At 43.5% G+C, this 123,479-nt stretch overlaps 3 protein-coding genes across 6 annotated transcripts; 2 read left to right on the top strand and 1 right to left on the bottom strand.

The window, feature by feature from the left end:
- Window positions 1-21,932: 21,932 nt before the first annotated feature.
- Window positions 21,933-22,316, bottom strand: LOC114607840 (microtubule nucleation factor SSNA1). Its single transcript, XM_077916300.1, has one exon. The coding sequence runs from the start codon at window positions 22,314-22,316 to the stop codon at window positions 21,933-21,935; it is 384 nt and encodes a 127-aa protein (XP_077772426.1).
- Window positions 22,317-25,708: 3,392 nt separating this feature from the next.
- Window positions 25,709-70,283, top strand: WAC (WW domain containing adaptor with coiled-coil). 3 transcript variants are annotated; one of them, XM_028751401.2, is made up of 14 exons: window positions 25,709-26,150; window positions 26,300-26,336; window positions 27,993-28,188; window positions 51,625-51,731; window positions 52,402-52,517; window positions 52,594-52,706; window positions 54,401-54,718; window positions 55,992-56,237; window positions 57,489-57,611; window positions 59,431-59,579; window positions 62,315-62,433; window positions 65,100-65,283; window positions 68,637-68,764; window positions 69,259-70,283. In XM_028751401.2, exons 1-14 carry the CDS (start codon window positions 26,110-26,112, stop codon window positions 69,326-69,328), a joined length of 1,947 nt encoding a protein of 648 aa, XP_028607234.2. In that variant the 5' UTR covers window positions 25,709-26,109; the 3' UTR covers window positions 69,329-70,283. The 3 variants fall into 3 exon arrangements, with proteins under 3 accessions (XP_028607234.2, XP_028607235.2, XP_028607236.2); XM_028751402.2 differs by lacking the exon at window positions 25,709-26,150 and having other exon boundaries at window positions 65,103-65,283; XM_028751403.2 differs by lacking the exons at window positions 25,709-26,150; window positions 69,259-70,283 and adding an exon at window positions 68,953-69,199.
- Window positions 70,284-91,073: 20,790 nt separating this feature from the next.
- Window positions 91,074-101,275, top strand: BAMBI (BMP and activin membrane bound inhibitor). 2 transcript variants are annotated; one of them, XM_028750523.2, is made up of 3 exons: window positions 91,074-91,456; window positions 97,824-98,111; window positions 100,431-101,275. In XM_028750523.2, the coding sequence occupies exons 1-3, from the start codon at window positions 91,381-91,383 to the stop codon at window positions 100,847-100,849; spliced, it is 783 nt and encodes a 260-aa protein (XP_028606356.1). In that variant the 5' UTR covers window positions 91,074-91,380; the 3' UTR covers window positions 100,850-101,275. The 2 variants fall into 2 exon arrangements, with proteins under 2 accessions (XP_028606356.1, XP_028606357.1); XM_028750524.2 differs by lacking the exon at window positions 91,074-91,456 and adding an exon at window positions 92,440-93,563.
- Window positions 101,276-123,479: the final 22,204 nt, after the last annotated feature.

The raw sequence follows: 123,479 nt of genomic DNA, 5'->3' as shown, positions 1-123,479 counted from the left end.
TAAGAACTTAATTCGTTCTGGAGGTCCGTTCTTAACCTGAAACTGTTCTTAACCTGAGGTACTTTAGCTAATGGGGCCTCCTGCTGCTGCCACACCGCCGGAGCACGATTTCTGTTCTCATCCTGAAGCAAAGTTCTACTTCCAGGTTAGCGGAGTCTGTAACCTGAAGCGTCTGTAACCCGAGGTACCACTGAACAATGCAAAGGCATTGGATACACCCACTTTTTTATTCATGCATTTATAAAATAATGCTTATTCCACCTTTCAGTACTACATGGGGGTTGCATCCCAGCTCATGGTCCCACATTATATTGTTGTTGTTGTTGTTGAAAATAAAACAGGCTGCTAAAACACATAGCAGCACGGGAATAAAGTTAAATAGACTTATGTGGAAGATAGGTGATTGTATCTCACATCTATTAAAAAGCTGTCATGAAGAAAGGAACCCAATTGAATCAGGACTGTGGTTTGTTTTCTCCTAAGAACAGAATAAGAGCTTGCTGGATCAGGCCAGTTGCCCATGTAGTCCAGCATCCGGTTCTCACATGGCTAACAAGATACTTCTGGGAAACCTATCAAGAAGGACCTGAATGCAACAGGTCTCACTCCTGTAATTCCCAGGAACTCCTATTCAGCCAGGGAGCCAGAGCGTAGCCACCCTTGCTAGCAGTCACTGGTGGCCTTCTCCTTCATGAATTTGTCCAGTCCTCTTTTAAAACCATTCAAGTTGGTTGTTGCCACAACTGCATCCTTTGGGAGTAAATTCTGTAGTTGAACTATGAGTTGTGTGTAGAAGTACTTTGTGTGCGTTTTTCTCTGGAATCCTCCCAAGTTTTAGGATTATGAGAGAAAAAGTGTGTTTGCAAAACGCCTCAAATGTTGCAACCTGGAGCAAATCGCAGCAGGGAACAGCAATTGACATCAGGAAAATGATGTGAGAGGGGAAAGGTTAAACCGCTCCTATTCCATCACTGCAGTCCTGATTCCAATCTCTATCTCTCCCTGCCCCCCGCCCCCCGAACTGTTCAGTGCCAGATCTCCAGATCTTGCTATTGGGGACAAAAATCTACACTTCTACTCAATTCTCCCAGACTTCCAGACTTCCATGTTCTGGAGAGGGTCTCTCATGTTCAAGGGCCACCCCAGACCAGGAAGCGACAAATTGCAAATGAGGCTTCTGGTCTCAAACAATTCTAGGGGCTGTCCTTTGTTAAGGGAGTTGTTAGGAGACCCCTCAGAGGGCCAGAATTCCAGCACTGTGAACAAACTACTTTTCCCAGGGTCCTTGGTGGGATACTGCTTTAAATGTATAGTGTGAATGAGACCTAGATGTTGCCACAGAATTCTGACTGTTGGGATAAATGCAGAAGACCATCTGGGAGGGAGGATGGAATGGAGTTTCCTGAACAGGAGCAAGCCCGTCCAACTCGTGAAACCTGTTTTCGTATTTAAGCATGACGTGGCTCCTCTTGAATTGCCAGGAAAAAAAGGAGGAAACCCACCCATCCTTTTCTCTGTGGATTTATTTACTTTCCATGAGGTTAATGAGCTTCCTGACAGCAGGCCAGATCCTCTTGTATGTTATTCCGATAAGCTAATATTTATTTCCCATTTTTCAGCGGAGCAAATATCATTCTGGCCTTGTTTATGCAGAGCATTCCAAATGGGAGGATTTTCACTCCTGTACGGTCTTGTGCCATTACTGAACAAGCTACTTGAATGAAGGCTGGTGGGATTTATTTATTTATTCCCATAAAATGCTTTTACTATATTGTAAATTTCTTTGGGATTGCCTCATGGGAAGCGATTCATAAATGAGTATCATCATCATCATCATTATGCCTTTTGCGGTCATGTATGAAAATGTACTGAGCTCCGATTCTGTCCCCATTGTCTGCTACTGTGGTAAAGTAAAATAAAACAAAGCCTAGATGCAACTCAAGTTCAAAGAGAGGATTGTGAAGTCTTTCAGTGCTGCGCAGAAATGTCCCAGAGGGGCAGGAGCTTTAAATAATGACTCAAAAGAGCTGGCAGCTTTATGAAGTTATAGTGAGCAAAGGGATGAAAAAGTCCTTTGTATGCTCCCTTCCACAATAGCACGTACCGCAGAGAGCACAAAGCTCAAAGCTTACAAAGCTGGCTGAATTCCACGTATGACCATGCAACTGAATACCATTGACCTTCATTGGGAGTGATCCCCCATCTTCTAGAGCAGGTGTGGGGAACCTTTTGCTGGAAACTACAGGAGGAAATTGTGCTCTTCTGTTCCCTGGCTTCTCACAGGCATCTGGCTGGCCCTTGTGAGAACAGGATGCTGGCCAATGTCCTGACAAAGCAAGCAATTCTCCCACCAGCCCCATCAACCATGACCAATGGACATCCAGAAGGCCAAAGATCTCCCACACATGTTCAAAGGGGTTTTGCTTAGGTGCTCCCCCAACTCAAAGCTCAGAGGTATGTCAGTGTGACGACCAGGTGTCTTTCTTTACAGAGGGCAGCCTGCTGGAGTCTCATGGGCACCTTCCTTCCCCTGACAAAACAGATGCCTCCAACACCCATCTGGCAGTGCGGGAAGCGCACCTCGAAGGGAGCCTGTGGAATGAAGGAGGACTGCCAGAGGGTTGGCCCATTAAGGCTCTGAAGGGAATGGAGGAGAGGGTATAAAGCAGCCTTTCTCAACCTGTGGGTCCCCAGATATTGTTGAACTACAACTCCCATAACCCCTAGCTAGCAAGACCAGAGCTCAGGGATGATGGGAGCATCGCTGTCAATTTTTCCCTTTTCTTGTGAGGAATCCTCTTTGGAATAAGGGAATTTCCCTTTAAAAAAGGGAAAAGTTGACAGCTATGGATGGGAGTTGTAGTTCAACAACATCTGGGGACCCACAGGTTGAGAACCGCTGGTATAAAGGCATAACATGGCTCGGCCTGCTCCCAACCTTGGTTGAAGCAAGTTGTTCACTTGGAGCTGTTTGCAGTCCTTACTGTTTTCCCTTTGGGCTCTGGTATCAGAACATGACACTGCCGGTGAGGGATTGTTGCCCTCAGGTTGAAATGGGCTCCCAACCTCTGGTATACAGGGTAGTAGTAGTAGTAGTAGTAGAAGAAGAGTTTGGATTTGATATCCGGCTTTATCACTACCCTAAGGAGTCTCAAAGCAGCTAACATTCTCCTTTCCCTTCCTCCCCCACACTCTGTGAGGTGAGTGAGGCTGAGAGACTTCAAAGAAGTGTGACTGGCCCAAGGTCACCCAGCAGCTGCATGTGGAGGAGCGGGGAAGCGAACCCAGTTCACCAGATTACGAGTCCACCGCTCTTAACCACTACACCATGCTGGCAGAAGCTCTGCAGGTGCAATTCGTCACACAGAAGTCTGAAAAGCTGCCTCCACAAAGTTCCGTTGCATTTAGGTTCTGCGACTACATTGTGCAATGTCCCAGCCTTCGGGTTCCTTCTGTTCCTTGGCCTAAAACAGTGTCTTCCAAGCTCCCCATTCCACCCCAGACCAGTTGTAACACACTGTGCCGCAAGCTGTATATGAAATTCAAAGTTTAATGCATTGAACTTTCATGAGAAATAAAAATGCAATTAAAAGTCAATATGAATATAGATATGAAAAATACAATAAAAATCCATGAGGGTATTTAATGTGATGGATGTTATTCACACACATGCTACAGGCCATCTGAATGAAGCTCACAGACCATTGGTTATCCGCGAACCATAGTTTGGGAACCCTTGGTCTAGGGAGAAGTCTGCTGCAAGTCTCACATGCAGCCAGGAAACACTTTGATAAGCTACTGGCCCTTGTGTGGAGCCTGAATCCCACCATCAAGGTCCAGAAGACAACACAACTGTTAAAAGATTCAGATGCTCTAGACTCATTTGCATCCGGTCACCCTGACTTGATACAAATCACCCTGATAAAGGCATAGGCAAACTCGGCCCTCCAGATATTTTGAGACTACAGTTCCCATCATCCCTGACCACTGGTTCTGTTAGCTAGGGATGATGGGAGTTGTAGTCCCAAAACATCTGGAGGGCCGAGTTTGCCTATACCTGCCATGATATGATACAAATCGGCTTACTTAGGACACTCTTAGCCTAAGCAAGTTGTAAGCTTATTTGTCAGGTTTCACAAATAAATTCCTGGCAGGTATGTACAACTTTTAACATGCAGAGAATAATATGTGCAAACAAATCAGAGAGGGGAGCTGAGGGAAGTCTTTAGTGGGGGGGGGAGGGGGGGATAAAAGGGGGGAAATAATGTAATTGATTATTTGGATTGATAATTTGTTTTGTTGACATTGTCTAATAAAAATATCTTTAAAAGCAAACAAACAAATAAATTCCTGGCAATTTTAAGAATTTGCTGCAGGGACATATCACAACATTAAGGATGGTAATTTTGCAGTCGCTTATTCATGCTACACAAATTGCTCTTTCCAGCGCACAATATGCCATTTCCCATTTGCAATTCATTATTCCCAAACTTATGTAACTACTTTTTCCAACACATGAGAATCTGCTGCTCAGTGGGAAATTAGTCTTCATTTCAATTGCCTCTCTGTGCGTGCTAGACTGTAGCTAACACAGAGTTCATTGAAGTCAACTGGACCTTAGCTCTGATTTCATTTTCCTTAGCTGTGTACAGCTTTTAATAAATTCCACAGCTGTCTTCAAAGGCAATATTATTTAGTGGGGAGGGAATCGAAGCAGCCTCTGGAACAGGGACAAGGAACTGCTGGTCTCCAGCACGGCCAATGATCAGGGGTGGTGGACGTTGTAGTCAAACAACATATGGAGCACCAGTAGTTGCTCTTGAGAAAGGGACAGGGAGCCAATCACCTCCTGTCAACCATCTTGGAGCCTACAATCAGCCGGTGAGGCCTTGCTGCTGGTGCTACTACTGGGGGCTACCTGACCCATGAAAGGGCCTTTTCAGTGGTGGCTCCACATTTGTGGAATGCTGTCCCTGGTGATGTGCATCTGTGTCTGTCGTTACCGACAGAAGGCCCATAGCGCTGGATTTCAGTGACCAGGCTGAACGATGGGGGTGGAGACGCTCCTTCAGGTATGCTGTGCCGAGGCCGTTTTAGTGTGGTACCACCTACATTTTGGAACTCCCTGCCCACTGACACCAGGAAGGTATCTTCACTGCACTATTTGTTTAGGCAAGTCTATCTAGACATAGAATCATAGAATTGTAGAGTTGGAAGGAACCACAAGGGTCATCTAGTCTAAGCCTCTGCAATGCAGGAATCTCAGCTAAAGCATTCATGACAGATGGCCACCCAACCTCTGCTTAAAAACCTCCAAGGAAGGAGAGTCCAGAACCTGCCAAGGGAGACCATTCCACTGTTGAACAATGTTTTAATCTGGTTATTGATTTCATTCTTTCAATGTTTTAAATCATCGCTTTTAACTGATAATTTGTTTTTGGGTTTTTTTCTACACCACTTGAAGTTTTGATCAATATCGAATGGAATATAAATTTCCATATGGGTATCTCCAAAACAGATAATATAAGGTAAAGGGTCAAGGGACCCCTGACCATTAGCTCTAGTCACAGACAACTATGGGGTTGAACGCTCATCTCGCTTTACTGGCTGAGGGAGCTGGCGTTTGTCCACAGACAGCTTCCAGGTCATGTGGCCAGCATGACTAAGCCGCTTCTGGCGAACCAGAGCAGCGCGCGGAAACGCCGTTTACCTTCCCGCCAGAGCAGTACCTATTTATCTACTTGCACTTTGTGCTTTCAAGCTGCTAGGTTGGCAGGAGCAGGGACCAAGCAACGGGAGCTCACCCCGTTGTGGGGATTCGAACCACCGACCTTCTGATCAGCAAGCCCAAGAGGCTCAGTGATTTAACCCACAGCACCACCTGCGTCCCAAGATAATATAAATGAACTAGTAATTCTATTAGCTTCCAAAAACCTGTTAAAGGCTTATATAGAACAATGACAGGATTGTGTTTAATTATGGGGATTTGCACAGAGATGATGCTTAATTACTGTGGTTAATGTTGTTATATTATTAAGAATCCAGTACTAGGCTGATACTGTTATATGACACACCGATATAAGGCAATGGGAAGCACCAGATACATCTTCACTGGTTTTCAGAGAGTGGGGTGCTACCAGGAGACATCAAACATGCATGGTATAGGCATGTTTCCTGCTTTTAAAATACATTTTCTTTAACAGTAAAATAGTATCTACTCCCATCCCAGGAGGGATACAAGGCGACTAGTTGGGTTATTATGTGAGCACAGGGGGAACCAGCCTGCTGTCCTCCTGATGTTGAACTTCAACTCCCACAAGGTCCTGCTAGCATGGCCAATGGTCAGGGGGGATGGGAGTTGAACTCCAAAAACATTGGGAGATGTTCATGGCACATTTGATACAGGCTGAAGCCTGCGCTGATCCTCCACTTTCCCCCAAACTGACTCTGGTGAGAACCCTCTAGGCCTCATTGCCTTCCCAATGCCAACCCAGAAAACCCCCTCAAGCAGCGGCTCTTACTTGTAAGTAAGAATGAGGTATTCATTAGGGCAAATAACACTCCAAGCTTTGCGGCAGGCACAAGGTTCATGGTTCAGGAATTCAAGAGCAGGGCAAGAAGCTGAGAACTGGATGAAAGCAACAAAATTGTCCCAACGAGTTTCCACGCCTCCACCGCCAAGCTTTTAAAGGCAAGGTTTGACATACTCACTTGCAAGGCTTGCTCACTTTACAAGAATGCAGATGTGCACTCCTGCAGGGTAGGTGGGCCTGCTCCCACCTGCAGAGGCGGGGCCTGGTTCTAAGTGACAAGACTGCTCCATCCTCTTCAAGTTCCTGCTCAGCTGTTGCTGCCTCTGGTTCAGCTGTCCTCGTGGCTTCTCCAAGCCCTTCTGAGTCTCTGCTGAGCCTCTCCACTCCGAAGGAAAGTCAGGGGGGAGAACTGACATCTCTGTTCCTTCTTCCCAGCTGACAGAAGGTAGGGTGGAAAGGGGAGATCCCCACCTCCTCCAACTCAAGTTCCCGCCTTTCAGGTCCCGCCTTTGTTTCTTCCTCTTCCTCCTCCTGCACCAGAGCCTGACTGATTCTGACAGCAGTGTGGGGCTCAGGACACTCTCTATCCAGCCCTTGGGACTCTCCCTTTCACTGGTCCTTCATCACGATCATGTCATCCTCATATGCCCTGAACTATGACAAGGCCACTTGCTTGCTTACCTGCCTGCATCATTCTCTGACTTCTGTACAAAGGGAAGAGTCACATCCATTATCCCACCCACCTTTTGCCTCTGGCCTTGTCCACCACAGGCACACAGTGTGCTGGTCCCATGGGTTACACGAGAGGTGAGGTCCAAGTCTGGTCCATGGTCAAAGGTGCAACGAGGAGGCAGTCCGTAGTAGTTGAAGCTGGGGGCAGGGCAGGGAGCCGGGTGAAGTCAGGAACAGGCTTGCAAGCAGGGAGCCAGGGTGGGTCAGGAGCTCAGGCAGGAACTAGCAACCAACAATGTTGCTCCCACAACTTGGGACTGGGGCTGGCCGGCTTTTATCTCCCCCGAGGCATAGGGTGGCCCCGATCCTCTGGTGACTCGTCTCTTCTGGCCTGGAGGCGAGCACTCCTCCTGCGGGAACTTAGTTCCCTCCACCTCTCTGCCCTGAGCCTCTGCAGCTCAGGAGAGGCTGGAGGGTTACCGGACCCAGAAGCAACCTCAACTTCTTCTGACGGGGCTGAGAGTGGAGCACCTGCAGGCAATGGGTCCTCCCTCACCTCGAGCCAGAGCAGACTCAGCTGGTGCCTGCACCTGAGGATCCAGCACAGGTGAGGACCCTTCAGGCTCATGCCCCACACTGGAGGCGGGGAATCCTGTGCAGGCTGGGATCCCTCAGGTTCAGCATCTGAGTCCGAATCCCAGGCCATCACACCCAGTCCTCTAAAAAGGTTACCCAATGCAGCTCTCGGGCTGCAAAATGTTCCCCACCTTTGTTCTCTGAGGGCCTTCTGGCAGTTCCCTTACTGCAAGAAGTGAAGTTGCAGGGAACCAGGCAGAGGGCCTTCTTGGTAGTGGCACCTGCCCTGTGGAATGCCCTCCCACCAGATGTCAAGGAAATAAACAATTATCTGACTTTTAGAAGACATCTGAAGGCAACCCTCTTTAGGGAAGTTTTTAATGTTTGTCATGTTTTTAATATCCCGTTGGTATATTATTATTATTATTATTATTATTATTATTATTATTATTATTATTTTGTTCACGTATATGGGACCATGTAAATTTCTTTATGCCAGGATTGGCCATTGAGCTGCCCTCCAGATGCAGTTGGACTCCAAGTCCCATCATCCCCAGGCATCATAGCCAATAGTCAGGGGTAATGATAGGTGTAGTTCAACAGCATCTGGAGGGCGTCACGTTGACTATCATTGCATGGTGTTCATGCTGGTGTTGGGTACATGTTCCCAAGCCAGGGCAGGCGGAGGATTAGCTTGGTGGTTAAACATTTGAAAGAGGCCTACATCCTTAGGTTACAAAAATATTTTAGCATTTTAGAACTTTGCCTGCTGACATTCAGGAAGCGTAACTGTTTCCAAGGATATACTAAGAAAGAGTTCCTATGCAGACTATTATGGGCTGTTTTCAAATAATAAGCTGCATAAGTCAAAGGCAGAAAGTGGCAATAGGTTCCTTCAAAGCAGGCAAACAGAAAAAGTGTCCTGCAACCTATTTGTCTTTAGTTGTTGACTCAAGCACATATTAGATATTACAGTGCCACCTGCTGTTTTACTGCACAATATTGCTGCAAATTAAAAGCAGTCCTTGACTTTTTTACTGCTCAGGTGGGGAATATCCCTTCTCTGGATTCATTGCTAGCAGAGCAAAATGCAGCCCCTGGTGCTACTGAATTTGTGCTTTCTGAACACAGAACTTGCAGTGTTCATAGGCGATGAACAATGCTGTCTTGAGCGCTGCATAAGCTGGAGCTTAAGCTCAGAAGAACAGCTTTTCAGGATCAGACTAAGGGTCCATTATTTTTCGAGGTTGTATCCAGCTAGGTTCTACTCAGGGTAGACCCACTGCAATTAATGGACATGGCTAACTTGGGTTGATTAATTTCAATGGGTCTATTCTGAGTAGAATTTAGTTGGCTATAGCCCTCTAACTGTGGCCAACAGAAGGCCTTCAGAAGCTCCCAAGAAGGCAGTGGTGCAGCTGGTAATCTGAGACTGTGCACTTGTAGGGTTAACCTGTGTCCTCTTTTTCCAGGACACGTCCTCTTTTTTGGGGTAAAATCTCCGTACGGGTAGATTTTTTTAATTTTCGAAAATGTCTCTGGCTCTACTTTCTGGATGAGACATAGCCATAACTAGTGGCTGTAGTTTTGCTTTCCTCTTCTCTTCTCCTGCCCTCCTCAACAATATATCACAGCTTCTATTGCCTACATATATTAGGGGTATTTAAAACGAGTCTCATCATAACGTCCTTTTTTTGCTCTTCAAAATATGGTGACCCTAAAAGGGTCTTATGGGGCGGAAAGGGGCTGGCTTCTTTAGATTGTCTTGTGTATTGCTTCAGTTGCTCAGACATCTGCCCTAAATTCCTGCTTGATGGCACCTTTATGCAAGCAAGGCATCAAGGTGATGGACTGCTTTTGCTGCTGTTGCCCTGAGCCTGTAGAACTCTGAAGTATACTCTCTCTGAACATGACTGTACCATTTAAAATAAACAAAGTGCCACACACCACCACACAGGCTTGGGACAGCATGACAGACTCTTTGTAACAAAGATAGCTGGATAAAAGGGATTTTTTACACTTCAGAAAAGAAGAGTATTAGTGCTCCTCTTCTCTTCTCTTCTTCTTCTTCTTCTTCTTCTTCTTCTTCTTCTTCTTCTTCTTCCTCTTCCTCTTCCTCTTCCTCTTCTTCTTCTTCCACCACATTTTCTACAGATTCAATCGCAAATTCCAAAATTGTAAAATTAAATGCAGGAGACTGTCAAAACATATTGCTAAATGAAGTGCTTACTCTCCTGGCTTGATTGCAAATGAACTACTGTAAAAACCAATCACTTCTTTTCTTCAAATTAGCAATAGTGGGTGATGAATGAATTTCTCAAAATAAAACCCAGCAGTTAAAAGTCTCTGCTTTCCCTACGGAAAACCCAGTCCTTTTAGGAAAGGGAAACACAAACAATTCCATCTGTCCTTCCAATTGCACGACCTAATTTACTGCAGACATTCTTCTGTTTACTGTAAATGAGCATATTTCACTACAGAAAACAACATGTTGCAGTGAACAAGAAATTATCTGCATAGTCTAATCAGATTTAACTCAGAGGCTTGCTGCCCCCCAAATGTCCTGATTAAAAAGATAAAACTTTCTCCTGCTGGGTCTGTCAATTAAGATGCAAAAGAGCAGAGCTGGTAAGGGGAAGCTTCCTCAGATATAAGTTGGAAGAGGAAAGTAACAAGGTCACTTTAAGAAAGCCTAGAAGCAGCACATCAATCATGTCTTGCAGATGATTAGAACACAAAGGACAGATCTGACAAGCAGATCTGAGCAGGGGGAAAGACCTCACCATTTAGGATGATATGCCCAAAACATCACTATGTTCATAATTGCGGGTTATAAAAACCTGAAAGAGGTTTTCAGTTAGGAAGGCACCACAGACTGTTCCCATGTTGGTCCAGCAATTTGGCTCTCATGACATCATGGCAGAACTGCTTTTGCTATTTAACAGGTTTTCACTGATTTTGTAGGCTGCCTCGAGGGCTTTTATACTGGAAAGGTGGGTTGAAAAGAGGGTTGCCATATTTCGAAAAATAAAAACCAGGAGACATGCTCCCCAAGTTGTTAAGCTTTCTATTTTTATTTTTACAAAAACGCCCCAAAAACGTCATCTTTCAGAAATCCCCCCCCCCAACGTCAATTCCTCCTTTGATATCTCAGTAATGTCCGGGAGAATCAAGATGTATGGCAGCCCTACTGAAAATATATCTTTTAAAGAACAAAATGAGTCCCACAAGCTTGAAACTCTGTGTATAAAAAGAGAGAGAAAAGGGAAGGAGCAACTGTGTATCTTACATGACACTGTTTTAAGGGTACCCTTGAAATTAAAGTGTGAATGCAACAGATAATGTGTTTGCAAACATACGTATCAGGGCCAGCCCAAGCTCTGAAAAGACACCCAGGAAAATGACACTCCCTTATGTCAATGGGCCCTGCTAGGCACCCTGAGCAGCAGAACTCTGATCAACACCAGGTGGCTTGGGGAGAGCTGCCATTTGAATTCCCTACAATTACATGGAATTGTGCTCAGATGGGAGGCATTCTGGGAAATTTAAATGGTGGCTCCAAGCTGCTGAGAAAGTGGGAAGGGGAAGGCAGGTGCTAGCATTATAATCAGGAAAAGCAATGCAATATTCCCCACCTCTGAATGTACCTCGGAAGGGCAGGCAGGTAGGGGCTGGTTGAGGGCAGATTGAGATTGGTGGGGCAGCGCCCCATTCATTCTAATGGACCATCTTCCATCGTCAGGCCCTTCTGCATGTAAGACATGTGTTCTATGCCTGAGGTACAGCTTCTCCCCATATGGTTCTAGAATACCATTTTGTCTTTAACTACCTATTCCTCATCTCCAGCTTTTGTTTAAACCAGTGTTTCTCAACATTCTGTAGCAGGGAAAACATGTTATGTGTAGGCAACAGATGATACCAACAGAGAGCGGGGGGAAGAGAAGCAAATCTGGCTTTGATTTGTGGAATGCAGAAGGAAAGATGGAGCGCGGCTCCATCCCTGAGCAAAGAGGTCAGGTCTCCAGAATGTTTTGGGAATGCAATTGCGATTAATCATTTGGCAGCCATTGTTCAGAATCGGAGGTCAACGAGGCCATGGCCAACTGAAACAAAAGCCAGCATGTGTCCGCACCCAAGTGCTGGAATTCAAGCGGGTCTGTCTCTTCGGGCAAAGGAGTAGGCCAGTCATAAATTTGACGTGCGCCTCCTGTTTTCACTCTGCCAGGTTAGGGAAACGGGGTGCTTTGATATTTGATCCTGTAACCTTTCACCCAACATCTGGCCCTAATCAACATCTCTCTGGGAGAGGAAAAGCATTGGCCTTGACAGTAAAGAGAGGGAAAGTGAGCTCTGGAATAGAGGTTGCAATCCACAGCAGGTTCTTCAATTATAGGCGGGGCCCAACGTGGCAGCTTAAGAACATAAGGAGAGCACTGCTGGATCTAGTCCAACATCCTGTTCTCACAGTGGTCCACCAGATGCCCAGGTATACTAGTGTTATAGATGTGCATTCCACCAAGGGGGATGCTGGAACAGCTATTACTTTTGCTGTTCCCCTTGTGAATTTACCAGGGGAAGGGGAAAATGCTCACAATTGTTGTTTGAAGTGGCATGTGAATATTTGTGTCCATCCTTTACTTTGCACCCTTCCCATCAAAGGCATCAAAAACAAACAAACAAAAAAGCTGCAAAACCAGCCTGGGGACTACAAATTGCGGAGGGAGGAGGGAGTGAAGTACTTACCTAAGAATACTTGCCAGGAAAACCCCTTGAGCTCTGTGGGAGTTTCTTGCAAGTAAAGGTGATTAAGACCTATCCCATCTTTTAAATGATTATTAGGAGAAGCTGCCCATTTCAGGTTCTCTCTGTTTCTTATTTTTCCCATCTAAAGTTCAGTTCCCCACATATCCACACCAGTTTGATTTTCTTTCTTTCTTTTTTTTTTAAAAAGTCTTCATGAAACTTCTTAAGCATTCCAGTGCACAGTTTATCCTAATACATGTCAGGATGCAATTTTGCCAAAAGGCACATTATTGCAAAGCCACATACCCTAATGAAATGCAGTTTTGTATGTTATTTTCACAAATATACACATTTTTACCCAGACTTCCCCTCGCTATTGGCATTTTTGTACACATTACCTGCCTGGAGAGCTGCATATATTGCTCTAATCAGAGAAGTGCAAATTTCAAAGGACGTCTGCATTCCGATTCTTACATCGTATCGGAAAATGCAATTGGGTAGGCTTGCCTTTAAATGCAAACTGGATGAAATCTCTTCCCTACCCTAGTGTACACCCAGCAACTCACACTCCCTTTTTCAAACCACTTTTGGCTGTTTACACCAAATGGAGCACGTCCTCCCACACGCCCTCTCTAGCTGTTAAGCAGTTGCTTCACTCCCCCCCCCCCCCGCCCAAGCCACAGCCTAACTCAGGCATAGGCAAACTCAGCCCTCCAGATATTTTGAGACTACAGCTCCCATCATCCCTAGCTAACAGGACCAGTGGTCAGGGATGATGGGAATTGTAGTCTCAAAACATCTGGAGGGCCGAGTTTGCCTATGCCTGGCCCTAACCCCAATACCAGAAGAGGAGAAAAGTGCCTAAATCTACAGAGTACAATGGGATAAGGCGAGGGAGAGGCTGGATTTACTCCATTTCAGGTAAAAATACACTCCACTGCCTCATGTGAATGGCGCACACGCATGTTTAGCATGCGCACATTTCCCATCCAGCCTAGTTTGGCCCTAAGTTGCTGCAAATATAAGCAATTACTGCTGAGAGACGGGTAAATGCAGGCAACTTTTGCTAGGAGGCTTTGCTGCCGCGTGCCAGTAGGAAATGAAGATGATTGTGTGTTAATTGAAGAGAGAAACCTCATTAGCTCATGTGCAGCTTATTAGCTCTTTTAAAGGGAGCAGCCCACAGAGGGTGACCCAAAGCCACATGCAGCGCAAGCGCAAATAATGGAGCCACAGCATGCGCAGCAGCCCATGGTAAGCCACAAGTCTGGTTTCTGTCAGCAGAGACAAGAGTCTCGTTGTCCCCTTGCAAATCCCTCCAGCTCTGCTGAGCATTAAAACTTCTGCCTCATGCCAGATATTATTTGACTCCCATTTTACAACAATGTTAATTGCAGGCATAGGCAAACTTGGCCCTCCAGATGTTTTGGGACTGCAACTCCCATCATCCCTAGCTATCAGGACCAGTGGTGGGATGATAGAAGTTGTAGTCCCAAAACATCTGGAGGGCCAAGTTTGCCTATGCCTGGTTAATTGCCTCTCCTCCTTCCAGCTCTACTTTTCTGACTCTTTTAGGACACCGTAGTCCCCCAAAGCCTGACCTTTTCAAAGAATGCTACATGAAAGCTATTTTTCAAGTTAGAGTCTCAGGATTGCCATATCTTTATACTGAATGTGCAGATGAAGAATCTCAGGGTGTCAGCTATGCCCAGTTCTCCTTGAATAGCTTGCATGATGGTTTTTTCAGGTGATGAGTTTATTTTTCCAATACAATACCATTTTGGTCTGGGTGAAGCATGGAGGGGTGGAATCCTCAGCTGTATATATCACATGCTGGTTTGCCCCACCTCACAAGGATCTTCCAGGATGAAGTGAGGTGTACAACTTCACCGGGTTAGAAAATATCATGAAAATTGGTCTAGAATAAAGACAATAAAAATGGGACTTCTCATAAGTCAGCATTACCCACAATACATGCTGTGAGCGCAGCTCAACTTGGCCTATTCACTCTCTGTGGCACTATTTACACAAGCCAATGTCGTGCCTCCAGACTTGGACTACTATGGTCCAACAAAACTCCTCTGAATACTTCTTCTTCTTTGGTGATCACTTGTAGCCAAGTAAGATTTGGCTACAAGTATTCGGCTACAAATATTACTACTACTACTACTATTATTATTGCCTTCCATTAAACACATTTTAACAGTGAGTCCCTAAGCGACTGTGGAGGCCAATTCTGGATCCACACGTCCTTCCACAGTGGGGACATAGGGAGGGAGTTGATCACGGTGAGGGTTTGCCAAGCGTGCCTTCCTCTTAGCGTGTTTCTCCCTTTCGTCCTGAGTTTGAGCGTCTTCAAAGCCCACGACACCACTACTACTACAGCTCAGAACTTGCTGGATAAACGCAGGACGAATTTCTCCCACAAGAGACAAAGGAGCAAAATCCCAGTGCTGTGGCAATCTTTAAATCCAGAATAATCCCACAGATTAAATTTTATGCATTTAGTGTACCCTCATCAGTGGCGCTACCTAGTGATTCAGGAGTAAATTTAGAATAAATGGAAGTTAAACACGAGGGGCAAAAATATCCCGGACAGGTTTCCTCCCTACTATTTCAGCTCAGGATATTAACTTGACTGAGCGAACTGGGTAGACAATGTGGTGCCCTTTGGATGTTGCTGGACTACAGCTCCCATCGTCCTGCCTGAAACTGATGCGCCATAGCTAGGCGCTATACCTAGACCGTGTCCTCCCTTTGAAATCCAAGCATCGGTGACTTCCTGAATGATTGACATTTTCAGCGTGGAATGCAAGACGGGATGGAATGCAGCCTAGGATGCTCTTCGGCATGGAACAGCCCTGTGTTTCAGGGAACGTGTGTGAATGACATGCCGTCAGTAGTGGGTGTGTTTCTCACATTAATCTGCCTCTGGTTGATGATTCCACGGGAAAGAGCCATGGGAGGCGGGGGGAACTTTGGGCCTCCTGCTGTTGCTGAACTACAATTCCCATCAGCCCTTGCAAGCCTGGCCAATGACCAGGGATGAGTAACGTCCAATATGGTGTGGCTGCTTTGTTCAGCTGCCTATCCTTGAGTGCGCCTGCGAACAGGCCTAGGCAGCCATTTCTGTTCTCTTGCTGCAAGCCACAAGCCTTGATTGGTTAATTATTGCCCATTAACCAGCACTCGGTGCAGCAGCCAAGCCATTAAGCAGGGCAGCATATGGTTCCAAACAGCGCTATTAACATACCTTTAGGGAGCATTTCCTGAAGCAGCAGGGCATTTCAAGGGGAAGAGAGTGGCTTTGCTTCTTTTTGAAACGAGCTCACTGGTTCAATGCCTGGGCCCAGGTGACAAAAACCCACATCGTGCCTGCAAACAATAGAATCATAGAATCATAGAATTTTGGGATTGGAAGGGACCCTGAGGATCATCTAGCCCAACCCCTTGTAATGCAGGAATATGCAACTGTCCCATATGGGGATTGAACCTGCAACCTTGGCATTATCAAATAGCAGGTGCCCTTGGCTGAAACAAGCATGTGAACATGCAGCAGAAGAGCTACATTGGGAGATAATGCCTTGATCTCTCCTGCAATAAATGAGTGGCGAGCAATTCTGGACTCAGCTAGATTGGTAAAGAAAAACCGATTTATATGCGTTTTATATGTGATATAACATTTTCCCACCAGATGGCGCTGTGGAGCCCGTGTTTTTCTCTACTTGTTTTCCCTGTTTAAATTTACGACATGTTTAACTGAAGCGCTTCTTTGAAGTGTCTTCGATCCAGCCTATGTATTTACTGCATGGGGGGAAGGTGTGAAAAAAGTCCAAAGACTGAAAGTTCAAAATTAAATGAAAGCACATTTGCCAGGTCTCTCTCTGCAGATCTTTGGGAAAGAGCAGTTCAGGATGCTTCCCTTTCCCGCCCGCCCCGTTCAGCTTTTGACATGATCGGATTCTGCTGCCGCTCTGCATTTTGATTGATTGATTGATTGATTGATTCTTTCTTTGCTGAGGTGTTTTGGTTTCATATACTGACATTCTGCAGTACCCTTGGGAATCTGCATGGTTAAGAGGTGGGACATAAATATATTTAATAATAATAATAATAATAATAATAATAATAATAATAATAATAACAACTCCTTCATATCTGAATTGTGTCATACTTGTTGAAATAAAAAGGACAGCAAACAAAACACATAAATAAGAAAATATTCCATTGCATTTTCTCTTCTCTTTGTGAACTGATTATCTTCAGGATCAGATCTGAGCCTTTAACCATCAGTGCTCCCATTTTTGCGTTTAACCATCAGTGCTCCCATTTTTAAAGCAGCAATGCTTGCACCCCATAATTACAGAATACACTGTTTGCAGAACATATCTTATAGTTTATGCTCTATTTTACTGACACAGTTTTCTGTTTTGTGATATATGCAAAACACTTAACCAATGCAAAAAAAGAGAGAGCTCTCTCTTCTGGAATTCTTCAGTCGCAAAAATTCTTAAACCTCTCTGGGTTTTCTCTTCTGATTATCGTCTCCTTTTCCAACATCTATCTTATTCCTAATCTTTCCATCATGTCAGGCAGATCGTTAATCATGCTGCACATCTGCTTTGGGTTTCAGGATGATTCTAGTTCAATAAAATATAGTTTCTTAACCCATGTTTTTCTGCTTTGTACTCTGGATTTGTGATCATTTCTTTTGGCATCTCAGATTCTATGGAGCCCAGAGTGTATAAAACGTATGTTATCTACACATACTGGTTTCATAAACTGGAATTGTTTCCATATCTGTTTATACAGATTGCACAGATCCATTATAAATAAGAATGCCATTTGTCACCTTGCAAGCCTTTCTTCTAAGGATGGAATACATATATCTGTTCCTTACTGCTCCACAGCACTGACATCTTAGCTCAGCTTAGCTGGGCAATGGCAGCTGGTAATATTTTGATTTCATAGGGTTGCAGTTTTCATCTCAACAGAAATTGCACAGCACTTATTTAGTCATTGCGCATGTGCAGAGTGCCATTGTCTCCTCCTCTCTAAACCCCACTCCCCAAATGTTCTCTCCACGTCTATTGACAAAGAAACAGCTCCAATGTAAGAGGACCAAGTATGATTTCCAGACAAGATTGACTCCATACCTCTTACTTAGAAATTAAGCCAAGACACACAGCATAAGTTTTCAAAATTTACATCTATGCATCCATTGCCCTCAAAAAACCTAAACATAAAAAACTTTTAAAGGTAAAGGTAAAGGTACCCCTGCCCGTACGGGCCAGTCTTGCCAGACTCTAGGGTTGTGCGTTCATCTCACTCTATAGGCCGGGAGCCAGCACTGTCCGCAGACACTTCCGGGTCACGTGGCCAGTGTGACAAGCTGCATCTGGCGAGCCAGTGCAGCACATGGAATGCCGTTTACCTTCCCGCTGGTAAGCGGTCCCTATTTATCTACTTGCACCCGGAGGTGCTTTCGAACTGCTAGGTTGGCAGGCGCTGGGACTGAACGACGGGAGCGCACCCCGCCACGGGGATTCGAACTGCCGACCATACGATCGGCAAGTCCTAGGCGCTGAGGTTTTACCCACAGCGCCACCCGCGTCCTTAAAAAACTTTTAAAACGCAACAAAGGCTTTCTTTCAGTTGCATGTAGTTTTCCTTCCCCCAAAAATCTAAGTATTCATTATCCAAAACATTGTTTTCCTCTAAATTAAAAGAACAGACTCTTCCAACCAGTAGGGGAAAACATGATTGTTTCATTTGAGTCAGGATACAACAGCACACACCAGAAAATATTTGCCATGCATGACTCGGTCCTGAAAATGTGAAGCAACGATCTCTGTTCATGTGCAGAGTTCATCGTACCACAGTGATTGTAGTCAACTCTATAATGTCTGAGTTTGGGGGGAATGTTTCCAGGTTTGGGGATGGATATGAAATCGTATCCAGAAAGGCAAAGACCCCAAACTATTCACTTCAGAAATTCACTAACAAACCCACAAAGAATAAGGGAGAAATAATAGGGACCAGGGAAGTGGCTTACTGGTAAAACGGATCCACATACCTTTTCTGAAAACGAGTCTGGAAAATACTCTGGAATTGCAAATGGCCCAGTATCTACCTTACCTACCCTACTCCACCCTGCAGCTGCAGTAGTTTTTAATGAGTGAATATAGGAAAATGGTTGATACAGAGCTTATTGCAACACACAAGGCACCCTCTCAATGCCCCAAACTTCTTTTAAAAGGAAAATTAAAAAAAAATATAGCTATTTATTGTAGAAAGAGACTCACTGTAGTTCACAGTGGTCTTTGAGATGCTCCCATAATCCCTGACCATTGCCCTTGCTGGCTGGGTCTGGTGGGAATTGTAATTCAACAGCATCTGGAAGCCCCCATGTTCCCCAACCTTGCTCTAATGGAAGTGACTGAACTGGACTGCAATTTTTTGCACGCTTAACTGGGGGCAAGCTACCATGGGACTAACTTCCGAGGAAGCAAGTCTAGGCTTACGCTGTTAAGCTTAGCAATGAAGAGGGCTTTGATGGGAGAGCAGCATGCAGAGCCCTCTCTCAAGTGTCTTCTTAGGGGTGAGAAAACAACAGTTGGCCAGAGGCTTCCCTCTCCATTCAGCGAGGGATACTCAGCAGCTGCCGTAATCATGTGCCGCAACTCTTAACATGACCTCATTTAGCTTGATAAATTAACTGAGTCTTGCAAGGCTTTCTTAAGAGAGCAGCAGGATGCTTATGAGTGATGTAAGTACACTTTATTCCACAGACTTATTTATGTAGGCAGCGGATTCCGAGAGCGTATTTATGGTGCAGACAAATTTGGCTTAGGCAGCTGGAACTCCGTACTTTTTTCGCAAATAATCACTGGAATTATCACATTAGTTTTGGAAGATGATATGAGTGAAACTGACAGATAGAAGACCTAAGGGCTTAGGAGGCTTAATTTTATCCTAAAACCCATCCCCACCAAATGTTTTCAAATTGACATCACAGGCTTCGGGATTATGCACTATTGGCACTTCCTTGTGAGCAGAGTTGGAAGTGGAAAATAAAACCAACAGTTACCTAACTGCTTGATTTGATGGGTGCAATCAATCAAAAAGTTTTGAAGTGACTGGTTAAATGTGCCTTATTAAATCAAAATATACCTTGAGTTAATCAAGTGGCTGCATACTTAAGTCACCATCCTTCAAGGGACGCTTCTCTGCAAAAAGTGCCGGACCAATATATTTTGCTGCCTGAGGCGAAGGACAAGGTGGCGCTCTCCCTTTTCCAGACGTTGAGAGAAGAGAGTTGACTCTTATGTCAACATTGCCAACAGGACTTCATGCTCCACAGCAGGCTAGCAGAGCACATATTATTTATTGTTATTATTTTAAACTTATTTCTTTCATTTGTTTCTCATAAGGCATCCCAAAGTGATTCACAATATAACAACCTATATAACATCTTTTTTTTTAAAGCACTTATAAGCACTTACAGTGCCTGAAACTATAGACACAGATATGGGAGACACATGCTTTATTGTCGGTGGGGCAGGTGAAGGTGTCTGGTTTTGCTGCTGCAGATGAACCATGGCATTTATTTTCTCTGCGCTCCTCCCAGCGGTCATTCCTCCACTGGTCACTGCTCTGGGTGCACAACCTGACTGCCTGTCGTCAGGCACATCAATAATTACAAGCACAATTTTACTAGAATTAGATATCACCCTCAAAGGCAGAAAATGAAGGTTCAATTAATAGGGCAAATGGAAATTTAGACAGCAGTTCTTTATACAGCTGCTGCCCACAACTACCAATATTTTGGAGGCATAACAGGCAGCAGCAATTTGGCATGCTGGAATGCTATGTATATATTTATATAGAGAGAGCTAGATAGGGAGGGAGAGCAGCTTTTCCTGCAGTTGTTGGGACCTCGAGAATGATTTGAGAAAGGATGCTGTCAGCGGGTTCCATTTTTTCAGAGCCGTCAGCCAGAAGTCCCTTACTCTGTCATATGCTGATCTGAGGACATTTCAGTCTCCTTACCTTCATCACTCCTGCCCAAGTCAAATAAAAATGTGTCTGGCATCTATGCATAATCAGTTGTGTTTTTTTGGCAAGGAACTTTTTCATTGGTTGGTTTAAGTATTTTTCTTAAAACACTTTGTGGAATTGAAGGCTTCAAAAACATGATCAACAGGTATTCAGTTTTGAGATTTCAAATGCACATCCTGGAAAACAAATCATGTGCAAAGCAGCCTCCATGCGCATTTTCCCATGTATTGATTTATATACAGCATTCCTTTTCTCTATACAAGCAAGAACGTCAACTCTGTCCTCCTGCATCAGTAACATCCTCTTCACATTTGTTAAGCAAGATTTCACTGTGGGGCTATTCCATGACTGCCACCACAATTGCTCGGACAATCCTATTCACTGTTGCACACACTTTTCCTGGGGTGGACAATTTTCGATCTCCAAGGACAATTCAAGATAAAGGGCCAATTCAGAATCACAACAATAAGACAATTGCCATGGGCAGTGTATTTCTCCTGAAAAGCATATTTAACATTTTGCATTGTATAATGTGAATTGTATTGTACACAAACAATATACACCTTTGTTAAGAGGACAACTGCTGCCTCTAGAATAGTCAACTTTTTTTTTGCAGTGTTTCCCCCCCCCCCCCCAAGGAGGGGCATTGTTGTCTTCTGAGCTGCTGATGTAACGCCTTGCCATCGGCTTATACCTTAACGCTGGTGAGGGCTGGGTACTTTGCACAGATCACAGGTGAGTTTGGTCACTCAGGGATAATGTAATCCAACAGCTTGAAATGACTTGAGACTGGGACCCCAGAACCCACTGGCTGAGAGAGGCATGTCCCTGTCTTCCAAGGAGCTCCTTTGGAAGGAGTTGTTGCTGGTGTACTACAGTTATGAAGGGACACAGTAAAAGCTTGCAACAAAAAAGTGGAAAAGCCCTGCAGGATTTACCCAAGTGTTATGTCCTAAATCCTGCCCACATGGCCCTCAGACGTATTACTGGAACCACAAACATTTTACAAACCAATTCTTTCCTTACTGTTCCAAAAATAGTAGATGCTGCACTGTTGCTTTAAACACAGCCCGTGGTATGCTGAATCCCAAGTACTCTGTTCACTGATCCAGCAGCTGCTAGGCTCCTTGGATCATGTGTCAGTTGGCTCCAACATGTAGTCCTTGCAGCATCTAAAACAATCTTAGGATAAGCAGTTAAGTTTTAAAGAACTTTATTTTCAACTTGTTTATTGCTTCCATGATATCCTCTATAAAAAGTAACAATTGATACATAATAAAAACATTAATAAACCCACCAATACAAGATCAAAGTGTGACATTTCTTGTATATAACTTTTCACAAAGCCTAGTGCTGCGTTTGTTGGAGCCCAAGTGTTTGAATATCCCCAGTCACATTTCTATTTAGCATTATCGTTTTGTCTAAATTCCCTGTTTCGGCTTTCAAAACGTTCAGCAGCATCCTAGAGCTTTCCAAGATCTTCTCGTAAGTCAACGCTGCTTCGGCAAGAACTTCGTCAAGTTTCTTCTGTGCAGCATTTTTCTGTGCTAAGTTTTCACACACGCAATCCAGTTGTTTTGTCAGTGTCTCGATTTTATCCTGGATCCTACTCTTTTCCTCTTCCGCTTCCCTGATCTGCTTGCTCACTTCTTCTCTTTGCATGTACAAGTCTTCTATATGTTTCACAAGTTCGTTATTATAGCCTTGCAGAACAGCCCCCTGGTGAGTCATCCTGCTGGCTCCACCCTTCAGAGGAGAAGGAAATGATTCCTGCTTCCACCAGCTGATCTCACCACCGTCTGCCTGTATTTTGTAATTTAAATGGAGGAAAGAAAGAAAAATTGCTAAGTGCTTTTGAGCAACACTGTAAAACCAGCACATACATAATGGAAATGTCAATAGCAATTGTAGAAAATGTGAATAAGGAAACCATTTGAGTAAGTTTCCAAGGATCCTATTTTGCCATTACTTTTAACTTCTTCCACTCTGACATGCAAGTGGCCACGGGTATTTTCCAAGACGTTATGAAGCTGCTGATATTTTGAGACGGCTCTAAAATGTGTGCACTTAAGTGCTGTGTGCAAGAGAATGTGTAGATGCACAACTCCATGTATGAATGATGCAGGAGTGAAATTATATGAATGCATGTGCCTTGATAGGCATTGGAGAGGAGCACTGAGGAAGAACAGAATAGGGGAAAGAATTGAAGGATTAATCTCCCCTTGCCCTACCTGCTTCTCTCACAAGGTTCTCATGCTAATAATAATAAGTCTCCGCCTCCCTTCAATTCAAAGTGTTGGTGCTGACCTTTAAAGCCCTAAACAGCCTCGGTCCTGTATACCTGAAGGAGTGTCTCCATCCCCATCGTTCAGCCCGGACACTGAGATCCAGCGCCGAGAACCTTCTGGCGGTTCCCTCATTGCAAGAAGTGAGGCTACGGGGAACCAGACAGAGGGTTTTCTCGGTAGTGGCGCCCACCCTGTGGAACACCCTCCCATCAGATGTCAAGGAAATAAGCAGCTATCCTATCTTTAAAAGACATCTTAAGGCAGCCCTGTTTAGGGAAGTTTTTAATATTTAATGCTGTGTTGTTTTTAACACTCAATTGGGAGCTGCCCAGAGTGGCTGGGGAAACTCAGCCAGATGGGTGGGGTATAAATAATAAATTATTATTATTATTTGTCCTAGGATAGGGCCATTCAGGTGCTCTCTAGCTATAGGATGGCTTAGAACAGTAAATACACTGGCAACATGTGCACCAGACTATTCAGGATTGATTTACTGCAGTTTAAGTAAGGTTTCTGGGGAGATTTGCAGGGTTTGAGGGTGCTGAGAAGAATCCAAGCCTGCCTAAGCATTTGCTTCCTTACCTCTATAGCGCCTGCTTAACTTGTACATTTGCTGGTAATAGAAGGTAATGCACCATTAAGGCTACCTGTACTAGTAGAAGCTCAGCTGTGCTTAACTCCTAAATAAATACACTTAGGGTAATACAGCAAGTCTCCAGGGCACTTTTCTCCCACAATTTCCGGAACGGCTGCCTTAGGATTCTGACCCTGGGGTTGAAAGGAGGGGAGTGAGAAATAGGCCAGCTACTAGAACTTTTCTGTCTGGAGGGCTCAGGCGTCTCACCTTCGAGGGAGAGCCCCCTTCCTGTGCAACCCACAAGAGAGTAGTCCCCAAACTCATCCAATCTCAGCCTGCAAACAGGGACTCTACTACTTTTGATTTTGTTGCTAGACTATCCTCCAGTACAGGCGCCTGCGCAGGAGTAAGTTTGGCTTTTGAAAGCGCAGCTTTTCAAGTGCCCTTGAGGGAGAAGATCCCTACTCTTTCCTGCACACCCATAAAGGGGAAAGGGAGCTTCGCGCTGGCTGCACAGTGGTACCTCGGGTTACATACGCTTCAGGTTACAGACTCCGCTAACCCAGAAATTGTGCTTCAGGTTAAGAACATTGCTTCAGGATGAGAACAGAAATCGTGCTCTCGCAGCGCGGCTGCAGCGGGAGGCCCTATTAGCTAAAGTGGTGCTTCAGGTTAAGTACAGTTTCAGGTTAAGTACAGACCTCCGGAACGAATTAAGTACTTAACCCGAGGTACCACTGTATTCTCTCTCCCCTCAAAACCTTCCGCTAAAGCTGCAAAAGAAAAGCAAGCAGCTGCGGCGCCCAGCCACCAGTTGGCGGAGATGCCTCCCCGGCAACCCGCCCTCCTTGCTTCGCCTCCGCGCTGCGGGCAGCTGTTTTCCCCCGGACCCAGAATAGACCAGCGGCCGCCCACGTGCCTCCCAGAATAGCTCGGTTGTCACCCTCCTTCCTCGCTGGGAATGAGGCGCCGAGAGGGGGCGGGGCCCGCAGCAGCCACTGGGCACCTCGGCGCGGACACAGGGAAGCGAACACCTCCGCGGCTGCGCACTGCGAGCGTTGAGGCCGCGGCGGCCCTTACTTCTTCCCCTCCCGCAAGCAAACGCCCCGGCGGGTTGATGCGGCGTCAGCCCCGCCCAAGTCAAGCGTTAGTTGTTTGGAAGCAAAGGCGCCTCTTGCTCAATAAGCCCGCCCGGGACTGTAGCTTCTGCAAAGGCTCGCTCGGAAATCTGTGCCCCGCTTCAGCTCGGTGGAGCTTGGAGTAAATCCCATTTAGGTCCATAGGCGCTCACTCTCGGGCAAGCGGGATGGGATCGCGCCTTAAGTGCCCACAGAGGGCTCTGGGCGAAGCGTGTCTACCTAGTTACCTGGGAACACGCATACCTGAACACGTTTTACTCCTGGATAGGCATGCAAATAGGACGTTTTCGTGTCCCCACCCCAGAAGGCTTTCCTTGGAGATTCAAACTGTTGTACAAACTACACACAGTGCAGAAATGGTTCTGGTGACGTTTTGTTTTAAATTACAGGGGCTTGGACTAGATGACCCCCGGGCTTCTTCCAACTCTATAATTCTACGAAAGTCCCATTCATAGCTACATTTTTCTAGTTCTCCATCCTCACCTCCGGTAACGCCCACTAAATAACTCCGGTAACTTCGGCTTCGTCGGGGATGGAACAAAACGCGTTTCTGTTATCCCAGCAGAGAACGTCGTTCAGCCGAAACAGGAACCAAAGAAAAACTCCAAGCCACCTAGCTTGAATTTATCCACCACTTTCCGAGCGTATTTCCGGAGCTCATTCTCGGAGGATTAAGATGGGGGGGAGCTACGGGAATAACCGATTGTGGCGGCGTTTCTCCTTCCCCTTGCGGAAATAGTCGAAGTGGAGATAGCAATCCGTGACGGAGACAGCCGGTGCCGCCCGAATGCGAGGGCTGCAGGCTGCACAGAGACTACCGATGTTTTCCGAAACTGCAGCGACCGAACAGAGAGCGAAGGGAGGCTAAAAAAAACCAAACGACCCAAGGGGGGGCTTGTGGGAGCCTGACGGAAATGACCGATGTTTCCCGAAGGAACTCGCCTTAGCATCCGGAAGGGAGGAGGCGGGGCATAGTCTTAAGAAAGAGGGTGGGTTCAAAAAAGAAAAAAAGGACTGGATGGAATGGGAGGAGCTTTGGCGGAAAGAGCCGATATCAGCCGACGTTAAGCGAAGGCGGCGGCGTCCGAGTTTCCCGGATGTAGTCGGACGGCGGTAGTGTTGGGAGCTGGAGCTGTAGCTGAAGGGAGGGGGGAGGAGGTGTTGGCGGCGGCGGCGGCGGAGGGCGAGCGAGCGAGCGAGCGAAGGCGGCCAGTGGCAGCAGCGGAGGGGACGCGGCCGCCTTGTGCCTCCCGCGCCCGGCTGTGCGCGTGTGTCCGTCCTGTGGGGGCGCCTCTCCTTCTCGCTGGTGCGGAGAGGAGGAGATGGGCCCGTGAGCGCTGCTTCCCCTCACAGCCGAGCTGCCTGAGCCGCCCCTCCTCCGCCTCCTCCTCCCTCCCTCCCCCTCCTCCTCTTCCCTGTCCCCGGTCGGAGCGCTGCCTCCCCCTCCCCCCTCGGCGGCGCCCGTGGCCCGGCCGCGCCCTCCTGGTCCCCTCAGTCTCTCACACACAGGCCGGGCATTGATGGTAATGTATGCGAGGAATAAGCAAAGACTCAATGATGGGTAAATAACCCCCTTTCTCGTTCCGCCCTCCTCCCGTCTTACTCTCTCTCTTCTCTCTCTCTTTTTCCTACCCCCCCCCCCCACCCTCAATACCAACGGCCAGTAACGGTCGCTCGCTAACGTAACGTCTTTTTCTCCTCTCTTTCCAGCTGTCACGACCGCAAGGGGGACTCGCAGCCCTACCAGGTACCGACTTCTTCGCCCGCCGCAGCCCCACACACCGATAGGCCCCTGCGGCGGCGGCGGCAGTAACTGGAGTGTGGGAGGGCGAGCGAAACTACTCGAGCGCAGGCCTCGGCCGCCGCTGCAGGCCGCGGGGGAGGGGAGCCAACCGCTTCCCTTCGCTCTGCTCCGCGCGCGGCGGGCCGGGAAGGGGCAAGGGGGCGGCGGCGACTCTGGCTCTTGCTTGCTCTCTTACCCCCGCGACCGCGAGGGCTTGAGCGCGAGCTGAGGCGGCGAGAGGCGCTTGGCGGCGGGGCAAGGAAGCGAGAGGCCTAGGCCCGATGCGGGCCGCAGGAGGCGGAGGGCGGCATTGTTTTTTCTTTTTTCCCTCCCCCCCCCCCGAGCGAAACCCATGGGATGGCGGTAAGCGGCCGGAACCCGAGTCCGAAAAGGCTTCCCGAGTGCCGCTGACCGTCTTCCCTTGCCGTAGGAGACGAGATAGGAGCCGGGATAGGTTCTAGGCCTTGGGCTTGTAGTAAAGCCCGAAGGGAATTCTAGTTCCTCAAACCCTTTCTGTCAACTGAGAAAACTTTAAATTGGGACCATGTTGAAGGTACCCCTGAAGAAATTTGGGAAATGGCCGGAGTGAAGTTGGGGGGGACGGGACATTTGAGGCTTTCCCTTTGTCATCTCCCCAGTGTTAAAAGGATAGGGAGGGCTGGAGGTGTAAATACGGTCATTTACAGGGGATTATTTGACCACTACACTTACATACCTGAGTGATCAGATGAAAGAGGCAGCTTTGACAACTGGAGGCTGCAGTCAGTGACAGCACATCTAATGTAAACATTCATCACACAGCCTTGTGAAAAGGGGCAGATGGAGAGAGGTTCTGGACAAGGCCCTGTTGTGCTTAGTATAATACAAGGTGGTGTGGATGCTACAAAGCTGCACATTCCACTCGTACTACTACAAAATCTATCAAGCCCTTTGATTCTTTTGCCAGAAATCTCCCCGTAACAATTAATCTCAGTTCATAGATGAGTGGTACCACTGGTTAACATTGACTATTTGGTTAGATTGTGTGGGATATATTTTTAAGGGGGGAAATGGAGAGGATGTGTTATTGAAACTGGTATCAAATGCCTTAAATATTTTTCAGTGTCACCTGTATATGGTAAAAGGTATTCTCCATTTAGTAAATATATAAAAACATCCTGCATCCTGCAGATGAAATAATTCTGTTGGACTGTGTGCATAGTCCAAGGTGTTTCAGCCAAGGTGGTACTTAAGACTTATTTGAGAATAGTCTCCCATTAAACACAATGAAATATACATAGTTATGATGTAGCACATCAAAAAGAAGCTTGACTTGGTTGAACATAGGCATCGTGTTAATTGTACTACTCTGAATAAATCCCAATACTGTATTGGAAATAGAATGTTTGTAATAAATTGGAATTAGGGTTGAAAAACCCAGAATTACTTGATATTAAGTTTGTAAAATGACATAGCACTAGTTAGGATCTAGACAATTGTGAAACTAGTTCCATGACTTAAGAGGATTTCTAGGCTTGATTTATTTTGGACAGCAGCTTCTCCATGCTGCATGGCAAACTGTTTTTAAAAAAGATATTTCAAAACACAGCTTGAGAAATCTGTACTTGTTATTTCTTTCAGGCTCTTAAATACTCATCAAAGAGTCACCCCAGTGGTGGTGATCACCGGCATGACAAGATGCGAGACACCACAGACCCTTCACCACCAAATAAAATGTTGCGGCGATCTGATAGCCCTGAAAACAAGTATGGTGACAACACTGGACACAGTAAAGCTAAAAGCATGCATACTCACAGAGTTAGAGAAAGGGATGGTGGTGAGTTAAACTTTAACTGATTTGTATTCAAAATACTGCTAGTAATTGAAATAAATCTTGCACCAAAACAAAGCACATTCATTGAGGTGAAGAATTTACCTCACCATTGTTTCAGTTCATTCACAACACTGCCACAGGTTCCTTATCCCTGTGTTAGGGGGCTTTAGACCTGGCTGCTTTTGTTGTCTAGTCAGGACGGCTTCATAAACCTGGGCTTTTTGTAGAAACTGCCCTCCAGTGCAATCTAGCATGGTGGCGTTTGAAGGAAATGATACTGTGTCTTTTGGTAGGCAGGCCTTCATGTGCCTGATATAAAATTTGTTCTTCCCGTTAAGTACAGTTTACAAGAGAGACAGTGTAGTGTAATGTCCCTGTACTGGAGGTATCTGGCTTCAGATACCCTTACTCAAGCTTAAAGCTTGCTGGATGATCTTGGGAAGCTACACATCTCACTCAGCCAAACCTTGCATTCAGGGAAATTATGAAGATAATGGGGTTTACCATAAATACTCTGAAAAGAGCTATATGTTGAAAGATAGGGATACAAATGTTATGAATAAAATAAAGTGAACAATTAGTGAAGTAAATATATAAAACAAATTCTTAATGCAGTGAGTTAACACAGTTCTTGTGTCTTGGTTTTATTAAACAAAATTTATATACCATGTTATTGTAATAAAACCTATTACATGGTTATTTGAGATTTGTAAGAATAGAAATAACAGTAATTCCATGAAGCATTTTCTTTAATGCTAAGGCTATTACAAATCAGCATTTAAGTTTCTTGGGACAGTGAGGAGGTTTTTGTTTTTGACAAATTATCATGTTCGCCACTGCACTTTGAAGGTTGTAATTGACAGCCCAAATCCTGTTCTTATCTATAGCTGTTGTGATGAAGGGACAACTACAGTGCCATCTTGCATGAAGGGTAACTACATCTCAAGAAGTCTGATTCTAAAAAGAGAAAGTCTTATTCCAGTACTCCACTGGAGATTCTCACTAATGCTGGATGAATGGGGCTGCTTCTGAAACTGTATGGGATTGTGTATGTCCCATGTCCCCACCTTCTCCTTGCCCCTTGCTCCCTGTTCCCGAGGTTTTCATGTGATGTTCATGGGTAGTGTTAGGACTTTCCTCCAGTACTGGAATAGCATTGATGAAGCTGCTGATCTGGTAAAGGCAGCATCTGCCTACAGGCCTGTGATGCTTTTCTGCCACACTATAGTAGAGTAATGGGCCTTTAGTAGTTTTTACTACAGGTGTGCAACTGCCACAAAATTCAACTTGTATCTGTAGCTTTGAGAAGTCGCCAATTCTGTTACTCAGAACTAAATTGGATATGATAAAAAATCAAGCTCTCTTTTCTTTCTGTTAACTATTATGGGGAATCAAAAAATGTCCATAACCACCTCCCCCTTCACAGAAGTGGATGGGGTTTTCAGGCACAGCAGCCCCTCCAGAGTGGATTTTTTGTATTTTTTAATGCATTTTTACAACTTATAAATACATCATACAATATTCATCATTCTCTTGTCCTTGGACTTCCCAGTCCATCTCTCCATGGCATTCTAGGTAGTCTTTTGTCGGCTGCATAATCTATTATTCCACCCAATTTCGTCTCAAATCTTCCTTTATTTAATGTTATCTGCTGCTCATATGTTCATTCCTACTTGTAGGCTGAATTGACTATTATACCCTCTAAGATACTCTCTAAAACACTTTGAAGAGTGGATTAAGCCTTCCAATTTAGAGGCAGATGCATCCGGGAATTTTAAAAGTTTGTTAAAAGAAAAAAATCCTGTTATTTTCTGCCAGGTGTGGTTGCAATTTGCAGGCATGCTCCCCACTTTGGTGGGGGTGAAATTGCCAAATTTCAGCTGCAGTAATTCCCCTTCAAAGCCATGATTTTTACTATTTTGGGGTGGTTGTGGTAGGAATCATAACATGGTAGCTGTGGAGGAGAAACACCCCCAGGAAAGACTGGAGTGGGTAAAATATCACCCTGAAAGGATTTTATTACACCTAGGGTCATTGGTAGATTTGGGGTGGGCTTCTGCCCCCATCAATGATTTTTTGGGATATAGCCTTTTCTTTTTGTGACATATCACCATTGACTTGCATAGAGAAGGGGTGTTGGCATTGGGGGGGAAATAGCATAGGTTAAAATAAACAGCATAGATTGAAATGAGCAGCAATTTTTAATGTTTTCTTGAACATTTCCCCCCCAAATTGATGTGCTCTGGAAAATAATTAATTGTGATTAAAATCTAGACCTCTTCATCAAATTGAAAGATTCTCCTTGCCCTCCTGCTCCCTCCCCATCTGAGCTTAGTGTTTCTCTAGTCAGCTTGGCTTTACAGTGGTACCTCTAGTTATGAACTTAATTCGTTCCAGAGGTCCATTCTTAACCTGAAACTGTTCTTAACTAGAGGCATGCTTTTGCTAATGGGGCCTCTTGCTGCTGCTGCTGCGCCACTGGCACACGAGTTCCATTCTCATCCTAGGGCAAAGTTCTCAACTCGAGGTAACTTCCAGGTTAGCGGAGTTTGTAACCTGAAGCGTTTGTAACTCGAGGTACCGCTGCACTTAAAATAATAATAATAATAACAACAACATGCACTTTAAAAATGCAGTGCTTTAAGGGCAACTGAGTCCACAAAGTGAGTTGAGACTTTAGGGAGTCCGTCATCTGACTCAAAGTGCCTTAACAGTGCAATTTGACTTGGGACTATGAAAAGCTCACACAAATCACCCCTTTTTGACTCATAATTTTGGAGGTACACAGAGATGATGCACATCTCCAGTATTTACCTTTTAAATGCACCTGTGTCACGGATCCATGCTTCAAGGTATTAGATGTTTAGACTTGCATGGATTCTTCATTCACAATATCAGTGACTTGTTCATCTTTGGTTAGAAAATAGGGGTATCAGTATTAAAATATAAGGTAATGTGTTATATTTGCCAATATCTTAGTACCGTACGTCAAGAATGTTTTTGTGGGGTGCTTCATTTTTAAAGGATGGTATGTAATTGTGACCTTACTAGCATCAGTAGAATGGGGAGGGAGACAATTTTTAGGGAGTTGAGTAACTCTCTGGAGCAAATTTAGGAGGATCACCAAAAATTACTTCCCTCCCTGTTCTGCCGATGGATCCCTTCAATCAGTGGGCAGTCACCATTGTATATAGTACCACCGTGGGAATCATCTTGCTCCCATAGTCCATGTAGAAATTAATACAGATCATCTTGACCAATTTGCTTGGAAGTAAACTCAAAGGTAGTAAATGTGTGCTTGTCATTTTAAAATAGTAGAATAAATTTAATCTTGGGGGTATTCAGCCTTTCCAGAAAATATTGTGAGGCCTAAACTTCAGTTGCTTACAATTCAAAGGGCTTGCTCTTAATGTTGAACCCCATTTTGAAACGAGATACTGGTATGATCACTTTGTACCTGGAGCAGGGGCATGTCTTTCTTTTAAATGCCTTTCCTTGGCTAGAACTTGGAAGGAACGTACTGTACTGGGTAGGTGGGTATAAACTTGAAAATATGAAAATTGGGGGAAGGTAGCAGAAGCTGTTAGGTTGAACAGCCACTCCAGAAGTATATCGATCCATTTGGTTGTGCAGTAGTACCCAAGTGGGCTCTTGCATGTTTCTTCGTTGACAGGAATGAGTGTGAAGCTTTGTATGTGACCATGTTGGGTGTAAAAAAGCAGGACTTTGATGTTACTGCCTCTTGGAGACCTTTGTGGGGTCCCTGAAAGTTCTGTGTGATATAAAAACCACAAGAGACACTAATTGAATGCCTGATCATGGGGCGGTTTCCTAGTGGATTAGCTTTCTGATGATGATGATGATAATAATTATTTAATTTGTTTGTCTGTCTGCTTGCTTACCACCCACCTGACCGGGTTACCCCAGCCACTCTGCAGCTTCCAACAAATTACAACACACTTAGACATTAAACATTAAAAACTTCCCTATACATGTACAGTGCTACCTTCAGATGTCTTCTAAAAGTAAGATAGTTGTTTATTTCCTTGGCATCTTATGGGAGGGTGTTCCCCAGGGCTGGTGCGACTATTGAGAAGGCCCTCTTCCTGGTTCCCTGTTAACTCATTTTTTGTAGTGAGGGAACTGCCAGAAGGCCCTCGGAGCTGAATCTCAGTGTCCAGGCTGAATGCTAGATTTAATTTTCATAATTCCTAACACAATTTATTTAGAACAGAATGGTAGGTATAATAGTAGGCAGGAAAGTTTGATAAATCTGGAGGTCATCCTTTGAAATGTTAAGTTGTTTAACATGGCTGTTCTGATCTTCATTTGCACTTTAATGAATTAAGTCTAATTTTATATCCATTGAACTTGTTAGAACTTATTTGTAAGAGTAGACATGTTTAGGATTTAGCTGTCAGACATTTTTCGATTTTGGCTTTAGTTGAATTAATTTTTAAAATGGATTATATAAACATATAAAGAAAAATATATTGTCTTCAGTTAACTCCATCCTTTAAAAATTATTGAAAACTAAATATCAAGTATTAATAAAATTATAAAACAGAGACAAATGTAATCTTCATAAAGTCATATTGACATAATTGCCAATAAGCACAGACCAAACAAAATAGACAAAATTAACACTTGTTGGGCTATTTGTATTTTTATTATTCTGCCAGGAAAATAGATGTAGCATTTGCTTTCTGTAAATCAGGTAAGTTAATTCTGCTGGGCAAATTTAGTTTTGTAGCTATTGTCACTTAGTGACTAAAAAGTTTGAATCATAGAGATTGCCCTTCTGTAAGCTAAACTTTTAGAATTAGAGAGTTCTCAAACTCAAGATTCAGTTTATGACACAGCTAATATTCTCAGCCTAGCTTCCCTCCCCCTCTTACTGCACAAATTATTAATGTGGAAATATTAAGCCTCAGTGCCTTTTTGTGCCATTAAACTTAACATTTTTGCTTAATCTTGGAAAATGATGTAGACCTCTTGAAAATCTTTATAATTTGTACCAAGGCAAGATTCCAGGTTCAAGTTATCTGTACAGTGGTATCTCAGGTTACAGGCGCTTCAGGTTACAGACTCCGCTAACCCAGAAATAGTACCTCGGGTTAAGAACTTTGCTTCAGGATGAGAACAGAAATCGTGCTCCCTCGGCGCGGCGGCAGCGGGAGGCCCCATTAGCTAAAGTGGTGCTTCAGGTTAAGAACAGATTCAGGTTAAGAACGGACCTCCGGAATGAATTAAATTCTTAACCTGAGGTACCACTGTATATGCATGGGAAATTTAGGACTCCTTTCAAGCAGCAGCCATCCATACACATAAAAAGCCTCTAACAAAGTTCAGAGGCCCATCCTAGAGCCACAGCCCAAAATGTATGGAGGGCTGTTATTTGAATGTGGTTTTGACCCTCACCCCAATGCAAGAGCAGAAGCAGTTTATGCTCATGCCATGTTTGGTTTTTAATCTTATGTTTTAAAACTCTTATCATTTATATTAAAATGATGCGTAGCTGTTGAATATCGTAAAGGGGTGTGTGTGTGTGTATTGATCCATGAGTAAAAACAAGCTTCTATGTGCAAACCTTGTATCTGGCAGGCACATGTGTTGGATACAGTGCTGTTGCACTAACTAATAATTGTTACTGGTCCATCAAATATGATGGTGACTGATCACTTGTTTAGAGAGAAAAGCAGTGAAAGAGCACTTGTTTAGAGAGAAGCATTCTGGTGATGAGTACTTTTAGAGTGGCTGCTGCTAATCACATTTTAGGTCATATAGGCAAGTACAGCAGTGGATATAGCTGCACATTCTTCAAGGTTTTTGGATCAGCAGCAATATTTTCTTCTCCAGTGCAAAAAGAGTATGAGTATTAAATATACTTAAGGACAATTTCAAATAATATCCCTTACAAAGCATTCCCTAAAAGAAGAGCTGCCAATTTGTTGCTTTGGCAAAACATTGATCTGTGCCATTTTTTCCCCAACTCCAGAAGGTTATACAAGATAGAAGTAGGGATGTATTGCTTTTCTATAAAATTAAAATAGACAGCTTCCAGAGATTAAACATGTAATATAGTAAAAACTATTATAATGTCCAAACCATCATTAAACCTACCAGTTATTAAACACACAGAGAGATCAATATGTATAAAATAGGAATCTAGTGAGGATGTTTACAGGCTTGATCCCGAAGAAGTCACATATTATAAAAGGTGTTCCCTAAGCTTTCCTGGACCATCTCGTGTGGATTTTAAGGCTCAAAACCAAATTGAAATTCAACTAATTGGCTTCCAGGACTGTCTCCATATGTTTAAAGTAATAGGATCATAGTAGACTGTAACTGTATAAAAACTGTGTGTTTATTTTGCTTAGTCTTGGTAGTAAAAAGTTCGTAGACAAAGTTGGTTTGTCTGACGTTTCTGAAAATGAAGATGGTTGGTTTGATTTTAATTAAGTTTGCCATCTCATAGTTCTTTAATTACTCGTAGTAAAATCACTTCTATATATGTTGGAAATGGTTCAATGAAATCTCATCTGTATCTGGTAAAAAATGGCCTCAATTTCCAAAACTTCTTTCACTTATTATTCAACTAATCCAGTGTATTACTATGCCTAGCAGATTTGCAGAGTGGTTCCATTGCAGTTCTGTTTTTTTCTCAGTATTTCATATAGCATATAGCTGCCATTTTGCAATGATCTATAATGTGCATCTCAATATAATGGAGAACATATTTGACTTACAATAAAAAGGACATAATATTCTTTGTCCTGCAAGTGGACATCTAGACCCTTTCCAAAAACTTTGACCCATCCCAGTGCAAGAGCAGAAGCATTTTGTGCTCTACTACAGAAGTGGTCTTGAAATTATCCTTTTCTGAAATGTTTTTCCCCCCAAAATTTTTATTGATTTTCACTAACTCTTTCTGAATTGTTATATTGAAGAATAACTTAAAAACAGACAAGGCTTGCCTGTGCAATCAAAACTTCTGCTTATAAAAATACTTGTGTCTAGCACTTGAGTTGCTGAACAGCTGTAGAGTAGAGTGTGTATTATTTTAATTAAACACAGGGAAGACAGGATGCTGGTGATCATGGGTTCCTGCAGTGTCAGAATATGCAGCTTGTTCTGAGCAGAGTTGTGGTCCCTCTGAAGCAGCTCATGTACAAATTTGGGAAACTGCAGCTAATCCAGAATGCGGCAGCAATACTGATAACTGGGAGTGGCCACCAAGACCGTATCACACTGCTCCTGAAAGACCTAGATTGGCTCCCAGTACGTTTCTGAGAACAATTTAAAGTGTTGGTGGTTGTTGTTGTTTACTCGTTTAGTCGTGTCCGACTCTTCGTGACCCCGTGGACCAGAGCACGCCAGGCACTTCTGTCTTCCACTACCTCCCGCAGTTTGGTCAAACTCATGCTGGTAGCTTCGAGAACACTATCCAACCATCTCGTCCTCTGCCGTCCCCTTCTCCTTGTGCCCTCCATCTTTCCCAACATCAGGGTTTTTTTTCCAGGGAATCTTCTCTTCTCATGAGGTGGCCAAAGTATTGGAGCCTCAGCTTCACGATCTGTCCTTCCAGTGAGCACTCAGGGCTGATTTCCTTAAGAATGGATAGGTTTGATCTTCTTGCAGTCCATGGGACTCTCAAGAGTCTCCTCCAGCACCATAATTCAAAAGCATCAATTCTTCGGCGATCAGCCTTCTTTATGGTCCAGAGTGTTGGTACTGACCTTTAAAGCCCTAAACGGCCTCAGCCTACTATACGTGAAGGAGCATCTCCATCCCCACCCTTCAGCCCGGACACTGAAGTCCAGCTCTGAGGGCCTTCTGGCGGTTCCCTCCCTGCGAGGTTGCAGGGAACCAGGCAGAGGGCCTTCTTGGTAGTGGCGCCCGTCCTGTGGAATGCCCTTCCATCAGATGTCAAGGAAATAAACAACTGTCTGACTTTTAGAAGACATCTGAAGGCAGCCCTGTTTAGGGAGGTTTTTAATGTTTGATATTTTATTATGCTTTTAATTGTGTTGGGAACCGCGGTTTTAGGTGCACCTAATCTGCATAGGATTGGATTGCTAGCACTGCCAGGTGATGGAGGCTGTTAGCAATGTGTGCATTTGTGTTGGGTCAGGAGGGAGCTGTACGCTGCTCTTAGTAGACAGAAGCAGTTAGTAGCCCATACATTGAATCTAGGGTGAAGGAGGGGATACCAGACATTTTAACTGGACAGCAAGAGACAGGCCCTCAAAACAGTTGTTTTGCACATAATGTAAAGTGCTACATAAACTAGCAGAAGCAAAATGCAAGCTCACAAATTCACCCCTCTTCCAGCATTGCTATGAGAAGGAGATTGGAAGCATCTGTTTCCTGTTTTAAGCTAACTGCACTACATCATGTCTGAACTGGGGAAACACTGATTAAACATGGTTTTGTTACAAATCATAAACCACAGTTTGATTCTGATTTGTTTCAACAAGCCATCATTTAATGTTGTGTCCAAAACATATCATTCATTGTCAACAGCATATTTGGAGGTTGTGCCATTTAGCTGAGCCCTAGCAGTGGCAAAAGAAAGAACCTAAAAACAGACATCTTTCTGTGTTTGGGAGGGAGCTTGTGCAAGAGAAAGGGAATGGCAGTACAGAGGTAGGTATTAAAGAGGACCTGAAACATAGGGGTGTGGTGCAACATTCACCAGCCTAACAGGAGGCATGCCTAAAAACTATACTGTTGGCACCTGTGGCCATCTTCCCATCATTCCATTCAGAAGCATGGGTGTTTGGCCATGGATTGGGGGAATAAAATTAACAAAATATTGGCAGAACATGTTGCTTGCTGTGCCTGTACTAATTTTGCTTAGTTTTGCATTTAAACAAATTAAGTTGTGATTAAAATCCAGATATTGAATAAAGACATTTTAATTGGCTTGGGTTCTATCTCTCCTTTGTGTTGGTTTTCATAAAAATAATACCTGCTGAGTTAGGAGTATACATTAATGTAAATGTGCATAGACATGCAGATTCAACAGTACAATCCTATGCATGTTTACCTTAAAGTAAGTCACACCACGTTGAATGTACTAATTCAAGGTTAATTTGCATGAGAGTGAGCCTTTAATAGTAGAATAGTTGGACATAAACAATAAAGAAATATACAGCTAGACAGATCTACAATTTTTGCTGTCTAAACTGGAATAATTTTTAAAGCAAGGGCCTTGCCTGTTTTAGAAGCTAGAACACAGATGAGCAAAATCTGGAGCTGCAGTTCCTTCCTTTCTTGTGAACTTGATTTAAGTTTAAGCCCCTACCTTCTGCTGATGGCGGTGGGGGCTATTAAGATGGCCTTCCCCATGAGTTTTACGGATCTGGTTGCTTTCTGACATATTTTGGGATTTTCCTAATGTTCTTGGTGCTCTTGGTTAGACCATAGGAAATCATGGTTTGTAGATGCCCTTTTTTGTATTATAAACCCTATTCATCTCGGTATTCTGAGGATTTGAAAGTGAAGAAATAAGCACGTTGTTGGCTAGAGAGCAATTATGGAGAACAGATTAAATCTGTAAGAAACTGATGGCAAATAACATGCTATATCTCTGACACTATTGTGTCTGCTTTATGTTGTCCAGAGGAGTTGTCCTGTGTGGCAAAAGGTCTGTTGCAATCTTGCCAGCAGGGCGAAGAAGTCTGGCTGTGCCAAGTTTGCAATAAACAGTACAAATAATCACACTTTGATTCAGTGGCTTTTTCAGGAGTGGTGGTCCCAAAAGGTTTCTCTGGTTGGTCTTGTTGGGTACTTTTCAGCTTGTGCAACCTGAGTTATTTGGAAAGATGAGAGCTACCACATGCACTCTTGATCCTTAACCTTCCTGGCTTATTAAATCTGTCAGGCAGTTGGTTCAGATAAGATAGTAAATCCTTTATTGTGGGAGGGAGAAGTTCTAATGACCCTGAAGGAGGCTGCAGTGAAAAACCATCTAACACATAATTTACTCCCCTCCACATGCTTTTTCTTCATGTTATCAGAATAATTGTGGTGTGTGTGTCATTTTGTTGCCATTGCTTAGCAGTGATTTGACTCCTAATTGTCTACTTAAGATTGCCAGAAATCTACCAGTAAATTCCTATCTACCTTTGGTCCATCGTGTATTGAATTTTTCTTACCTGGTTAAGGTGATGAACATGTGATGACAATATTGCGCTAGGTTTTCTTGGATGAAACTGATAATTGGGATCCTTTCCAATCTGGTTTCCAGGCTTTGTTTTGGAACTGAAACTGCTTGGTTGCCTTGGTAGTGGTTGTTTACTGGGTGATAAAATGGGGGGGCGGGGAGTTGGCATTCGTCTGTCTGGAGACAATGGAGTGTACCTCCAGGGTTGATGTCAAACCACACAGAAGTGACCTAGGGGCACAAGCCTGGGCAGTGTGTATGGAGGAGGTCCTGGGCTATCCAGAAGACAGAACCCCAGATGTGGTCTAAAGGAATTAAAGCAATAAGCTTGGCACCAGCTTGGCTACAGGGGTTGCTAGGAGGTGGTGTACAAGGTGCAATCCAGCTGTTTTAGGGACTTCACTCCAGATTTGTGTATGATTTATTCCATAGCCTTTTCTTCCAAAGATATCTCACAAAGCAGTAGAGGTTTAGGATCAGAGTTTTCCTTCTCTTGGGTGGACTACCTTCCCAGGTTGACAAGTCCCATCTGCCCCTCACTTCCCTCTGCAGCACTTGCAGAAACCTCCTTCTTGACTGTAGGACCCACTATTGGTCTCATCCGCTCAATCCACTGGAGCCTATCTTTGCATGCAGGGGAAATCCCTAGTTCACCTGGTTTAGCCGGCCTGTTGAAGCAGTTTCCTGGGGTGTGGCCGCTGCCACATGCTGACAGCTTCTAGGAGCCAGAGGTGAGAGTAGAGTGCCAGGTGGGAACCAAAGGTAGACACCCCAGAAGGATGACCTGTTCCCTACAATAGGTATTATCTCTCACTTAATGCCCCATATACCCTTTCCCCAAACCTCTGGGAAGTGTATCCCTGTTAATTCCCTTAGTCCTCTTGGTAGCTTTTGATGCCATCAGCCATTGTATCCTTCTGGGTTATTTCTCCAGGTTAGGAGTGGGGAGCCCTGTTCTGAAGTGTGTGCTCCAGAACATCATGCTGGGAGACTGCTAACATGACCATTGGCCTGTGGGGTGGTATTTCAGCCTGTCTTCCATGTTTTAACATCTACATGAAACAGATGGAAGATGCTTTCTAATCTCAGGGCAGCAGTGGAAATACTGAATTGTAGACAGGCAGCTGTTTTGGCCTAGATGACGGTAAACAAACTGACAATCTGGAGAAGATGAAATAATCATGGATTAGGTATTCTGTCTGTTCTGGAGGTGCTTGCAGTCCCACTGAAGCATCACGTTTGAAGTTTAGGCGTTCTCTTAGGCTCAGATATGTGCTGGATGCTAAGGAGCAGGCAATGACCACGAGTGATCTTTACTGATTCTGTCTTGAATGCAGACTGTGTCATTTCCAGTTGAAATTAGACCTAGTGTCAATCATTCATGCTCTTGTCAGCACCCTGTTGAATTATTATTACAATGCACTCTACATGGAGCTGCCATTGAGTACAGTCTGAAAGCTACTGTTGGTTCACAATGTGGCTGCCCAGATCCTGACAGAGTGCTTGTTTATATTCCTTTCAGGTTCAATTTAAGGTGCTGACTTTGATCTTTTAAAAATCCCTAAATAATGTGGGACCAACTATATTGGGAATCACATTCCTCCATATGAACCTGCTTGGGACTTTAACACCACTTCATAGATTTCCTTTGGTTCTGCTGCTGTCTGAAATAGGTTACATGAGGACCCAGGAAAATGTGGTGTTGGCAAAAAGCCTCACCGCACCCCTTTCAGTGGGCAGTGAAGATTATTTTAAGCAAGTTTTTGTAAGATTCTGACTTTATCAAGTGTTTTGCTGCTATTTTTAAATGCTCTACTGTGGTTTTGCTATAATTTATTGTGGCTGCCAGTGATTATTTTATCTCTGTGTTATGTTTAAGCAGCCTTGTGTGCATGGTTCAGTAATATAAATAATAAGCATTCTGAGAATGTTTTCCTGCCTTGTACATTTATCAGTGAGCCATGGGACCAGTGTTAAGAAGTTGGTGAAATCATCCCATTCATGAATTGGAAGTTATGTTACTGGGTTCTGGTAAGGTGAAATGCTTCAGCAGATGCATGTGAGGCAGAACTTGGTACAGAGTAAGATGGTTGAAAGTAGGAAGTGGTAGCATAATACTAAAATGTCACTTATTTTTCTACTTGACTAGGTGTAGTACTGCTTGGGAAAGAAACTGGGCCACTTGCATTCTTCCATTCTTGTATTTCTTACCTTTATCTAGAAGATGCTTGGCAAAAATATGTAGCCTTTGCTTTACCAAGGGTACCTGTACCAAGCATAACTCTTATATATAATTCAGGGGAATCTTTTTGTTTCCTTGCCTGTTCTCTGTTGAAGTTCCTCCCAACCTTAATCTTTACCCTGCACTTCTTATAAGCATGTATGTACACAGCCAGAGAGAACAAGCCCATGCTGCTGTGAGAAATATACTGTGTTTTCTAAACAACTGTTTACGTGGAGTCTCTCCATCCTGAAGAGAAGCATTACAATTATTTAATTATGCATACATGTATGCATACATACATACATGCATATATACCCCGCCCATCTGGCTGGGTTGTCCCAGCCACTGTAGGCAGCTTCCAACACACATAAAAATAATAATAAAACATCAAACATGAATAGTAACAATCTAATCCAATATAAAAAGTCACAGTAACTTTAAAAAAATCAGTTTATATCAAATAAAGCAATATTCAGTAATCCAATAGAATCCAATAGTAAACAGTAAAATTAAACATCAGCACATAATAATTAAACAGTTTACACCTACCGATTACAATAAAGAATTACTAATCTATAATCATTAAAAAATAACAGCGAATCACAATGCATAAAATACAACAAAACATACAAAACGGTGTAAAATGATCTAATTGAGAAACAAGGACACACAACTTACAAAATTATATTTTAAAAATATCCCTGAACTCCTCTTTTCCCAGCTGCTTCTTCTGCTCTCAAAAGTCATGGTCTGATAGACTTCCAGGGCTGGAGGGTCGGGCAAGGCAGATGGAAAATCCATTGCCTGCAGAAAGTCTCTCTCCTCTCACTCCTATGGTAGTGTAGGAGCTATATTCTCCCTCCCCACCCCCTCAGTATAGAATAGTGTTAAGAGCTCTTGCTGTGCCCTCTTTCCATGTTGGTGTCAACTCTTGGGAAACTGGGTTAGCATTCACGGGGTGAGGTGACATTTATGGTTCATGCAGTTTTGTAAAACTCAGCAGTACAGGAAAACATAGTGCTACTATGGCTCCCACATTTCCAGAGCAATGCAGATTTTGAGCCCTGTAAATGGTGTCTTTACGGCCACTGATAAAACATAGTGGTATCCCTTCACTATTTTTCTACCAAGAGAAAGTTTACTTGTGCAACAGTGACAGAACTGCTGTGATCATCTGTAGGGGATGCTTATTAAGCTAAGTATTAAAATAAGTGCTTTGTTTTAGGTTTGGATTACTAATATACAGTTGACTCGCAACTTCTGTGGGAGTTACTGTCTGTGTATGGCATGTAAAGCTGAAATAACCCTGAATCTGCCCCCACCCAAGCATCCCTACCTTTCTGAAGCTGGCGGTCTGAACAGGCCTTTGCTCTCCATGCAAGGTGGAGAGCTTTTAAACTGTCCGCACATTTGTGCATTTAATATGTGCAATATTAACTGGCCAGCCACCAAGTGTGTAAAGCTGTGATTGTGGAAGTTAAATGCCATGCAGGGTGAAAGTTGGCTATTACATTTGAAGGCTATATTTGGTGAGGTCCAAAACTTTTGGAGAGGATGCTTTTGTTCTTTCTCCTAGTTCTTGGCATTGGCTTACTTTGAGAGAACTCAAGATGCTGCTCTCATTCTTTCAATAGACAGCATTTGTTTTACAGTCATACCTCGGGTTAAATATGCTTCAGGTTGAGCGTTTTCAGGTTCTGCTCCACAACGACCCGGAAGTAACTGAATGCGTTACTTCCGGGTTTCGCCGCTCGCACATACGCAGAAGCTCAAAATAATGTCATGCGCAGAAGTGGCGAATTGCGACACGCACAGATGCGGGGTGCATTCGCTTCAGGATGCAAACAGGGCTCCGGAATGGATCCCGTTCGCATCCAGAGGTACCACTGTATTTATAGCATAAAAGCATTTCTGGATACTACATAAGGTGGTAAAAAATGAAATTAGAAGTTTGGATACCTTAATGCAGGGGTAGGGAACCTCTGGCCTATGGGCCTCATTAGGCCTACCAGGTTTTTCTGTTTCACCTGCAAGGTCATTTTGGCCAAGCCATGCCTGTTTGCCCTGTACCTGATGTCACATTTTAGGAAATGTATGCTTACAATACAAACACTATTTACTGAAATAATGAAAAATTGTAGTGTACATGTGATAGGCATTCAAAATTAGAAAACATAAGCTATATGAGGTATGTTCATTCGCTTTTTTTTTCAGTTTTGTTAATGTTTCATCAATTATAAATGTCTTACTGATTTGTTAAACATATAATATGACTTATGCTGTAATTGTGATGTTTTGCTTATTTTTTTGGTTGCTGGTTTGTTAAATAGTATAATACAAATTGCAATTGTTTTACTGATAATTTGTTAATTATATGATTTATGCTGTAATTGTGATGTTCTAGGAAGTTACTGTTACTTACTTTTTCTAAGCCGCTTTGGGATTCATTTGAATGGAAAGTGGCATAGAAATACAATGAATCAGCAATCAAATCAGGTGTGCAGCAAGTAACAGTCTGGCTCAGCCAAAATGAGATTTGAAGACACTGCTGATCAGAGGTGCTTGCTGATTGTCTGGTCTTGAGGAGAGCTTTGCAAGACTTGATAGTCTGCTGATCGTTGGGTCTTGTGAAGCCCTTTGCACTACACTGAGATTGAATTGATTATTTGGTAGGCCTGTCATATAACTGGGTTCTTTATATTGGTGATTACAAGACTAATTAAGTTATTTGATTAAAAAATACCGCTATAAGTATGTGATGAAAGTTGTGTAGGAACACAGAAAATAAGATGCAAGCAAATATGGTTGACTTGTATTCAGTTAATGCAGCAGAGTTGAGAAATGATAGTGCTTCTGTAGTGTTTTTGTTTTGATGACTCAGCACTTGCTTCAGTAACAGTGTGTTGCAATGTTGTTTAGCAATTAGCAGGTTTAATATTCAGCATTTCCAGTAATTATTGGAGAAGAACTATAAAAGCTACCTACCTGAAATTCATTTTTATAACTTCTGTTTTTGAACATGATACCTTCACATTTTAAAAATACTAGTCTGTTTAGACATGCTTACAAATAATAAAGAAAAACTGGTAGTCTTGAAAATGTGGCTTGAACAGATCACCTGACTTGGCTCTGACCTAGAAGCCTCACCAAAAGCTTCTACTAACTCTTGTGTCTTTTTCTTGGCATCAGTGGGAACAACGCTAGTTAATACAACGTTGTGCTCTCTGGACTTTTATCTAGTGGTTGCTATGTTTCATAAAACTCTTTATATACCTTCTGTACAAAAGCAGGCACATTTACCTTTTTACTTCTGTACTATTTTTAATGATTTTCCAGGTTTTATCATTTACGTGTTCTGCTCTGATATTTTATGGGATTGCAATACTAAACCTATAGAAGTGTTTATAGAAATCAGCTTAAAGTAATTTAAGACTGAAATCATTTGCACACTTACAAGTTAGCTTGTGCAACACAGTTGGGTTTACTTATGCACGGTGTTCTGCTGTGCATCATGTCTTCATATGAAGATGCTTCAGAACACATTTAACCATTTGAAGAAGCCTTTATTCAGATCTTTACTGTTGAAAGAAAAAGAAATATTGCACTTAAAATGACTGACATTTTATTACAGTGGAACCTCGGGTTACCTACCATCCTCCTTATGAATGCTTCGGGTAACGAGCTCCGCTAACCTGGAAGTAGATGCTCCTGGTTGCGAACTTTGCCCCAGGATGCGAGCAGAAGTCGTGCGGCGGCAGCGGCAGGCCCCATTAGTGAAAGTGTGCATCATGTTAAGAACAGTTTCAGGTTAAGAACAGACCTCTGGAACGAATTAAATTCGTAACCGGGGGTACCGCTGTATAGCATCTGTGTTGAAAGTTTAAATTAAGCAAAACATTTTCAACATTAGTTATTTGAGTTGTTAGTGATGAAGTTTGATACTATTTGGGAAGGCTAAACTCTAAAAGATCTAGTTGCTCTTTACACCAGGGGTGGCTAATCTGTAGCCCTCCAAATGTTGGACTCCAACCCCCATCTGCCACAACAAGCATGTTCAGGGGTTGGGGCTGATGGGAATTGTAGTTCCACAACATCTTAAGGGTCAAAGGTTCTCCACGTCTGCTTTACATAGTTTAAGATGTGATAGTATTGGAAAACATCACTTCCTCCCTCATCCAACCATTCACATTGGTTAGAATTAATACTGTTGTACCTTTTAAGGCCACAGAAACATAATACAGACATTGAGCTTAATTATTATATATGATAGTAGTCCTTACCTATTTTATTGGCACCAATAAATCTCTTGCAGCTAAGGCTGTGATAGGGGAGTGATACTGGATTTATTTTCTAACAAGAATTTGAATACTGTACATGCAGATTAAAGATAATACAGAACCAGAAAGAGGTTTGCTTGAAATATATTTCAGTGTACGAAGAGGAACAATTTCCTTTTCCTATTTGAACATGCTGCTTTGTAGCTAATAAAAATAATCACAGTTTATGTATGTGGTATTAAAGCATAGCTTGGGCTGGCTTGCTCTTCTCGTCCTTTCATATGGCTGGAAGGTAGGTCTTCTGTTAAGTTTTGATTCACTTGCAAAGAATTTTGGTTTTGTGTTACATATGAATTGAGGATTGTGGTTTTCAGCTAACAGTGATTACCAGTGTTCTGGCAATTAGCTACAAAACCATAAATGACTTGGGGCCTTTATACCTGAAGAAGCACCCTGGAAGCATTGATGGAGAGCTTCTGACCCTTGTTAGCATCCCATCTTTGTGTGTTGCACATAGTGTGATGTGGGAGAGAGGTGCTCTTGTGGCACCCTGCTTGTAGAACGTCTGTTTCACTTATATTTGACTGGCATTAGTCTTGTTTTCATTTCGGCACCAGGTTAAACTTGGTTATTTGCTTAAGCTTTAGTAATTGTTAATCTCACTGATTAATTTGCATTGACTGTTACTTGTATGTTAAAATTATTTATTTTATCAACTCCCGGTTCATTGTTGGCTTTATTACAAGATTGGTTTATCCTGCCCTGAAATTGTCGGATAGAGGACATATTATTTGATGTAAACTGTGGTGCTTAGCTCATACTTGATCTAAAGCCAAGATTATTTGAAAGTGAAACTAAGCTCTGCAGAAGACTTCCTGACCCTGCAGAAGGAGCAGAGAAGTCCATGGACCTGATCGTTTCCCCTTGGTTGGTGGAGGTTCATGCATATAATGCTGAACCATGGTTTAGCATTTTATGCAAACCGGGCTTATATTTTGAGTAGCAGTAGAGCTTCTACTTCATAATGGATCTTAATCTATGGTTTGCTGCTTTAAAATGCTTTTCCTGGAATTCTATTGCTTCTTAGGCATTGCTATTTTGTCCTAGTCTTGCAAATGCATAATTTTTCCAGTATGTCCGATACTGGACAGTTTGCCGCTAGACAATCAGGGCTTTGCAGCTCAGTACAACATTAGAAATGCTAGAAGTTGATGGTTTCGAATAAAGAAAGAAATAGGCAGTTTTCAGGTAAAATATTGCATACTCTCATTTTGTAAGGCTATGGCACTCCTGGTTCTCAGTCTTAGGTGTGAAGCCTGCTGCATCTACATCATGGAGGTGTTTGGCTTCCTAAAATAAAGCTTAAAAGAGGAGTTATTTCTTTTCCAGAAACTAGTTATGTCTGCACCTTTACAGAAGGTGTGTCCAGTGGTATGTGCAAATGAGATTTCTGTTCTAGACCAGCCATTGTTCCTGCCTTGATGGCTGTTGTTAATTGTTTTACCCAGAATCCAATAGCTGGATGAAATGGGTGTTAATCAGGGTTTGGGTGACATTGCATCAATCAATCTGGTGTGATGCATAAGACCCCGACCTTTTTCACTTTGCAAACCTAAAATTTCAGGGGTCTTGATCAGGGGTCAGCAACCTTTTTCAGCAGGGGGTCAGTCCACTGCCCCTCAGACCTTGTGGGGGGCCGGACTATATTTTGAAGGGAAAAAAAGCATGAACAAATTCCTATGCCCCACAAATAACCCAGAGATGCATTTTAAATAAAAGGACACATTCTACTCATGTAAAAACACCAGGCAGGCCCCACAAATAACCCAGAGATGCATTTTAAATAAAAGGACACATTCTACTCATGTAAAAACACCAGGCAGGCCCCACAAATAACCCAGAGATGCATTTTAAATAAAAGGACACATTCTACTCATGTAAAAACACCAGGCAGGCCCCACAAATAACCCAGAGATGCATTTTAAATGAAAGGAGTTCTGTAGCATAGACACTGTGAGATTGGTGCTATCTAGTGTGTTCCTGCTGTCTTGAGAGATTATAACGGGTTCCCTCAAACTTTGTCACACTAGAGCAGTGGTTTTCAACCAGTGTGCCATGGCACCCTGGGGTGCCTTGAATGATGGTCAGGGGTGCCACGGCCAACACTAGCCTGTCCCTCCCCCCCCCATGCGCTCTCGCGTCTCTGCCTTCCAAAGGCTTGCACAGCTGTTTGTTGCAGCAGCCCTGGCTACAAGCTCCCCAGGCAAATAGTGCCTCGGGGGCTGGCCAGGGGTGCTGGTTGTCAGGAGTAAGCAAGCAAGCGGACAGATAAGTCCCAGGCCCCTGTGGGGCAATGTGAGGAGACGTCTGTCTCTGGGGCAGGGGCGCAGCGGCTCAGAGACCAGGGACGGTAGCAGCAGCTTCCTGGAGGACTCCCAAGGAGAGGGAAGAGGCGCAGAGGCTGAGGGAATACTTCACAAGGGAGGGTCTTCTAAAAAGGATGAGAGGCTGCTAGCTCTGCAGGCAAGGGGTGACATAACTGGACACCTGAGCCCCATAGGGGTGCCGCCGAAAGAATATAGTTGGTCAAAGGAGCTGTGGACTCAAAAAGGTTGAAAACCTCTGCACTAGAGGTTAACTGTGCCAGCTCGCTCCCCTTCAGTTGCTATGGAGAGTGTTAGATGCTTTCCCTATCAGAACAGACAGGGTTAAGAGCACTTTGGGCAGAAAGATTGTATAGTCTTCTAGATGAGGAGTTTCTTGCTTTTTTTTTTATGAAGGCACTAGAGTTTTAGGATCTGTATTAGAGCAATTACTGTCTATCCTCCAGGACCTCAAAAGCCAGTGGGATGTTTCCAAATGCAACAGCAAAAGAACCCGTTGGTTCCTCTAGAGAGTGCCAGTCAAATTTGAATTGCCTCATGAGTTTTCATGAGGATGTAAGGTTTCTTTTAATGCCTCTGTGATATTTATATTTGGAAGCATTTTTTAAGTGTAGCAAGACAGAGTCCCAGTTTGCTCTTCTGAATAGCTGCAGTCCATAATAGGTGAATGAATAAATTTACATTGTGAATTATTGAGGAGTTTGAAGGGTTTCCCTAAAGGGTGGCCTTGCAGTTACCTTGCTAAGTAAAAATTAAAGATGCGCTTGTTTTTATCCCAGCTTTCATGAGGCTTCTGTCTTATCCATTTCAGTGGCATAATCACCTCTCTTTTTACCAGAGTTTCAGTTCCCTGGCTAAAGGAACTCCTGGAATAATAATAACAATAATAATTCAATTTATTTCCTGCCCTTCATCATCAGGTTCCAGGGTGAGTTCGAACAATTTTAAATTCAATTTTAAAACAGTATATTTTGGTATATACTGTATATACTTGGCATAGGGCTTAATTCTCTATATTGTATGTGTAATACACCTTTTAATTATATATTATGCTGAAATCCTAAGAAGGAATGAGAAAACTCACTCCCGTTAGTGAATGGGCTTGACTGTATCAGGTGTGTACACCAAGGGGGGAGGGGATTATGTTTGTTGCTTGCAGAGAGCACAGAGTGTTTTCTGTTGTACCTTATCAGATAGCGACTTGGTATTCTCTTAATATTTTCCTCAATATTAAGGAATGTGCTTGGTAAATGAAATCTGGAATTCACAGTGTCCAGCTTGTTTTCTGGGTCTTCATGCCTTGATTACTTCATCTTAGTATTGTGAGCTTCTTAAATCCATATGTTGTATTTTAGCAAAAGTAGAGACTGGTGGCATGAACCTGTTAATAGGCAAGCTTCCTGTAGAAAGGCTTTCCTGTTGAAGAGCTTCTGGACTGTTGCCTCTTTTTCTCCTGTTTTGTCTAGTGGAGCCTTTCTTACATTGATTTAAATCAGGGTTTCTGAACTTCTGAGTTCATTGTCTCCTTGTTGATCAACCCACACTTCAATTGTTAGGAATGTAAAGGAAATAAAGTAAAGGAATAACAGTATATATTCAACTTTTATTAGTTACCCATCACTATTACTAGGAATATCAAATGTAAGAAAATGAAATAGAACAAGTGAAAAGAACTATGAAACCATGCCATTCTGTACATGCCCTTTATTTCTGAGCTTAATAGTTTCTCTTTTTTTTTTTTGCTCTGTACCATGTAAACTTACGTTACACCCCTGAGAGTGCTGTTAGACTCAGGTCCTGCTTGCATGCTTCCCACAAGCATCTGCTTGGCCACTGTGAGAACAGGATGCTGGACTACATGGATCATTTCCCTGATCCAGCAGGTTGTTATGTTCTTATTGCCCTTTACGACCCCATGGTCTTTATTCACACCCTGCATCGTCCCATTTACCCCAGGAGGTCAATATAAACTGCTTTGAGAAACCCAGAATTAAATTACAGGGTGGAATTGCCCTGTTTTTCCTCTTCCCCACCCCTAGAGTTTCACATTCCTATTACATATTTATTTATAAATTTATTCATAAAATGTTTGTTAAAAGTATGTATCAAACTTGAACTTTTCACGTCAAGAGCAAATTTGATATCCTTTTGATTCAGTGAGTGCGCAACACATTATCATCTTTATATGCTAGCAAATGAAACTTGCATTTTGCTAATATGAGCAGAGGTTTCCCAAATCCAAGTCTGATTCAAATCTATAGATAAGTGCTTGAATTCTACCAGGGTGAATTGATGTAAAATAAATAATGATTTAAATCAGCAAGAGAAAAAGTTGGAGTTCCCACAGATATGGCATATATTTCTTAAAACGTAATGGTGTTTTATTTTACAACTAACAATAGTTACTGTATTTATCTGTGTATAAGACCGTCAATCTCCCCAAAAAAGCTCAACAAGATTGGGTGCAGTAAATATATTGGTGCTTTGAATATTTAATAAAAAAAGCGAAGTTGCTCTGTTTGAAGTTAAAATATTGATTTCTTAATTTTGGGTTCAAAAAAATAGGGGTTGTCTTATACATGGGGGCATCTTATACATGAGAAGATATGGTATTTTCTTACAACCAGGCCTTTCATCTATTTATTTCATGTTATACATCTTACAGACTTTTTTTAAAAAAAACAACAACAACCCCTATATAGTTCAAAATATTGCTGTACAAGTCTCTCCTATGACTGGCAGCCATGACAATTGATTAAGTACATCAGATTATTTTTATTTTCTTTCTAGTTATGCTCCGTTATATTTCACTTTGCCTTGGCTTTGCAACCCTTTGGTTGCAAAGTAGCAACCAAAAATGAAATACCAGTGACTGATAATTACTGGCAGACTAGAGCAGTTTATATTCACAAGGTGATGGTGGTTATATTGAGCTGGTACAGTGTAAGGGCAGTATTCTACCAACTTCTCCATCAGCATAAGATTTGCCACTAGCACAATGAGACTTCGCCCATCCCCCTCTATGCACACCCCACCACCCCACCATTTCCCTGAATCTGCTCTGGGGGGTTGGGGAAAATCTAGAACAGATTTAAAGGGGTGTATGAGAAGGGGGAGAGTTCTTCTGTGCAAGCAGACAGCTTTGTGCTGATGAAACTACTTAGCACTAAATTGAATACAATCCTAAGTATTCATATGTGAGAAATGATCAAATTGGTTCTTTTACATAAAAGTCCTTTGGCTCAAATGTATCTCATAGAGGGTCTTGGTTTGGCTTAGAGATTAACTGTAGTGCTTATATCTAGATATTTAATATTAACTTATTTAAAAGAAACATTGGCTGAACTCCAACACCATGTGAGTTGGCATCTGCAATCTGACTACCCCTTCCTCTACTGTCTGCCTGCACTGTCTGCCTGCAGTGCCCCACCCACCTGCTCTAGAGGTTTGAACAAGGCATAGTGTCAGGGGTTAGCTGCAGAGGGAAGAGAGAAAAGGAAAATTGTGTTGTGCAAGCAGAAGTCTGTAACGTTGGCAGATACACAACTGAATATCACCCTTAGTGTATATATACTTAAAAAGCAACACACACCATTTTTATACACCCTAATTCTCACAGCCCAGCATCTGTGAGTCTGTCTTTGAACTTATATTGCAGCGGTGGTCTTTAAGGCATACTTAATATTCTACATTTGACTCCCAGATTTTATAATGCTCCGATTTTAGATTGTTCTAGTGGTGAATGTGTTGACCTACATTTATGCTAACTTTTAGCTTTCAGAATAGCAATGGCCTGGTCATTTTGAAGTACACATAGTATTTTCTCATTTGGAGGGATTTTTGTACAAATAAGTTGTCTAGCAGTATTTCATGGATTGTTGTAATTTAGCTGTCATTGTGGTGATAGGATTACTTTTGAATTAGGTGCTCACATTTTGAGTGAGAAAAATGCAATTTCCTACCTTTATAGTAATTGCGGTTTTTTGGATAATGATGTATACTTCAGCACTCTGGATCATGTGAAAATGCCCTACTTTGAAATCTCTGTAAATAGGTAGTCTCAGATATTATTATGTATGAAAAACTGACTTAAATGGATTTTAAATGCCTTAATATAGATATAGGTTGAACAGTAAGTTGCTCTTTGTGTCTTGTAGAAGTTTGAGTCATATTTAGGTAAAATCGTTTCTTTTCATTGGTTATATAGCAACTTTACAGGCTAATCCTATTTAGCTGAGCTAACAGAGCCATGTATAATTTTTAAGGGAACAGGAAGCACTTGTACAAATCAATACATATCAGGATTATAATCTGCTACATGATATAGTAAGCATTTTTACTTGTATCTGAAAATTAATATAAACTTTTAATTTTATTTTTTAGGGACCAGTTATTCTCCACAAGAAAATTCTCATAACCATAGTGCTCTTCATAGCTCAAATTCACACTCTTCTAATCCTAGCAATAATCCAAGTAAAACATCAGATGCAGTAAGTATCTATGGTGAATTATGCAACTTTGTTTTACTTTATTTAACCCACAGTGCATTCTCTGGCTAATTTTCAATTAATGCAAATTATTAGAGCAAGACTGGTCAGACTGTGTTCCACATTCAGTATTTGAGTTCATAGCACGTAATATGAGTGATAAATACACATTTCAGAAAGCTATTCTCTTGCATATTGCTTTGAACCCATTGTTTCTTCAAGTCTGTTATGGCAGTAGGTTTAAAAACTCTGGCAAATAGAACATCCATGAAGGAAGATGTAGGTGTACTGTTGGAAATATTTTTACCCATTGCAGATGTAACATTGGTGTGTGTTTAGGGAGTAGACTATGGGATTGTGCATTCTGTCCCTTGGTTTGTCTGATTGAATGTTCAATTCCAATTTAAAGAAATTTGGACAATCCCAGATTCCTTTCCACAACAAACCAAGGTAGGTGGGAAGGCATGCACAAAAACATGATTCAGTGCTGGAAGCCTAGTTGGCATTGTCTGCACTGACCTTAAATCTCTATGAACACAAGGGTTCCTCTTACTAAATTAAAGTATATGTTAAAGGACAAACTGGAAAGAGGGGCGGTGGTTTTTTTGGGTTTTTTTTTTTTGAGTATAATATATTAAGCTGATTCCATCACTTTTGCCCTCCCTCCCCTAAGTCCTATGATTCTGCAGATGACTGGTCTGAGCACATTAGTTCTTCTGGCAAAAAGTACTACTATAACTGCCGAACAGAAGTTTCCCAGTGGGAAAAACCAAAAGAATGGCTTGAAAGGTAAGCACTAATATAATAGGTGAAATGCAGTGTTGTACACTTGATATGATTTAACTGTTTGCTTTTTCCTCTCCAGAGAGCAGAGACAAAAAGAAGCAAGCAAAATATCTGTCAACAGTTTCCCAAAAGACAGAGATTACAGGAGAGAGGTGATGCAGGCAACTGCTGCTAGTGGGTTTGCTAGTGGAAGTATGTATGTTTTAATACAATAAAAAAAATCTGCCTATCCATTTTCTATGCTTTGTCAGTAATTGCACATCAAAACAAATTTTACAGATATGCCAAACTTTATATGTGTTTTCTTGATGTACTTGTGCCCGCTTCTTGGATATACACTGAAATGGTTCCTGTGATTTATTTTATGAGCATGAATTGTACTCACAGCCCTTGCACAAAGCACCATAAATTGGTGCTTTTCCCCTTTCCCTTAATGACAAGTTCACCAGCATGTCTAAAGTTCTCTGTTTGGGTTGAGAATCAAAGTTGCTTTGTGTATTTATTAATTTCAAAAACGGGTCAGTTTAGGAATTGTTCTAAATATTGCACATTCAACCTTTCTCATGAATTTCAAGCACAATTGTAATATCAGTATTAAAGCATACTGAAGATGAAGCCTTTCGTTTTTATATTAAAAATATTCTCCTATGTCCCTTTACAACTTCAATGTTGTATACTGTAGGTTTGAATACAAATGCTTCTGAGTTTTCAAACTTGGAGTAATTAATTTAGAGATGTGTCATTAGTTTTTATTATTTCATGTTGGAATACTAGATGCAAGTGTGTTTAGCTTCCTATAACCCTTGAAGGCAGTAATGTCATTGCTTCTCAAGAATATTTTAGCAGCTTGTCCCCAGAAATGGTAGTTCCACCTCCCTCAGAAGGTGAGGGGGGCCTGGGAGAGGGCAATCTTTGTGGCAGCCCCTCTTTCCTCCCCACAGTTGCATTTGGTTTCTTCACTATGTCGCTTTTTGCAAATGTTGAAGATACATCTCATTACCCTAGCCTTTTAACACCTGAGATGTGCGTTTCCTGTAATTGGAATCTGTTTTAACTTTTCAAATTTATTAAGAAGTGTTCAGATTGGGCTGTTCCTCTTGCAAAAGTCTCAGGCAGGAGCACATAATTGTGTGAGGTAGACTGCTTCTCAGTTTTTTCCTCCTGCCTAGGACAGAGCTCTCACTATTTTGTTGGCTGTTAGTCAGCAGAGTACTCTTTAACTCCTTTCTTTGTTATTCTTTGTTACTTAGTAATCTTCCTCTTCTTTAGTTGTAGGATACTTTTTCCTGTCTTTGTTACTGTTTGGTGTCTGTCCATTTTTTTTTTACTGTTTGGTTTCTGTCCTTTTATTTGTCCTCCACTGAGGTAAAAACAACAACCTTTGTCTCCTTGCTAAATATCTTTTGCTATTCTATGCTCAGTGTTTTACTTCTGTTTAATTCTTTACTTCTGGTCTTTGTTTCTTGTTGCTGGCCATTGCCGTTTTGGCGTTGCCTTTGACACCTAAGAACTGTGTTTTTGACCCACTCAATTCCTGTGATTGGAATCTGTTTTAACTGTTTTTAATTTTATATTGTTGTAACCCCCCCCCCCGACCTATTGGTAATAAATTTAACAACAACAACAAATAATAATAATAATAATAGAATTTGGTACTGAAGCATTCAAACCTTTGTAGTGTGGCATTTGTAGATATAATATGAATATTAGAAAAGTTAAGTACATCACAGCATTGAGTATTTTATGAAATAATGTTCATTCTTCACAATTGGAGCTAGAATAGGATTAAAGTTCAGTAAATGCAGATATATTTACTTGGTCAGTATTGGAGCTCTAATTTGGTCTTTTCCGTTTCTCATTGCAACATTGTGAATGATAAACAAAAGTGGAAGAGAAGCATTCCAGTGATGCCGCTAATATGCTCCCACAGAATATTTTGTCTCAGACAAGCAGACACAACGACAGAGACTACAGACTGCCAAGAACAGAGACTCACAGTAGTTCGACCCCAGTACAGCATCCCATCAAAACAGTGGTTCACCCATCTACTACCCCAAGTTCTGTTCCACCTAGTCCATTTTCTCTACAGTCTGACCACCAGCCAAAGAAATCGTTTGATGCAAATGGAGCATCTTCCTTATCAAAACTGCCTACACCCACCTCTTCCATCCCTTCACAGAAAACAGAGAGAAAAAGTTTGTCAGGTAAAAACGTTTTTGGCTTCTCCATGTTGTTACGTCAGATGACTATAGAATACACAACCTTTAGAGCTGTAGCCTGCTTGCTCTATGCAGATGAGTTGAGGTTTACATTAACCATGAATTTTAAACCTACAGCTCCAGCTCATATATTTGGTTGTCACCTAATGACATGTGTTGCTATTTTTATTTTCTTTGACATGACATTTTCAGTGATTTACTCATTTTTTTATATCTGAAAAGTATGCTTAAACATCAAATTGCTTCAAGCCTTTTCAGGAAAGCATAAGTGGTATAACTGGCTTGTTTGACATATTTGTGTGATTAGTATTCCTACACAGCCTCTCTGAAGCCACTGTGTTAAGTTCTTGACACCTGGCATTGAAACTTTAGAATACTGTGGGATGTATATGATTGGTGCTCTTGTGTAAGCACAAGGTGTGATCCAGCAGCAGGTGTTCATTAAGAGGGGAGAACGAGATTTTTTTGTCCAGACCCTCCCCTCCACCTGTACATACATAATTTCATTTGTGTATTCTGAAGTCTCTGATATTCTCCAACATCAGGATACCTGACCAAATAAACTCTAATTTTGAACCTGTTTGAAAACTGTGTGTCCTGTTCCTTGCTGATACCATCCAAATTATGTATGCTTACAATACTGTACAAACCCATACATTAAGGTTTGCAGGTGCCACCAAATCCAGTAAGTTTCACTTCTACAGGTAACATTGGTGGTGCTTTGCCCTTTCAGGAGTGATATAAAGACATTAGAAACAGGCTTTGGGTCTAAATTCAGGAACTGTATCAGTTACACTGTCTACATTCATTATTAGATTTTTATGTTAAATATTAATAGTTTGAGATCTAACATTAGCACAGGATGTTTGAGAGTTTGATAGATATTTTTTTCTGACAGTGCACAGAGTTTAGCAGATGCCCTAGGGGGTGCACAACATATTTCACAAGCACAACACACCCATTGAATTTGCTATGTTCTGAGAAGTAGAATGGCTGTTGCATGAGTGGGCTGCCACAAATATCACCCTTTGCTTTTACTTTGTAGCATTGTTTTTATCTCATTAACCACTTTGGAAATTCAAGTGTTCTATAATGCAGTTTTTTAAATAAAAAAACCCTTCATAATGGGAGAAATTTAAAACCAGCCACAAAATTTTGTATAATTTTGGCAAGTTTGATTTATTACTGGATTTAGAGTATGTGAAAGAATATGAGTGGGTTATGATGGAAAGAAACATAAATATCTCTGTTTCTTCAGAATCTGTGTCAATGGACAAGTCTCTATCCCACTCGTGCACAACTCCTTCCACATCATCTGCTTCTGGGCTGAATCCAGCTTCTGCACCAACTTCATCGGCTTCAACAGTTCCTGTTTCACCTGTCTCACAATCCCCAATTCCTCCATTACTTCAGGACCCAAATCTCCTTCGACAGTTACTACCTGCTCTTCAAGCCACATTGCAGCTTAACAATTCAAGTGTAGATATATCCAAAATAAATGAAGGTAAGGCAGATTGTTAATAGTTTATCCTAATACTGTATCGAACAAAGTGACTACTTATGTAGAAGTTACACTTCTACATAAGGTAGATTTAAAGTGTTAGTTTAATGCAATGACTGTATTGTGCACTTGCTTACAGAACAAATGTTACCTTTGCAAATATGTGTCCAAGCGAACATTTACTAAGGTGATGGGCAGGAAGGAAAGATTTACAGGGATGAATTAGAGACATAGAGACTGACTTGGCAAAATATGAGGGAGTGGCATTTGTAGGGGAGAATCCAGCTGGTGATTCCCTGCTATAAATGCCTGCCACTGTATTCGTGTAACATGACAAATGGGGTTGGGAACCTCCATGTTTTTCTGCCTTTTATCTTGCATGAAGCCAAGACTGGCTGTATTAATGAATTGGAAATTATTTTCAATGTACTCTTTGCATTGAGCTTAGGGGAAAGTGGGGGCAACAAATGGAACTACTTGCATTTCAGCCAGTGAAAGTTGATTAACATCTTAAATTTGATTTTAGTACAGTGCATTTTAAACTGCAGTGCTGAACTTAACCATTGAACCCAGTGTGGCATACATCTTAGTAGAACACACACAGGATTGCACTACTGCAGATCCCTGCAGATTCCTACAATTGCTGCTGCACTTACAGGAATAATGTGTACAATTCTGGTCACTGCAGCTCAAAAGATAGATCTGGAAAACGGGATATTCAGGACTTTTTAGTTATGGGGAAATGGAAAGTAGAGGAAGTCATGATAGAGAAGAATAAAAATGTGTAGACTGGAGAAAGTGGATAGAGAGAAGTTTTTCTCCCTTAACATTCAATGAAACAGAATGTTGCAAGATTCAGGACCAAAAAAACAACAGTGCCACTTCACATAATACGTAGTCTTATCCTCCATTACTTTGTCATTTAACTATCAATGGCTATTAGTCACGATGTCCATGTTCTGCCTCTACTGTTTGTGGCAGTGTACATCTGATAGAGAACAGAAACGGGGAGAGTACTGCTGCTCTCATGTGCTGCTTTTGGGCTTTCCTTAAACATCTTGTTGGACACAGAGAGAACAGGATTTTTACTAGAGGGACCTTTGGTCTGCTGCAGCAGGGGTGCTCTTAGGTTCTTATGAGAAGCTGAATCAGGAACTTATTTTTGAAAGAAAATACTATTCCCTAAAACTAAGTATTGTAGATACACTGTTGCTTTTCAGGGAATGAAACTGGTAATCTTAATTTGTGTGTTAGTTCTTACAGCTGCTGTGACACAAGCTTCTCTACAATCTATACTTCATAAAATTCTCACTGCTGGACCATCTGCTTTTAATATAACTTCCCTGATTTCTCAAGCAGCACAGCTTTCCACACAAGGTATTTTGGAAGCTTCTTTTTGTCTCCGTGTAAAATTGCCTTGTACGCTATGAGACTTCGGTTCATTTTACTGTAGAGGGATTCAGTTAGGGAAAATGTATCAAGTGTTAGTCCTAGTCAGAGTAGACCTATTAAAATAATGGACATAACTAACTTATATAGATATAACCTTTAAAGTCAGATTCCTAAAGGGTGTTCAGAAAAGCTGGTAGCTTCCACTGCAGCAACAATTTGTTGTTCTGTTATTCTGAACATATTTATGGAGGATGAGATTCAATTGTTTGGTGAATTCAGTCCAAATGTTTCTGGACCAGTCAAGCATAATAACATTATAAATAGTCAGCATTTACTAAAGCCAACAAAATTGACACTGCATACATTCTGTTGGACTGAGCTGCATGTGTGAAGATGCTGTTATTTCTCTTAACAAGTTTTACTGCTTATTCAGATTCCGGAAGGGGAGACCAAATCTATTCCAACTATAAAAAAGCTAATACTGTAGTGATCTACTTCAAGTTCTTACTATGCGGTACTTACTATGAATACCTAAAATAGGTTATCTAGAAAACTCCTGCTATGCGCTATATTACTTTGAACTTAGTGGAAGCATTGGGAGTTCGATTAGTTCTATTAAAAGCTAATAATCATAAGCAGAAAATGATCCTGACTAAAATTAACTTTCTTTAGTTTTTGTTGTTTGGTCTTCTGGGTCTATCTAGGGACAAAATGCCCTCATTGAAAAAAATTGAGAGCTGAAATTAGAACTTCTTAAAGAGAGCTCTGGTCAGTGGTAGATGTCAAAAATTAAGTAGTGCATGGCCTAGAGGCTGCAACTAACAAATTGAATAATTAATAATATATATTGGAAAATACACTTTGCATTTGCAGGTATATAAATATTTTGTTTGCCATTTAAAAGATCCCTTCGCCCCCCCAGTCTAAAACTGGCTCAGTGTGTGAAGTGGGAATTCTTATGCCCATCAATTATTATTCATATGCAACTTGACTGCCTGCTACTTTAAAGTAAGCTTTTTTGTGTACTTCCACATGATATACAGTATATTTTCAGACTCTTCATGGGCAAATATATTTGACTATGCATGCCATGTGATAAGCCAGACTATGGCTCACTGGGACCACATGAATATGTGGTCTCCTAAAGAGGAGTTCAGTTGTTTTGCTCCTCCCCAACCCTTTTTATTCCCATGCTAAGCTAAGTCAAGATTTGGCTTAGCGTGGCATCCAAACCAGTGCTTGTGGTCAAGTGCTCTCCTTGCTAACCACAAACTATAGCTAAGGTTTGTTACATGACTCAGCTTAGTGTGGCACAGGAGTGAAAAAGAACAAGGACAGTATGTACTTAAATTGCTTATTTAATAGTTTGGTCAGTCTGAGGCTGAAGCATCTGTGTATGTCAGTACAGGATTTACACTTGATTATATAAATTGGTGTGTGAGGCTTTAAATAGTTAACTTTAAGTAAAACCATTTCAGCAGTGAAAATTCCATACAGATTTAGGTGCTGAAGTAGCAAAAGATAGTCCAAAGCTTTTAAACCCTTCAGCACCTAGTTTCAGCAAACAATAGAACAGCATCATCTGGATATGACTCCTGTTACAGCATAAAAAGTTGCTGAGTTTGTAATTTTCAGTCTTTCATGGAGCAACTGTTTTATGTCTCTTGGCTTTCTCGTTTGGTCACAGCTCCTCTTCCCCCTTCCATTGCTTAAGTCTTCCAAGCTTTATTTCCTAAGAATACTTAAAAATAATAATATTTAGATTGAGTAAGATTTTTAAAAATTGTCATGGTCTTATTTACAGCTCAGCCATCTAATCAATCCCCAATGTCTTTAACATCGGATGCCTCATCACCAAGGTCATACGTATCTCCAAGGATAAGCACGCCTCAGACTAACACAGTTCCTCTGAAACCTTTGATAAATACACCCCCTGTATCCTCACAGCCAAAGGTAAGATTTTAATGAGTTACAGTAGGAGCAAAACTCTGCTTCTGTTGTTAAAGCAGACACAAGACTCCAACATTGTAATGCTTTAAATATTTTTAAAAAAATATTTTTGGCTGTTTCTTGTATTAAACAAGAAACCCAAAGGATAAGAATCTCAATGTTTAGTACTTCAACAGTTTTCATTAGATGATCTTAAATGGATGCTCTAGTTTCTGGTGGAATAAACCAGTTGCTTTAATTATTATTATTTTAGTCTATAACTGTCACTGGTTGGACTTTGTAACAAAGTGGCCAAGAGTGAGCCAGGAATTCCCAGTACAGATCTTGCCTTCGTTATATTGGTAGGCAGCCTCAAGCAAACCACTCTCATTTTCTTCTACCTTCAACATGGGCATAATAACAGTGGCCTACTTTAAATGTTGTTAGCAGGATTTCTTTTCCAAAAAAATATTAGTCACTATTCTGTGCTTAGCACAGTCCTTATTGGGCTTTGTGGGAGGAGGTTTAGACAAACTGGTGTCCATCTATTACAGTGTTTCCCAACCTTTTTTGGGCAAAGGCACACTTGTTTCATGAAAAAAATCTCGAGGCACACCACCATTAGAAAATGTTTTAAAAAATTAACTCTGTGCCTATATTGACTATATATAAAGTAACTCTCTTTAATAGGAATCAAATAAACACAAAGATAGTATTTTATAATTACTTTATTATGAAATAGTAAGTAAACAGAAATATGAAAAATTATAAAATACTTTATTCAGTGCGCAACCTGGGCCTGTTTACCATGCGCACAACATCATCCAACACATGAACTAGGTCTGCTGGTAAAGTCTTGGCTACGAGGGCCTCACGGTGCAAAAAACAATGCGTAACAATCACATCTGGATTTCTTTCCTTCACTCTGCTTACAAAGCCTTTGAAACCTCCCTAGATATCATCGTCATTTGCATGCTGTTTCCATAGTTAAAAACCATGCTCGAGGCGGCTTACGACATGGCAATATTTACATAATTACCCAAATGCACTCATAAGAAACCGTATCAAAGCGCCCACAACGAAATTAAGCAATCCCCACACAAGTTATAACGAGATCTATAAAGAGTAGTTTAGTATCACGAACAGCAAGATGGACATAAACAAAATAAAATCTTGACTCTAACAACCCCACCCGGCCTAAATCTCCTGTGCGCACCGATGCCCACGCAGGCATTTCCAGCAGCTCTTCCTCCTCCGCCTCTTTTTGCGTTGCCAGCAAAGAAGGAATGAGGAAGAAAAGGCGCAGCGGCGAAGAAGCGCGCCTTCTCAGAATGCCGCTGCTGCCCGAGGACTACATTTCCCAGAATGCCGCGGCCGCCCAGCCGAGATGTGCCCTGATTGGACGGCGTTGCTAAGCCGCTCGCGCCGGGGCTGAGCGTTCGGCAGAGGTGCGCGCCATAAGACGGGCGTCGCGCGCGGAGCCTGGCTCGGGTCGCCAATGCTGCGGGCGGACATGGCGAGCTGGGCGGGACTCAGGCGCGCGCTGGGCGCCTGCTGCCTCCTGGGCCTCTTCTGCGGCGCTGCGCTGCCCTTCTCGCTGCAGGGCGCGAACGAGAAAGCGCCCGCCTCCCTCCCACGGCACACCAGGCAACGTCTCGCGGCACACTAGTGTGCCGCGGAACACCGGTTGGGAAACACTGATCTATTACATTCTTAGTTCTCTACAGCTTTCACTTCTGTCCTTTCCATACCACCCACAGTTCTCTGAGCAGTTTGACAAAGTACTAGCATAAATTTTATCATATCGTCCAGTCCCAGTTAATCTAGCTGTCCTTGTTGGCATCCAGCTATCTTGGGAAACAATGGAGGAGTGTACCTTTGGGGGTAAAGTCAACAGCATCTGCTGTTACTGTAGAGACCAATAAAGAAGAGACATGTTTTGTTGCAGCTAGGGCAGATGTGTGGTTTTGGTGCTTCAGATGCACCATGGTCTGACTGTCTCCAGGCATTGAAGTAGTCTGCAAGGGATTCCCACATGGCAGGATTGATGTTGCCAGCCTTGTTCGCAGGATAATTGAAGATCATGGGCTGTTTTGAAAGTTGGAGTCTTGTATAATGCACTAACGTGGTGCCTGTAGGGCTCCCTCCTCCTGCTGAAATTAGACTTAAAAGAAGCATTCTGCTGTAGCCAATAGACTAGGTTGAGGTGTGTGCTCAGTTGTGGTGTGTGTGGTGCCCACAACAGTTTCTGGGATTTGCAAAGATGTCTATTGGCGGTCCCTGCCAGGAAGTTACCAGTAACAATAGCAAAATACTTGCTGTCATTTTATTTATCTGTCTCTTCCTCTGTCCTCCTTTTAAAGCAGCTCTATTCCATTCCAGTTTTCAAATTTATCCTCCCAACGGTCGGTCAGCATTCCGTCAACACTGAACATGCTAAGTTTGTACTGAACTGTCTCTTGGTCCCTTATATATTGTAATAAAGTTTTTATTTTTGTAGGGGTGCTTCTGCAAACCGTAGGATTAGCCTCAGTCTTCTGATACCTTCTTTGTATGGGGGTTGTGTGTGGACAGTTTTGAGTATCTTTGTTCATGCAATTTGAGTTAAATCAAATTAGAAGACACCCTTCCTTCCATTTCTGTGTACTATGCCTGAAATAAGTTGCAGGAGGTAACCCACTTCTAATCCTGATTGATAGCTCTTCAGTTTAAAGTTATTTGAAGTAATACTGAAATGTGGTCAAATTTTGAACTTTCAGGTTACTACTTCAGGTGTTAAGCAAGGACCAGTTTCACAGTCAGCATCTCAGCAGCAAGTGATTGCTGACAAACAACAAGGTCATGAACCTGCTTCTCCTCGAAGTCTTCAGCGTTCAAGGTATATATTACATTGGTATTGGCTTTTGACTTCACCATATCCTATTCTACCAAGTGTTGCTTTTTGGAGCTGCATGCTCTCATCTGCAAATACTGCCTGTACAGTGGTACCTCGGGTTACATACGCTTCAGGTTACAGACTCCGCTAACCCAGAAATAGTACCTCGGGTTAAGAACTTTGCTTCAGGATGAGAACAGAAATTGTATTCCGGCGGCGCAGCAGCAGCAGCGGGAGGCCCCATTAGCTAAAGTGGTGCTTCAGGTTAAGAACAGTTTCAGGTTAAGAACGTACCTCCGGAATGAATTAAGTACTTAACCCGAGGTACCACTGTACAGTATTCTTGCATTCAAAGTTGGGGAGAACATTACAGCCTCAGAGCAATTGCAGGATAGATTATTTACACATGGCCAGTTATTGGAGTTAGTGGCCTATTAACTGTAGTGTCTAGATTTCAGTTTTATATTTGTTTTTAGTGAGCTAACACCTGTACATCCTGGAATTCTGTTGCCTTAAGTTATGCAGGAAAAACAGGAAGGACTTCACAAGCTGCTTCTTCATCGCAAGTTTTGAGACATGAATGGAAATCTTGGGGGCTTTTTGTGTATTGTCTTTGTAGCCAGCATAAGCTATTCATCTTAACAGATAGAAATGTGGCAGTGTTTAAACACATCTCTGTTGTTCGTGAATGTAAAGATAAATTCTTAGTCCCATTATTAGAAGGTGGTACGGGGACAGAATTTCCATATTAAATTCCTAGTATTGTTTTGAAACCTGTATGTTACCATTTGAAGTAAACAATTTGAATACAGTTGCATTTCAGAAATTTGCTTGGTGCTGTTTAAACAGTTGTGGCTCTCTTGGTTGTGTGATAGTAGCAGATAAGCTTATGAAGGCACACTAAAATTTTGAATTAAAGGAAATCTGTCATTGTTGAGCCCTCCTTTTAAGTGTATGATTTCATTGACATGGATCAGCTCAGATTTTTAATAATGGTAGTTCTGAATTGTTCTTGACGTAGCTTTGTTCTTCAGGTTTGAGCTACATTCTGTCCAGTAGAATGCATCACATCTTAAAAAAAGATGCTTTTAAAAAAAATTAGAGCTTGGACACTCAAAGTAAATGTTTACATGACATAAAGATCATGTTTAAAAAATAAAAATAGGGATAAAATTATTATTGGCTTTGTTGGTTAAGATTAAAGCAGTCAAATTCTGGAAGTGCTTTTCTTCAAAGTTGTTTGGTTTCTAGGCAGTGTTTTTCCCCAGCCCCTGGGATAGGGTTGCCAAAGAAATACTAGGAGCAAAACAGTTTTTATGTGTGCAGGGCAAGGTTTCAACAGCCATCATAGGGTCAGGAAGTGCTTAATGCGAACAAAAGTACACTCGTGCACAAATACACTGACTGCAGCTGACAGAAATAGCTGACAGAATATGCTATTCATTAAATTGTCCTAGTATACCCAATATTGTGCTTTGGTTTGAATTAAGGCTCACTATTGATTCATAACATCAACTCCTAATCTTATGCAAGTGGCTTCTCAGGATTATTTTCTGCTCTGTGCCTACTGTTGGATTGGCTTCTGGTTGGTGTAGAATACATGTGTGTGCTAAGCCATAATTGACTTAGTGTGACATGTGATCCCAGGCCACTGGCCACATGTTCAGCTCTGTTCTGAATCAGAGCATAACCCAGTTGCCTGGAGTAATTGTTACTTGCAGAGGTGACTAGTCAAGTGTCTTCAGTACAAAAATGTTCAACCACTGAGCACTGGAGAAGCATAGATACTAGGCATGGTGTCCTTTCATTTCACTTCAGGCATTTCCCAATTTGGGGGCGAGTGGGAATTTGGGCAAATCCCTGAAACAAGAGTCTGGTAGACTAGTGGAAGAGAACAATTCTGTTAAAAGAATTGTTGCTTAATATAACGTTCCATGTTTGCTGTTCCTATTTGCCACTCTAGCCAATATGAAGAAAATTCCTGTGTTTATGATGGTGTGGGTTCTGCAATCAGAACTAATGCAGGTGGTGCCACTATCAGTATATTAGTATAATATCCTGGTTAACAGAACTGTTAGGATGCCTTTTGTGGAATTGACAGGCAGTGTGATGTGGGATTGTGAAACTGGTTGTAAAAGATGAAAGGTGCTAGGCTTAATATGTGGGCCTGTGGAAGTGATTTATAAAACCTGTGGCACTTGCTTTTCGTAGGAAGAAAGTTACTGGTGTGTTCTTGGAAAAGAATGGGTTTACCTGCTGTTGGGACTAATGACATCAGGGAGGCACATAGAAGACATTAAATAAACTTCCTTTTAAACTAAACTTCATGAGAGTTTGGTTTCTCCCCCCCCCCCATACCCATGTGAATTGAGACAGAATTAGTTTGAAATCAATTGAAGCCATGAAGAAAACACTCCTCACTAATGAGTTAGTTATTGTCTTGTCACAGACAATTTGCAAAATGATAATCTCACGATTCCTGGCTATGCAACTTTCAGATGGGCATTTTCCCATGGAAGAGATTGGAACTATTCTATATAGTCTTCGTAGAGTTGGAAGGGACCTTGGACATAACAATCCAATCTATGCCGAATCTACTGTGCAGGGTGCAGATTAAGCATCCCTGACAAGCTAACTCAACAAACATTCATTCATTCTTTTTCTTTTAGTAGTCAGAGAAGTCCATCTCCTGGTCCAAATCATACCTCCAATACAAGTGCTTCTAATACGACAGCACCACAGAATGCATCCGCACGACCTACGTGTTCATTAACACCCACGTTAGCAGCCCATTTCAATGAAAACCTTATAAAGCATGTCCAAGGGTGGCCTGCAGATCATGCAGAAAAGCAGGTGAGTGTACATTTTGTAGTGTTGGGCAGAATCCAGTGTTGTTTGAGTAGACATCCGATTGCACAATAGGATTTCACTTTCCTCTCCTATCCCCTGCACACCTCCAAAATCTGCCTTAGACTTTTGGAAGCAGATTTTGACAGTACATAAGGGGGCTGCAGTAAGGAGGAGGTGGAGATGAAATACTTTTTTGCTTGCAACCCTTTGGATTACAACTTTAGCTTCCTTTTGAATGTGTTTTAAATTTTCTCTGTTCAAATTCTTGTGAACACCAATGACCTTTAAAGCAAATAATTTACGGTAATGCTAGTGAATATTTCACAGCTTGCATTTCCATTTCCACAGAGGTTGGAAGCACTGGAATTGTTCTTATGCATGGGTGTAATACTGCTGTAGGTAGTTTGTGTTGGGATATCCCAAAAGTTTGGTGGGGAAAACAGGTTGTAGAATAGGTATAGTGATTTTTTATATACTGGAAGATTGAAGTACCTTAAAACTGTTAGCCAATAAACATGTTGTTTTATTTAGATTTTCCTCATTTTAATCCAGTGATTTAGGGCAGTGTTACATTAGATAAGCTTTTATAATTTGTCATTTACCTGGTTCATGGTTGTCTGCAACAATTGACCTTGGTGACCGGGGACTGTCTGACCTGGAAATTCAGTGACACTTTCACTCCTGCTTTAAAAGATTTCTTGCCCTTTAAGGCAAAAATATGGGAGGGGAGAGTTCTGTGTACCAGGCTACATAGTGCTGCACTGTTATTTCCAGGTTTATGGTTCTATTCTCCCTTTTTGGGAGGGTAGATGGAGAGAAGAGAATAGGACTAGTTACTGTTTTTGTCGTTTGAAGCAAGGAGCCTTCCTATTCATAGCAAGTAGAGCAGAGGATGAGTGAGTGTATTTGCAGGTTTAAAATATATTCCTCTATTATCCAGCAACCTTGTGAAGGAAGTTTAAGTTGAGAGTTATATAGACATGGCCCCCTTTGTTTCATGGCTTAATAAGATTTGAGGCTGCCTTAGCTATTCAGATTCAGTCATTTGTTTTCAGGCAAACTTCCATGCCTGTTGAAGCAGAAAAGAAGCTGAGAAGATTACACTGGTGTTAGAAATCATTGTTGAAGTTTAGAAAGGCTTACAGAAAAATGTTTACTTCTCAATCCAATGCTGTACAGATTAAAAGTTAAAGGTTGTTTTCCGTAATTCTCAAAACCAATAACCTTTTTCTCCATGTCAGTTTTATAAAGTTGAATGAAAAAATAACCAGTTAACTGTAGAGTATATAAGAATAAAATTTCTTTTTAGTTGTGGTTTTTAAATTTTAGCTAACTGGGCCTTTCTGTTTTGACCTTTCAGACTTCATAGTAATTCTTGATAATGTTGTACGATAAGGCATTGCAGCACAGATGCAGTGTTTTAAATATTACAGTTTTAACATGAACTCTAGTCAGTGTAACAGAAACATCCTGTAGCAGAGATGACTGAAACTTCATTACAGTGTATATATAATGTAGTACTGTTAGTTTATAATTTGTTTTGGTCAGACAACAGATTTTACCAGAGCACGTGAACTTCACAAAAAGCCATACAACATGAATCTCTTACCTAGATAAGGGATAGGGAACCCCAGATGCTGTTTGGACTCCAACTCCCATCAGCATCAGATAACATGGCCAATAGTCAGGGATAATGAGGTTAATAATCCAACAACAACTGGAAGGGCCACAGGTTTGACATCTCTGATCTAGATGCTTTGTGCAAAAGGTAGCATGAAAACACCATGAAAGGGGATAGGGAAGCATTCTAAAAACAATCCAGTGAGGACTGAATATGCTCAGGGGGGTAAGAATACTAATGAGTGTTTTTTGTCGGTGTGGTGGAATATGGAATGGCGTATGCTGAAAGAGAGCATTGTTGGTATCAGTCTGTCTTGAGAGACAATGGAATGCGCTTCTAGGAGTGAAGTCAAACCATTGGAGAATCACAGTGCCTGCTGTGGCTGCAAAGACTGGTAACTCATAACTGCTGCCTCCCAAGCCTGGGCAGTTTGTTTGGAGGTCCTGGGCTGCCCAGACAACGACACCCACTCTCTTCTCAGCCTCTCTGATGTGGTCCAAAGGAAAGCAGAGCAATACGTATGGCCCCAGCTTGGCTGCAGGAGTTGACAGAAGGAGACGTCCAATACACCATACAACCATCTTAGGGACTGCACTCCAGATTTGTGTAGGATTTGATCCGTAGCCTTTTCTTCTCCTGAAGATGTTCCACAAGGCACTGGGTTTTCCTCAGGTTTATTGCCGAAGCCTTTCTCACTGATGAGTATAGCCACAAGGTAGTGGAGGTTTAGAAGAGACCATCTCTGGCTGGGATCTTGATCACAGGAGTACTCCATGCTGTAGTGTTTTGTGGCAGCTCCCACTTCATTCTTCTAGTTTCCATATTCGGGAAAATGTTTGCCCAGATCCTTGACTTTTCAGTCAATCTGTTTCCAATCCCAGAATCAATTTCAGTCAGTGTACTCCGTTAAATCTTAGTAGGATAGCAGTTCTTCATGTTGCCTAATCCACATTTGATGGCTCTACTTTTAGGGTACCGATTCTCGCCCATCTTTTGCAGTTGTAACCAGTACAGGAGAAGTGCTTTATGCACTCTGATGGAAGGAAACCCAACTTCCACATACATGCAACATTGCAGCCAGTGTACCATTTGGTAGGCACAGATGGACTTTTAAGAATTGGTTTTGGATTACCTCCAAGGCATTTTAACTCCAAATTTCTACCTCGCACTGTATTTGGGCAAAGATCTGATAAATAAAAATTACAATGGTTGAGGCCAGTAAATTTTTACCCATTCCCTGTGAAAAGTCAGTTTTAGACACAACATTTCGTATAGCTACTCTGCCTAGACAGACAAATTCATTAAATACCTAGGTATTTAAAAAAGATGTCTTAAATGTCTTAAGTGCAGGTGGGGAGCATGCTGTTGAACTTGGGTTCTGCCATGGGCTTCCCATGTGTATATGGTTGGCCACTTTGAGAACAGTGTTGGACAAACAGACTGTTTGGCCTGATCTGTTGGGCTCTTCTTACATTCAGACTACTTGCTGTAATGGACAGTTCTGGGTTCTTGCTGACAGACAGCACCACACTTTAAATACCCATTTGAATTAAGTAGGTGAAGCACCATGTTGCTGGCATATAACAGGACTGGCATTCTACCATTTTGAATGAATGGCAAGAAACTGAGGGTTCTGAGATTCTTTTGACACCAATACCATACTTTGTGTTTACATCCAGAAGTTACTCAAAAAGCTGCAAACGCACTTTCCAACTCCTCCTCTTAACTCTTTTAGGCATCGAGATTACGTGAAGAAGCTCATAACATGGGAAGTGTCCACATGTCAGAAATTTGTACTGAATTAAAAAACTTAAGATCTTTAGTTCGAGTATGTGAAATTCAAGCAACTTTGCGCGAGCAAAGGTAAGAATTCTGGGTTTCTCATCTTGATTTCCCAAATCCTTTTCATCAGTGTTTTTGTTTCATAATGTTTTATAAACTTAAGAGCTACTGAGCAACTTTCCCTAGCGTACAGTCAGGGGCTAAAAACTGTTACAGCTTAACATATAGGATGACATTGACTTAAACAGGAATAATACCTCCCTCCACAGCCATTGAACTACTGAAGGTGCCCTTGTGTGTTCCTGGATCTTGAACAATTATTTAGTCCATTATGTGTACCATTAAGGTAGGTCAACTATTTCTAGGCCCAGCAATTTTGTCCTTTTTAAAAATAAAAAATAAAACGCATACAAAACTGTGTTTATCACAGTATTATCCCTTCAACCTATTGTAGATTGAATAACTAACTTTAAGAATGTGCATGTCATTATTAAAGTACTAATTCATGGAGTAAATTACTCATCTAAGAATGGATTTGACATGCCAGTACTAATTGCTTTCTTTTCCCTTTGTAGGATACTATTTTTGAGACAACAAATTAAAGAACTTGAAAAACTAAAGAATCAGAATTCCTTCATGGTGTGAAAAAGTTGTGAATAATTGCACATGGGTTTTGAGTACAGGAACTGTAAAACTGATTGCCCAGTCTTAACATTTTTGAGCTGCATTTGAGTAGACTTTGGACCGTTGAGTTGGGCAAAAATAAAAAAAGATAACATGGGAAAGGGGACAGGAGGGGTGTCATTCAGGGGAAGGAAACGAGGATGATTTGTAAAACCCTTGAAATGTAGATTTCTTGTAGATGTATTCTTCACGTTGTAAATATGTTTTGTAGAGTGAAGCCATGGGAAGCCATGTGTATCAGAGCTTAGACATCCAAAACTAATCAATGCTGAGGTGGCTAAATACCTAGCCTTTACATGTAAACCTGTCTGCAAAATTAGCTCTCTCTCTTTTTTAGTTAATTTATCATTCAGAAATCTTGCATTTCCTAAAATTCAATGCAAGCGCCAGGCGATCTGTGTCTCAAGGCTGCAACAGTTTGAAACAGTTTGGGTAATGTACAAAATATCATGAAACAACTGTTTCCACACTTGCACCGAATCAAGAGCAGTGCTTCTCCATTTCTGTTTTACAGAGCAGTGTTTTTCATTTTCTGTGTTCATTTCCCCCTTAAAATCCTAGATCTGATTTTATCAGTTGTTTTTTTTTAAATTCTAATTTCCTCCTTTCCTAAAGCACTGTTGCTATGGCACTTTTCTATAATCTTTTCATTCCTGTGTACAGTAGCTTAAAATTGCAGTGATTGAGCATAACCCACTTGTTTGTATAAATTATTGAAATGTATTTCCATTTGCACCCTGTAAGAATGGACTGGTAGTACTGCTGGGCATGTGTGCTGAAAGTACATCCCTTTTTCAAATTATAAGGAAACAGCCCAATGAACATGTCAACATGGTTGTGGGAGGGAAAGAAGGAAAAAAAAACTAGTCAGATGTGAATTGTATCTGTTGTAATAAACATGTTTAAAACAAAGAAACACTGGTTTTCATTTCCTTTGGTCGAAACATTCGAATTTGGCCTCTTTGAGGATTTGTTTACCTAAGCTATTCTTGTTGAATACTTTTTTACTTATCTGAAAATAAGTCCTCAAGGGAGGCTTTATTTTAAAAATTGTAAACAGAAAATTGTGTATAAAATATTTAATGACATTCAACAAGGATCATTGACACCTCCCCAACAGTTGTCATATGTTAACTCCTGGTTTTACCTGTCTTGCTATTATGACATTTCATTTCGAAGGATGTTTGTGTTGTAGCTAACTGTTCAAGTCTGGTGCTGACTGCTGTTCTTAGCCATCACAAAACGCTGACTTTGTGTAATTGGAGTTTCTCACTATTTGAAAATGGTGGGAAGGCTCAGCTTTGTATATTGTTTCCTAAAGTATATTAAAAATAAAAAAGAAACTATTGCTACTACAAAATAAACTTGGGTTTTCTTTGCAAAAAAAACTGTTAGTCATAATATACTGCCACAGATCTTTGTACATTCCCAAACTTGTCCTTTTAGAATTCTTGTTAATGCTGAAAGAAGAAGGAATTGAAAACTTTGCTAATGTTCATGTGTTGCTTTAAACTCCTTCAAAGGTGCTGAAACCTCATTAATAGGTTTGTTAGAATCTTGGCTTTGATACATATGTTTGCCTCCTGAATTGTGATGCTGTTGCCTTTAATCTTCAGTAATCTCTGCTTACATTTTTGCTTTTTTCATTTTATAAGACATTTCAATTTTGTTTTTTCTTTTGGGGCCTCTGAATAAACTAGGGGCTGCCCATTCTTGTTTGTGTTGTCTGCCATATGCAGGAATCATGTCCACCCTCTTAAGTTTTAGCATTGTATGGTAAAGGTGGTATACTAGCATTACATAGTAAGATTACAGCATAAGCCTAGTATTGTGGAAGTTCATTACGTTGAATCATTTGTGACACATTGCGAGCCTGGAAAAAAAACCAACTCTGCCAAATTATTTTGTCTGGCTATCTGACTACTTGTCCATTGGCAACCAGGTAAGTGACTTGTTTAAATGCTGTTAACTTGCCTATAATAAAAGAGTTTTGTATTGAGAAATTGGTGAGGAATTTTTAATTTGTGTAAGACCTCACTTTGCATCTACTTAACCTCCATGTGTTTCAAAGGAAATGAAGTTGAACTTCCTTCCACTGGTTTCAGTAGCTGCTGGCTACTGATGACTTGCCTTCTGTTACTAATTTCACCAACCTGTCCACTTTCTCTGAACAAACTCAGTTTTGTAGGTGAAACATTTTTCAAAAAGCAATTGACATTTAAAATACACAGTATTCACCCCCAAGAAATACTATTAATTTATACAGTACCCCACCTAAGAGTGCTTTTCTCATTGCTGGTCTAACTTGTTGTTCCCTGCTATCTTTGTATAATATCCGATACCAGGTGTTCATGGACTATATGAATCTTTGGCATGACCCATGGATACTATTCTTGTACTAAAAAGCTTCCGAGCTGCTTGTAAGCCACTCGATACTTTATTTTGATGCAGTGAATTAGTTTCTTGAAGAAATGAGCTTTGTCAAATCAGCAGCTTAAAAGTTCGCTAGAGCTTTTTATATACCGTTGGGAGGAAATTTAACAAAAAAAGCTGTATGTGAGAGCAGTTATATGCATGTCAAAGTAGTCAGCTGAGCTAAGTCTGTGTATGCACGCTTGCTGATTCTGTGTAAACACACATTTGCTGTGCAAGCACTGAATCATCACTGACAGTAACATTGTCCAGATAACCTGTTTTGAATGTGTGTGTGTTTTGGGGGAAAAGCAAGCATTCTAGATGTTTGTGTAGAAAACATTGGAAATATCTCCTTGTCTTTCTCTTAACTGGAAGGGGGGAGAGTCTAATGTAACATTCTCTCTCATCTGCTGTTCCTAGATAGGGGCTATGAGGGTAACCACAGAGCCTAGGGCTTGCTGATCAGAAGGTCGGCGGTTTGAATCCCCGCGACAGGGTGAGCTCCTGTTGCTCGGTCCCTGCTCCTGCCAACCTAGCAGTTCGAAAGCATGTCAATGTGCAAGTAGGAACCGCTCCAGCGGGAAGGTAAACGGCGTTTCTGTGTGCTGCTCTGGTTCGCCAGAAGCAGCTTAGTCATGCTAGCCAGATGACCTGGAAGCTGTACGCCGGCTCCCTCGGCCAAAAGCGAGATGAGCGCCGCAACCCCAGAGTTGTCCACGACTGCACCTAACTGTCAGGGGTCCCTTTACCTTTTAATCAGCACATTGTTTTTTTGTAAAGAGTTCCAATTGTTCTTTTTCCTAGGTTCAGAATGCTTACTACTTGGCCAGGCAACAATTATATTACAATAAGCTACCAGTGTTCCATAATAATGGTTGCATTAGCCAAGTCGAACCAAACTGAAATTACAAACGCTTAGTTTTTCATGAGTTTGAATTGCATTTGTTTCAAGTTTTGTTCAATATATTACTACTTGACACTGAGGTGTGTGGGGTTGCATCCCAAATAGCATGTCCTTTTCAGGCATCTTACTCCCACAAGGCACAAGACTTTCCAAATCTCAGACAGATTAAACCCATCTCCATTTTATAGGCAATTTAAAAAGGTGCACATCCTATAAGCTTCCTGTTGACTTCATTGGGATACATGGCTTTGTTTTTCCTGCTTAAGTCCTTTGTTTATCCTATGGGCATGAGATATTCAGGTATTAAACTAGTCCTTTAAGAAACCAGACTTGTGGGGAGGGATTCCCCCTTATAGAGGCAATGGAAAAAAGCAAATGGATAGCTATTACTCAGCTGAGCTTTCCAGCCTGTCAATTTCCTTGTGTGCTCCTCGGCTTCCAACCCCAAAACCTGTTGATGCAATTTCAGTTTCAGTTTCTCATTCCAATAGAAATTAATGGAAAGCAAATAATAAATGAAGTATTCATTTTATTTCCCATTTTCATCCTACAAATGAATGGGGCGCTTCAATTTTTTTTGTTAGTGCGCCCTGGTCATTGAGAGGCAAAGTCATATTTTTAGGGGAATTGTGACCTTTTGACCTGGGAGACATTTCAGTCTTGGAAACCACTTAGCTGGCTACGGATGAAAGTTTGGTAAATGTAGCATCAGTAGACAAGGAGTAGGGAACTGAGGCCTTCCAACTTAATTTCATGTTGTTGGGGGGTGGGGTGGGGAGAGCTAGAGAAAAGTGGCAAAAAGAAAAGGGGTGCCCTGTCCACTGCCAGCATGTGCTTCCCAGAATATTACTCCCAAAAGAATCTGGTCCTCAATGGAAAAAGGCTCCCCACCCCTGCAGTAGACTTGTAGCCTTTGCTTGGTAGCATAGTTTTAAAAACACATGAATCTAACTGGCAGTTTGGTGCTGTGCATGTTGTGATGTGCATTCAAAGGTTGCTGAGTAATCAACTGGCCAAAAGAAGCAGTCAGCACTGCTCCTTTTGGGTGATCTTCCTCATTCAAAAAGCATGCAGGCCGCTTAGGCCAGTGAAGTACAAAGTTGAAAGTTTGTCAGCAAGAAACATGAAGGATGCATGAAAGAGCAAGGAGAGGAGGGTGCCAGAAGATGAGCATCTCCTCATAGCTGTATCCAGGGTCATGTTGCTAGGATACCAAGTGCCCTGCTGCCCAGTAAAGGGGTTTTGTTCAGCTCATAAAACAGAATCCCCAATTATGTTTATTCTCTTCCCCTTTAGTTCCAAAGAAGAAAAATTCACACATAGGTAAAAGAAGCTGAATGTCCTGCACGGCACCTGCCCTTCTCCCAGAGTGGCTGGTTAAGGTACATCTGTGGGGCATGTGCCAATATAGCTTCCCACTCACCCCAGCCTTTGGCTGCAAGGCGCAAGGCTTGGGAGTTCAGAGTGGCAGACAGCCTTCTGGGCAGGGAAAGAGCAAATGGATGGTAAGACTTGAATGACAAGGTAGTCAGATGTGTACTAAAGGAGAATAAGGATGAATGAATGATTTGCCTCAGCTTCAGAGCGGAAGATACAGGGCAAGTCTCTGTGCTGGAACTATTGGCAGGAAGGGTAGTGCGCGGAACGGAAGGTAGTAAAAAGGCAAAAGATAACCCCTGGACGATTTAAGTCCAGTCGACTGGGGTTCGGCAATAATCTCACTTTTCAGGCCGAAGGAGCCAGCGTTTGTCCACAGACAGCTTTCTGGGTCATGTGGCCAGCAGAAGTAAACCGCTATTGGTGCACAGAGGACCGTGATGAGTGCCAGAGTGCAGGGAAACACAGTTTACCTTCCCACTGCAGCTGTTCCTATTTGATTGCACTGGTATGCTTTCAAACTGCTAGGTTTGCAGAGGCTGGGACAGAGCAACGGGAGCTCACTCCGTTGCGCGGCTTAACCTTCCGATCGGCAATCCCCCAAGCTCAGTGGTTTAGACCACAGCGCCACCCGCTTCTGACAAGAGATGACATTCTAGGCCTCAAAGACAAAATTAAAGCTAACAAACACCAGGTCTGGCTAGCATCTATCCAAAAGTTATCGGACTCAAATGTAAAATTGCTTATCTAAATATGTAACTTGTCCCTCAGTTCTGCCTCCATACCTGGGGACTGGAAAGCAGACAATGTAACTCCAATCTGGGGGATCCTGGAAATTGCAGACCAGTTAGCTTAATGTCTGTCCCAGAAAGACTAGTGGAAAGTGTTGTTAAAGATAAACTAACCAAGCATATTGAAAAACCGTGCTGAAGCAGAGCCAGCGTGGCTTCTGCAAGAGCAGGTCCTATCAGAAGCCTGTTGGAGGTGATTCAGTTGCAGATCCATGAATGAGATCTCTGTCTAAACAGCAGGTTGTGTGTGTTGTTGCGCCATCTACTGGCCGTCACAGCAAGATATCACATAAGGATTCAATGGTCAGTGAAGTGGGATTCCAAATAGGAAGCCCACAAGATGGAAATTCGTTTAACTACCTTTCCAGCCATCCGTGTAGTAGAAATGAGATGACTGGAGATTATCCTGGCTTCCCTGGTCTGCACAATGTGATATTCTCCAGAGGTTGGTGACTACAAAATCCCATCATCCTTGACCATTGGCTATGCATGGGGCTGGTGTGAGTTGTAGTGCAGAACAGCTAGAATGCTGAACATTGGCTGCCGCTGGTGGAGACTCTTAGCCAGTCAGAGTGGATGCTTCCTATGTATTCAAATGAGTAGCATTAAACTTCAGTTAGGTGTACTTTTGCCAGTCTGCAAAGGCACTTGGTTTAGCTGTTCCCACTTACGTTCCTGCACCGGAGGTTAGTTTGATAAGTAAGGTGTGAATCCTGGATAAGACATTATCTGTGCTCTGCAATAATTTCTCTCCTGATACCCAAATGGAGGAAGAAAATGCACTGCCTCAGTCAGGTGATGGCAGCTCTCATCATCATTGCCCCACAGTTTCCCCCTGTTTTACTTTTGAGAAAGTGTCAAGGGAGAAGATTTCTTCCTCAGAGTGAAGCATTTTGGGCACAGCAGCTTTGCTACAATGGCTGGAAGTTCTGTTGAAAACTGGGAAGTTACTTTAAACAGAACTTCAAGCTGCTGGCCAACTTTCCCAGAATGCCTCCCTCTACAGAAGGGCTCCCTTCCCCTTTCTCATAGTGAGGGTGGGAGAGAAGAGCCCACACAATTTTGAGGCACTTTATTAGAGCATCATTACAATTTTGGTAAACTTCAGTATAATTTGCAGTGGCATATTAATTGATACAGGAAGGCCAAGAGAAATGAAACACAAGAAAGCATTTGTTTCAACAATTGTGATCAGTAATTACTCGGGTTTTAGCATTCCTCTAAGCCACCCGTAACCAATCTGGTGCCTTCCAGACATTTTATTTTATTGAATTGAATTTATATACCACTCTATGCCCAGAGGTCTCAAGACGGTTCGCGGTTTTGAACTCCCACCATTCCCAGCTGGCAGGACTTGGGTGAAAGCTGCTCTGCTCTAAACACTGACACTCAAATTGCCACGTAGGGCAGCCTGCCCTGGAGTTCACCAATTCCATGCACCGGCTACTGCGATTCTGGTTTCTATGCTTGCTTTTGTTTTGCAGTGTTTGCAGATGGCAGGAATGAGAGGCAAAATGCTTCCCATGGGCTTGCTCTGGAACAGGGCTTCTACCCAGACTATTTGTCCCTTTAGCCTGGCATTAATTCCGATTGGCAGTGGCTTCCTATGGCCTCACGCCACGATCTTCCACTACTTGCTTCTTTAAGAGCAAACTGGAGATGTCAGATGTGGAACGTGGGCAATGCATTTGGTCTACCATTGAACTGCAGCTATGGCTGCAGAGACATTATCTCCTTGCATTTGTCATCCACGGACCTATGTTACGTGCACCACCAGGTCCACTACTTCCTCCTATTGTCTGTCCCCTCTTAATTTTGCCAGCTTACTGTGACCACTGATAAGGCAGCACCAGTTTTCCAGGGGGATATAGATGCAGGATGCAATCCCAAGGGTGATGTCACTGGCTCTAACAGGTGCCAATTCAAGGAGCTGCTATCTGGAGGGGAGATAGTGGGTACTTGCACATTCAGAAGCTTATCCCCGACAGGGCAATATAGCTGTTAATTTTGGGAGAACTAGCAGACCCCACTAGATGGCAGCAACACACTGGAGATCTTCATTGGTATGTGGTTGGAGAGCAAACCCCATTCCTCATTCCTTTTCTCCTCTTGCTCTTACAGCTTTCAGTTTTTAAAGTGTTTCTTCCCATCTCTCCTTTACAGGGTAGAGACCCCTCTGTCTGCCTGCCAGCCAAAAATCCAAGTGTTCTTAAATGTAAAATAGGTTATTGCATTAATTCACAAAGCCCTGAGCAACCTAGGCCAAAGGTACCTCAAGGCGCATCCGATTCCTTATGCTCCTTATGCTTGATCACTGAGATCCTTTGATGGGGCATGTTTGTTGGTCCTCTGAGGTTCAGTCCATCTTCCCCAGAGAGCAAACCTTTAGTGTGGCAGGACCTGCCCTGTGGAACTCCTTGCCAACAGAAGGTCAAATGGAATTTCCAGTTGAATCTTAGGACTCATCCAGAGTTCATTTGGTGCCTCATTTATAGGGATAGGAGCTGCAGTTTGTTCCGATTCAACAGTAAAGAGGAGATTTTCCTGGGGAAGTGTTCCTGTTTTTATTTCAGAACGTGTAAAATAAAACAAAAACCCAAACCATATTTGAATGCTTATCCCTTGCAAATGTTTTCTCTAAATGACGCATTAGATTGCAGTGTTTTTCCCCCAGCCCCTTTCTTTGTGATCCTTTTTTAAGCTTGTACATCAGGGTTGTAGTCCAAGAACATATGGAGTCCCTGCTAGAGTATAGTTGACTTAAGGTCCTTGCAGCTCTTGCAAATCAATCTCCAAAGTGCCTTTTTGTGGTTTGGTGCCCTTCCCTTTAAATCCATAGTTAATAGGCAGAAGGGGGTCAAACCTATTGAGGCCACTTTTTGCACCACAGCCTTCAGCCCCCGTGATTCAAAATAAAAAATCAGAAGTTGCCTTAGAAACCAAGTAGTTAGGAGTAAACGCAAGGTAACAGTGGAGCCCAGAATGGATAAAATAAATCCACACAAAGCACTTTAAGAGTTCAGGGCAGCTGCCAGATTAAGAACAGCTCTAGCAACTCATGCAACAAACCATTTCAAATGGGATTATAATAGCAGCTGGAGGGGAACCTAAACAAACTCATCCTTATCGATCCGTGAGAAAAAAATAACAGTTCACGGGGGGGGGGGGGGGCCCACACATGTAAAAAAAAAAAGCTCAATGCAATGTCATTGTCAGATAACATACAATTTTACACTGGATTTCTCTCCCCACCCCCACCCCGCTGCCTCATTGTGGACTGGGGAAATCAGAATTAAATTGGGGTGGGGAGGAAAGAGTGTAAGCTGCCACTTGGATGAGGGCAAAACAAGACTTGTAAACATGGGATGCCCCAAATCTGCTTTCAGCGGCTGTGTGCTCACAGCTTTAACATCCTTACAAGGAAAAGACAACTACTTAAGTGCTAACTCGCTTCCCATCGCTAGAGGGCAAGAAACACGTACATGCTCAACCTACTGTTCCTTTTCAGAACAACAGACTGCAGCAGGTTGTGCAGAGATTTCTGTGCTCCCTCTGGCGTTAAGTGCAAATGGCAACTTCTTCCGCAAGTGTAGCGCTAAGCAGAAAGAGGTGGCAAGAATACCTCTTGGATCCTCCACTTTGGAATAAATAGAAAAGAAATGGGGAAAGATCCCATTGCCTATGCTGACTTTGCAGGGGGCTTGCCCAGATTTCAGACTCGGGTCTCCAAGCCTTATCTGGAGATGCTGGGCACTGGGAGGGAAGGAAGCAAAATACCTTCCACCTTTTTTCCTCCTCTGGTGACTGGTCACATCCTTTGCTTTGTGGGACCACTTCTTTTCTTTTATTATTTATGTCTGTATCTCACCCGTCCGACATTGAGAGTGTATTAACTTATGGTCTCTCTGTGTGTTTTGGGAGCTGCATGGTCAGGGAAAAAACAATGCTGTCCAGGGTTGTAAAGACTGCAGAGAGAATAATTGGGTGCACTCTTCCCACCTTGGATCAAATCTATGCTTCCAGGTGCTATAAGAAAGCTGCAGAGATAGCGCAGGATAGTGCACACCCCAGAAATGATCTCTTTCAGCTTCTGCCTTCTGGTACAGGGTTATAAAGACTAGGACTAGCCGCCTGAGAAACAGTTTCTATCTAAATGTGAGTTTGGTTTTAAATGCAGTGTAAGGAATCTATAGGGACGCGGGTGGTGCTGTGGTTAAACCACAGAGCCTAGGACTTGCCGATCAGAAGGTCGGCGGTTCGAATCCCCGTGACAGGGTGAGCTCCCGTTGCTTGGTCCTTGCTCCTGCCAACCTAGCAGTTCGAAAGCACGTCAAAGTGCAAGTAGATAAATAGGTACCGCTCCGGTGGGAAAGTAAACAGCATTTCCGTGCACTGCTCTGGTTCACCAGAAGTGGCTTAGTCATGCTGGCCACATGACCCGGAAACTGTACGCCGGCTCCTCGGCCAATAAAGCGAGAGGAGCGCCGCAACCCCAGAGTCGGTCACAACTGGGACCTAATGGTCAGGGGTCCCTTTACCTTTACCGTAAGGAATCTATGGGAGTATATTGTATTTTAAAAAATGGGGTATCAGAGTTTTTAGGGGGCTAACCAGGCTGGAACAGCTGGCATAGCAGGCTTGTTGGTTTTGAATGTCTGATGTAGATTTTTTTTCAATTTCGTTGTTCAGTATGGGACAATGTCAATAAAGATTCGCATCGCATCGTATCGTATCTGTGATGGCTCTTGGCTCTTGGCTACAATCTATTTTTGATTCCTCTCCCACCCATCATCCCACACTGAAGACAATCATTGTGGTCCCTTCCAAATCCTACAATTCTATGATGAGCAATCTGCCTGGGTGTCACAGATTTCAGGAGTGAAGCAAAAAAGGTGCAGTAGAAGCTCCCATGAGAAAACACCCTCCAAAGAACTTCACACTGAAACACCTCTGGTCCTCAACTGGATTGTGCAAAAGCTACAAAAGCACCAGCCCCTTGAAGGCAGATGGCCCCGCGCTCCAAGGCAGGGCAAGTCCTGTACTGCGGCCTTAAGTCTTTTTCATTAAAATGAATAAAAACTAATTGCTCAGGCATTACTAAATAGCACCTATGTCAGGCAAAATTAACATTCTGAAATATATCCTGGAGGCTTCTTCTCTTGCTTTTTGTTGTTGATGATGCTCATACTCAAGATAAAGCACTGACCTTTAGGAGGCACTCGGGGCTTTGAAATGCCCTTTGCATGGCCTTGTAGGACAGGTTCAACTGTATTAACCAGCCCACTTGTGTGTGTGTGTGTGTGTGTGTAAGGGATTAGGAAGCAATACTTTGCAAAGCTACCGACTGCAAATTCTAACTTATGCAAAGCCTGATGCCCTAAAGATAACTGAAGATGTCAACATGTAGATATCATAGAGCTAAGTGTTTGGTGTCCTACAAATTTGGCTTCTGAATACTAGAATTTTTGTAGCATTTCCGAATTCAGCATGGGGAAATATAGTTCAATTCATCAATTGTGTTGACTTCTGCAATACCAAAAAGTGCAAGTCTAAATGCAGGGAATTATTGCTTCTTGTATAAGGAGATCAGAAAATCAGATGGTAAGGGTTTATTGTTTTTTTTTTAAAAAAAATCAAGAGTTTAAATCTAGTAGGGTTTTTTTTTACCCACATATTCTGAAAACCTCCAATGTTTATGGGGCAACTGCCTTAAGTAATTCTTGGTGACTTGTGCTTCCTTCATCAAGGAGGCCAATGCAATGTAAAAGGAACGGACCAAAATGGCACAGTATCCAGAATGAGTCCTTAGATCTAAGTGCGTGGAAATTCAGCATGTATACGTAAATGTGCAGGAAATTTAATCTTCGGAGGTGCAGATAATAAATATGCTTCAGTATTCTATAAAAAAGACTCTGCCATTTCACTTACATGGTGGTAAATGAATAAATGCTTGATTAAATATAGTTGAAATCTATGGCAAAGCTGGTGGTAACAAGCTGGTTGGTAACTTGTAGGGATTGTGAACTGGAAAGCCATGCATTCAAATTTCTCATTTGTATTTCTGAGGCGATGGCCATGCCACTGTTTTCCCAGGCTTGTACTCGTCTGCAATCTTGTGATAACAAAAGTGGCCTCCTTCCAGTCTCTATCAGCCTTGCCCTACCTCACAGAGCCGTTGTGAGGATAACAGGGGAATTTCTCCTGCTCTTTGGAAGAAGGGTGCAGGCGATGGTGTCGATCTTCATTAAGAAATATGATTTTGCCTTGAACCGAGATGGATGCTTTAGCTGAGATTCCTGCATTGCAGGGAGTTGGACAATTCTATGACCTCTCCCTGCAGCTGCTTTAAAGCAGCAGGTGAAACTCCTGCATGGGGCAGCCTGCTCTTAAATCAGTGCAAATGTGTTGCAAACCCTGCCCTGGGACTGGTTGAGCAGGTGGCTGCCTGGGACTCAGCTGGAGGGCAAATGGGACCAGAGTTGGGACTGAGCTAGGCTGGAAGCAGGGAGCCAGAAGGTGAGCTGGGTCTGGGTCAGGAGTCTCCCCCCCCCCCTTTTCTCTCTCTTTTGCATGCCTCCCTTTAGTGATGTTAAGCAGACCTGGAGCTGGCGCCTCGGCCTCATTACCTCCAATTACCATAATAGTTGCCTCTTTCTTGTGTGTAGCTTCCACCCTCCCTCCCAATTCTCCCTGGGGGTGAATATCTGCCTCTTTTCCACCTTGACTTGCTCTATCGATTCCCTCTGGCCCAGATCCCAGCAGCAAATGCAAACGTGTGTCTCTCTGTCTCACTCTGTCTCTCTCGCTCACTGGCGAGCCAGGGATGGGAGCTCTGCTGCTTGGGCCGCCCTGTTATTGATCACCTGGCTGAGGAACATTTATAGGCACTTAGAGCCACTTAGACATCTGCAGGGTGAAGGTGTTTTTCCCCCTCTCTCTCTCCTTTCTGCAATATTTGGGGGCTCTGCAGTCTGAGCTCCATGAAAAGGCACAGCAAACAGGACGTCTCCCCTCCGTATTAGCTATTAATAATAACACAGTAATATTATTCTGCCGCTTTAAGGAAAAGTGGGTGTTATTTGTATTACATTTTCATCTCTAAGGAGCAGGTGTCAGTGCACATTGTCTCTTCTGCTGCTCCACTATGGCTGCACACACAACGTGCATATTCCACCACCTGCTCCAAAGGATCCCAGGAACTGTAGTTTGTGAAAGGGTGCAGACAATTGGAACCCTGTTGGGGGGGGGGGCAAACTACAGTTCCCATGAATCTTTGGGCAGAAATGTGCTTAAATTGTACGGTGTGGCTGCAGACTCCAGTCCCCTTTCGCTTTCATGCGCAACAACTGATGCAGGCGCATTTGATCAGGACCAAATAAAATGCCACCGTGAGCCAATTTCCCAGTTCCTCAGGATGCTTCTCAGGGCTGGATGTTAAGCAAAGCAAAGCAAAAATGAGGAGGGAAGAGAGAGGGAGAGAAATGCTGTAAAAGAAAAGGTTGCAGCAGTCTTCAGAGCAGGTTTTCTTTACCTGGAGTCCCTGGGCAGGCTTCACGGAGCCCATGAACCAGGCACAGAAAAACAAAAATCCAACGGAATAAAATAAATTGTATTCAGGGATTTGTTTGTATGTGCTTATGGGCATTTTTCTGGGGAGGAGGCCCATAGCTTTCACCACATTCTCAAAGCGGTCTGTGATCCTACAATGGTTAAGAACCACAGCTTTAGAGGAGAGGAGGCGTTCTGCGGAAAATGAGGTTAGACTGCGTGGGGGAGCAGATTTCAGGTGGCCTGAAGGGTCACTGGGACAAGGAAACAATGGCTGTTGTCCCCTTGAAAACAGATAAACGCCGCCATTTGTTTGGATCTGTCTCCAGCTCCAGTCAGAAGACACAGGTCCTTTTGTCAGGCAGGGGACAGAACTGGCCTTGAGTGTCCTCAGTGAGCAAGGCAGGAAATTCCCCCTTGCATCTCGCAGCTCATCCTGGCACTCAGTCATTGTATATTAATGGTGCCACTGAAAAGCCCTCCAGCCTTTCAATGTTGTGCGGCAGTAGGGATGCACACGGATCTCTCAAGCAGATTTCCTCTGAGCCATCCATCCCACTCTGGATCAGTCTCCAAAGCAATTTGGGAATGGGGCTAAGTGTTCTTAAATGATTTTTTTAAAAAACCCCTATTTTAACATAAAGTGAAAATAGGGTTTGAAGAAAGGGCCGTGAGCGTGCATGATTGTATCCTCTCCCACAAGCAGTTTTCCTGCAGGAAAGAGAAGCAGCACCCACACCCCACATGTCTGATACCTGATCCTGCACAGGCCTAGCAGTTATCGAAATTATTTATTCATTATTTAATTATTTAATTTGTATAGTGCCCTTCATCTGAAGAGCCACAGGGCAGCTCGCAAAATACAAAATGAGGTACAGAATCAAAATAAGCTAAACAACCAAGAACCCCCTCCCCTCCCACAGTCAGCTATGGCGGCCACTGGGCGACTTGGCCTAACATTCCTCACAGTTCTCAAAGGGGAGGAGAGACAGGATTTGGGCTGGTTAGGCCTGTCTCAGTTATGAGAGCCAGTGTGGCGTAGTGGTTAGAGTGTTTGACTAGGCCCTGGGAGACCACATGGCCATGAAGCTCACTGGGTGACCTTGAGACAGTCACTGACTGCCTCAACAGCCCAATTTACCTCACAGGGTTGTTGTGAGGAGGGAGATAACCAGCTACACCACCTTGCGTTCCTTTGAGAAAAAAGTGGGATATAAATGCCGTCGGTCAATATGCCCACCTGGAAAGAAATGGGGTGGCACACCACGACCACTTTGAGCCCTGGTTGTAAAGCTAAGGCTAGGTGTCCCCTGTACATTTAAAGCATTTCCGCCCTCTCAATACTTTTCCTGAGCCTTCTGCCATGTTATTCAACTCATGGGTGTATTAAAAGAAGGTTGGATGAGGAAGGTCCCCCTCTGCCCAAATCTTGACATTGCAGACCTTCTGATGGATTCATTCTTAATATAAAGCCTTCCAGATTCAGCCTTGTGAATCGCTTGCAACAAGAACAACAAAAAGAGACTTGTGGCCCTTCAAAGACAAACAAGTTTATTCTGACAGGAGTTCTCATGGGTTGCAGTCCACTTCATCGGGGCAAGGAAGTATCAGCTACCCATTGTCAACATGGAAGCAGGGCTTTTTTTCCAGCCAGAACTCAACGAAATTCAGTTTCAGTACCTTTCAGGTAGGCTCCAAGAGAATGAGGGAAGTGTTCATGGAGAAGAAAATAGCACTGCATGGAAGAATTTCATTTTCTTTGATGCTATGGGAATGCCAGAGCCCTCAGACCAGAAAGCTAAAGTTTTTCTTGGATGGCTAGTGCCAAAGTGAGGAGCCTGTGGGCCTCTAGATATTCTTGGACCCACACTCCCAACAGATAGCAAAGGATTATGGGAGCTGTACTGAATCAACCCCTGGAGGTTCCCCATCCCTGCTGTACAAACGTACCCCTGGAAGTAAAAACTGCAGAGGACTGGGCAGCAGAGGCTGGCCTATGAGAGCAAATGGGGCACTGCCCCACCAAGCCCAGCCAGCTCTCACCAGTCCAGAGGGTGGCCATGCCTGGCATCTTCCCCCTCCTTAAGTCTCAGACCAGGCTGTCACATTTATCAACCTACAGAGCGCTGCAAGTGAGCTATTGACTAAGATTACGGCTTGGGTTCTTTCTTTTTCCTTTTTGCTGTTGACCAAGGCTAAGCCGTTCCCCCACCCCCGCAACACACAGAAATCCCCCACCGTAATTGCTGGGTGGATGTTTAGGGTGGGATTCCTTGAGGCTGCATTCTTCACCCAAGTCTAGGAGAGATTGGGAGGGCTGTGCTATTTGGCCTGGAGGAGAGGCTGCAGGAGCCTTTGAGAGCCTTGGCGTTCTTTCCTCAGCATCCACTTTGGGCTGCTGCTTTGAGTGTGGGTTCCTTGGCGGGGAGCGAGCGAAACAAAGAGAGGCAGGCAGAGAGAGAGAGAGGCCCTTGCATGTGCTTGGCCTGGGCCACACAATCAGTCCAAGTTAAGTCTCCAAGCTGCTCTCACAGACCTTGTAACAGAGACACAGGATGGCTCTTCAGGCCTCTGCTTGTTGCTTCCTCGTCCTCAGAGTTATTATCTTGCATTCCTTTGGGCTGCTGAACATGTCATTACTGTTGCTTTGTGCAAACCTTTACCTTCTACCCTCTTTTTGGTCATCCTGCTTCCAATTTATCATTTGCTTTTTGCCAATTGTTGAGTTTTGCTTCACACACGGGTGCTCCTTTGTGTCTCGACGGAAGAATGACGGCACCATTTATTACATTTAAGGTTGCTTGTCATCGCCTGGTGTGGATTGCAGCTGCTGGGATGGGGAAGCCCTCGTGAAACCACTCTGACCATGATGCAATGCGGGCAACTGGACACATGCTTCAGAATCATGGGAGCTGGCCTTAGAGCGCAGGACTGATACACAGAGACAGCACTCGAAAGTTTGTTTATTTATTTATTGCATTTATATCCCCACCTTTCCCCCCTCAGGAGCTCAAGGTAGCATACATGGTTCTCCCCCTCCATACTGAATCCCCACAACAACCCTGTGAGGTAGGTTGGGCTGAGAGGCAGTGACCAGTTCAAGGTCAAGCTTCATGCCCAAGTGGGGATTTGAACCCTAGTGCGGCTCTGCGGATTAAACCACAGAGCCTAGGACTTGCCAATCAGAAGGTCGGCGGTTCGAATCCCCACAACGGGGTGAGCTCCCGTTCCTCGGTCCCTGCTCCTACCAACCTAGCAGTTCGAAAGCACGTCAAAGTGCAAGTAGATAAATAGGTACCGCTCTTGCGGGAAGGTAAACGGCGTTTCCGTGGGCTGCTCTGGTTCGCCAGAAGTGGCTTAGTCATGCTGGCCACATGACCCAGAAGCTGTACCACCGGCTCCCTCAGCTAATAAAGCGAGATGAGTGCCGCAGCCCCAGTTGGCCACGACTGGACCTAACGGTCAGGGGTCCCTTTACCTTTACCTCCCAGGTTCCAGTCCGACACTCTAACCACTACACCACACTGACTCTCCAGGAAATTGGAAAGCTTCTGAAGAAAGTGGACAGTGGCACCACAGCAGTGCATGATGAAAATGGTGCATGGACAAGACAGATCACAGAGATGTATCTTAGCTAAAACCTCTTGCCTCAGCTAGGTTTGACAAACAGGGAAGAGGCATACAAAGGATGGAAAAGTCAAGCACAGCAGTAATACCATTTTTGGGATACTTTACACAGAAAGCATTTCATGACGAAGCAGCAAACAAACAAAAAAACTCCCTGTAAAGTGCAGTTCAAAGCAGTGTCATATTGTACAATTCCAAAGAACAGCATGTCTGCATAAGTTTTGTAAAGTGCAATTCAAAACAGTGGCATCTCTTATAAAAGTACCATTCTGAAAAATATTGCTTAATGAAAAAATGGAAAATTGGGGGGCGGGAGGTCTGGAATGGAGTGTCCTTAAAGACATTGCTGGCTGGCATCCTTTGAAGAAAAAGCTGGAACATTTTGTAGCCATGCCAAGAGATAGATACATAAGAAAAAGCTTGCATTTCAAAACAACAAAACAATGGATTTGCAATACATTTACTAACAGGAAGTGTGTGAAGCACCCTCTCATCTAGGAGGTGGAAGCAGCAGAATGAGCCCTTTTAAGGGCCTGCACCTGGAGCAAGGTGAGTCCTCAGGGATGGAGTCAATCGGTCTCCGGCAAACGTCTCTTTTCTCTTGTGGGGCTCCATGCCTCCGCTATGCTTGCTTCCTTTAGCAGATGTCTATTGCAACCACCTTAGGACAAATATCCAGGATTCAGCTTTTGATGTCACTGTTACATGGTTGAGGCAACAGATTTTTTTTCTATTACTGTGCATCGTACGCACACTGAATTAGGCACACCACACATTTGACTTAAAAGGTAAACCCTGCCCTGAACATTCCTCCCATTATTATGGCAGAGCCATTTTTGGAAACAGAAACCAAACAAGATAATGTCTAGACCAGTCCACAGTTGTAGACAAACCCTTAAAAGCTTTCTATTTGGATCCTAAGTAACCATGAGACTGTGGAACTGAAGGGGTGGCACAGTCTGGCCTGTGGCCTTGACGAGGGAATGCTGGGAGACTGTTTTCCCTGCTTCCCAGGAAGAATGTCATGGCAAGGGGGAGACATATTTGGCCCATACCCTCCAACATTTCTCCAATGAAAATAGGGACATCCTAAGAAAAAGCGGGACATTCTGGGATCAAATCAGAAACCAGGACGGCTTCTGCTAGGAACAACACTTACAAGACCATCCTAAGTACTAGTGCAGGCGTCAGTTTCAGCAGGGGGCCGGTCCAGTCTCTCAGACCTTGTGGGGGGCCGGACTATATTTTGTGGGGGGAATGAATGAATTCCTATGCCCCACAAATAAGCCAGAGACACATTTTAAATGAAATGACACATTCTACTCATGTAAAAACACACTGATTCCCGGACTGTCCACTGGCCAGATTTAGAAGGCGATTGGGCTGGATCTGGCCCCCAGGCCTTAGTTTGCCTACCCATGTACTACTTCCTGAGTTTTCTCCCCCCCCCCTTTTCTTTGTAGATAGTAAGCCTGACATTGCCTTGCTATAAGCCACTCTGGGTACCTTTATCGACTGAAGCATGGGGTGGGGGAATACTTCAAATAAATAAGTGTGTATGTGTGTGATGATTATAGCTACTTGTTCTTCTGGATTGCGGTAGTTTTTATTATCCCCCCCCCCCCTTCTTTCAACAAGAAAACCAAGCTTTAGCAATAAAGAATCATGACTCTTCAAAATTACCTATGATGACAACGACTTAATTTTACTTAAGCCAATGACTGGCATTCCAAAAACAGTTTTTCTCCCGCGGGGTCACACACAGGGCTTCTGCTGACTCAGTAGAATTTTTACTTCCACTGTAAAACAACAACAACAGCAAACCCAGCCACCCTGCATTTCAAAAGTAATTTGCCATGTAGCCTGGAGGGCTGCTATTCTGGGAAACAAACCTGAAGCCCTATTGGGCTCACAGAACTCCACAGTACTTTGGATCATGGCCAATGCCTTGCCCATTGACTCTTGAACACTGAAGACTGAAACAGCGACTCCAGAGGAGAACCCAGAAACTGAGTAGGGATATACCTCTGAGCGCCTGACAAATGCTGGAAAAGATCACGGCCGGTGAGCCCAATGAGGACACCCCAGGAAGCCCGATTACTCTGAAGCCTACTTGCAAGTAGTTTTAAGGAGCAATCTAACTGTAGCATGTGGAGCTGGGAGCACCTGAGTGTCTGACTATAAGTTGAAGCAGCGGGGAGGATGTTTTTCAGGGGCTTTATCCCATTGCAAGGTTGTGGACAGATGGTCTTCTAAAGTAGGGCGAGGCATATTGGTCAGCTGCTGCTGTCAAAGGCATTCATGTGGATACTGGAGACTGACACAGCATGGATGCATCCGAGAATCTTAGATTAGTGGAGTTGTGCAGCCAGCATCACTGTTTGTGTTTGTACCGCTAAATAACACACAAGAGTCGTCTTCTGGGTGTGGTGGAAAGAGGGCAGCATCCCATCCCCCCGCTATTGGTTTGTTTAAGAAAATGTATGTTTTGTTATTTCTAAAGAAACTCAGGGTCACTAAGAAATCCAAACATTACAACAATATTAAAATAACAGTTCTCAGTCCAACCCCAGGCACAAAATCAGAATAGGACTACAAATAAGTCCCCCCCCCCCAAAAAAGCACACAGCCATCAGAACTAATCAAAGATAAATTGGAAGAATAAAATGCCTTTTCAAACAGCCATTTTCACAGCAGCAATGAGGTTCCACAGGGCAGGTGCCACAACAGAAAAGGCTCTGACTGGTTAGTGTAGAGACAATTTACCTGGGAATCGCAGTTGGCAATTTTGAAGAAAGCTGCGTCTTCCCTATCAAGGATGCTTTGGGTATGTGTTTCAGAGGAGCGGGTTAAGAATAGGTTTAAGCCGGCTCCAGTGCACTCCCGCCATTGGAGTTTGAAGACACATACACATGCTATTAGCCACAATTTGTCTGTATCCTGTAGTTTCTTGGGAAACACAGCTGATTGAAGTGTTTCCTCTCAAACCAGCTTCCATCCAGTTTGAAGACGTCAGCCATGGTCAAGCTGGGGTGTGTAACACTGGAGATGACTATTGTGCATGTACAGGTGACAGCTTCCTTGAAGAAGAGTTTGGGGGTGGGTTTGCAGGCTGGGGAAAACAAACAGGGAATGTGCAGGGAAGCAAACCAGGTGACCAGGTAATGGTGTGTAGAACAAGTAAAAATGTGACTTGAAATGCAGCGTTGAGCAAGGGTGACCCCTATATTCTAAGTTGCTAATGTGTACCTAGCCTTGGTCACGGAGTCCTCCGGATGTTATTGGACTACAACTCCCAGGACCCCCGACTACTGGGTATGCTGGCTGGGGCTGATGGGAGCTGGAGTTCAATAACCTCTGGTGGTCCCCAGGTTGGCTACCCATAGACTAGGTGTTGTGGAATATGGGAGCCAGTGTAGTGGTTAAGAGTGTTGGCCTAGAGTGTTAAAATCCCCTCTTATCTATGATGCTCACTGGGTGATTTTGGCCCAGTCACTATTTCTCAGCCGAATCTACTTCACAGGGTTGTTGTGAGGATAATATTTTTTCATTATTATGGAAGGTGGGATCATGTGCACTGCTTTGAACTCCTTGGCGGGAAAGTGGTACAGAACTGTAATGTAGTTATACCTTTGTAAACCAAGAAAACTTTAATAAAATATTATTTTTAAAAAAGAACTGTAATGTAGTAAAATAAACTGTGATTTCAGCAGCCTACACCTAACTATGAATTGAGACCCTCTGAATTTAATGAAACTTTGCCCTTCAAGTCTGTGATCTTTGCATATTTACCTGGATCGTGCCTCCTTGACCACAGAGAAGGATTTACTTTGCAATCAGGCTTTGTGGCCCACATGATTTTGTACCCAGGGGTAGGAAAGCAGCGCAAAGTGTTACAGGCCCTAAATATGTGATATGGTGGGGGACCTGCACCTTGATAGTGAGGCATAAGACCTGCTGCACAATCAGGGACATGGCCCAGCTAAATCCCCCCCCCCCCCGCCCCGCCTATCGCTTCCCAGTAAATCCAAAGTCGTCATGAAACAAACCGTGGAAAGAAAAGACAGAAAGAAAGGCTGAGAGTAATCCTGCCTGCTCGGTCGGTGAGAGAGTGCCCTAATAAATGAATTAGCATCTCAGTAAGGAGATCGCTTTGGGGCTGATATTGATCAGGCCGGGCCTGTGTGTTTGCCTGGGATTGTTTGGGGGGATAATTGAGTGTCAGTCTCTGTCTGTGTCGTCTCGCTGGCGCCTGGCGCTTTCGCGTTTGCTAATTTTCACTAAATGTCTTCTCCTGGTACATCTATATCCCAACCGAGCAGTCAGGCTCCTGCTGGTCAAACCGTCCGTCTGACTAGGCTTTATTGATCATCGGGACGGGAGGAGGAGGGGCGACGGCGGCTGGAAGTGCGCAGAGGAGAAAGGGGGAAACGCTGCTATCTCCCCGCCGGGAAAAGGGATTGATGCGCTTCTTAAACTGCCTCCCGCGATCGCCTCTTTGCAGCCCTGTCTGCAGGCTCCTAGAGCCAGCTCGCTTGCCCCAGTCTGCTTTTGTACACACACACCGCAAACATGTCCGGCTTCTAGGCTCTTAAGATTTGGGGCCGGTCCCTCTTTCCTGTCCCGGCTACACCGTGCGCGCGATTTGGACCCGGGATCGGATTGCTGTGGTGCAAGTGGGTGCTAAGAGTTTATTTCCTTCCTCCTTCCTTTTAGCACCAAGTTTGGAAGAGGAATGCCTTTTTTAAAAAAGAGGGGGGGAACCACCCTTCAGAGCCCGCCCCTCCCGGATCCCCAGAAGTTCATTTGGCTTAATTACATTTCCCCCCCATGTTTGCGCTACTAATTACACCGCCGCTCAAGCCGGGGAGAAAGTGAAGCGGAGCTGCTGGCGCTGCAGGACGCATCCTACCTTCTGCCCCTTCCCGCTGCTTTGAGTGACGCGGCGCCGCCGCCTATGGGAGCCGTGCTGGAGGGGAGCGAGGGGCGGGCCGGGGGCGGGCCAAGGCGGGTCAGGCGGCGGGGCGGGAGCATTATTTACAGAGCGAGCGCGGGGCGCCCAGAGAGCGGAGCCGGGCTGGTGGCTCGTCCTGCGCGCTGAGGTGGGAGCGCCCTGGAGCGAGGCTTCGGATGCGGCTGCAGCAGGGCTCGGGGCGCGCCTGAGAGAGGCTTACGGCGCCAGGAGCCGGTCGAGGCCGAGAGCGGGTCGCGCAGGGCAGCCCGCGGCGGGGTCCATGCGCTGTGCCCGGCCGGGGCATTGCCTTGCAGCGTTGCAAGGGGACGAGAGCCCTGGAGGGAGCGCGGAGACTCGACTCGGGCGGTGGCGGCGAGGCCCGTGCGGGGAGGGTTAAATGGATCGCCACTCCAGCTTCATCTTCGTGTGGCTGCAACTGGAGCTGTGCGCCATGGCCATCCTGCTAACGAAAGGTGAGTCCGGCTCGCTAGAGGGGCTCCTTCCCGATCCTGGGGGGGGGAGACTTTTTAAGTTCCCGGCGGTCTTGCCGGAGATCGTGTCGGTCGGTAGGCAGAAGGAAAGAGAAGGCAAAAGCCGCGCGCTGAGCACACAAAACAAACGAACAAGGCAAGCGATGGACTCGGCGTTGGTAGTGCTAACGGGACGCCGCTATTTTGACAGGGGGGCAGTCCCACGGGAACGTGCAGTCCGGTCCTTCGCGCGTCTCCTCGGAAGCAAGGCGCACGGACCTGATGGTACTTATTCCCAAAGAAGAGGAAATAGGCTAACGTAAAACTAGCGCCACTTAACATACTGCAGTGTACGTGCTGTCCTGTGCATGGTTATTCAGAGGCAAGCCCCATTTGTGTTCAGTAGAAAAGCATGACTAGTATTGCACCCGAACTCAGTGGGGCTCGCTTCCAAGTCAACACGCGCAGGACCGCATTATGGGCTCTTTTTGGCGCAAGCAGCTCCCCTCTCTAAATCCAGCCCGGTTCACGAAACCTCCCATCCTTTTGAGATGCCTTATTTAATGCATTTCGATCCTTCGGCAGCTTTCAGATTTTTTTTGCCCTAAAAAGAGCGGGGGGATCAAAACAAAATACGATGAAATACTGTTTCGAAGCGTGTGTGTGTAACCTATCCTAGTCCCCGGAATGAAGACAACCCCTCGAAGAGGGAGGCGAGGGCCCGGGGTTGTTTTGCAGATCAACGTGGTGGGCTGGCGAGCGCTGGTGCGTGTTGACAACCGTACAAAGGCTTAACGTGAGGATTGTCGCCCTGGGGGAAGCCTTTGAAGAGCTGCTGCGAGGCTTCCTGTAGGGTCAGGGGGAGGGCTGCTGGAGGAGACGGGGCGGGTACTCGGGAGCACCCGAAGGCTTTCTCCCGAAGAGAGACGGGCCTTGGCTGGGCGGGCGATGCAGGAGCGCGCGACCTGCGGAAGGGGGCGCTACTGTCGTCCTCTGGGCTGGCGGCGGCGGCACCCAGGAGAGGCTCGGCCTCGCCTTCGAAGCGAAACCGAGCGGGATTTAAAACTTGCAAGGAGGCGCGTTCCAAGCTGGGGCTGATCCGTAGCAACTCCCGCCCTGGGTGGCCGGGGGTGAAGCCCGACTGCGCCCAGCCTCGCGCGTAACCCCGGCTGCGGGCCTCTTCCAATTCCCTCGCCAAAGACGCTGCAGCAGCCGCCCCGTCGGGGTTGCAGTGGCTCGCCCAGCTGCCTCCCTCCCGCTAGCCCCCCTTGCGACGCGCTCCGGAGGGACGCCGTCGGTGGCGGATGCGCGTTGGAAGTGCTGTGCGCACGCAGCAGCCATTCCAGGGGGTTGCATTTGGGGGAGCAGCCTGGTGCGGTCTCAAGCCCCGGCTTTTATTTCCTTTCCCCAGGCTGGGGCGTGAAACCTGGGGGTGACGTCGGGGCCGGCTTCGGGTGCCCGTTTGCTCTGCTAGAAGCAAGAGCGGGCTTAGCTTTCTTTTGGTGGGGTTGCCGCCCGTCGGAGGTGGCTTGGGGGGGGGGGGCGGCGGCGGCAGCAGCTCCCAGCCAGCGAGGCAAGCCCGGTAGCCATTTCCCCGGGGCAACTGCCCTTCCCTTGCCCGACCGGGGCTTCTCCTGCTGCTGCTCCCGCTGCTCTCCCCTCCTGCGGCTGGCGAGCTCCGTGCGCCCGGCCCGGCGCGGCCTTTGAAGCGCTCTGCCAAGGCTTTGTGAGCGTGTCATGTTTCCTCCTGGGCCGAGCTTCGCAGGCCAGAACAAGCTCGCCTGTTCTTGGAAGTGGCGTTGCTTGGGTTTCCTTCCCCTTTCCCCGCCCCCCGCCAGAGCCTTGCCCCGCTTCATTGAGGGAAGTCAGACCTTAGGGGCAAGCGGTTGTCAAAATGTTTTTGTTAGCTTGTCTTTAATGAACTTCTGAACGTCTCCAGCCCACACCCACCCACTCCCTCTCCCTCTCCCAGCTCCAGAAAGCAGCGCTGGCCCAAGGCAAGCTTTACCTGTTTGCGGCTTTACCTGTTGATAAGGTAAAATTGGAAAGAGACCCGACTGTATGCCCTCCCTTATCCCTCGTGGCATGAGGAGAAATCCAGCCCATGCAAGTAAGGGACTTGAAAGAAGTTTGCTCCTGCAAAGCGGCAACAACCAAAATTGTGTTCAGGCTGTGTGATCCTGTGTGATCCTTCAATTTACAGATGAGGTTTACTTCTGAGTAAACATGTGCAGGATTGGGCTGTGCACCCCTGACTGTGAGAGGTGACCCCACTAGTATGAGATGTGAACTGTTAAGCATCTTGCTGCAAATATTTGAAACTTCCTGTGTGTGTGTGTGTGTGTGTGTGTGTGTGTGTGTGAGCTCACACAATCCACACTCTTCTCCCCTCCTTGCCACTTTAAAGAATAAAAACTTAACTGGGGGGAGGGAGAGGAGGGAATGGGAGAGTTGATGTCTCCCTATAATTGCCACGTTTCACAGAGAGGAGGTTAAAGGATAAGCTAGCACAGTGCTGATGTGCTACAGTATTTATTTATTTTGGAAAGAAGGGTGTAATTAACCCCAAATAACAGCCCTTGCAGCAAGCAGAGGGAAGTCTTCTGGCCCCATCAAAGAGGGGCAGAGAAGGGAGTGACTGAGAGTAATGTGCAGTTGCAGATACTGAAACTATGCGCCTGATAATGATATAATTAGGGGATCACAGACTTCTGGCTGCTGTCGACTTCAAAAGCTTTCGGAGAAGCCTGCAGTCTCTCCTGTAGCCACCTTGACTAAAAGCAGACATTTTTCTTTAATAGCTACATACAGTAACAAGAAAGAGGAGGGGAACAGAAAGGGCATTGTTCACTGTTTGAAAATACCAAATACCCTCCCTGGCCTTTTCCATAGCTCAGGAAGAAACTTTATGAATTGACAGAAATAAAAGGTTTGTTCCCCCCCTTCAAAAATACGATAACACAAAAATGCCATTCTCTTCTGCTGAGGGGGAGGTGGTGGAATGTGTCTCTAATTAAAATGGAGTTGTAATAACCCAATGACTAGTCCATCATGTTTTGTTTATGAGACTGTGCTTGGTCAGGAAAAGAGGATTGTATGAACGATTGAAACAAACTTTTTCTCTCTTGTGATGCTCTCTTAAGACTGGAGTGGGAAAGGACTAACTTATTGATTTCCCCTTTCCCCACCCCCAAAAAGAGTGTTTTGTGTTTATCCATAACTTGTTTCAGTGAAAGCTGCTCAGCCCTCGGACTTGACTTGCTGGACAATAGTTGCTTAAATGGCATTTGCTTTCAAAAAGGGGACTTAGGAAGTTACATGATTGGTGGCGGCGGAACAGAAGTCCTTAAAGGAAAGAGAAGCGCCTTCTGTAAATCTAAGAACATTGGACTTCTGGGCCCAACTGCTTGAAGAATGCGAATGTCGCCTTCTTGGTGACATGTAACACATCCCATATTATTTTTTGAATCTTGCTCTAGTTACCTGTTTTGGTGGAGAACCTCAAGGGACTCCCAAAAATGCAAACACTTATTTCATCTCTGTGATGAAAGACTTTCAAGCAACTGAATAAGGGAAATGCTTTCTGTCAAACTAGTTCTCTGAATGTTTAAGCAAGCTTTTGAACTGCATGTATTCTTTGGCAGGCTTGGGCTTCAGATCTTGCTTCACACATTTACACAAATGAGGGGCAAGCTTGTTTACATACGGGCACTGTGTCATTTGGCTTTGATTAAGCAGTTTATTAAAATGTAATGGCATTCTAGGGAAGGCTGAACTTAGGATAGTCTGGAAGGCGAGCCCTGCAGAACTGTATGTATGTGTAAATGTGTTTGTAATTCATATCTTAAGCATAAGCTGGGACATAGTATATATATAGTGCAATATGACCTGGGTGCTAAAAATTAATCTCCGGGTACCTATGTACCTTAAATATAACTCTTAATTTGGCAGAAGGAAGTTATGATTTTAAGGGCTTCGCAGTTCTCTTGTGGCTGAATCCCACCCCCCCTTTTTTCTAAAATAAGTGCTATTCATCACTGTGGTTGTTAATACACTTCCTCCAGTAGTTTCTGAAGCTGAGAGACAGATCCAGCTTGCCTCCCAGCTTCCTTCCATTCTCTGAACTGATGGAACAGATCTGAGCTGAAACGTCGAGAAGACAGTACAGTTTTTCTGTATAGTAAAATGAATGCATTTCTGAAGAATGTAAAATGAATATGTTTTTTAAAGCACTTCCTTCAGAAATTTTTGTGGTTTCCTGTGCGTTTTTTTGTTCCATACAAACAGTAGAGGATTTTCAGTCCAAATGTTTACCCTTTTTGACCACATGATGGATTGGGGAGTGGGGGGGAGGGAGGTGGTGGAAGGAGGGTTCAATCTTGCCACCTCCCGCATTTATGAGCTTTCATATAAGTTGAAAGGGGTTGATTTTGGCAAGCAAGACACTCTGATTGTAAACTAAAGATTTCCTGTTTTTTAATAAAAACTAAAAAGATATTTTGCATGAGAAGACGATGCTGTGAGAAGCCAGATGCTTGGCGCACATGCGATGTGTGACTATTGTCATTATGTCCTGTTTCGTGAGTTTCCCAGGGGCTACTTTTGGAAATGAAATGCTGGGTTAGATGGACCCAACAAAGCAATCCTTGTGTTAAGAATTAACTTAAATAAAAATGCATGCATGATTTTAGTACATAATTTCATAAGGTGTTGGCTAAAGCTCTTAAATACTGGCACCGTGCCAAAAGGCAGTAAACAATTTCAACCACTTTGATTAATTCTGCCAGGCGTAAATATTTGAAGTGCGCTTTTGACTTTGCTATATGCTGACGTATGCAATGTAAGTTTCGTTTTAGAGCAGAGATGGAGAACCAGTTGCAGTAGCTTCAGTTTCCATATAAGCCAAAGTCAGCATAGCCCAATGGCTGGGCATAAATGGATGTCCAGCAACATCTGAATGGCCACAGAGTTTTCAATCTTGGTTTATAATAACTAGTATTAAAGGTAATGTAAAGGACAAGTACCTGCAGATTTGCAAAGATGCTAAATGGGGAGTCATTGCTGCCCAAAGACCTGGAGATGAGCTGGTATGTGATAAGTGGCCAGTTTACAGATTTTTGCCTATGGAACATTGCTTCATAAGGAATAAGCATCTACTGCTTCAGTTGCTGCAGGGGTGACTTGTTCCACTGCAGCTGAATTGCTGGTGGTTCTGTAGGTGGGGCAGAACCATCCAGCTTGCAGTTTTTGATGGGAACTCTTACAACTTTGTGCCTACTCAAGGTGCACACGGATGCTGTCTTCAGTTTTGCATACGAGGTTATGCCCCTCTCCAAAGTTCTTTGGCTAAGTAAGTTAAAGCCCACCTACACATGGCAGCTCCTCCCACGAGGTGGCAATTTCGGACGGATTCTATGCAACACCATCCTCCCCACAGGGACTCCGATTTGTCATGCCTGCTATGGGGATCTTGTACATTGTGCAGAGCAAAAGCCAGGAATGAGGTAGATCTCTGGATGGTCTGCAGAAAATCTGGAAGGGCTTTCATGTCTCGGTGGTTTGGCAAAATTGTCAGGAAAATTATTTTTGTACCATGATTGGCCATGTCCTGTTTGCTTATATATCTCCCCTGGAGATGCTTGCCTGTACAACAGGAGTATTAATTGATTGCCTTTTCCCATGGCTGTGTGCAGCTCTGTTGACCAGTTCTATAGAGACCTGTGTTGGAATCCTTGATCTATAGCAGAGATAGTCATCGTGATGCCCTCGAGATGTTTTTGGACTACAACACTCATCAGCCACAGCCAGTATAGGCACTGCACTTATCATGGATGATGGGAGGTGTAGTCCAGCAAACCTCTGGAGGGCTCCGTCTCCAAGCCTGCTTTCAAAAGAGACACTTATTTTGTTTGTTACTCACCCATCTTAATGCCAGTATTGAGGATAAAGGTAAAGGGACCCCTGACCATTAGGTCCAGTCGTGGCCGACTCTGGGGTTGCGGTGCTCATCTCATTTTATTGGCCGAGGGAGCCGGCATACAGCTTCCGGTAATGAGGCCAGCATGACTAAGCTGCTTCTGGCGAACCAGAGCAGCGCACGGAAATGCCATTTACCTTCCCGCCAGTACCTATTTGTCTACTTGCACTTTGACGTACTTTCGAACTGCTAGGTGGGCAGGAGCAGGGACCGAGCAACGGGAGCTCATCCCGTCACAGGGATTCGAACCGCCGACCTTCTGATCAGCAAGTCCTAGGCTCTGTGGTTTAACCCACAGCGCCACCTGCGTCCCTAGTATTGAGGATACAGGGTATCTAAATCCTTACTGATTTGCTGCAGACTAACAAGCTTGCCACTTTACTTTTGTTGCAGGTGAAATTAGATGCTACTGTGATGCTGCACACTGTGTTGCAACAGGCTATATGTGCAAATCTGAGCTCAACGCTTGCTTCTCTAGACTGCTTGACCCTCAGAACAGCCATTCCCCACTTACTCATGGCTGCTTGGACTCTCTTGCAAGCACATCGGACATCTGTCAAGCTAAACAGGCCCAAAACCACTCTGGAACTGCCATTCCTACATTGGAGTGTTGTCACGAAGATATGTGCAACTACAGAGGGCTGTACGATGTTCTCTCTCCTTCCAGAGGGGAGCCTTCGGGTAAGTCGTGCTCTCGTCTGATACATAAGTTTGCTTGCAACAGGCAAGACCTTGTTTTGTCTGCTAATGATTTTGGTCTTTTAATACAACTAGGTACGCTGGAGTGGGAGGCATGTGGCTAGACAGATCTCTGCCAAATATCTTTGTATCTGCATTAGCATGAGGCACAAAGTTTGCTCCTTTTCAAGCAGGCCTGGCATCTTGCCTGGGAAAACTTGTTCAGGGAGGGGCACTACTTTAAGAAACCTAATTGTGCCCAATTTAGTCAGGGGAAAATAAAACTATTAGAATGTGCAAATGAACTTTATGGAAGCCTGTTAAGTTTTAATGAAAACATGCACACAGCTTTTAATTTAAATCTGCTGCTTTGTTACTTCGCGTACACGAAGGTGAAATCATCAAGTCAACCAGAATAAAGTCCCAACGTCTTTTCCCACAGCCGGGTGAAGTTAGTTATTTAAAAGTATGCAAATAATTCATCTGACTCAACAAACTTTGGTGTTGCAATTTCACTTATGCCCTGCAGGTCATGGAAGTAAAATAAAAATAAATCTCTCCATCACTGGGTGTATCCATTTAATTGAATTGATGTGCCTGGTGTACTCATAACACTGAAGTTGATGTTTCCTTGCATGGAAGGCTTGTGGTCCTTGGGATGTTGGATTACAAATCCCATCAACCCCACCCAGCTTGACCATTGGGCCGAGATGATGGGAGTTGTAGTCCACTGTTAGGGGAGGACACAGCTTCCCCATTCCTATAGTAAAGCTTAGCCAAATGTCCAAAATCAATACTTTGCAGGGGGTGGGGACCATCTGGCTGCTTTGTGTACATGGGGTGCTGCAATTGTTTTGTATTTGCTTCCATAATGATAGTCACTAGTACAGCAAAACCAAATGCCTGCTATGATAGTCCTTTTTTGTGTGGCTTGCTAAAGCACCTCACAACTCTTATCTTTGCAATCGTGTGAAAAGAAGAGATAGCAACTTGCCCCATGGCTCACCTTGTAAATTGCAGAACTGAAATTTCCATGTGCTTTGGAACAAACCAGGATTTGCCTCTGCAGACACAGAGCAAATAGTTTCATTCTGGTCCTATCTCCTTGGTGTTTGTCCCTATTCCGGATAAATGCATTGCAATATTTCATTACATTTTTTGTGTACCTAAACATGTACTACGTACAGAAGTGTAGAGCTGCTGAACTGAAAGCTGGGTCCCTCATGTCCATATATAGCACCATATTGACCTTCGTTTTTCTTTGGTGGTATGTGAACATCTAAGGCAGGGGTCAGCAACCTTTTTCAGCTGTGGGCCGGTCCACTGTCCCTCAGACCTTGTGGGGGGCCGGACTATATTTAGAAAAAAATAATGAACCAATTCCTATGTTCCACAAATAACCCAGAGATGCATTTTAAATAAAAGCACACATTCTACTCATGTAAAAACATGCTGATTCCCGGACTATCCATGGGCCAGATTTAGAATCCGGCCCCCGGGCCTTAGGTTGCCTTCCCCTGACCTAAGGCCATGGAAATGCCCTCCTGTCTGGTGCACACTGGTTCCAAATACAGTGGTAATTTGTAACAAGGGTTAACACTGGTGATGTCACATTACTGCATAACCCTGGGCTGGGGTACCCGTGACCCTCTGTATGTTGCTGGATTACAACCCCTACCACCCTGGCCCTTGACCTGGGGCTGATGGGAGCTGGGAGTTCAACAATGTCTGGAGAGCAATAGGGTTTTCTGGATTCAGCGTAGCCTAAGCAAATAGCAGAGTTTCTCTAGAATTGGCAAGCTTTGGGTCGGCGCTGTGGGTTAAACCACAGAGCCTAGGACTTGCCGATCAAAAGGTCAGCGATTCAAATCACCGCGATGGGGTGAGCTCCCGTTGCTCGGTCCCTGCTCCTGCCAACCTAGCAGTTCGAAAGCACGTCAAAGTGCAAGTAGATAAATAGGTACCACTCTGGTGGGAAGGTAAACGGCGTTTCTTTGCGCTGCTCTGGTTCGCCAAAAGCGGCTTAGTCATGCTGGCCACATGACCCGGAAGCTGTAGCCAGTAAAGCGAGATGAGCGCCGCAACCCCAGAGTCGGCCACGACTGGACCTAATGGTCAGGGGTCCCTTTACCTTTTACAAGTTAGGGAGAAAAATGTAGGGGGCACCCCTCTTTGAAATGAGCAGACCTTTCCCCCTTCCATCACCTGAGAGGGTAGTCTTAAAAAGAAAGGGGCTTCCAGTTTTTGTGGTTGAAACACAGGCTTTGGCATGTGGCGTGGAAGGGACCTTTCTGAACACCATCCCTCTCTCCTCTCTTGCAGGACAAGGGAGCAGATACCAGCATGAGGGCAGCAGAAACCTCATCACGAAGGTCCAGGAGCTGACCTCCTCCAAAGAACTGTGGTTCCGGGCAGCTGTCATTGCCGTCCCCATCGCTGGCGGGCTGATCCTGGTGCTCCTCATCATGCTAGCTCTGCGCATGCTCAGGAGCGAGAACAAAAGACTGCAAGACCAGCGGCAGCAGATGCTGTCCCGATTGCACTACAGCTTCCACGGGCATCATTCCAAAAAGGGACAGGTGGCCAAGCTAGACTTGGAGTGCATGGTGCCAGTCACAGGGCACGAGAACTGCTGCATGACCTGCGAGAAGATGAGGCAGCCGGACCTGGGCAGTGACAAAATACTCTCACTAGTCCACTGGGGAATGTATGGCGGGCATGGAAAGCTGGAATTTGTGTGATTACGTCGCCTTTTGGTCTTTTTCTATATATATATATAAAACTATATTTTAAAATTTTGTTCTTTAACATTGCTAGGAAAACTTTTCCAAGGCCTTTGGGTTCTGCTGGACAGGAGCACTTTATACAGGGAAAGCCTACAGTCATTAATCGTGTTTTTTTTTTTTAAGAAAACAAAGGACCTCTGCAGATTGAACCTTGGATATATGTCTTCTGAAGGATCCCAAAAGTTACCTTATTTGCACAGAGTAAATACATTCAAATGTATTGTTTGCTTTAAAGTTATGAAAGCAAAAAACCGAGAAGTTGTACACACTGTTACCAGGGTTGTCTGAGCTGTAGGGAGGTGGAAATTTTGAGTTAATACTATTAAATTGTATGCAAGTTCTGATGTAAAGATTTTTAAAATATATATAATTATATATATATATATTTGTCTGAAACCTATTTTGTGGTTTTGTGTAAGAAGCACTAAGTCCCTTCTAGTAGAAGCACTACATAAAGTGTTAACTGTAGAGTTTCCTTTAGTGATTAGTCAGGTTCATGTAAGTGAACTCTGGTGTTCATCCAGGTAAATTCACATAACCTGAATTTGCTGCCTTCCCTTGCTAGCTTTTTCAATGCTTCAGTTTTCCAGACAGGAGAAAAACATATTTCATGCCCTTTTGCTCTAAAGGCAAATAACATCCTAGCTGTTTCTGATATTTGTGGTCCAGCTACAGCCTCTGTATCATGCAGATTCTAATCTTCCCCTAGGCAGCATGGAACAGAACAATCGGCCAACTTGTGTCTTCTTGGAGTCTAAAATATCCCAGGTATATTCTGGGATCGGTTAGCAGGAAGGGCTGGGTTGTACAGTGGTTGGAGAAGGTTGAAGTTGACCTAGCTTCAAATCCCTGTTTGGTAATGAAGCTCCATGGGTGACCCTTTGGCCTGACACACTTCCATAGGTTAAAATAGCAAGCAGGGGGGGAAACAAACACCTATATGTCACCTTGAGCTCCTTGGACGATAGGTGAGATACAAATAAACGACAACGCATGAAAGATTTATTCGGCAGACAGATGGGCAGCAGTCCTTCATGCCTCCCCCAAGTATGAATGATATAACAATGCACTAACATCATTGTGAAATATCTGTGGATGCTCCTTACAATTCTTTCTCAAGCATGACCAAAACTGTTTACCTGCCTTGATTATGTTTTGCTAGGGCAACCATTATCTGCAGGTGCGGGATTTGACTTGCTGGCCATTAATTATAACCTAGCCCTGTATGCAGAAAACTAGGAGGTCAGGGGAAAGTGTTCAGCTTAGCTTTCCTGATAGTTTTGTTTCAGTGGGGATTCTCTTCTCTGCCGCACCAAATGAGGAGTGTTTTAAAAGGTGTTCTGTCTTTCCAGTGCGTTGCCCAAAGTGGTACATGCTCTGACCAGTTTTCCGTCTTGATCTGACTATATGTATTCTACATGGCTCCCACTTGCCTGTCTTGGTACTAATTCCTGCTGACTTCAGTGGGACATAGTCCCAGGTAAGCATGCATAAGACTGCTGTCTTAGTCTCTCCTGCCGGTGCTGTTTCAACATTGGTATCGGTGGAATACTAAATATGGGATGGGTTGAGGCTGCAATGGAAGAACATCAAAACAATCTTATATCTTCTGGAAAGTCTAAATGTACAGTGGCCTGGGGAAGTGAAGTCTCCCTCTACCAAAACTTAACCTCGGTTAAGTACTCAATTCGTTCTGGAGGTCTGTTCTTAACCTGAAGCACCACTTTAGCTAATGGGGCCTCCAGCTGCCGCCGCGCCACTGCAGCACGATTTCTGTTCTCATCCTGAAGCAAAGTTCTTAACCCGAGGTAATATTTTTGGGTTAGCGGAGTCTGTAACCTGAAGCATATGTAACCTGAAGTGTATGTAACCCGAGGTACCACTGTACTGGATGGTAGGCCTGGCAATACGAATTTTTGATAAACAAGAGAGCTGTTTTTACTTGCTCCCGTTTGCTAATGTGGGAAGTAGCTGAATGGGCACGATCCAGACAATTGTGCTTGTCCCGCTGCAGTCAATGGGACTTTTAAAGCAGCACTAATGTTTGGTGTTCAGGGGGAGCCTGCCCACCCCAAATATGTTTTGCGAGCATTCAGAGGTTGCGATAACCCCAGTTTATTGCTCTTGATGTGGTATAAACCACAGACAACGCATGATTTTTCATATCCATAAGTATAGGAAGAGATCAACCAGATTTTTTTTGGGGGGGGGATAAAGACCAGTACCTGAAATGTCTTGGCTTACACTTCTCTACATGTTTACTTCAGAGTAAGCTCTATTGAGAACACTGGGACTGGCTTCAGAATTATCAGAGAAGAATGGGCTGCATGTCTCTCATTTCTTCCTTGTTTCTGATCTCCAAGCCCCCCCCCCCTTCTCTCCAGCTTTTCTTGTGTCCTACTGATTCCAGTCTCTCCTCTTGACTCCTGCTTAACTGATTCTTTTAAAAAGCCCTCACACCACAGGGGGGTTGACCTTCCGAAATACCAAATGTGTCTGCTTTGGAAAGAGCCCTCCTCCAAAGAGCCCGTAAATCTGGTTTCAATATTGGGTGATTACAGGCTGAGCAGGGAGCTTGAAAGTAACCAGCCTCCTCTGGTAGCTCAGGCACTGGGCAGGCTTATCTGGGTGGCAAATCGGGGGCTTGCTAGCTATCTTACTTCTTCCACTGTTTACAGCTGCCAAAGCCAATAAATTCAGTCCAGATTAATTCACATGTAACGAAGATCAGAATCCAACTCAAGAGGCTCAGTCAGCAGCAGAAAGTCTTTGCTTTCCCTTGCTTTAGGGCAAAGAGCAAGGAAGCTCTTCTCCCCCCCCACCCTTTGATTTTGCCTTGCATACTAGCCTCCTTTTGGAGGCTTCTAAAAGCAAACCTATTGGTCTCCAAAGCAGAACCCAAGCAGCAATTTTATTAGAAAGATGAATATATCCTAATTACACTAGCAAATGTGTTTTTTCCTCTTACAGTGGTACCTCGGGTTACATACACTTCAGGTTACATATGCTTCAGGTTACAGGTTACAGAAATAGTGCTTCAGGTTAAGAACTTTGCTTCAGGATGAGAACAGAAATTGTGCTCCGGCGGCGCGGCAGCAGCAGGAGGCCCCATTAGCTAAAGTGGTGCATCAGGTTAAGAACAGTTTCAGGTTAAGAACGGGCCTCTGGAACGAATTAAGTACTTAACCCGAGGTACCACTGTATTTGTATCCACCTCTAAAAACTTTCTCCATAGCAACTCCCAAGTGTGTGTGTGCACGCTCACACTTTGAGAGTTTGTTTTTCACAACCAAGCCCTATATACATTTTAGGAAAAATGCACATGTATGCCACTGGACATGAAGATGCATTTGCTTTCCATTAGGTATGTGTGTAAGAGACAGACTCTATTGGAGGTAGGTAACCTTAGCCACCTAGATGTTGTCAGACTGCGGCTCTTGCCATCCCTGACCACTGGCTTTGAGTTCAGCAATATCTGGAGGGCTGCAGGTTCGCCATAGATACCGTCTGTCATCCATTCACAGACTGGCTCTTAGATGAATACTGACAAGGACTAAATAATATATTGAAAGTATGCAAATGGCCAAACAGATTTAACATGGTTTAGCTAAACATTTCAGCTTCCACCTTACTCAATAACAACTGGGATTTCAAATGAATGCTCTGGGAGCCAAGATAACACCCTCACATTCAGGATCAATGAATTCTAGGGAGTGGTGTGAGCAAAACAGACTTATACTAAGAAAAACCAAAGAGTAGACATAAATGAAGGGTAAGTTTCCAGATTGGGTTCATTGGCTGCTAGGATCTTGAGCCTAGACCCAAAAGGTCTCTTCCTAATATCCACAGGTTTGATGGTTGCTTGAAAGGAAATATTAGAAACATGACTCTGCCTTCCTCACTGACCGGATTTACGTATAAGCTAAACAAGCTATAGCTTATTTAAAGGGAAAAAACAATGTACATTTCCAAAATAGAAGTTCAACAATTACTTTGATAAAATACATATTTTGTTGTGTGCAAATGACTTTAGATACCTATTAGGCCCATATATTACAAAATACAGCGACAATTTGTTCTTGACAAAGGATAGCTGGACATATAAAGGGCCCCATTACCTTCATTATCTTAGGGCCTCATCAAACCTAAATCTAGCCCTGCTGACCATTGACCAGCCTGGCTATAAACTATTCCATACCAGACCTAGATCATTTGCCTGGGCAACAGTCAGAATTAGACCTTGTGTGGCACAATCCAAAATTTTCCCTTGCAGCCTCCAGCCTGCTTGTGTCCCTCCTCCCTTTTTGCCCTCTTTGTTTTGTGGCTGGTGAGTGACTGGTCACATCCACAGCATGTATCTCATGCACATTACTTCCCCGAAAGAATCCTGGGAACTAGTTTTTTAAAGGCACTAGGGAATTGTAGCTCTGTGAGGGCTATAGCATGGAATGTGGTGGTGCTGTCAGGGTAGGATTTGAGAATGGGGGGGAGGGGAGAGACAGTTCCCAGCTGCATAGGTACCTATAGCTTGGCTACCTATAGCTAAGTGTTGACCCTAAAGCATTAATGAATATCCTTCCTCTTAAGCATACTAGGTAAAAGTAAAGGTACCCCTGACCGTTAGGTCCAGTCGCGGACAACTCTGGGGTTGTGGTCTCCTCTCACTTTACTGGCCAAGGGAGCCGGCGTTTGTCTGCAGACAGCTTCTGGGTCATGTGGCCAGCATGACTAAGCCACTTCTGGCAAACCAGAGCAGCACATGGAAAAGCCGTTTACCTTCCCACCGGAGCAGTACCTATTTATCTACTTGCACTTTGACATGCTTTCGAACTGCTAGGTTGGCAAGAGCAGGGACCGAGCAACAGGAGCTCACCCCGCTGTGGGGATTCGAACCGCCAACCTGATCGGCAAGCCCTGGGCTCTGTGGTTTAGACCACAGTGCCACCCCTGTACTATACTGTTATTAAGCATACTATACTGTGCTTCATAAGAGTGAGCATATAAATAGTGAAATATAAACAAATGTACAAGGCAGAAGGATTCTTTTACTGGTTAAACAAATGTTAAATTCCACAAAACTTCAAATCTTAGGCTGTGAATGCAATATACTTTCAAAGCATATTGAAAGCAGTTTTCTTTGCAACCCAGTCAGATAAGTGGCATATTAATAAATAAAAAATCTTCTTCTTCTCCCCCCCCCCCAATGTTTCTGGGCGCTGTTTTTTTTTAAGTTTTTTTAATAGTTTTCCAATATACCCCCAATAACAGCCAAATTATAACAATTAATTCCCAAATTATACAATTATCAAAATGCCAATCAACTTCCAATTAATACATTTGAGTTAAAGTGGCTCCCAACATGGTGGTTTGGGTGCATTTCCGATCTTAGATCCCTACGTTCTGTAATCTTAATGTCAGTTACATTTCAGTTATAATGATAATCTGTGCTTTTTTCTGGGGGGTACACATACCCCTAAACATTTTGTGAATCTAGGTTTGGCCTCATTGAGGGGCAGTATTTTAATCTGAGTAGGAAAATGAGAGTACCCCCAAACATATTTTTTTTAAGGAAAAAAAGCACTGATGATCATCCCTTAGTCCACAGCTACATAATTAATGATTTCCATTCGTGATGTTACAATATATAAATTTATAAAGCTTCAGGTGAGGAACTCAAACTATTATCTTTATTCTGCCCTGTGTGTGAAAACTGTTATGTCCATGGAGATTCCTTCTGTCATGTATGGCATTTGTCTTTTTTACTTATCAGCTGTTTTCTCCCATCGTGGCTTGGGGCAGAACTAAATCTCAAAGTTTCTCAGAGGTCTTACCTCTCCGTCCCTTCCTTTGATGTCTCAGAACAGGCAACAGTCTGCTAGAAACCATTCTGCCTCACTAGTAAAACATGTCACAGATCTTCGCCATTTCCCCCTTAGCCTAGGAAAAGGTGAGCAGTTTTCAAACACACTCCTTTCCAACTCCCAGAATCTCTGCAACATTCTTATCACAGCCCCCAAGTTCTTTTCCTTCCAGCAAGAGATTTATGGCCCAATTAAACTTTATATTAGGTTACATTCCGTCAGTAGCACACACAAATCTTAGTCTCTTTTTCCTTGTCTTCCAACATAGTCATACTTAAGCTTCCCCTCCCCCTCCTTTCAGATCACACCGTTTCCATTTTTGCTTGTTAATATCAATATTACTCCAATGTGCCTTCCTCACTTGTAAATATATTTTTATCTTATATTTTGGAGAGGGTTGCTGATTCATGAATATATAAAAGAAGCTTAGAATAAACAAACCGTGGGCTTCCCTCTCCCCAACCAACTCTCACACCAAATAAAATTTTATCTCAATTCAAACCTTTGATCCATGTAGCTGGTATATTCCGCAGGATATTGCTGCAACCCTTTCCCATCACATGCCGGTACTTTAAATCCAATTAAAGATCCAATTCAACGGAGAACACCTGCTTCTTAATGGTGGCATTGGAGGGTTTTTGTCCGGCAAAGTGCTTTTGCATTCTGCGCCTCCCTCATTCCATGCCAGAGCGAGAGCCAGGTACCAAGACAAACTGCGGGTGAAGCCCATTCCCTCCATCCCTGGAGAGAATTTGCAAGGATGGTTTACCCTCTGTCATCCTTGCTTTCTTTCGCCAATGATCTGCTGTTGTTGTGGGGGCTGCCTCCATTAAGGCAGACGGGACCGGAAGCCCCTGTAGTTTACCCCTCACAGAATTAACCATTAGCAGCAACTTAACAAACTACAGGGCCAAGGATGCTCTGAGGGCAAAAGTGTGCTACGAATGTGGTGAAGTGCACTCTGCAAAAGAGGCTTCAACTGTGTGGAGTTACCATTTGCCCAAGGACAGATTCTTGAGGGATCCTTGAGCCTCAGCCTTTGTCTTCTTTTGTTTCACCCTTTATGTATCACCTTATTCTTCCTCTAACCAAGCCACTTGTTCCACTTCCCATCCTCAAAGGCCTTCAATGAATAGAAATTATCAGGCTTCTGGGTTGTTTCTCCCAAAGAGTGGTGCATGGCTACCTTTGGAGAATTGGCTTGTAACCCTAGCTCTTCGTCAAGTCTCTTTCTGTCGCGTGTGGTTACAGATCCACTGCTGCCTAACAGAACTATCCCACAGACACGTAAGACCCCTATATATGAAACACATTTCACCTGCACAACCAGGAAGTGGGAGCTCAAAGTGCATGCAGAGCAGATAAGCAAGGGAAACGTGCCACATAGGAAAAAGTGAAGTCACACCTGTGCAGTCTATGGCCAAATAGCTAAAAGTGAAGATCGTCTAGAAAACAGAAGTCCGCTGGTTTTATATGCTGCAGCAAGAATCATACCAATTTTCCTTCTTGTTTCTGTTCTTGGAACAGGGTGATCTGCTTTTAATCTCTTCCCAGCCATGAGGCTCACTGGGTGACACCTGACCACCCCTCTCTCACACACAGAGCTCCCCCACAGGATTGTTGTATGGGGGAAATTGGGTAACCCCATATCTCCTACTCCTTAGAGGAACGCTGAGGTCCTACCCACAAGTTGGCCATGGTGAGAACAGGATGCTGGACTAGTTTAGGCATCAGCCCTATATCTCACTTGATATATAGATGTGATAAATAAATGCGGACCAAATACAGTCTGTTGTATTTGGAATACAGTACAACAATGAAATAAAGTTAAAACGTTTGGGAAATTTAAAGTGCTGACAGAGTGATATAATTCGCCATGTCCAAATATGTTTTGTGGTATTTAAATGAAGGCAGAATTTGGCCCTCGGACTTCAAGGGCGGTATAAGAAGATTAACTCCCGGAGAACAAAAGAGCTGTTGTCACAAAGAGGCCTTAGTAATGAAAGCCAGCCCAAGAGAATGGATGTGTCTGAGGTAAGCAGAATTCTCACATTATTGAATTTTTGAAATAGTTCCCCTTGAGGCATCAGTGAATTCTCTCTCTTTTTTTTGTCAGGACGCCTGTTCGTATATTATAAGCAGTAGGGCTCTTCTCGCTTTTGGCTATAGGATTTCATTAGGAACAGGGAAGGCTGAATCAACCATTTTATGAGATTCGCATTAAAAAATATATCGAACGCCCCCCCTCCTGCCGCCCCGCAAACAAGCGGGAGAAGGGAAGGAGTCAGCAGATTAAGGTTATCTCTCTAGGGGAGTCTGATGTCTCCAGCAATATGAATCCTGGCTCCCTCCAAATAAACAAACACAGCCTTTTCTTTTGTCTTACTCCTAGACTTTGTTTCCATCTCTCATAATCCCTGTGGGGAAAGCCTGAAGTAAAACAAACAGCAAATAAAAGAAGCAAAGAGAAAGAGGGCCACACTTAAACACACAAAGAAGGGGGGAGAGAGAGAACAATTTTCCAGTCTTGAAATGAAGATGCTTATCCCAGGAGAGGACAGCCCAGGGGGTTAAAACACTTTGCCCCAGCTTTTCAGGAGCAACTAAGGATTACATTGTTTTTCCAGCTTTTAGCAGTGCGGCTTATGACATCGGAGAAGTAGTTGCCATTTTTAAGGAAAAGGCTGTAAGGCAAACAGGCCAGGATGCTAAGGGCTGAATAAGTGGCTCGGCTGGTGTAGCCCAATAGAGCAGGCATAGGCAAACCTGGCCCTCCAGATGTTTTGAGACTACAATTCCCATCATCCTTGACCACTGGTCCTGTTAGCTAGGGATGATGGGAGTTGTAGTCCCAAAGCATCTGGAGGGCAGACTTTGCCTATGCCTGCAACAGAGGGTTGCCAACTCTTGATTTGGGCTGCCTGGGTAGGGCTGGGTGGGTGGAGGTGTGGAACTGAGTGGACTCCACTGGGTCACTGGGTGCAGTTCACTCCGGTTGCTGATTCTGGTCTGTGCTGGGAGTACGTCTGAGCATGGGCTTTAGTGTAAAGGAGAGAGGAACCCTGCAGGGTGGGAAGGGGGAATGAAGACAACCCCACAGCCAGGGTTGACCCAAGGCATTTTGCTGCCTAAGGTGAAGGTGAAGATGGCCCTTTGTTCCACATACAGAAGCCTAAACAGGCAGCGAAAGATTACTTTAACACTGAACAGTGCTCATCTTTCTATCATCTATCTATCTGTCATCTATCTATCATCTATCTATCTATCTGTCACCTATCATCTATCTATCTATCTATCTATCTATCTATCTATCTATCTATCTATCATCTATCTATCTATCATCTATCTATCTATCTATCTATCTATCTATCTATCTATCTATCTATCTCTATCTATCATCTATCTATCTATCTATCATCTATCTATCTATCTATCTATCTATCTATCTATATCATCTATCTATCTATCTATCTATCTATCTATCTATCTATCTATCTATCTATCTATCTATCATCTATCTATCTATCATCTATCTTCTATCTATCTATCTATCATCATCTATCTATCATCTATCTATCATCTATCATCTATATCTATCTATCTATCTATCTATCTATCTATCTATCTATCTATCATCTATCATCTATCTATCTATCTATCTATCTATCTATCTATCTATCTATCTATCTATGTCTGTCTATCTATCTATCTATCTATCTATCTATCTATCTATCTATCTATCATCTATCTATCTATCATCTATCTATCTATCATCATCTATCTATCTATCATCATCTATCTATCTATCATCTATCTATCTATCTATCTATCTATCTATCTATCTATCTATCATCTATCTATCTATCTATCTATCTATCTATCTATCATCTATCTATCTATCTATCTATCTATCTATCTATCTATCTATCTATCATCTATCTATGTATCTATCAGCTATCAGCTATCTATCTCTATCTATCATCTGCTGCATTTTTTCAGTCTTAAAAAGAGCCTCTGCAGCAAGCAACTTACAATAAAGTAACAATAAAACCAAGAGTAAACACCAGGAGCCGAATAAAACAACCAGAGCATAAACAATAGGAGAGACAAAATAATATTCGAACCAAAATCTATAATCTTGTCACAAGATGCAGTGAAACTTAATTTAGACTTCTACAATATACATGCCTTAAATATCAGTTGATTTTCACTGTTTTAAAGGGAATCCTGGATCCAAATCCTATTACTTCAAATCATCACATGTTTTATGAAACAGAGTTGCATTGTCTGACTTCAGTAATCCAAAGTTGTTTCCCCCCGAGACCTATTACATGGTATTTTGAGGGAGAGGCTTAGAAGTGTCAAGAAACTACAGTTTAATGTCATTTATTGATGAATGGCTGAGGCCATATCTGAAAAATGCAGATGCTCCAAAGTTCATGCAGCCCCAAGTACTGTTTACACAAGGCTGACACAGGCATAAAGCGACAAGGTGAAGTGCGTAGTGGTTTGGGCTAACCAAAGTGAGGGTCATGGGTTTTACTAGAGATACAATTTTCTTGGGTAGGAAGGAAGAGGAGTGGAATGGAAAAAGAGGGCTGAAATGTAAGAGTTTCCAATAAATATGTTGATGTAAAAGACGCGGGTGGCGCTGTGGTCTAAACCACTGAGCCTCTTGGGCTTGCCGATCAGAAGGTCAGTGGTTCGAATCCCCATGACGGGATGAGCTCCCGTTGCTCAGTCCCTGCTCCTGCCAACCTAGCAGTTCAAAAGCACAACAGTGCAAGTAGATAAATAGATACCGCTCCGGCAGGAAGGTAAACAGCGCTTCCGTGCACTGCTCTGGGTCGCCAGAAGCGGCTTAGTCATGCTGGCCACATGACCTGGAAAAACTGTCTGTGGGCAAACACCGGCTCCCTGTATAGCGAGATGAACGCCGCAACCCCAGAGTTGTCTGTGACTGGACTTAACTGTCAGGGGTCCTTTACTTTTTAAAAAGAAATAGTTGTGCATTAATAATGTTCAAAGGAAATCCAAGGTGTTCTGTCCCGCTTACGGATCAGTCCCATCCTGTCAGAGCACCAAGGATCAGCCATAGGGTGCAACTGGAATTCCTTAGAGCCAGACCTCGCCTCCATTCACACAACCTCGATGCAGCAGCTCTCTGTGGGTGTCCTTTGCTGCTGCATGAAAACACCTCACAGGGACAATTGTAGGGATGTTGGACAAGTCTGTCAAATGGGAAATAGCAGTGGAAATTGCACCAGTTTGCGTGTCTACCTGCAGAGAAGAATTGATATCAGGCAGGTGAATATGACTGGGATTCACTGGTTTCCCCCAATAGATGGATAATTGCCATTATTCATCCATCAATTGATCTATCTATCCAAATGAATAAAATTTCCTTTTAAAATAGTGGTCAATATTTGCTTGTTTGATTAGTTTCTATAATCTAGGCAAATAAACTAAACTCTTTCTTTTAGTTTCAAATCCAGCCTTGATCTTTTTCTGACCAAGACCACAGATCCTCCAAAATCCTGAACTTTGATAACTACGTTAAAGTTTCTTTGTTTGGGTATTCCTATGGCATATGTGACTGTGCCAGTTCTTATCAACATTTATAAATATATTTTTTAATGGCTATTGAGTTTTAGGATGCAAGTGTATGGAGTCCGAATGCGACAACATCCATATCTCCTCGTTGTAATGAAATGCACATTTTGTGGTAAATAGTCCAAAAATTATACGGCTGGAATCCAACCTCAAGAAAGCAGTGTTGTTCTATGAGCCTTTTTATATCAAGCAAATAAGAGGAACTAATGTTTATTTGTCAGCTGCTGGAGAAAGACGTGTGTCTGCTTGCAGTTGGAGTCCCCTTTGCGACCTTCCTTGCATGCCAAATCTTTCCACTGACCTCCCCTGGAAGTAACAAGGGATACACCACACAGCCAAATAGGTCTGACCATCTTGTTGAACCACGGGTGGCAAGTGTCTTCTTTCATTTGCATGTAAATCAAGCCATGTAGCAAACAGCCTCCTTTGAAACATCCAATTTGCTTCCTGCAGACTGGTAGGTACTCTGCCCCTTTCATCGGTGCCACGAGATTTATGCAGCTATTTTTCATGGCTATCAACAATGAATTAACTTCATTCAGCAGGCTGCTTGGGGTTTTTATTAACCAAAACATATTTCACAAACAAAGGTGCCTGAAATATACTCAGAGTCGAGAGTGGATTTCATGCTCTCTATTCAGCTCATAGTGGTGAGGAGGAATGAATGTCCCCTCAAAGTATCTGCTTTATATACATTATTTACACAATGGGCTGCACGTGATTGGCTAATTCCGGAATTCTCCTATAGGCCAATCAGGTTGTGGATTCACTTCCATTTGGAGCCGGATTGGGTGGCTCCTGCAGACCAATCATACTGCTGCATTGTTCTAGGACCAATCAGACTGCTGCATTTTGGATCCTATTGTTCTAGGACCAATCAGACTGCTGCATTTTGGATCCTATTCAACTCAGTACATAACAGTGCCGTACACTTAGTTGCCCAGTGCCTGCTAAGTCCTTTGACCCTAAAAAGATGACTCAGTCTTAAATGGATTACCTGAAGTAGCGTGTTTAGGACTGGTGCACAAAGATTACACTGCACACACAATGTAAGCAGTGAAGGAGCAGAACCTTTGCCTCTAGGAGTAAATTATGTGGAGGGGATTGATGGAGTGACTCCCATGATTTAAACCAGCAAGTCTTACCAGTGAGTAGGAAAGCCAACGATAAAATAAAATGGCCACTCAGGGCTGCCCTGGTTGCATCAGCAACCTAAGCAGTAGTTTGGGCAACCCATGTAGCAGACTGTACTCAAACAATGATTAATGGGCTAGTTGTGCATTGTGGGAAAAGAGGAAATCAAACACTGAAAAACTGAGGGCACAGTTTTCCATACAGTTTGTCTATGCCAATATATATGTATATGTTCTGTTGGGTGTTTGTGTGGAATCATTGCAGTATGCAGATTTAATGACTCCACGGAACAATTAAAACTCATACAATTAATTAACTTCTTAAAAATTGAATTGGAGGAGGGCCTGCCCTACATTCCAGAAAGCACATCTAGCATACTGTACTCCCAGCCAAGATCTCCAGCCAAAAGCCTATCTTGCAAATGAATTTGTGGGAGGCTCCTAGGAAGTTCCGAGTATCATTTCAGGGAAATGAAATGTCAAGATGATGGGGTGGAATATTTAGGGAAAACAGGAGAAAATGGCACAGCAATTACGAAAATGAATGTGCTTCTGTAAAGCAGCATGGAAAAAGTAAGGAGATGATGATGGAGAGAGCAGGAAGCTGAAGAGACAACATCAGCAGTTCTTCAGCCTGTTTCTGTTCACTGTCCACCCGCAAAAAGACTCTTAAAACATCCATGCAGATCTGCTTCTTTACTCATCAAGGTTGGGCAACAACGGCAAACTGAGCTAAGCAACACACAGGGCGCACCGCTTCCTAATAATAATAATAATAATAATAATAATAATAATAATAATAATAAAGGCAACTGGCTTTGCTGGTTGGATTGAATTATTTCCCCACTCTGAAGTTAATGGTTGTGGTCTCAGTGTTGCCCAGTGTCTTCGGTTGTGTCTGTATCCACCAGGGTCAGTATTCCTGGTGTCTCCTATGTGGTGGCATCTATACGAAACCTCTGGGTGAAACAATGCCATGCAGTGACATCAGGACTGGCTCAGAACCGCAATACCTCAAGGACCGCCTCTTTCCATATGAACCTACTCAGACCCTGAGATTACCTTCTGAGGCTCTCTTTCATGTGCCTCCTCCTCGAGTAGTGCGGAGGGTGGCAACACAAGAACAGGCCTTCTCTGCAGTGGCTCCCCGTCTGTGGAATGCTCTCCCCAGGGAAGTTTGCCTGGCGCCTTCATTATACACCTTTAGGTGCTAGGCAAAAACATTCTTTTTTAACTAGGCCTTTGGTTGATCTGATAGACATCCTATGTCCTTTTTAAAATGTGGCTCTTTTTTGGGGGGGCGTTATTGGGTTATTGTTCTTATTTTGATTTTATATATTGTGATCTTTTCTGTGAACTACCCTGAGACTTCCGGGTGTAGGGCGTTATAAAGGTAAAGGTGAAGGGACCCCTGACCATTAGGTCCAGTCGTGACCGACTCTGGGATTGCGGCGCTCATCTCGCTTTACTGGCCAAAGGAGCCGGCGTACAGCTTTGGCTATGTGGCCAGCATGACTAAGCCGCTGCTGGTGAACCAGAGCAGCGCACGGAAACGCCGTTTACCTTCCCGCCAGAGCGGTACCTATTTATCTACTTGCACTTTGACATGCTTTCGAACTGCTAGGTTGGCAGGAGCAGGGACCGAGCAACGGGAGCTCACCCCGTTGCGGGGATTCGAACCGCTGACCTTCTGATCGGCAAGTCCTAGGCTCTGTGGTGTAACCCACAGTGCTACCCACGTCCCAGGGCGTTATATAAATTAAAATAAAATAAATAAAATAAAAATAAATGGTGAATATTTATGTTCAGCTTTGTGTCTGTTATCTCAGCATTACGTTCGAGCTCACCACTGCTTGGGCTGTGATGCCCATGGGTGCAAGTGGTGAGACTCATGCATGGGTGCCTCTGCATATATTTAGTTTTATTATTACTGTAAATTCATTTTTTTCTTTTTAAAAATTGTTTCCAGTCCTTCCTTCCAAAGGAGCCCAGGTGACAAACATCGTAATAGTAACACGATGCAATGCAAAACTATCCGAAACCATGGAAAAACCATATAAGAAAAATCACAACGTGCTCACAGTTACTAACGTCAAGGCTGCCATGGCCAATATCTTTCAGCCAACAAATGCCTGGGTAAGAATGAGTGTCTTTAAATTTCTCCTGGAAGTCAGTAGTGAGAGAGGCACATCACCTGGGAGGGCATTCCGGGAATGGGGTGCCACCACTGAGGAGGCCCTGTCATGAGTCAATGTCAAGTGGGAAGTAGCCAAAGGCGCCACAACAAACAGGCCCAGTGGATCATAGAGACAGCTGAAAGCCGGACAGTGCCCAGCGAAGCAATCTGCTACATAGAGGCTTAAACAAGGGATTCCTTGCATCCAAGGATTCTCTGAAGACTGGGAAGCAGAAATCCTCTTTGATACAAGTAGCAAGAAGAAGGTCTGGCTAACAGGGCTGGGCTGGGGTCTGCAAAGGATGTGTCTTGATGCCAGTATCAGTTTGTAGCACTAAGCCGCTCACTGACAATTCCAGCTGAAGGGTCCAATTCTGCTCTCATTCTGGGGCAATGCTGAACTGTGAAGGCCACCATCCATCGTGGCTCTGCTTTCTAATAAAACTAGACACTGATGGGGCAGCTGTGTGCATTGGCTCAGTTCATGCGTGAGGAGAAACTACCTTAGTGAACAAAGCCTAGGGTGGAACTAAGCCATGCATAGGCAAACTCGGCCCTCCAGATGTTTTGGGACTACAACTCCCATCATCCCTGACCACTGGTCCTGTTAGCTAGGGATGATGGGAATTGTAGTCCCCAAACATCTGGAGGGCCGAGTTTGCCTATGCCTGAACTAAGCTCTACTCACAAGAAACCCCTGAAATTAATGAACTGAATGCCATCATTGCCAGGAATTTCAATGGGTTTGCTCTTCGTGGGACTTAGTTGCATTCTAGCGTACCAGAATTCACACCCATTGCTCCACCTACTTTTGCCTCTGGCCCCGCCCACCATGGGTGTGTGGCCCTTGGAAGGTTTCTCCTAAGGGAATGTGGCCCTTGAGCATTTTCTCTGGGTGTGAGGACACAAGGACAGCTGTCCCCCTGGCCCTGACTGTAGCTTGCTGTGGAAAGATATCCAGCAGAAGGAACAATTTGGTCCCAGGGAAGGGAAGCGATGTGTCTTTAATTTTGGTTTTAGCTGCTCCTGGTGGTTTATGATGCCCTGACAAGTGTGCTTTGTGTTTCCAGTGCCATTAAAAAAAATATGAAAAGAAGAAAGGGCATTTTCCCATCAATTTTCGTAAGGTTTTGTTTTTTTTAAAGCTCCATATGGCATTTGCCCTCAAGATGTAATTAGTAATTACATAATCTGGTGGAATGGCTTTGAAGGAGCATTTCCAGTCTGTTGCATATAAAACAAACTTTTAAAGAGCCATTTAAGCTGGAGACTGGAGCAGCTCTCAAATAGATGTCTTATCGGGGACTTGGCTGCCTAATGAATGGGCAGCACTATCATGTGAATGCCTCTTGAACTCTCTCCGTTGCCTGCTCAGGTCCCTGCAAGCCACGCAGATGGGCATTTAATTCCCCCCTTCCACCTGCTCCTGACTGCAAAGGGAGGACTCAAAGGGAGCCTCAAGAGTGAAAGATTCACCACCTCTGCCATAACACTGTGGCCTTCTGGGAAATTGTCATGGGTCTGTAGCCAGGAGAAGTAAAAGAAACTACAGTGGTACCTCGGGTTACATATGCTTCAGGTTACAGACTCCGCTAACCCAGAAATAATACCTCGGGTTAAGAACTTTGCTTCAGGATGAGAACAGAAATTGTGTTCTGGTGGCGTGGTGGCAGTGGGAGGCTCCATTAGCTAAAGTGGTGCTTCAGGTTAAGAACAGTTTCAGGTTAAGAACGGACCTCCAGAATGAATTAAGTTCTTAACCTGAGGTACCACTGTAATGGAACTACACATAACCCAGATTCAGATGTACAAAGAGCTCAGGGACAAGATAAAGGCTGTGTACACTGGCATATTTCAAGCCCATGGCTCCCCCACAAAGAATCATGAGAACTGAGGTTTGTTAAAGGGTGCTGGGAATTGTAGCTCTGTGAGAGTAAACCACAGTTTCCAGGATTTCTGATGGGGAGCCATGTGTTTTGAATGTATAGCGTGTACACAGTCAAAAGTGTGTAGTGCATATGGGGACTGTGCCTGCTGGTCCCACCCTAGGCCAGGTGGAGAGAGGCAAGAGCAGGGCCCTCAGGCTCTCAACAGGGCAGTCCTCTCTGGCCAGCAGCAGCAGCAGCAGTCATTCAGAGCCTGTCAGGCCCTGCCCTAGGCCAGGTGGAGAAAGGCAAGAGCAGAGCCCTCAGCAGGGCAGTCATTTCTCTCTCTCTCAAGGTTCCAGGTGTACAGTATTTCTATTGTGTTTCTTCCTCTTGGAATGGTTTGCATCACTCAAACTCCTCACTTGTCTTCTGGAAACTTTGTTTTCCTTGCAAATGCTTCAATCTGACCTTCATCAATTTTCCACCTGAGGCCAGTTGCAGGAAGCATGTAGCCTTCCTCAACATTCCCACAAGAGTTAGCCACTGGAAGGAGAAAATGCTTGTCACCATCGAGGGCGTGGGCGGCAAGAGTCCAGGACCCCGGGGTATGGGCAGTGGCGCTGGAAGCAGTTCAAATGGTAGGCCCACACTCAGGAGCAAGTCCAATGGAGGTCAGGGACCAGAGGAGGCCAGGGTGTAGGGAAACTGGAATGCTGGAGCTGGAGCTGGCCCTGGTTACAGCATGGCACAAAACCATGCTATTCCACACAGCTCCCCTTAAAATAGGTATGTGTCATCACTTACCCCAGAATATGCACATTTTTGTATGCATTTTTGAATGAAAACAGCGCTGCAAAATCTGGAGGACTGTGCAATCCCAAGCATCTCCAGGTAGGACTTGGAAGGTCCACTTGCTTTAACCTTGGAGAGAAACCGCCAGGCAGTGTAGAAAATACTAACTTGATGGACCACTGGGTCTGATTTTGGACAGGTTCCTGTATACCATTCACAGAGGTGGGGGATATAGTGAAATATTTGATGCATTAATTATATCTGTCACATCATGTAAACCAGAGCGGGGATCTGCTCTCCAGCATCAAACAGGCTTATGTTGTCCTTCACAATATTGGCACGGAAATTAATTGGCCTTTATTCTCATTTTCTTTACTTGGAAGATCCACATGGAGTTTCATATGGGAGTATTTATGAATGGGATTGTGTCTGATACTGCTGCGAGCTGCAAGATTCAGAAAACTGGGCTGCGTTATACCTTGCGACGGGCCTCTCCTTAATAGCATCCAAAGAGTTGCACTTTCCACCATTTTTTAAATGAATTCAGGCCTTTTTCTCACAAACGCTCTGTTGATGGGGACAATAAACTCATGCAATTTGAAGTCAAAAGCATTCAGACCTTGCCTGTAGTAAACCAAACATATGTTTAGTGCTAGACGCAAACTACCGTAGCTAAAGTGGGCAAGTGTTGTAAATTTCAAACGTGAAACAGATGCAAGTTAATTAGCGGCATGAGAGTGATGACAACAGAAGTGAAACTCTTGCAGTGAACTGAGGAGTTAGTCCAGGCAGAAATCGCTGTTGGTTTAACTTTCACACTGAACTTCCTATTGCTATATCTGACTTTTAAAATATGTGTATAAAGATTCCAGCATCTGCTTCTGTTGATGCTTAAGTGATGGTTAAATGATCATTATTTTATTTCCTGCATCTGCAAATAGAATTAATTTGCTATGTTGTCTAGGATGAGCATTCAGCTTTCAAATAGGTCTCTCCCCCTCCCTGCTTTCTGTACTCTGTTAACAAGATTCAGAAATGACACAGTCCATATTAAAAGACAGCCTAGCAGTGAATTTATGCTTGCCACAGAACTGGTAACTGCACAGATTTTTTTCCAAGACTACTCCATTAAATGAAACACCTTGCTTAGCTACCTCACCAATGTGCAGTTTTCAGTCTTTGGGGGAAAACCGGGGTTTCTCATTTGGACACCGCACCAAACTATAGATGAGCTTCCTTACCTATGACTTGGCATGCTGTGTGACTTGAGTCAGTGTTATTATCAGTGACATAGGCTTTGTAAAGGCATTTCCTCTCGCTTGTGGTGGTTTTATCAGTTATTAGTGATGCTTGGCTATTATTTACTTGCATGGTTTTTATCTCGCAGGAACAAGGGGCAGGGGAGCTTGCTTGAGAGAGGGCGGTATGGCATTCAACATGGTGCTATCAGCATTGTGAGCAAGCTAGCGCTACACAATGCTTGCTTGGGAATTTCTGTTTCACTAGCCACAGCCAGAGGCAGAATACAGGGTTAGTTGCAGCACTGCAAATGCTCCACAGGGGTGCTCTTTGACTCTCAGGTGTCTGGCCAAAGTACAACCACCTACCACAACATCACAATAATCTCAGGGATTGACAATACTGTCTAATTGTTGTACCCCCCAGAGAGCACAGTTCAATTCTCTCCCATAAGCAAAGATCATTAGAAATTTCACAACCAAATTCCTGGGCTGCGGTTCCTCAGTGGATAAGTGCACAGGTGAAGGCATTTGTGATTGCCACCCAGATTGGAGGAGATCGCCCTAGTGACATAAAGCTTGAATCGACAGGCACAGCTACTAATTCTGTACCAAATTACCCATGATTAGGAATATAATAACATAAAACTATTGTTTTTCTGACTCTGTGGGAGCTTTTGATTGGAAATGTGCAATCATGAAAGGCTGAGTGGGGGGGGGGGAGGTTACAAACCTATCATCTTTGAGAGGTGGTAAACTGATTTTTTTTTTATAAAAAAAGGAAAGAAAAAGGGAAAGGTTGTAATTACTGTGCAAGTCAGCTATTCATTTAATGAAATCACACACCAGCTTAGTGTTAATAGGGGCGTCTGGAAGGATCTATGGGCACCAATTAAAACGAGAATATGCAGCCTTTGTTGATATCTTTACATTGGGTTTGTTGTGTTTTCTCCCTTTAATTACTGCAGTCAAGCGGATTCTTTTCGTGGCCAGCCTAAGACGAGTTGTGAGTTAAAATGGAAAGGAGACCAGCAGTGGCATGAGAACAGGAACGCTCCCTATAGGGTTGCCAACTGTTTTGAAATCAGAGCCCTCGATCTGTGGCAGAGCACATCTTTACCATGTCTAAGGCTGGTTGTTATTATTCTTGAATAGATAGAATAACAGAATCGAAGAGCTGGCCATCTAGTCAAATCACCTGCAATGCAGGGATCTGTTTGCCCAACGTGGGGCTCAAACCCACAATGCGGAGATTAAGAGTCTCATGCTCTACCGGCTCAGCTAGGCAATCTTATACCAATTTACCATCAGATAATGCTCCGCTGACCTTTTTTACTGAGTAGACAGATTGCACTGTAAGGTTAAAGATGTGAGAAATAAGTAACAGAACAAAACATACAAGAAAAATAAATAGGTCTGAAAGCATTCCCTACTTAATGGGCTAATTTATTAATCATAGGTTTAAAATATCAATTTTTTAATTTTTTAAATAAATTTTAATTACTTTTTCATTAATAACACTCCAATTAATAACATATCAAATTTTGCCACATCATAACGCAAATAATAAAGCCAATTATATCTTCTGAATTATATAATTTAAAGGGGCTTCCCATGTTTTGGCTGCTCAGGAGAAAATTGTTTTTTTCTTGTTCCTGCTTATTCTCTCTTGATTATTCCCAATACCATAATGCTGATTTTAATCCTTTATCTTATCATAACAGTCACTGGTATCAATCGTATCTAGCAAGTCCGTATGTATGTTAGCATGCAAGATGGGTAAAATATCCATTTTAAATTGGAATCATCCTAAACAGCATTGTTTGCTGCCTTTGGTTCAAGTACTACTTTCTAAAAACAGTTCAAGAGTGTGTGCAGGTTGACCAAACTGCCCTTTTCCTCCAAAAGTGGGAAAGCTAATGGCGGTGGACTTGAGGTGATGCAACACTAAATTAAACAGAGCCTAGCTTTATTAAAAACACGCAGTTCCTCAATACGATCAGATCAAGGCGACCTGCAACAAAATGTGGCAGCCCATACTTGCTTCCTTGCAGAACTTGTCCTGATCAGGGTCATGATACCCTCTGCCAGGGTACTATAAAGAGCTCAAGCAGAATATTTTACTCCTTTCCCCTGTTTTGTTTTGTTTTCCACCAGAGTCAGCATTCTGCAGCTACTAAGCATGTGCAGCCCTGAATGCTTTTTTGATTTTCTGCCCCCTTAGTTTTTTCTACATTTTAAAAATAATTCTGTAAACTTTAGGCTTCCCCAGGCATGCTGAAACCTCCCTCTTGACAATCGGGTGGCATCTACACACATATAAAAAAAATGCTGTGAAAATGCTTTTTTAAAAACGTTTTGAAAAACACATTGAATTTGCCAGAGCCCACTGTCGCCATCTAGTGCCACATTTGTATATTGCACTTTACAACCCATTTAAAACATTTTATTTGCAGCTGTATAGCTGAGTCCTGTGTCCCTGTTTGGGCTACAATCTTGTCAGCACTCACCAACTGAGTTTGGTATTGGCGGAAGAGAAGGTGGAAGAACTGGATTGTTCAGGGCGCTTCCTCTTCATCCTCATCTCCAGCTCCACCTCCCTCTCTCCACACATGAGTGAAGAAGCCCCTAACTTGTGGGACTCACTCCTCACAGAAGTGCACCTGCTGTATACTGCTTTCGGTGAATGCTGCAGATAGACCTCTTTACCTTGGCTTCTGAGACTTGGCATGTAGTTTTAGGACCCACCTTCTTCGTCTGATTGTAAGTTGTTTTAAACTGCTTTAATATGGCATTTTGATTGTTGCAATTAACTTGGGACCTTAGGTAGTGGGTGGGTTAGTAGTAGTAGTAATAGCAATAGTAAAATAGTAATACAGTGGTACGTCGGGTTACATACGCTTCAGGTTACATACGCTCCAGAGAAGCGGACACGGAGCAATGGATCCAAACTACAAGAAAGAAGATTCCACCTAAAAATTAGGAAGAACTTCCTGACAGTAAGAGCTGTTCGACAGTGGAATTTGCTGCCAAGGAGTGTGGTGGAGTCTGCTTCTTTGGAGGTCTTTAAGCAGAGGCTTGACAACCATATGTCAGGAGTGCTCTGATGGTGTTTCCTGCTTGGCAGGGGGTTGGACTCGATGGCCCTTGTGGTCTATTCCAACGCTATGATTCTATGATTCTAGGTTACACACTCCACTAAGCCAGAAATAGTGCTTCAGGTTAAGAACTTTGCTTCAGGATAAGAACAGAAACTGTGCTCCGGCGGCACGGCGGCAGCAGGAGGCCCCATTAGCTAAAGTGGTGCTTCAGGTTAAGAACAGTTTCAGGTTAAGTATGGACCTCCGGAACGAATCAAGTACTTAACCCAAGGTACCACTGTAATAATAATATATCATTGTGGTTCTATTGCTTTATTTCATTGTATACTGCATTGCATGATATTCCTTCACACAAACACGCCTTGATATTTTGTAGACCACTTAGGGACTGTATGAAGTGGTATATAAATATTTAAAATAAATAAATACCCCCCCCCCGATCCACTTTTCAGAATGTTCTCCAAGGGCAGCACATGGGAGATGTACCTTTCCTTTCCTGTCCCCCTTTCAAAAATTCCTTTTGACGCCATTGACTCGGCCGAACTCCTTGGGAGAGGAAGCGCCACGCAGACAAGTGAAGCCACAGCAGCCAACAGCCTTTGCTCATTCCGCGTAAACAGTGTGAGGTCAGTCTTAATTTCCTCCGTATTTTCTCTCCCTGGGAGGCTGCCGGCAACTAGACCAAAGAACAGCTCTCTATAGAAATCCCGTTATTAAAGATTGCTCTTCTCCCTTAGTATGACACATGCATCTTAGAGACTAGTCAAGGAAAATTAAAAAGAGAAGGCCTTTTTTTTGCATTG

Source organism: Podarcis muralis, chromosome 12, assembly GCF_964188315.1.
Source record: "Podarcis muralis chromosome 12, rPodMur119.hap1.1, whole genome shotgun sequence".
Taxonomy (NCBI): domain Eukaryota; kingdom Metazoa; phylum Chordata; class Lepidosauria; order Squamata; family Lacertidae; genus Podarcis; species Podarcis muralis.
The sequence above is the reverse complement of the archived record's forward strand: the minus strand, read 5'-3'. Positions and strand labels throughout refer to the sequence as shown.

Bases quoted from the DNA above. Each gene is read 5' to 3' on its own strand.
- WAC (XM_028751401.2), top strand. From the start codon at position 26,110: ATGGTAATGTATGCGAGGAATAAGCAAAGACTCAATGATGG. The intron at 26,337-27,992 runs GTACCGACTTCT...TATTTCTTTCAG, and splicing joins GGGACTCGCAGCCCTACCAG to GCTCTTAAATACTCATCAAA. The intron at 62,434-65,099 runs GTATATATTACA...TTTTTCTTTTAG, and splicing joins CGAAGTCTTCAGCGTTCAAG to TAGTCAGAGAAGTCCATCTC.
- BAMBI (XM_028750523.2), top strand. From the start codon at position 91,381: ATGGATCGCCACTCCAGCTTCATCTTCGTGTGGCTGCAACTGGAGCTG. The intron at 91,457-97,823 runs GTGAGTCCGGCT...CTTTTGTTGCAG, and splicing joins GGCCATCCTGCTAACGAAAG to GTGAAATTAGATGCTACTGT. The intron at 98,112-100,430 runs GTAAGTCGTGCT...CCTCTCTTGCAG, and splicing joins TTCCAGAGGGGAGCCTTCGG to GACAAGGGAGCAGATACCAG.
- LOC114607840 (XM_077916300.1), bottom strand. From the start codon at position 22,316: ATGACTCACCAGGGGGCTGTTCTGCAAGGCTATAATAACGAACTTGTG.